The 141,048-nt window shown below is 49.6% G+C and overlaps 3 protein-coding genes and 1 long non-coding RNA gene across 8 annotated transcripts in view; 2 read left to right on the plus strand and 2 right to left on the minus strand.

Annotated features, from left to right (window-relative positions):
- The window catches only part of NCF2 (neutrophil cytosolic factor 2), a 10,054-nt gene extending 3,845 nt beyond the window's left edge, over positions 1-6,209 (plus strand). The window contains 8 exon segments of the mRNA XM_064148324.1: positions 254-297; positions 501-642; positions 950-1,030; positions 1,371-1,490; positions 3,921-4,072; positions 4,153-4,264; positions 4,499-4,661; positions 6,060-6,209. Of these exon segments, the coding sequence (XP_064004394.1) occupies positions 254-297; positions 501-642; positions 950-1,030; positions 1,371-1,490; positions 3,921-4,072; positions 4,153-4,264; positions 4,499-4,661; positions 6,060-6,157 (912 nt within the window). The 3' untranslated portion in view covers positions 6,158-6,209.
- A 1,978-nt stretch (positions 6,210-8,187) lies between these two features.
- SMG7 (SMG7 nonsense mediated mRNA decay factor) lies at positions 8,188-88,898 on the minus strand. Of its 4 annotated transcripts, XM_064148083.1 has the most exons (24): positions 88,551-88,898; positions 56,531-56,562; positions 52,716-52,833; positions 51,668-51,800; positions 47,933-48,104; positions 45,216-45,287; positions 44,044-44,194; positions 42,977-43,112; positions 39,752-39,914; positions 36,574-36,730; positions 32,567-32,637; positions 32,179-32,239; positions 30,019-30,138; positions 29,355-29,790; positions 25,102-25,246; positions 23,651-23,791; positions 23,403-23,533; positions 20,183-20,548; positions 18,171-18,320; positions 15,956-16,036; positions 14,114-14,273; positions 12,516-12,686; positions 12,265-12,416; positions 8,188-10,361 (listed from the first exon to the last, which is right to left on the minus strand). In XM_064148083.1, exons 1-24 carry the CDS (start codon positions 88,577-88,579, stop codon positions 10,248-10,250), a joined length of 3,462 nt encoding a protein of 1,153 aa, XP_064004153.1. In that variant the 5' UTR covers positions 88,580-88,898; the 3' UTR covers positions 8,188-10,247. The 4 variants fall into 4 exon arrangements, with proteins under 4 accessions (XP_064004153.1, XP_064004152.1, XP_064004151.1 ...); XM_064148082.1 differs by having other exon boundaries at positions 23,403-23,791; positions 36,577-36,730; positions 88,551-88,897; XM_064148081.1 differs by having other exon boundaries at positions 23,403-23,791; positions 88,551-88,897.
- A 9,916-nt stretch (positions 88,899-98,814) lies between these two features.
- On the minus strand, positions 98,815-110,614 carry LOC135177709 (uncharacterized). Of its 2 annotated transcripts, XR_010303132.1 has the most exons (4): positions 110,491-110,614; positions 109,105-109,170; positions 104,282-104,504; positions 98,815-98,919 (listed from the first exon to the last, which is right to left on the minus strand). It is a non-coding gene; the product is annotated as an uncharacterized LOC135177709 (long non-coding RNA). The 2 variants fall into 2 exon arrangements; XR_010303131.1 differs by lacking the exon at positions 98,815-98,919 and having other exon boundaries at positions 103,918-104,504.
- NMNAT2 (nicotinamide nucleotide adenylyltransferase 2) lies at positions 102,993-139,363 on the plus strand. Its single transcript, XM_064148085.1, has 11 exons — positions 102,993-103,243; positions 129,845-129,933; positions 130,659-130,726; positions 131,393-131,471; positions 131,684-131,813; positions 132,491-132,571; positions 132,684-132,728; positions 134,047-134,123; positions 135,731-135,832; positions 136,670-136,737; positions 136,869-139,363. The coding sequence occupies exons 1-11, from the start codon at positions 103,159-103,161 to the stop codon at positions 136,969-136,971; spliced, it is 927 nt and encodes a 308-aa protein (XP_064004155.1). The 5' UTR covers positions 102,993-103,158; the 3' UTR covers positions 136,972-139,363.
- Positions 139,364-141,048: the final 1,685 nt, after the last annotated feature.

A 141,048-nucleotide genomic window follows, 5' to 3' on the forward strand; every position in this document is an offset into this window, starting at 1 on the left:
ATACTCCTCCTGGCACAAAAGGCAGTTGCTTTATGCATCAGGCTGGCAGAGAGCTGAGAATCCACCACAGCCAGCTGCAAAGCAGCAAAAACCTCCTTTAGGCTCAGACCATCTGACCTGACATCAGCCCAGTGAGGAAGGAAGCATGTAGGGGTGGTGGCAGGCATGGTAGAAAGGCTGCCAGGACATGTATGCAAAGCAAGTGAAATCCTCCAGGTTACTGGTGAGTCTAGTTTTGCCTTCTTGTTGGCAGGCCTCTGGTCCTCCACCCAGGCCCAGGACTCCAGAAACCCTCAGGTAAGTTGGGTGAAGGATGGACAATGCTACTCAACCAAGCAGCCAGGTCCAACCTCATCATGCACCACTGAAGCTGAGATTTCAGCCAGCACCCAAAACTCAGGGGAGTGAACGATAGATACAAGGAGGTAGAAGGTTCCACCTACAAAGTAAAGCAACCACATCACCCACCTTCCTGACCTGCCTTCTGCTCCTGCACCCAGAGCCCTCCAAGGACAGCCACACCGTGTCCTGTTTGAGTTCATCCCTGAGACTGCTGAAGAGCTGCAGGTCCTGCCAGGAAACATTGTCTTTGTCCTGAAGAAAGAGAAGGACAACTGGGCGACAGTGATGTTCAACGGGAAGGTACCAGGGGTGTGCTTGGCAGGAGGGAGCAGGAAGGGGGCTGGACGCTGTGAGGTTCTACAGAGAACTTGCAGGGAGAAGCCTTGCATCAGCAACTAAGCAAACTTCTGGCTTAAATCCCTTATGTCCACCTTGGCTCAGGCCACAGGGTTTGGTGAAACCCATCCAACCTTCAGCAACTAAACTTCAAGCCTCAGGGACTCTCCTGGGTTCAGGGCAGGGTGAGGACAAGCTCAGCTGCATCCTCCTCCAGCAGTGGGTTGCCACCTTGCCCAGAAATCTGCACTTGTCTCTGCTTCCCCCACAGAAAGGGATCGTCCCCTGCAACTTCCTCGAGCCCATGGAGCTCCAGAACAAGCTGCATATTCAGGTGAGGAGGCCAAACAGTGTTCTGGGAAGGGCAAATCTCCACATGTTCACCTACCACCTATTCTGGGCCTTACAGCAGGACCCATACCTGCAGCTCCCTCCACTTCACAATGCTGGGGTTGGTTCTTCTGTCTCATGGTCACTTAAACGTGAGCTCAGAGACCTGCAAAATCAGTGCCATGTGTGCCCCACCAAGTGGTGGGTGGCACTGCCAGGGACATAAGGAGTGGTGAAGTTGATGCTCCTCAGTTCAAAACCCATCAGCTCCTGGGAAAGCTGGGCCCCACAAGGCAACAGCACCCCAGCTCCTTTAGGAAGGGTAAGGATTGACATCACTACCTTCTTCCCACCTGGCACAGGAAGAAGCCTCTCTTGAAGCAGAGATCCCAGAGTCACCCAGCTCTGCCCCTCCAGAGAAGCCAAGGCGGCCGGCACCAGGTGAAGCTGAATGAAACTGAAAGGGACAGGAGTGCCCTAGGGCAGAAACCACCAGCAGAAGGCTGGAGATGGTTTCCTTGGTGCTGTGCCCTCATGCTTTGAGACCAGGGCTGGAGCTCATCTCCCTCTTGTTCCTGCACATATTTGTGGTCATGGATGTGGAGATATTAAAGCAGGAGGCAGAGACAACAACTGCAGCACCCAGGATAGAGTGAAATACAGCACTTGGGTCTCTGAGGACACCAAGTCCCTCTGTACTCTTAGCTCAGCAACATTAGTTCCTATTAAGGAAGAAGTGCCTGGGGACAGGAACAGGGCAAGTGACCCAGCTAGTCCAGGTCTTGGAGCAGAAGGTTCCTTCCTAGCTTCTCCTCAGAGCAGGCCACCTGAGACAGTTTCAGTCCTGCTGTGAGCTGGGCTAGGTTTGAAGGCACTGTGGTTGCCCTGGGGAGGTGATCTGTGGCTGATGCTACTCAGTGTCCCATGTCCCAGGCCTGGAGTAGAGGTGGTACCACCAGGGTACCATCACCTCACAAGGCACCCTATCACCTCCACTGCAGCTGGTTTAGGATAGTGGGAAGCTGAAACAAGGCTCTGCTGCCTGCTTCCCCAGGAATTCTCAGGTCCACAATCCAAAATTGTGGTTTGAAGCTGGGGAGCAGCTGTGATGGGAAGAAGCATTGTGAGGTGTCCTTGCATCTCTTGATGCTTGGAAGGAGCCTACAGCTGAGCCGTGAGCTGCACACTGCTGCAGGAAAAGCCCACTCAGGGTAGCAAATGGCACTGTGCAAAGCCTACAGTGCACGAGAGCTGACCTGCTGCACTTTGTGCTGCCTATCAATGGACAGCCTGGCAAAAAACAATCAGAATATATGGACAACCAATTGCCAAGACTTGGAGTGGGCTTGAGGCAGCTGCTAGAGGGAAAAGTGGATCAAAAGACAACTAATGCCCGCATAGGGCTCATGTCTCCAGCAGAAACAACCTCAGAAACAGTGCAGTAGTGAGAGAAGATGGCTATGGCTCGTGGGAGTTAAGGGGCAAACAGCTCAGGCACCAAACAGCCTCAAAGAGCATCTTTGTAGCACCAAAACCCACTGCAGATGTAGCAGTGGGGCTGCTTATTGCAAGGTATCTCTGCCTCTTCCCACAACAAGCACAGCTGTGCCAAAGCAGTGACAAAATGAAGACCTGCATGAAATCATCCTGCCTGGAGCTCTGAATTTGGCTTCACAGCCCTGACAGAGGACAGGGGATGCCTCTGGTTTTCAGTGAGGACCTAGGGAGAGCAGAAGACACCAGAACTCATGGGATTGGAGGTTTGGTTTTTCTTAACTCCACCCAGGAAAGACATCCCACCCCTAAAGCTCCCATCCCTGTAGAAGTCAGAGTGCAAATCTCTGCTTGATGGATGGATCTTATGGATGAAAGCTGCCTTTGCAGCCTTTCAAAGGACCACTGCTGGCTCCAGGGTTGGTTGCTGTTGCTGCAGATAGTGATGGGTGTTGAGGAGAGGAGCTGCAGATCTGGATGAGTGTTTAGGCACAGGGCAGCATTGCTTACCTTGTCCCACCTGCTGAGCCACCTCCTTCTTCCTCCACAGACTATGTTCCTGCTACTGCGACGCAGCTGAGAGACACAGCAAAGGTAACATCCAAAGGGCCTGGTAGTGTTACAGGTCTGCATTTATGGGACACTGAAAGGTGCTGGCATGCCTGGCAAGCACCACAGCCCTCAAGTGTTTGATGTTTTCATGATTCAGGAGCTTCTCCAGAACATAATGACAGGGCTAGAGGCCAGCAGGACTCAAGCAGGTGATTAGGGCTGCTTTTACAGCAGTTGTTCTCCAGGCCCAGTCCCTGGTGGACCCAGAGTTGTCAGCACAGCCCTTGTATGTCTCTCATCTTGGTCGACTTGTAGCACTAAAGAAGGGAAAAAACAGGAGAGAGCCAGGCTGTGATGCATGTGCTCCTAGGCAGGGTCAGCACATCAGAAGGTCACACTGGGGAAAGAGATGGGAAAATACAACACTCCCAATTAAAAACCAACCAAACAAACAAATAAGGAGGTTGGAGGGTGAACAAACCTTGAATTTGGCCACCTGAAAGCCACAGGTTCTTTGCTAAGTGCCTGATCTCACACTGTGCTCTCTCCTGGGACAAGCACAGGGTTGACAACCAGCCACACACACAACCACAGCTTGGGTGGCCCAACTGCTGACCTGCCCTGAGGCAGGCACCAGGAACTGCACATGTTAGAAGCATGGAATGGTTTTGGTTGGAAGAGACCTTTAAGATGAAGTCCAACCATTAACCCAGCACTGCCTGGTCCTGAGCAGAGATGTCTCCCTGACCAACAGCCAGCTGACAGCTCACGACTCAGCTCTGACTCACACAGCTGCTGTTTCCACACCCTTGCCCCTCTCTCTGCCCTCAACCACAAGCTCTCATCTCTTAATTCACCACTCACAGGAGGCTGAAGCTACCACTGCCAGCCCCCACGTCCTCAAGGTGCACTACAAGTACACAGTGGCCCTGCAAGTCAAGCCAGACTTCTCTTGTACAGAGCTCCTGGAGATGGTGTGCAAAAAACTGGAGCTCCAGCCTGAGCACACACAGCTAAGGTGAGGTGCTGGCTGTAGCAGGGAGCTGCAGCCACCTTCTCAGGGCTCCCACACTTATCTCATGTCTTCTGCACACCCAGGTATAAGCCTGCGGAGAGCCAAGCGCTGGTGACTCTCAGCACAGACAACCTGCAGGTGGCTTGGAGCCAAAGCAAGGACAACTGTCTGACAGTCTGGTGTGACAGCACAGAGGTCAGTGACAGAGAGCTGTAGCAACCACTTCTGCTGCCCACTCCTGGCAAGGTATCTAAGCAGACCTTGCCTTTGCTTTCTTTGCTGTGAGCACAGGCTTGTGGCTTTCAAAGCAAGCCAGTGACCTATTGAAAGGCAGGGGAGCAGAGAGAAGCAGAGAAGAAGCAGAACTTGTGTCTCTTACCCTGCTACAAAGGAAAAGGAGAAGCCAAAAGCTGTTATTTCCTGCCCTAGGGAGAGGGCTTTTTACTGGACAGCAAACCAGAGGAGTCACTGCAGGAGGCAACGCCAGAGGAGATGAGACAAATCCAGGTTATAGCACAGCACAACTACGAAGCCACTCAACCTGAAGACCTGGAGTTTCAGGCAGGAGATGTGATACTTGTTTTATCCAAAGGTAATCATGCTCCATCTGGGGAAGGGAAGGGAAGGGAAGGAAAGGGCTCTCCCAGCTCTGCTGAGAACATGGGTGTGACCCTAAGAAGCTAAGCACCTGTAGCAACTGCTGCTCACTCGGTGGAAGTTGTGGGTTCCCAGCACAGAATCATAACCTGGTTTGGGTTGAAAAGGACATTCAAAGGTCATCTGCTCCAACTGCCCTGCCATCACTTCAATTACAGCAGGTTGTTCAGTGCCCCAAGCAGCATAACCTGGAATCTTTCCAGGGATGGGGCACCCACCACCTCTCAGGGCAACCTAGGCTAGTGTCTCACCACCCTCAGCATAAAAAATGTCTTCCTTCTATCTAGTCTAAATCTTCCTCTTCTGTAGTTAAAACCACCACACCTTGTCCTGTTGAACATCTGCCAGGCAGGCCAAAAACTCTTAGGTATTTGATCTGAACATAAGGTCTTCAGTGGAGCCTACAAATTTCACTTAGGGACTTCTATCCCTTCCCCCAAATTCTCCTGTTGGAGAAGTACAGAGGAACAGCCTGGCTCAAGCAGCTTTTTCTAGTAGCAAAATTTTCCTCCAGCAAGTTGCTGGTGGCCACCTTCAGATGGAGAACAGGCTGCTCAGGTTTCTGCCACAGCATGCTCTGAGGAAGCCTGCAGACAGACACCTTACAAGTCATGAGCATGAGGCCAGGGAAAAGGACAGTCTAGGGACAACCCCAAGCAGCACTACAGGCTGGGGACAGAGTGGCTGAGAGCAGCCAGGCAGAGGAGGACCTGGGGGTGCTGGTAGAGAGTAGCTGAAGATGAGGCAGCAGTGTGCCCAGGTGGGCAGCAGAGCCAATGGCATCCTGGGCTGGCTCAGGAACAGTGTGGCCAGCAGGACAAGGGAGGTTCTTCTGCCCCTGTGCTCAGCACTGCTCAGGCCACCCCTTGAGTGCTGTGTCCAGTTCTGGGCTCCTCAATTCAAGAGAGATGTTGAGGTGCTGGAAGGTGTCCAGAGAAGGGCAGCAAGGCTGGGGAGGGGCCTGGAGCACAGCCTTAGGGAGCTGGGGGTGTGCAGCCTGCAGAAGAGGAGGCTCAGGGCAGACCTCATTGCTCCATGTTCACTGTCTTCCATTCAAAGCAGTTTTTCTAAGCCCTTTTGTCTCAATTTTGATCTATCCTTCCCTCATTTGTTTGGCAGCACATTCTTACCTCACAGCTTTGCTCTCTACCTCATTCCTCCTCGGTCTCTCCCCTCCACTCTCCTCTCTGCCAGGCTTTACTGTGGCTAAAAGCTTTAATCAGCAGCAAACCTTCCAGCGGTCACCTCGGGCCTGTCTGTAGCACGTGGAAGTTACTGTGCATCTGTATCTCCCCCTAGGGTGAAAAAAAGTGGTGTCAATTTTCTCTTGCAGTGAATGAAGACTGGTTAGAGGGCCAATGCAATGGGAAGATAGGTATCTTCCCATCAGCTTTTGTTCAAAGGTCTAACACTGAGGACCTGGAGATGTGATTTCAGAAGAGCTTAAAGTCTTGGATGTGCAAAGAAATGAAGAATTCAACTGCTGCAAGTTCCCTTATTAATCACTGCATGAAAATGAGTGTTCAGGATTACTGCTACTCCTATTAAAGGCTTTATATTTGTGCTTTTACCCATTGCATTGCTCTCTACAACAGCTGCTTAGTAAAAAGCTGTTAATTTGGTTGTTGTTAGGAATATATCCAGTCCTAAAAGCAAGCACAACCAAGAGATATGTTCTTAAAAGCAAGCACAGCCAAGAGATAATGTTCTGTCCCACCTGGCCCATGACAAAGAACAGTGGGGGTTGGAAGTAACCTCTGGAGATCATCTAGTCCAATCCCCCTTCTAAAGCAAGGTCAGCCACAGCAGGTTGCTCTGGATCACAGTGTCCAGGTGAGTTTAGAGCCTCTCTAAAGAAGACTCCACACCTCTGGGCAGTCTGTCCTTAACAAAGCCTTTACACACACATCTCAGCAGCTGGGGAAATCCACCAGGGTGGTGTCATTTGAATTTATAGCAGCAGGGGAAACCCATGAGGGTGGTGCCACTTGAATTTATAGCCCTGTCAACAGACCCAGCAGAGGAAATGGCTTTCAGGAAGCTGCAGACCAGGAAGGGGTGAAAAGCTTTTGCTTGCCTAAAGCATTACAGAATTCCAGCATAGAAGGAACCTCATCTAGTCCAGCCCCCCTGCTAGAGCAGGATCACACACAGCAGGTTACACAGAGCTACTGCCAACCCCAAGAGCTTAAGAGACACCACGCAGCCTCACCCTGCTCTGGCAGACAACTGGCTTCCAAACACAGTGACTGTAACCCCTCCAGCAGTAGAACTGCACACATGTTAACTTGGGGAGCTGTGTGGCAAAGCTTTTCTTCAGCAGCCAGAAGAGACATCAACTTAGAAAAATACTGCCTGGAACCTCAGCAGGTCACACAGAAATGAAGTTGTCTCTGGTATAAATGCCTGCACAGGTTTGATGGCCTCTTCCCTATCCAAAAGGTTTGCTCCCCTCAGCCTTTGGGGCTGCTTTCACAGCATTGCATCTTCCCCAGCTGCTGACAGCTGCTTCTCCTGACATGTAAAAAGCATCTACCCTGTTCCTGCCCCTTTAAAGGACCTTATTCTGAAGTCACCTGGATACAATGAACACCACTAGTTTCAAAACCACAACACTGCTGTAGTTTTCAGATGTTCATAGAATGGTTTGGATTGGAAGGAGCCTTAAGGATCATCTAGTTCCAACCCTCTGCTGGGCCACCATGGGCAGGGACATCTTCCACTAGACCAGGTTGCCTGAGGCCTCATCCAGCCTGGTCTTGAATCCCTCCTGGGAGGGGTCATCCACGACCTTCCTGGCCAACCTGTTCCAGTGTCTCACCATCAACACTGTAAAGAATTTCTTCCTGATTTCCAGCCTAAATCTGGCTACCTCAAGCTTCAATCCACTCTCCTTCATCCTATTACTACAAGCCCTTGTAAAAAGTCCCTCCCTAGCATTTTTGTAGGCCACTTTCAGGTTCTTGAACACATTTGAAGTATGCTGTTTAAAAATTATCATAGATAACTGTCACTGGCTTGAAAGGAACCTTTTAAGGTCACCTAATCCAGTAAGCAGACATTTCCAACTAGATCAGCTTGCTCAGAGCTCCATCAAGCCTGATGCTGAATGTCTCCAGGGCTCCAGAGATCCAGATCCAGCAGAAGTACCACCCATATTCTCCAGCTTCCACTGCCTGTACTCTAATGGGTTCAATTTGCAGTTGAAGAGCTTTGCCATCCCAGATCTTTGGTCCAGTAAGCAGAACATTGCACACAAGCAGCACAAAACCACGATCTGATTATTTTCACCGAGCCCAAGTCTGAATCTCTGCAAGTTTTTCCCCCACTCCCCACCTTTGAAACAGAAGAAAAATTCAGCTTCAAACCTTCTTCTGACCTCTCCAGAAAAAAAAATGCTGTGGTTTTTAAAAGCCTGCAGCCAGGTGACGCAGGAAATAAAGGTGACACAGAGATCTGGGTGGAGAGAACATGGTTTAATTAAAGGCAAAGCTGATTTCAGCAGCTGCAGTTCTTGCACAGACAGACAAAAAACACAAAAAAAGCTTACGACACAAACCAGTTTCTTTTGGGGGGCCCCTTCCCTTGCTCCCCCCAGGGGGTTGGAGGGTGGGAGGGGAGTCCCAGCCAAGTCGGGAGGCTTTCCCGAGGCCGGATGCTCATGCACAAGTGGAACGGTGTGGCTGGGACCCTGGCACTGCCAGGAGTGAGATGGTGAACCTGGTTAGCTCGTCTAGGGTGCAAGAGTCAGTGAGACGTTCAAACACTGGAATGTGGCAGCTGCCTGGGTGCACAGCTTGAGACACAAACCGGAGGGAAGCACAGAGGGGTTCGGTTCAGGTTACCACCGAGTGGGAACTTCACCTGTTGGGACTCCTCCAAGGAGATACAGCTTCAAAATGCAACAAAGAACAGTGATGTTGCTAAGGTGGAGATCGCGGGGGAGCTGCTTGTGCCTCACCTCCCAGAAGGGCATCGTGTCTCCTCAGTCTTCCCTTTTTGTACTCTCTGGGGCTGCCCAGACTCCAGTGTCGCTTCGGCTCCTGCGTGTGCTTTGCTCTGCAGCCGGCTTCCGGCGCAGAGATCCTGAATCACCACACAAACCCCTACCGCTAAACACAGCAAATGGACATCGACTCCGTGACTTCCCTGGGAAACCTGCCAAATCCGCTGGCCTTTCCTTTCAACGAAGCTTCCAGTCTTCCTTCCCCCTAATAAATAGCAAATAAAAGGTTTGTTTTCTTTCCATTTTTCCCTTCTGCACCTTTTGCATCCATGAACAGCACTGTGCCTTCTTCCGTGCGTGGCTCACGCACGCGTGTCCGCTTGGACTTCGTTCCCGAACGGAGAGTTGGGGAGGGGCTGCAGCTGGGGGCTGGGGAGGGACGGGTTTCTGCAGAGCTGATGCGTGTGCCTGCGGGGGGTGCAGAGGCTCTGCACTGTCCAGGCTGACTGACAACTTTACCCAGTCCTGCTGGACCCCTGATTTCTCTTTTTGTTTTTCCTCCTGTGAGACGTTGCACGTCGGTAATGAAACTACCTAGCGTCCAGCAAAGGTGGGAGGATGGAGAAAGAAAAACAGAACAAAACAAAAACCAAAAACCATTGAAAAGCTTTCTACCTACCTACTAAAATGAGTCAGGCTGTGAATGCACAGACTAGCCTGCCCTTTGTTGGGGCTAGTCACTATGCTACAGTAAAATGTACAGGAATCAAACATTAATTTAAAACCCCATAGCAGTTAACTTGCTTGTCCAGCAGAGTGCTGCAATGCCCTGCATCACCCATTCTAGCTCAAACACTTACTGAGAGGAGGGCATTTCATGCTGGAGTCTCTTAATCCACCCATGGGCTGGCCAAAACCTTTGGGCGAAAGGTGAAGTGGTGTCAAGTGCCAGACTCTCCTTTGTGAAACTCCTTTGCTAGCCCAGGAGATAGAGCCCCACCCTGCCACCAACCACCTCTGACCAGAGCAGCAACTGGGGCTTTCATTGCTACACACTGACTACGAAGCACGTCTGTGTACGGAAGAATTCAGTGTGATCTTACTACTGAGATAGTAATAAAGATGTTTAGGAGTAATTTCAACTACATTCTCAGTCAGCAAAGCAATCATTAATGGATTCCTATTTTATCTCCCCAAAGAGAGGAAAAAATATTGAGAAGTTCTCATTGGCTTCTCCCATCTGCCCTTCGTTCTCAGCTTTTGCTTCCCATGTGGCTAGGGACATGCACGATGGAGAAGGTGAGAGGCGGTGATACCAGGTTACTGAGTGAGCCAAACAGCAGTTCCGCTCTCCCTCCAGAGGGCCCAGGGATGGGAGAGGTCCTGGTGTTGGTTTTCCTCGCACTGCCGACGTTTTGTGCACACTCAGTGGGTCGGTGGAGCACTTACGCCCTCCTGACAGCAAGGAACAGAAGAGAGGGCTGCCACCTGCACAGGACCGTGTGGGCCAGTCCTGCAAACCCAACATGCCATGGTTTATGGAGCCTTCGCTTGCAAAAGGTTGCCACCTCTGCCTCAATGCGGCGGGTTCATGGTGCCTTGTCCGCGCTGCTGCTTCTGCTTCTGCTGCATTAACAGCTGCTCCAGGGCTGAGGGTCCAGGGTGCATCATGGAACTGGACCAGATGGACTAAAAACAAACAGCCAACACTAGCACAGATTTGTGTTAGACAGCCCCTCCAGCACAGATGAGAATGCAGAGGCAGGCTCAATCTTAAAGGCCTTGGCCAACCTAAATGACTCTCTGACTCCATATTCTCCTTCCTTTACCACGCACACCTTCTCCCTTCTTCCTTTACCACGCACACCTTCTCCCTTCTTCCTTTACCACGCACACCACCTCCCTTCTTCCTTTACCACGCACACCACCTCCCTTCTTCCTTTACCACGCACACCACCTCCCTTCTTCCTTTACCACGCACACCACCTCCCTTCTTCCTTTACCACGCACACCACCTCCCTTCTTCCTTTACCACGCACACCACCTCCCTTCTTCCTTTACCACGCACACCACCTCCCTTCTTCCTTTACCACGCACACCACCTCCCTTCTTCCTTTACCACGCACACCTTCTCCCTTCTTCCTTTACCACGCACACCTTCTCCCTTCTTCCTTTACCACGCACACCGTCTTCCCTTCTTTACCACGCACACCTTCTCCCTTCTTTTCTTTACCACGCACACCTTCTTCCCTTCTTTCTTTACCACGCACACCTTCTTCCCTTCTTTCTTTATCACGCACACCTTCTTCCCTTCTTTCTTTATCACGCACACCTTCTTCCCTTCTTTCTTTATCACGCACACCTTCTTCCCTTCTTTCTTTATCACGCACACCTTCTTCCCTTCTTTCTTTATCACGCACACCTTCTTCCCTTCTTTCTTTACCACACACACCTTCTTCCCTTCTTTCTTTACCACGCACACCTTCTTCCCTTCTTTCTTTACCACGCACACCTTCTTCCCTTCTTTCTTTATCACGCACACCTTCTTCCCTTCTTTCTTTATCACGCACACCTTCTTCTCTTCTTTCTTTATCACACACACCTTCTTCTCTTCTTTCTTTATCACACACACCTTCTTCTCTTCTTTCTTTATCACACACACCTTCTTCCCTTCTTTATCACACACACCTTCTTCCCTTCTTTATCACACACACCTTCTTCCCTTCTTTCTTTATCACACACACCTTCTTCTCTTCTTTATCACACACACCTTCTTCCCTTCTTTCTTTACCACACACACCTTCTTCCCTTCTTTCTTTACCACACACACCTTCTTCCCTTCTTTCTTTACCACACACACCTTCTTCCCTTCTTTCTTTACCACACACACCTTCTCCCCTTTATCACACACACCTTCTCCCCTTTATCACACACACCTTCTCCCTTCTTTCTTTACCACACACAACTTCTCCCTCCTTTCTTTATCACACACACCTTCTCCCTCCTTTCTTTACCACACACAACTTCTCCCTCCTTTCTTTACCACACACACCTTCTCCCTCCTTTCTTTATCACACACACCTTCTCCCTTCTGTCTTTACCACACACAACTTCTCCCTCCTTTCTTTATCACACACACCTTCTCCCTCCTTTCTTTATCACACACACCTTCTCCCTCCTTTCTTTATCACACACACTTGGCTTATCATGAAAGCTAACCAGACTTCAAAGAAGGCCTTCTAAAAAGAGGCTCTCTGGAAGGAGCTTCTCCTCCTCCAGAATCCTCATCACCATAAAATTTCAGCCCACATCAACAATTTGTTATTTCGCACTAGTCAAAACAAACACTACAATTCCTTCCAGTTCTGCCAGCCTGGTCTTGCTCCACAGAATATTCTAGAAAGGCAAAAACTGGAAAACTGTGATGTCCTCCAGCACTGGTTCCACCTCTCACACTGCCTAAGTGAATCTGCAGGAAAAAACTTGCTTTTCTGGTGCTGAGCTCGGGGGGAAATATGCTAAGGTCTGTTACTGGATCTTCAGGCCTCACAGACCAGCATCCACTCCTCAGCACGGTTCTAGCCAAACATACCTTCAGGCTCTCCATAAGCACAGCTGAGGAGTCTTCCATAGCAGGAGGGCCTTGGGCTGCCCAGGTGCCACTAGGAGTGCTGGATTGGTGCCAGCTGCTCTCTGAAGAGGACGATGTTGCCGGGAGATAGTCCAGACCAAAGCCTCCCATTGCTGAAACAGGAGAAAGACAAGTTCAAAGGAGTGTAGCAACGCCACTGCACACCCAACACCATCAGCTGGCTTAAGCCCAGTCTGGAACCCAGCACTTGCCTGGCTTATCAGTTTTCCAGCGGTCTGCCACTCTCCTGTCTCTGTTGTCTGGAGTCCCAATAGGTCCAAAATTGGAGAAGGGAACAGAATTGTGGTTATGGGTTGGAGGGGAGCTTGGCAAGCTGCTGGGGTTGGAGGAGTGAGGAGACTGGCTGGCTGGTGTTGAATGGTCTAGCGATTAGAAGACAAGAGGAAAAAGGTCAGCAGAAACAGCAGGAGCCTCCTGATTTTGAATTTCTTAGTACTGATGTCATAGCTCAGCTTCCTTCAGTGCTGAAGGTCAGTTTTGATTCCCTCCACTACAACACAAATTCCTAAGTTCTGAGTGAGTGTACCAGAAAATGACTGTGTAATGCACACTTGTGCTTACCAGAGCAACCAGGAAACCTGGGGAGGGTTGGCTACTCAAAGGGAGCTCTTCTTAATGTTTCTTGAAGAACTTTCCAGAGAATCATAGACTATTTTGGGCTGGAAGGGGCCTTTAAAGGTCAGCTAGGCTAACCCCACTGCAGTCAGCAAGGACACCTGCAACTAGAGCCCTAGAGCCCAAAACAATGTGACCTTGAATTGTTCCATGCATGAGGAAACTACTACCTCTATGGGCAACCTGGGACACACCACCCTCAGCACAAAAAACCCCACCACCTTCTTCCTTCCTTCTCTCTAGTTTAGATCTTAGTTTAAGACATCCCCCCTTGTCCTGTCACAACAGGCCCTGCTAACAAGTCACAGAATCATAGAATCAGTCAGGGTTGGAAGGGACCACAAGGATCAGCCAGTACCAACGCCCCTGCCATGCCCAGGGACATCCTACCCTAGAGTAGGCTGCACACAGCCTCAGCCAGCCTGGCCTGAAACACCTCCAGCCATGGGGCCTCAATCACCTCCCTGGGCAACCCATTCCAGGCTCTCACCACTCTCACGGGGAAGAACTTCCTCCTCATGTCCAGGCTGAATCTCCCCACCTCCAGCTTTGCTCCATTCCCCTTAAGTCCTGCCACTCCCTGACAGCCTAAAAAGTCCCTCCCCAGCTTTTTTAATAAAATCATAGAATCAACCAGGTTGGAAGAGACCTCCAAGCTCAGCCAGACCAACCTAGCACCCAGCCCTGGCCAATCAACCAGACCATGGCACTAAGTGCCTCAGCCAGGCTTTGCTTCAACACCTCCAGGGACAGAGACTCCACCACTTCCCTGGGCAGCCCATTCCAATGCCAATCACTCTCTCTGACAACAACTTCCTCCTAACAGCCAGCCTAGACCTCCCCCAGCACAACTTGGGACTGTGTCCCCTTGTTCTGTTTCTGGTTGCCTGGGAGAAGAGACCAACCCCACCTGCTACAAATTCCCTTCAGGTAGTTGTAGCCAGCAATGAGGTCTGCCCTGAACCTCCTCTTCTTTTGTAGGCCCCCTTCAGATCCTGGAAGGCCACAAGAAGTTCACCTGGGAGCCTCCCCAACTCTTTCAGTCTGTGCTCACAGCAGAGCTGCTCCAGCCTTCTGAGCATCTTCGTGGCCCTTCTCTGGACACACTCCAACATGTCCACATCCTTCTTGTAATAGGGGCCAGAACTAATTAATTGAAACAGACCAGAACTACCTGAGCTGGCTGGAAGGGATGGAGACCACGGAGTCCCTTCAAAGAGAGAATATAGTGAAGTCTCCTGATGGGCAACTGAAGGGGTGACTTCTGTTTTTGTGCTGGTATTCATGTTTTTCCCATACACCTCGTTGAACATGCTGTTGTTTGGGTATCTTTCCTGGAGAAAAAGAACCAAACCAAACAAAAGGAAGGTAAGAGTTTAGGCATCAGAATCATTCCAAACACTGAGATGGTGCAATGGAAACAATTAGAGATTAAAATATGTTTGTAACTCCTTTTTCATTCTCCAGCCCCCTCTTCTTTGACTGTTTTAATTAACATGGAGTCTGTCACCTTCTGAGTCAGGACAGATTTCTCCTGGCTGGACTGCAAAGCCTCCACAAAACCTTTTAATTCCCAGCACTCACAGAAATGGAGAAGGACTTTTCATAACAGAGTCTAGTGACAGGACAAGGAGGAATGGTTTGAATCTCAGAGAGAGATTAGGTTTAGTGTGGATCTTAGGGAGAAATTCTTCAGTACAAGGGTGGTGAGACTCTGGAATAGGCTGCCCAGGGAGGCTGTGGATGCCTTCTCTCTGAGGGTGTTCAAGGCCAGGCTGGATGAGGCCTTGAGTAGCTAAGTCTAGTTGAGAAGTGACCCTGCCCGTGGCAGGGAGATTGGAACCAGTGATCTGTGAGGTCACTCCCAGCCTGAGCCATTCTATGATCAACATCCTGCTCAGATCTCTGGAAGAGAATGGGTAATCCACTGCTCACAAAACAATATCCTACACACCATAGTACTTTTGGATGCCCCTTTTCTGTCAACTCCACCATTCTACCAGGAGCAAGAGGTCCAGGAACTCAGCAGGAGGCATGAGTACTTCTACAGAACTGCAGCCAGGGAGAATTTGTGAGGACAGCTGAGAAAGGCAAAGACAATCTTGCCAAGACAGAAATTAGACAGAACTCATATGAATAACAGAATCAAGCACGTTGGAAGACACCTCCAAGCTCAGCCAGTCCAACCTAGCACCCAGCCCAGTCAACCAGACCATGGCACTAAGCGCCTCAGCCAGGCTTTACTTCAACACCTCCAGGCACAGAGACTCCACCACCTCCCTGGGCAGCCCATTCCAATGCCAATCACTCTCTCTGACAACAGCTTCCTCCTAACATCCAGCCTACACCTCCCCTGCCACAACTTGAGACTCTGTCCCCTTCTTTTGTTGCTGCTTGCCTGTAGGAAGAGACTAACCCCACCTGGCTGCAGCCTCCCTTCAGAGAGTTGTAGACAGCAATGAGGTCTGTCCTCAGTCTCCTCTTCTGCAGGCTGCACTCCCCCAGCTCCCTCAGCCTCTCCTCACAGGGCTGTGTTCCAGGCCCCTCACCAGCTTCATTGCCCTTCTCTGGACACCTTCCAGCACCTCAACATCTCTCTTGAATTGAGGAGCCCAGAACTGGACACAGCACTCAAGGGGTGGCCTGAGCAGTGCTGAGAGTATAGGGGCAGAAGAACCTCCCTTGTCCTGCTGGACACACTGCTCCTCAGCCAGCCCAGGATGCCACTGGCTCTGCTGCCCACCTGGGCACACTGCTGGCTCATGTTCAGCTACTCTCTGCCAGTACCCCCAGCACCCTCTCTGCCTGGCTGCTCTCAGCCACTCTGGCCCCAGCCTGTAGTGCTGCTTGGGGTTGTTGTGGCCAAAGTGCAGAACCCTGCACTTGGCCTTGTTCAATCTCATCCTGATTCCACTCAGGAGTTTCACTGCTTTGAACTAAAGGCTGTCCACATACTTTTGCCAGTTTAATGTCAACGTCAAACATCAAAGGGCTGCAGACACTAGTCCTCACTTACCTGATTAAGAGAAAAGCCACTGAGGGACAGGAAAGATGATGACTGGGACATCAATTCTGATGGTTTCTCCAGCAGGGACTTCTTCAGAACCCAAAAAAAGGGAAAAATCAGAGTTAGTGTTCAGCATAGTGAGCAGGAGGACACCTCTATCAGAATATGCACCATGACACCTCCTGTCACACAGCTGTTATTGCCAGTGTATTTCTTAGCTTTCCTTTCAGTTCTTACTATGAAAGCAGTGAAAAAAAATCAGAGTGTGTCTGAAACATTGGGAATAAATAATGGGTTGTCTTGGCTGGAAAAGACCTTGAAGATCATTGAATCCCACCATTCTCTAACTCCACCAAGCCTGGTGCTAAACTATGTCCCTCAAGAGGCACCACATTTCAGTGTCTTTTAAACACCTCCAGGCACAGGGATTCAACCACCTCCCCGGGGAGCCTGTTTGAGAACTTCTTTCAGTGAAGAAGTTTCTTCTAATACCTGATGCAGTTTAAGGCCATTTCTTTCATCATATTGCTTGTTACTAGAGAGAAGAGACCAACCCCCAGGATTGGTTATCATCAGTACAGAAATCAAAGAACAATTAGAAAGCTTGTCTGGGGGACAAAAACAGCATCAAATTTAAAGCCAGGATCACCAAGCCATAGAATTATTATTGAATCCCACCATTCTCTAACTCCACCAAGCCTGGTGCTAAACTATGTCCCTCAAGAGGCACCACATTTCAGTGTCTTTTAAACACCTCCAAGCACAGGGATTCAACCACCTCCCTGGGGAGCCTGTTTGAGAACTTCTCTCAGTGAAGAAGTTACTTCTAATACCTGATGCAGTTTAAGGCCATTTCCTTTCATCATTTGCTTGTTACTAGGGAGAGGAGACCAACCCTCAGGATTGGTTAGCACCAATACAGAACCCAAAGAACAATTATAAAGCTTGGCTGCGGGACAACAAACAGCACCAAATTTAAAGCCATGATCACCAAGCCATAGAATTATTGAAGCCATAAGCAAAACTGTGTGAGATCCTAAATGAAAGCTGTGGTCTTGTTCCAAAGAAAAGCCCTCTTGCACCCACAGCAGCTCAGCACATCAAATGCTTGCACAAGTATCGTTCAAACAACAAAAGCCTGAACTGGCTTTCCTCACTACCATGGTCTCAATATCTGCAATACCTTTGCTTTTATCCTGTAAGCTTAAGACAAACAGCCTCATTTTCTTGGCAAGCAGCTTTCAGCTTGTTAGCTTTTCCAAGTGACAACTCATTGCTTTGAAAGCACGTTTTAAAAGGCAAACAAAATCCATGCTCTGCATATTCACATCGCTTGCAGAGAGCTTCCTCCAATTTGTCAGCAGAGAACAAGAGCAGGAGCTTCAAAGGCAGCTGCTGAAGAAGCAGCTCTTAGTTTCTTAGCAAAGGTATCTAATGAGAGAGAAATGGGTGTCTGGCTTGCTCCTGGCTCCTTGGGACAGCATGTAAAGTGACTGTGGAATAGACTTCATCAGGGATTTTGAGCAAGAGCCAAGAAGAGCTCTTCTTGGTTACTGTTCCTAATTTGAAATAGCAGTACTTAATGAACATGCTTGGGAGCACTTACAAATTCAGCAGCTCTAAGACCCTCCAGCCAGTGAACCAGCAAGGGTTTAATGCATACAGTGTAGTAAGAACCAAACTGAAATCAAATCTCTCAGTCTGCCCCAAATGACTGCATTTCTATAGCAATAATGGCTCTATTTCTGTATTACTTAGCCAGTGGCCTGCAATTTTCTCCCAAAGCCACCTTCTCCCTTTAGAGTCTCTTCTGCATTTAGTAGGGCACTTCTCTTCCCTGCCTTTAAAGAATTTTTTATATGCAAATGTTCATAAGCCACACTTGTTCTGATGGCTTCCCACAGCAGAGTCTGTGCTGCCCTTTGCCCTTAACCCTAAGCCCATACAACTGCAGAAGGAGGAGTGCATTAAATGACACACTGGTGTCTCTCCTGGGGACTTTACTGACACAAAACCCCATTATGCTCATTCTTGGACAAATCAGCAGGCCTGGATTTAGCCCGAGAGCTCCGCCATGGGCTTGCAGGTGGCCTGAGCTCTCACATGAAGCAGGGAGGTGGACAGGAGAGATGGAGGGGAGAGAGGAATTGCACTTTTCTCATCATTACACAGGAGGAGATGCCAGTTAAGAGTCAGAAGCAGCAGTATTACATCAAATACATACAAAGAGGCTTCGTCCAGGAAGAGAGGCGAGAGGCCCCAGGAGAGCTGGGTAAAGATCAGGAGGATTAGAGAAAATCAGCTCTTCCTCCTCCTCCAAGGCAGCCAGACTCTTTAACAGGTCCGGAGGAAGCAGAGGGGAGCTCTTGGGGTCCTAGTGACAGAAATGAGTACAGTGAGACAATAGAAGGCAGAAAGCCAACCAGCGAGAGATGGCGAGGAGAGGCTGAGCCACAGGAGGAGGAGGGAAATCAGCGAATGGCAGAAAGGCATGCAGAAGTGCAGGGTGAGAAAGTGGTGCAGCAGAAGCGTGCTGAGGCACAAAGAGGGGGAAAAACTGAGCAGGAAACATAACCAGCCCCATGGCCTAACAAGCACTGGGAAGAGCACTGCACCATCACAACAACGGGCAGCCAGCTGTCAGCAGTGGAGGGTGTGCTTTCCATCCCAGCCATGCCAAACACTGAACCTGTTCCCACATTCAAAGAGAGGGAACACAAAATCTTACTTTTTTCTTCTGTATCTGAGCTGTGAGCAATTTAAGATTCAAGTACAATTATATATTCTCCCTCCTCTATTTCTGGAGTTTAAATCCCATGAGACTTACCTCTACTGCTCATGGCTGCTATGTCAACATACATCTAACCAGACCACTGAGTGCTGGTCAGGCTCAAAACCTTGAATTTCGTGAGGGATGCTAAAACCAAGAATCATAGGCTTCTGTCTGTACTGTACTGCTCACACCAAGGCATAGTTCCCCTTTCAGGCAGGAGACCATGGCTTAGATCCCATACCACAAGCTGACAGCAGACTCCTGTGTACTGTCTGGCTGTTCTCTCTGAAGGACAAATTGAGTGGCCTCAGCTGACCTTCTGAAAACTCTGAGTGCATTTACAGAAGCACATCCAACCAAAGGTTTAAAGAAGCCTCTGTTTAAGTTTGCTTATAAACATCACCAAAAGCACTCACAGACAACTCCAGGAGACTGTTAACAAAGACTGCAGGTTTTACAGAATCACAGAATGGCTTAGATTGGCAAAGCCCTTCAAGCTCAGAGGCCAATCGTTAGTTTCACACTGACAAGTCCCTGACTAAACCAAATCCGTCAGCACAACATCTCATCGCCATCAATCGCTATGGTTGGACCACCAGGATCAGCCAGTCCAACCTTCATCCCAGCATCCTTCATCACCAGACCATAGCCTCAAGCACCACATCCACTCTCTGTTTAAACCCCTCCAGGGATGGTGACTCCACCACCTCCCTGGGCAGCCTGTTCCAGTGCTTGACCACCTGCTCAGGAAAGAACTTCCTCCCAACAGCCAACCTAAACCTGCCCTGATACAACTTGAGGCCATTTCCTCTTGTCCCATCATTAGTAACTGGGGAGAAGAGACCAGCTCCAGCCTCACTACAACTACGAACAGCAACACAAAGCACAGCTGCATGGACAGAAGCAAAGTACTCCATTAGTGCAACCAAGAGCAGAGGAAGGTGCTCAGCTGTATCACAGCATGGTGGGGTTTGTAGGAAAACCAAACCCACAATCCAAGACAAGACTGCTCCTGCCATCCTTGATTTCCAGCCCTGGTCATTCAAGACACTCAAAATGTATTATATATGTGGTAAGAGTTCATCGTGTTCAGGTGCAGTCATCTGGATTGGTTTTATAGTGCTCACCAGTTGTCAGACAAGAATTTTCCTCCAAAACTATCAGCTGCCCTGATTCTCCACCTGACACACTGCTGAGATCAATGTCACATCCACACTGAATAAGACTGACACCTACTTGCACCCAGATCTTCCCAGAGTTAGACACCACACACAAACAACTAAAGAGGACAATTCATCACTGTTTACTGGAATTCCATTGACTGCTACTCAGCTCCCTAATAAAGAGGCTCACACTGATCTACTTGAGACCACAGGGCATTCCTCAAAGTGGGGAAACTGCTAGAATTGAGAGGAAATCTCAGAGCCTCACTGATTTGTACCACATATAGCATAGATCTTTACCTCAAAGGTCATCCTGGAGACAGCATCCTGCTCTGGGCGGAAGACTCCTTGCCGTTTTCCCCTGCGGTCCATGCCAGACTGCTGTGCCATCACCCTGTTGTCAGCCAGGCCATAGGAAGAGTCCCAGTAATATTCTGGCACCTTGACTTCTGAGGGGTTCTGGTTATATGGCTCCATTGGGAAAGGCTTCATTTTTTTCTCCAGAGGTTGCTGCTGCATCACAGGAGGCTGCAGTGACTGTTCAAATAACTTGAGCGGGTCCTGGGTGTGCAGGTAATAGGACTGCTTTACAGGCATGATCTTCCCCAGGGAGCCTTGGACTTGAGGTGGGTTCCAGAGCTGCTTGGACGAGTCTGTCTGTGGATACTGAGGCAGAGACAGGCAATGTCACCAGTGGGTAGGAAGTGAATGTCTAGCTCTACTCACACTGGCAGTCTGACTCACTTCTGCTACACATTCCACATCATGATTTTGCTTTGCACCAAAATGCAGTCCTGACAAGCATAGAATCATAGAATCAGCCAGGTTGGAAGAGGCCTCCAAGATAACCCAAGCCAACCTAGCACCCAGCCCTGGCCAATCAACCAGACCATGGCACCAAGTGCCTCAGCCAGGCTGTTCTTGAACACCTCCAGGGATGGTGACTCCACCACCTCTCTGGGCAGCCCATTCCAATGCCAATCACTCTCTCTGAAAACAACTTCCTCCTAACATCCAGCCTAGACCTCCCCTGGCACAACTTCAGACTCTGTCCCCTTCTTCTGTTGCTGCTTGCCTGGCAGAAGAGACCAACCCCACCTGGCTACAGCCTCCCTTCAGGCAGTTGTAGACAGCAATGAGCTCTGCCCTGAGCCTCCTCTTCTGCAGGCTGCACACCCCCAGCTCCCTCAGCCTCTCCTCACAGGGCTCTGCTCCAGGCCCCTCCCCAGCCTTGCTGCCCTTCTCTGGACACCTTCCAGCACCTCAACATCTCTCTTGAATTGAGGAGCCCAGAACTGCACACAGCACTCAAGGTGTGGCCTGAGCAGTGCTGAGTACAGGGGCAGAAGAACCTCCCTTGTCCTGCTGGTCACACTGTTCCTGAGCTAGGCCAGGATGCCATTGGCTTTGCTGCCCACCTGGGCACACTGCTGCCTCATCTTCAGCATCTAACACTCTCTAGTCAAGTGTATAGGTTCAGGGTCACTCCCCCAGGAGTGTTAACCCTATACATCAAGCTTTATGCCAACAGCCAAGTATAGTCCTTACACTAATTCATTATCTTATACATTCCTTTACTAACCTACTGAGCCAGCCTTTTGCTGCCCAGAGCAACAGCAGGGAGCCAGCACTGAATCCAAGCATGACTGAAGGAAGATTTTCCCCAGGACAAAGTGAGCATAAAGCTAAGAGCTGGGAGGGAACTCACAGGGCAACCCAGTTAGTCAAAACAGGAGTGCAAGTGAAGGGTCATTACTCACACAAGGGAACTAGAAGGCCTAAGACAGAAACAGCTGATGAAAAGTGATACAGAATCCCAGCATGGTGTGATGATTGGAAGGGACCTCTGAAATCATCCAGTCCAACCCCCCCTGCTAAAGCAAGGTCACCCACAGCAGCTTGCTCAGGACCACAATGTCCAGGTGGGTTTGGAATCTCTCCAGACAAGGAGATGCCTCTCTGGGAAGTCTACTCCTGGGCTCCAGCTGTCATACAGCAAAGAAGCTTTTCCTCCTGTTCAGATGGAAATCTCCTGGGCTCCAGTTTGTGCCCACTGCCCCTTGTCCTGTCACTAGGCACCACTGACAAAAGTCTGGTCCCACCCTTCAGCTCTTGCTGAATGTTAATCAGATCCCTTCTCTGGCTGCTCTTTTTCAGGCTAAACAGCCCCAGGTCTCCCAGCCTTTCCTTCTCACAGAGATGTTGCAGTCCCCTGGGCATCTTCTTAGTCCTCTGTAGGAATCTCTCCAGTAGCTCCTTGTCTCAAACTGGACCCAGTTCACCTTTATACCTTGTCTATAAACATACTGGAACAGATGAAAACCTTCCCATTCCAGTAGATATCTTCCTCTCACTTACTATCTTGTACTGACACCCACTAAACTTCAGCTGGTTTTCAAATCTCCCCAGAAGTTCACAGATGAAAATTCCACACTAAGGTCTTTACCAATTATTTTAAAGAGGTAATCCAGGACCAGAAGTCTGTTTGATGTAAAAATTACTTGGTTTGAGCACGAGAGCAGCAATTAATAGCATTTACTGAAATTCAACAGAAGAAAATGGTAGAAAGACTACTCCAGGCTGCATTGTGACACTCACAGGGAATGCAGCCATGTGTCATAGCAAACTTGTGTGAACTGAACATTAAAAAAGAGGGAAGTTCTACTGGCTTCTGGTCCTCTTTGGTCCAGTTACTACAAGCTGACCACCCTCAGTCTCTGTAGGTTCAAAACTTCTATACAACTTGGGTTTAAAGACCAAAATCAACTTCTCAAAATCACTCAGAATCATAGAATCAACCAGGTTGGAAGAGACCTCCAAGATCATCCAGTCCAACCTAGCACCCAGCCCTATCCAGTCAACTAGACCATGGCACTAAGTGCCTCATCCACATGACACTTTGTTCCTAAGAATAATTTGCCTACATAAAGGAGCATCACAGAATGGTTTGAGTTGGAAGGGACCTTAAAGATGATCTAGTTCCAACTCCCTTCCATGGGCAGGGACACCTTCCACTAGACCAGGCTGCTCAAGGGCCAAGCCCACTTAGCTTTGAATGCTCCCAGGGTTGGAGCCTTTATGACTTCTTTAGGCAACCTGTTCCAGTGCATCACCACCTTTGTGGCAAAGAACTTCTTCCTAATGTCTAACCTAAATTGAGCTTCTTCCATTTTGAAGCCAATCATCCTGTCACTCCATGCCTTTGCCAAATTCCCTCTCAAGTGATCCTGTGAGCCCCTTCGAATTCTGCAAGGCAACCAAAAGGTCTTCCCAGAACCTCTCTGAAGCCATTTTGAAGCCAAGCACCCTTGGTCCTGTCACTCCATGCCTTGGCCAAATTCCCTCTCAAGTGATCCTGTGAGCCCCTTTGAATTCTGCAAGGCAACCAAAAGTCTTCTCAGAACCTTCTCTTCTCCAGGTAGATGACCACATTCTTATGGGTCACTTCCCACCTGGGATATTCTATCAATGCTATCATTATTTCAAACAAAGCTCAGTGTGTTGTGTTAGCCCAGTTTACCTGCTGGAATCCAGAGTGGTGTGGTGGGCTCTTCCCCAGGCCCTGCACAGCTTTTGTAGGGGACTGTTGCTGCTGCTGCTGGGCCAGAGCTTGGACCTGTAACTGGCTTGCGGACTGCGCTGTTGCCTGAGCTGGTAAAGATGAGAGGGGTTGCTGGGAAGGAGGTGGTGTTTGCTGAGGTCCCTGGGTCATTGGCCCTGGTCCAGAGGGCCGTTGCTGGCTGTAAGGAATGTGGGACTGTTTCCCACCTTGCACCTGGTTTCCTGCAGGCGAGTGAGCTGTGGGCTGGAGGAAGGTTCCTGGCACAGAAACACCACCCGGAAAGGTGTACCCTGTGCTCATGGGGAAAGCCACAGGAGGGGGGACAACGTAGGTTGGAGGTGGAAACCCTGGAAAAAGTGAAAAAACACAACCTTAATTCCAGTTGGGCAGAGCAGATTGCTCCCTTCAGAAAACAAATTAGGGAGTTGGGGGTTTATTTAGTTCTGGTTTGCTCTTTCAGCTCATGAGGGCAGGAAACAGCGGTTTGCGTACCGCCCCATGAAGTCCTTTCTCACCTCTGCATGCACATGGCTGTGGTGAGATTGCTTCAGAGTTTGTGTTCAAGTTTTCATGCAGTATTCCAGACACTGGCAAAAGTCAATCACAGCAGCAGCTGGGAAGAGTTATTTGCTTCCCCTACACATACCTTGATCTTTCTGCTGTTTTTCGCTACCTTCTTCCTTCACCATGCTTTACCCTCCAAGTTCCTTCCCCCTCAAACACATGCATTTTCAAGGACTAAACATCTGGACTAATGGACAGAAGCAACTGGAAAGACTACTGCCTCTTATTCCAAATGAGCACCTGTTTCAGGATCAATTTAGATAGAAATAGATGGCAAGCAAGCAAATCCTCATATCTGCAAGATTAATTCCTTTTCAGGAGCTGACGCTGAGAAATCAGGTTTGGAAGGCAAGCTTTAGTCCTGCATCTCACAGGCTGGATTTTAGGCTGACTTTGGGACAAGGAATATATCCCACTGTCTTCTTCTGAGCAGCTACATCTAAAAGCTGCAGAGAAGATAAGCTTCTAGCTATTTTGTCAGCAAAGATGGAAAGCAAAATGTGACAGAAACAACCAACAACCAAATGAGATCATGCAATGAAACAGAAAAAGCAAACAGAACCACACAAATTACAGGTTGAGCCCAGCACCACTACAAAAGCAACTGAGCTTTGAAGAAGAAAGGAGTGTGATTGATCTTTTGTAATGGAGTCCTGTGCACAGAGAATCCATCCTCCTGAGAGAGCAGAAGACTTTGTCATGTTCTGACTAACTACAGAAACAACCTACTGCAAAGTTCCTTGATCTTGCACCCACTAACAAAGAAAGGTGGCAGATTTCATGACAGAGCTTGATTCCAAAGCACAAAGCATCTTATTTATCTTGTTTCATTTCTGCTATGCTCCCTCTTTCCTACTTTGCAAGATTCTCAACATGAGAAGACAGGTTCACTAAAGCCAGGCCCTTTGGAGGCAGCAACAACCTCCATTGTGGGGTTTTCTTTGCAGTTCATAGAATCACAGAATCAACCAGGTTGGAAGAGGCCTCCAAGCTCAGCCAGTCCAACCTAGCACCCAGCCCTGGCCAATCAACCAGATCATGGCACTAAGTGCCTCAGCCAGGCTTCATGCTTCAAAAGGAGGATACAAATTACCTGGCCGGCTAGGAAGGGGAGGGAAGGCTCCTGGGTGGTGAATGGGGATGAACTGAGAACTGCTGGCCTGACTTGGAGTCTGAGTTACAGGAGTTTTCCTGGCTTCAGACACCGGAGTCTTCCTCATTTCCGTCTGGGATTTCACCTAGTGCAAAAGAAAGCAAGAAGAAATCAGGTAACTTGTCCTGTAATCACTCACATCATGATTCAAGCAGAGAACTGAAAAAAAACCAAACAAAAAAGCTTCCAGGCAGAGATGAATTTCCTTTCCCTAAGCAACTAGGAGAGATTTGGAACACAGGAACTCAGTTTGCTCCTCAGGTGCCTGGCCTTAGGCTTTCCTTGCCTCTCAGAAACACCCTGGGGACACCTGCCCAGAAAAGGCAACAGGCCCCTGCTCTAGGGAGGGAAACAGACCTAATGACACCCCCAGACCACAGAAATAACCTACCCTGCTGCTCACCTGCTTTGCCTTCAAACTAAAACAAAGTGCAGATGCTACTTATGCTTCTTCTAGGGCACTGCTTCAACCTAACTCCTACTACTTACCTGCAGCACCTTCAAAACCAAACACTACCCCCTTCTTCCTGGGAAACTACTTTGGCCTAATCCATAGAGTGGTGCATATGCACAAACTCCTGGACACTATGGAATCCTTTGGACAGAGAGCAAACAAGAGCAGAGGTGCTTAACCTCTTTCAGTTTGCTGTGTAACTGCTGTATGTTCTGTTTAAAAGAGCTGCACCACTTAAAGGCAGAGAGAAGAATGGAATGGAATGTTTACCTGATTCTGAGTCTGCTGCAGTCTGGGTCTTCCTGGAGAGGAAGACAGAGGGGAAGACTACTTTCCCTTTCTGTTCAGCTCAGCAGAACTGCCTGGAATGCAAGATGGAGCAGGCAGAAAAAAGACAGCAAGCAAAGAACTCAGGCAGCACAGAGAGGGCCCAGGAGCAGACCTGGGGACAAGCCTCAGAGGTGACTGAAAGAAAAGGGTTTATCAGTGGCCAAATGAAAAAAATTCCAAACTCAAACCAACCAAAACTGTGGAGGGTTTATTTCAACATCTAGTGCTGCTGAGTTGAAAGGAGTTATGGGGCAGGTCTCCTCTGCCAAAAATACAGCAGTAAAGGGGTAGAGGCATTCAAATGTTCAGGTTCTTTTCCAAGTAACTCTCACTTTCCCCATTCTGACATCCTGGGAGTGTAGTGTTGTGTTAAATTACAGATTTTGTGTTTAATCACACAAATAGATTGTAGACTGAAAGGTTTAGGTGCACTTTGGAGCTCCTGCTAGAGAAAGCCAGGAAGGAACTCCACCTCAAGGTTCTGGCTGATGAAAAGCATCATGAATGATGCAGTCTTGGGCTCATGCTGCATCTTTTCACTGCCCACATTTTGTCTCCATCACATTCTCTATATTCAACTTGAAAAGATTGGATGGTATTATCAAAGCTGAGGCAGGTTAAGACAATTAACACCACAGATGTAACCAAAGCCAAGACACCTGTATTCATAGCTCTGCAGGAAGTTCCATCAGTGGGATTAAACTTCCTTCTGCCAGGCAACCATCAAGAGAACAAGGGGACATGGTCTCAAGCTGTGCCAGGGCAGGTAGGTTCAGGCTGGATGTTAGAGAAAGCTGTTGGCAGAGAGAGTGATTGGCATTGGAATGGGCTGCCCAGGGAGGTGGTGGAGTTGCCGTGCCTGGAGGTGTTGAAGCAAAGCCTGGATGAGGCACTTAGTGTCATAGCCTAGTTGACTGGCTAGGGCTGGGTGAGAGGTTGGACTGGATGATCTTGGAGGTCTCTTCCAACCTGGTTGATTCTATGACTCTATGAATCATGCTGCCCCTTTCTTCTCCAGAACAAGTCAGACCTTTATAGAACACACACTGAGAGCTATGCATTCTTCTATAGCAACGCTGAAGTATTCAGAGACACTCTTCTGCTGCTCTAACACATTCCCAAAGTTGGCTTCCAGAAAACCTCCCATATGGTTACTTATACTTAACTTTTAAAACCCAAGTAACCAGGATTGATTAATCAAGACAGAAAATCTGCATTTGCTTCCCTGTTTGGCCTCACTTCTAAGTGCCAATATGACAAAATATTTGCTCCCCCAGTGTTCCTACGTGGTCCTTGAGGGGAAGTACCATTTCATCCCAGTAACCTCCTAGGTGTAGGTTACACCTTGAGCAAGTCTGCACTAAACCTTCTTTGGCATTTAATATTTTCCCTCCAGAGCAATCAAGCTATGTCACCCTTTCATGCTCCTCTGAGCATGAAATATTTACACCTACTTGCAAAACAGGACTAATTATTTTGTGTAGCATCCTTAACATTTTTTGCTAAGTAGAAGATTGGAAGATTTGTAACATTTAGTCCATGAACTATGGAGAAGAAGCCTGCTATTTCCAGGAAGGCCAAAGCAGTGCACTAACAGATCACCAAGCAGTATAAAATCTATACTGGTTTTCTCAGAGGAGGAAAAAACCCTCCCCATACTCTGGAGTAGCACTGGATAGGAAGTCCCACAAAGCTATACAAACCAAAATGCATTTTGTTGGAATAGTGGCCATAAATACAGCTGACAGAACTAAACCAGAGTCAAATTGAATTTCTATCCAACAAAAGATGAAGAGTGACCAACAGAACAGATTCTGCTACAGCTAGTCCAGAAATACTAGGCTGCTAGCAGGCTTGAATGCCTGCTACAGTCAGGCCTTGAGTGCTGTGTGCAGTTCTGGGCTCCTCAATTCAAGAGAGATGTTGAGGTGCTGGAAGGTGTCCAGAGAAGGGCAACAAAGCTGGTGAGGGGCCTGGAGCACAGCCCTGTGAGGAGGGGCTGAGGGAGCTGGGGGTGTGCAGCCTGCAGAAGAGGAGGCTCAGGGCAGAGCTCATTGCTGTCTACAACTACCTGAAGGGAGGCTGCAGCCAGGTGGGGTTGGTCTCTTCTGCCAGGCAAGCAGCAACAGAACAAGGAGACACAGTCTGAAGTTGTGTCAGGGGAGGTATAGGCTGGATGTGAGGAGGAAGTTGTTGTCAGAGAGAGTGATTGGCATTGGAATGGGCTGCCCAGGGAGGTGGTGGAATCTCTGTCCCTGGAGGTGTTGAAGCAAAGCCTGGCTGAGGCACTTAGTGCCATGGTCTGGTTGACTGGATAGGGCTGGGTGCTAGGTTGGACTGGCTGAGCTTGGAGGTCTCTTCCAACCTGCTTGATTCTATGATTCTAAGAATGATCCAAGAGTCCTTGAGACCACAAGCTGGCAAGACTACAAGAGTTGGTTTATCTAGCCTAGGGAAAGCAAGACCTTAATTACACAGGCCTCAGAGCAGTTGCAAAGAAAAACATCTGTCCTGGGAAGTAGGAAGAGGCTTACATAGAGGTAGGAGAGATAAAGTGCATTAGGAAATAATTTCTGTCTGCAAAAACAGTGATGACAGTTTCTCTAGGGAAATAAAACTGAGTCTCCATCATTATCATTAAATGCCTCCAGATGTCATCAGAGAATGACTGAGATACAGCCAAACTATCCACGTACAAACCCTACAACTCTCCACCCTTATTTACTACAACTCAGTGGAAGTCAGAGCAGTAAATTCACTAGTGGCTTATGAGGCAAGTGTTTTTGTAAGTAATGCTCCCAGAAACAGAGGTAAAAAGGCTGCCTCTGAGGAAATAAAACTGATAGAAGAGCAGCTGATGTGAAAACCAGCAATTCTGAGCAAGCACCTGAGCAGATTTACTGTTGAGGAGCAGTGTGGCTTTCCTTACTTCCACAGAGGGCCATTTGGCTGCACAACCAGCACAGAGAATCTTCCTCTACATCAACAAAGGGGTGCTTCTGTAATGTGTTTAATTCATTGAACATAACACAAGTCAGCTGAATCAAAAATGCAGAGTACCCAGGTCCTTCACAAAGGATCAACACTGTTAAGGCCTGGCCACATGAGCTGTCTTGGTGGCCTGATTGATTTGTGGAACAGCAGGTCTGGGTTTTAAGACAGTTAACATAGCAAAATCACCTTTAATTACTCCCTGCCTTCTCTCCAACGTATTGAGACAACACCAAGGAAAAGGGCAGAGACCCAAAGACCACTAATACCTGCTCTTTGAGACAGATGTCTTTACTTTTCCTTTGTGCAGAGCCCACAGCGAGAGCTCAACTCTACCACAATCCACGCAAGCAGCAGCAGCCCTGACAGAAGCACAGCACTGCCTGGAAAGCAGCATCCCTTTGGTCTGGAGGCTTACCTGAACTGCCACATTCTGCTTTCCTGCTTCCTGCATCTTCTCCAAGCCACACTTCTTGGGCTCATTCTTTCTTTTATTGTTATCCTTCTTCCCATCATTCTTATTGGCTACTATTCCTTTGCTATAGTCCCTCCTTTCCCTGCTGATGTCTTTAGGAGGATAGATTCGCCCTTGCTCTCGGTTCATCTCCCGGGGCTTGATGTTCTCTTTGAATGTGACCATTGGTTTCTCTCCTGTGTCACAGTTGTTGTTCAGGTTTCTGCCAGAGGACAGAACTGATTTGAGTCCAGGGCTTCCATCTGTAGATAGCGGCTCTGCAATGGACGTTTCCTGCGAGCTGAGACTCTCTTTGGCTTCATTAGGATCCTCTAGCAACAGCTCTGGGATTTCTGTCAAAAATAACAGCTTCCCTACCTCATTTTCACATTGAATCAGCCTGAAAAAGATAGAAAAGAATTGAAAAGCAAGTCCATTACTCCATGTACATACCTTGTCACAAATCAGTCTAGGGAACAATATCATGCTAACCCACAGAACACGTTGTTAGTGCTGTCAGTGTCACTAACTGCTGTGTTGAATAGTCAGAGAACTCAGGCTTAACTCCAGCACCCATATTAGCCAAGCTTGCAGCACCAAGTGCAACAGAGAAGCCTCTTGCAAGTACCTGGGCTGGTTATCAGCAATCCACTTCCCTGTGAAGATCAGACGCTGCTGTCGTATCCGACGCTGCTGCCCTTCTTTATCCCCTGTAATTGCCTGGTGGCCTTTGGAAAAATCCAAGTTCCTAGCATTGGCAGAGGAGAGGAGAGCATATTAGTTACACAGCTGTCTTCTGCATCACCATAGAATCACAGAATCAACCAGGCTGGAAGAGACCTCCAAGCTCAGCCAGGCCAACCTAGCACCCAGCCCTGGTCAATCAACCAGACCATGGCACTAAGTGCCCCAGCCAGGCTTTGCTTCAACACCTCCAGGGACAGAGATTCCACCACCTCCCTGGGCAGCCCATTCCAATGCCAATCACTCTCTCTGACAACAACTTCCTCCTAACATCCAGCCTAGACCTCCCCTGCCACAACTTGAGACTGTGTCCCCTTCTTCTGTTGCTGCTTGCCTGGCAGAAGAGATCAACCCCACCTGGCTACAGCCTCCCTTCAGGGAGCTGCAGACAGCAATGAGGTCTGCCCTGAGCCTCCTCTTCTCCAGGCTGCACACCCCCAGCTCCCTCAGCCTCTCCTCACAGGGCTGTGCTCCAGGCCCCTCACCAGCTTCCTTGCCCTTCTCTGGACACCTTCCAGCACCTCAACATCTCTCTTGAATTGAGGAGCCCAGAACTGGACACAGCACTCAAGCAGTGCTGAGGACAGGGGCAGTATAACCTCCCTTTGTCCTACTGGCCACACTGTTCCTGCTCCAGGCCAGGATGCCATTGGCTCTCTTGGGCACACTGCTGGCTCATATTTCTTTAGAAATACAGCTGGTCAGCATTACTTTGTTCTACACTGTTAAATTTCACCAGCCACTATTCAAAACATGACTGCTCAGAGATTTATGATTAACAGATGCAATTATTTTCTGGCAAGATGCATCTACATGAATGAGGTTTGGTAGGTTTCTTGAAAAACAACAAAAGGCCCAAAGCTTGTCTGTGTGACAATCAAAATCACAGAAGTAATAGCAGGGTGAACATATCTAATGTTTAGGCAGGATTTGTGCATGATGTTAGGCAGAGGGATACAGTTAAAAACAGAATAAAACCCAGCATGGTAAAAAAACATCACACTGTTTGCATGGAAAATGATTCCCTTCCTCATTTAAATGTTTCCTTTTCAATTCACTAGTCATAAAACTTCAAAAGCAAAGTAATTCTTCAGTAATATTATCCATCTGGCCAGGCTGGATCCGTGGGCCAAGGCTCATGGATGAGATTCAGAAAGGCCAAGCACTGGGCTGTGCACATGGGTCACAGACACCCACAAATGGTCTAGGCTTCAGGATAAGGACCATGGGGCACTGGCTGACAGCTGAATATGAGCTAGCCTGTGCCCAGGTGGCCAAGAAGGCCAACAGCATTCTGGCCTGGATCAGCAATAGTTTGGTCAGCAGGACCAGGGCAGCAACTGTCCTGTATTTGGCACTGGTGAGGCCACATCTCGAATACTACCTTCGGTTTTAGGATGCCCACTACAAGAAGGTGCTAGAGTATGTCCAGAGAAGGCCAAAGCTGGTGAAAGGTCTAGTGCACAAGTCCTGTAAGGAGCAGAAGAGGGAACTGGGGTTGTTTAGCCTGGAAAAAGGAGGCTGAACAAAGATCTGGCTCTCTACATCTCCCTGAAAGGAGGCTGAAGCAGAGGAGTGGTCAGCCTCTTCTCACAAGGAAGAAGCAACAGGACAAGAGGAAATAGCTTGAAGCTGTGACAAGGGAGGTTTTACACTGCATATTGGGAACAATTTCTTCCCCAAAAGGGTTGTCATGGCCTGGAGGAGGAAGCTGTCCAGGCAGTGGAGTCCCCATCACCAAAGGGGCTTACAAGCCATGTAGATGTGGTGGTGAGAGACACAGTTTAGCAGTGACCTGGTAGTGGTGGGCTAACAGTTGGAGTTAATGATCTTAAAGGTCTCTTCCAAGCAAACTAATTCAATGGTTCAATAAGCTCATGACTTCCCCTCGAGTTTTACTACATTGCCAATTAAAGTTTTGAGAAGACAGCTACATCAGTCCATACAGCACTAAGCATTCATCAATAAGTCAGTGTAGAAAACAGGTTAATGTCTATCCATGTAGTGACACCAGCAAGAGTAGTCTTCTTCAGCTGTCACCCACCTGAACGAGGGCCTCAGAGCCAAGAATCCTTGCAACTCAAATTCTTCTGGAAGGGGGGTTGCTGGTGAACAGACAGTAAACAGCATTAAGAAAGCATTGAGAACAGGACCTTATACAGGTACCTCAGCAAGGTCACTACACATAGAAAGACTTCTAGCAACATGCTCAATTGCACTGGTGAACCCTACAATCTGAGGAGCTCAGAGAATCATAAAGCAGAGCCAGGTCTGCTCAACACAAGAAAGGAGTATTTGCAGGATGTTCTTATGCATTAATATTATAAGACAACTTGCTCCCTTATTTGCTCTTTAACTGCAATTCCTTAAGCCATCAGGAAAAGTGTAAGCCACTCTGAGTTCTTCAGAGCACAGATCAGAAGCATCCTTACCATTGTTACTGGAGAGATCTTCTTCATGAGGCTGGAAGCTGTTTAGAAGAGAAATCAGCCAGGGCCATATGCTGAAAATCAGGAAACAAAGAAACAGGTAAATTGTAAGTGAAAGCTCCAAAGTGTGGAATCTATATTCACCTTACCAGGAGAACACTGATTTCTGTGACAGTCACAGCTCTCATTAATGTCACAGAATTCATTGGGTTGGGAGGGATCCTCAAAGGTCATCTTGTCAAAGCCCTCTGCAGTCAGCAGGGACACCTTCAACTAGATCAGGCTGCCCATGGCCACACCGAGTCTGATCCTGAATGTCTTCAGGTACAAGGACACATCCCTGGGCAACCTGTTCCTGTATTTCAGCACTCTCGCTATAAAGAGCTTCCTCCTGATGTCCAATCTCAATCTGCTCCAGTTTCAAACCGTTCCCCCTCATCCTGGCACTATAAGCCCTTCTGAACAGTGTCTCCCCAGCTTTCCTGTAGGTTCTCTTCAGATGCTGAAATGCAGCTTTAAGGTCTCCCCAGAGCTTTCTCTTCTCCCAGATGAGCAGCCCAAATTCTTTTAGCCTGTCCTCTGAGCATCTGTGTGTCCTCTGCATACCAAGAAAAGAAGTTTATTTCAAGTGTCAGGGCAGAGACCACTGTTTAAAAAAACACAACAGTATTTTTGAAGAGATAATACAAAGTTACTAAGGAAGTCAGGCTGTCACAGCATGCTGCTCATCCTCCAGCAAATCAGAAAGCCTGCAATGAATTTAATTACCTACTGCAGGAGCAAACGTTCAGAGCGCCTGCTGGCAATCCATGTCCAAAGCTGACTGCTCTCAGGGCACAGCAAACTCAGCAGTTGGGAAGCCAAACAAATGACTGACAAACAGCCACAGGTAAGTACTTCTGATCTGCAAACTACCACAGCACTGAAGCACTGAAAGTTTCCAGTGTGCTAGTTTGAGCCTAGCTGGGATATTATAGTGAGAAGAATGAGATGCTAGGCTGTGAAAAGGAAACAATGGTGATGGCTGCTGCACTCATAGGCTTGCTGAGATGGATGAAAACAAGAACACAGACACAGATAACAGAGTTGCTCTCTGGCTCTGGCTGCCTCCCTTCTCTCTCTAACCTGCTGTCTGTGTAATTAAGCCTTCTACTTCCTACCCCCCCGGCCAATTCTCCAAACTCAACTTGAACGTAAGGCAAAGTCTGGGATAAGGTAGAGGAGTGGAAAGGAGGTGGTAGGGTGGTTGGGAGCTCCTCCTGGTGACTCTGGTTTCTGGGAGGGATGTTGTGTTTCTCTATTACATTTTTAACTTGTATATTCCTGTACATAGCTGGAGATATTGTAAATATCTGTTTGGATCTTGTGCTAAGCTGTAAATATAAAGCTCCATTCTAATTTCCAGCTCAGCTGAGTCTAGTCTTAAGGAGGGGAGCAGGTAACACTCAAAACATCACAACCAGAAAAGCCTAAGTAGGGCTTGCACTAAGTAAGACCATTGAACTACAAGTTTAGGGACAGGTCACATGAGGCCATACCTTGAGTGCTGTGTCCAGTTCTGGGCTCCTCAATTCAAGAGAGATGTTGAGAGACTGGAACATGTCCAGAGAAGGGCAATGAAGCTGGTGAGAGGCTTGAAGCAGCCCTGTGAGGAGAGGCTGAGGGAGCTGGGGGTGTTTGGCCAGCAGAGGAGAAGGCTCAGGGCTGACCTGATTGCTGTCTACAACTACCTGAAAGGAGGCTGCAGCCAGGTGGGGTTGGTCTCTTCTGCCAGGCAACCAGCAACAGAACAAGGAGACACAGTCTGAAGTTGTGTCAGGGAAGGTCTAGGCTGGATGTGAGGAGGAAGTTGTTGGCAGAGAGAGTGATTGGCATTGGAATGGGCTGCCCAGGGAGGTGGTGGAGTCGCCATCCCTGGAGGTGTTGAAGCCAAGCCTGGCTGAGGCACTTAGTGCCATGGTCTGGTTGACTGGCCAGGGCTGGGTGCTAGGTTGGACTGGATGATCTTGGAGGTCTCTTCCAACCTGATTGATTCTGTGATTCTATGATTCTATGTAAAGGGGTTGTGTGTATGTACACTCTGCAATGAATGACTTTCATGAGGAACTTTCAGGAGAAAGCATAAGAGAACCCTCATCCTTGCAAGCAGTGGAGATGATGGACACCCACACAGACATTTCAGAGCCAATACAGGTAATGACTACCAACTATTGTTTTTTTCACCTATCTTAGCAGTATTTTACTTTCTTTCCAGCTTTACCTGTGCATTTTACAGCTGTTTGCTGCCCAGTTCACAGCTCCCTTGAATGCTGAGAGCATCATGCCAAAGGCCTGCTCTCTGTAGAGTCTGACAGTTTCACGGGCAGGAGGGGCCTACTCCACCTAACTCAGACATTTGCAACTCAAGATTCATTCTGATGTTCCATTAAGTACTGCTCCCATCTACTCTCTGCAAGGACTACTATAGATCATTGTAATCTTCTCTATTAAAATACTGGCATAAACAGAACATGCATACAATAGTACTTATTACCATCCCAAAACAATCTGTGAACTCTTCTTTTCCTTATTTTTGCCTCCAGGAGCTCTGGAATTGAAGTTCCCAAAGCTTCAGAGCTTTAGGTTTTGCACATATTTGAGTAAATCTTATTACTCGTTTAGGAAAATGAGGTTTTAGAGCCCCCTGCTCCCCATACATCAATGCACAGAAAATGTGAGCCTTGGTTGTAACCTCATCTTGCAGCACACTGCCAAGAGAGTGCTGAAAACACTGACACAGGTTCAACTAAGCAAGCTGGTTTCACACTGTGCTCCTTTACGTGGCCATCCTAGGAAAAATACTTGCCTAAATGTCACTAACAGTCACTCTGATCTGAAAATGCATCTTACAGGTCAATAACACTTTATTAGTACAGTTGGCCATAATTCATCAAAGGTTAACAGGCTATGAAAAGTGTCATTGAATTTTCAACTGTTTAACCCTAAATTTCTGAGATTAGAGACAGAAGTGAAAAATCAGAGCAATAGGCCAGAAGAGTAGTGCCTGTGCAGACATTTAAAGGCCCTTTCTACAAAATTCAATTTGATTCTTAGATGTTGAGCCAGGAAAAGTGGATTCCAGCACTTCCCAAGAGACAGCTTAATGCATGAAATGAAGTCAAGTGTTCTCCTGCCATCTATCTCAAGAGATGTGAGAAATCAGTGCATGAGAGGAAGGGTACACTCAGCACTTAGGGTAAAGTCAGACATTTTAAAGAAGATGCCTCTCATGCAAAAAAAATGAAGTTACACATGAACTTAAAGCAAATAAAAACCACTCAATTGTGGTTGCATCCAGTTCTGGAGCCCCTATTCCAAGAGGGATGTGGAAATCCTGGAGTGTGTCCAGAGAAGGGCCAGGAGGACGCTCAGAGGCTGCAGCAGCTCTGCTGGGAGCACAGACTGAAAGAGTTGGGGCTGTGCATTCTGCAGAAGAGGAGGCTCCCAGGTGGCCTTCTTGTGGCCTTCCAGCATCTGAAGGGGGCCTCCAAAGAAGCTGGGCAGGGACTTTTTAGGCTCTCAGGGAGTGACAGGACTTAAGGGGAATGGAGCAAAGCTGCAGATGGGTATGTTCAGGTTGGATGTGAGGAGGAAGTTGTTGAGCATGAGAGTGGTGAGAGGCTGGAATGGGTTGCCCAGGGAGGTGGTTGAGGCCCCATGGCTGGAGATGTTTCAGGCCAGGCTGGCTGAGGCTGTGGCCAGGCTGCTCTAGGGTAGGGTGTCCCTGGGCATGGCAGGGTGGTTGGAACTGGCTGATCCTTGTGGTCCCTTCCAACCTTGACTATGATTCTAATTTGCTTCAGGTAGCCCCTGAGCATCCCATTTTACTTAATCAATTTAAGCACAACACATTCTCTGCCATTTTGATGTCTGATAATGCATTACATGATCACTCTTCCTAATAATCTGTTGTACATCACCAGTTATTACTTCATGCACTCAAATGAATCAAAAGAAAGATGAACACTCACTACCGTCTTTCATCCACCACTGCTTCCTGGAAAACACTGGGCCGAAGTTTCAGCCAGTCCATTGAAACCTTCACAGCTGGAAGAGGATATGCAGCCCCAGAGTCCTCCTGGTAGTCATTTTGTAAAGGACACTTGCACAGAACTCCAAGAAAGGACACTAGGAACAGAGCAGGGGAAAAAAAAAACAACAAGACCCCACCAAACGATGAGTGAATGGCACTTGGAAGCTTGACCAAATAACCTAAGCAAACACAGTCTTGCCCACAAAGCCCTACTCTCATGGAATGGTTTAGGTTGGAAGGGACCTCAGGGATCATCCAGCTTCAACCCCTTGCCATAGGTAGGGACATCTCCCACTAGAGCAGGTTACTCAAGGCCTCATCCAGCCTGGCCTTGAACACCTTCAGGGAGAGAGCAGCCACAGCCTCCCTGGGCAACCTGTGCCAGTGTCTCACCACCCTCACTGCAAACAACTTCTTCCTAACATCTAGTCTAAATCTCCCCTCTGCCAGTTCAAACCCATTCCCCCTTGTCCTGTCATTACAAGACCTTGTCAGTAGTCCCTCCCCAGCCTTCCTGTAGGTCCCCTTCAGATTCTGGTAGGCCACTCCAAGGTCTCCTTGAAGCCTTCTCTTCTCCAGCCTGAAGAGCCCCAACTCTTGTAGCCTGTCCTCATAGCAGAGCTGCTGCAGCCCTCTCAGCACCTTTGTGGCCCTCCTCTGGACTGGCTCTAACAGTTCCATGTCCTTCTTCCATGTCCTTCTTGTGTTGGGGGCTCCAGAACTGCACACAGTACTCCAGGTGGAGTCTCAGGAAAGCAAAGGGGCAGAATCCCCTCCCTTGCCCTGCTGGCCACACTGCTCTTGCTGCAGCCCAGCACAGGGTTGCTGTCTGGGCTGCACTCATACTGCAGGCTCATGTTGCGCTTTTCATCACCCCAGACCCCCTAGGTCCTTTTCCTCTGGGCTGCTGTCAGCCATTCCCCACCCAGGCTGTATCTGTGATCTTTTAAGAGCTCATTCTTTAGAACAGAGCAACTCAATTACTTAAATCTCTAAAAATCCACCAGCAGACCAGATATGATTTTAATCAAGTTTTCAACCACAAATCAAAACCTTGGTAGATTTTCCCTCCTTTCCATTTGAAGTCTCATGGTAAATCATAGAATGCCAGGTTGGAAGGGACCCCAAGGATCACCTGGTCCAACCTTTCTTGGTGATAGTGTTGTTGAAATGACAAAGCCCAGCACCTTATCAAGCTGAACCTCAAAACTGACCAAAGCAGGGAAAATGATTTTGGTGTATGAATAAAATCTGGTGAGACAAGCCATAGTCATTCCTTCATTTACTAAAAATTACCTATCTATATTGTAACCACTTCCCCATCCAGCAGGCACACAAACCCACTGCAGCTAGCTCTGCAGGCAAGCAGCCAGCTCAGACCTGCTAGGAGACACATGCTGTGAAAGACTGATTACACCAGCATGACCATGGTGCTTTCAAGAATTAACTCCAGGCTGGAATGTGGAGAAATTTAGCTCTTCAGAAATTTAGGTGTTTATGAACAAGCCCAAGCTGACCACGGGCTGGATCAGGTTAAGCAAATCATTATGCAGCTAAAGTGTAAAATCCCCTGCACTCCCACTTACCTCCTAAATGACATTCTCAAGGGCACAGGAGCAGTTGAGATGCTAGTTTAGTCAGCTCCAGCTTTAGTTCTGTTGAATCAGAACTAGCTCCATTCAAAGTCTACAACTACCTGAAGGGAGGTTGTAGCCAGGTGGGGTTGGGCTCTTCTGCCAGGCAAGCAGCAAGAGAAGAAGGGGACACAGTCTCAAGTTGTGGCAGGGGAGGTCTAGGCTGGATGTTAGGAGGAAGTTGTTGTCAGAGAGAGTGACTGGCATTGGAATGGGCTGCCCAGGGAGGTGGTGGAGTCTCTGTCCCTGGAGGTGTTGAAGCAAAGCCTGGCTGAGGCACTTAGTGCCATGGTCTGGTTGATTGGCCAGGGCTGGGTGCTAGGTTTGGACTGGATGAGCTTGGAGGTCTCTTCCAACCTGGTTGATTCTATGAAAGCAACTCAAAGCACACTGGCCAGGTGAAGAGCAGCCCACTGACAAGGTGGGTCCTACTTTGTACCCAAGTTACAATGTTCTTCCAAGAAACAGGACAAATATGCTGAGTTCTGTAAGCTTTCCTACATACTAGGAACTGCAGGCAGTGGGATCCTGAGCCTGGCTGAGGCACTTAGTGTCATGGTCTAGTTGACTGGATAGGGCTGGGTGCTAGGTTGGACTGGCTGAGCTTGGAGGTCTCCTCCAACCTGGTTAATTCTATGACCCTCAGTGTTACACTAGGTACAAGGGAAGTACTCTCTGCTCCAGTGAGACCCCACCTCGAGTCTTGTGTCCAGCTCTGGAGATCCCAGTACAAGAAGAATATGGAACTGCTAAGAGAAGATCCATAGAAAGCCAAGAAGATGATCCAGAGGGATGGAGCATTTTCTGTTATGAAGACAGCCTGAGAGACTTCAGTTCAGCCTAGAGAAGAGAGGGCTTAAGGGAGGCCCTAAAGCAGCCTTCCATGATTAAAGTGGGCTACAGGAGAGCTGGAGAGAGACTTTTTACAGAGGAATGGAGTGACAGGACATGGAGTAATAGCTTCAAATTGAAAGAAGCTCGATTTAAGTTAGACATTTGGCAGAAATTCTTCCCTATGATGTTGATGAGGCACTGGAACAGGCTGCCCAGAGAAGTGTTCAGAGTCAGTCTGGATGGAGCCTTGAGCAACCTGGTCTAGCAGAAAGTGTCCCTGCCCATGGCAAGGGGGTTGGAAGCAGATGATCTTTAAAGTTTCTTCCAACCCAAACCAGGCTATGATTCTGTGATCCAGGGGCCATAAATCCTATGTTAGCACTGTCAGACAAATGATCCTGTGGGACCATCTTACAAAATCATAGAGTTGTTTTGGTTGGAAAAGACCTCCAAGGTTATGGAGTCCAACCATTAACTAACTCTGTCAAGGCTGGTACTAAACCATGTCCCTTACCTTCCTCCCACAAAGTCTGTTCTCATCACTTACCTCACACCACCACTAAGCTAGATACCGACAGCAAAATTACTTGATGGATTCTATGTCAAGCCAAAAGAGAAATACAAAAATCAATTCATTTTCCTACTCACTGAAGAGAGCCAATAATTGTGTCCAGCAGAGCTGCTCATCCTGGCTGTAGCTGTGCTGCTCTGTTTCGTTGCTGAAGTCTCGCAGGTGATGCAGTTGGAACAGATTGATAACAGTAATATGGACTAACTGCTGAGAATTGAAGGCCTTCTGGAATAACAACCTCTGCAATAGAGACACAGGCACAAAGGATTTATTTTTATGGGGTAAAGCAAACACTGGAAAGGTTTAGGAGCTGCTATTTCACTGTTTGTCTAAGGCTTCTGCCTTAAGGCAATATTCATTCCAGATTTTACATTCGGGTCATCCCTGTGAGCACAGCAATGAGCTTCCCAGGAGAACATGGGCAGATGCCTGCTTTTAAGCCCAAGTTTTTGCTCATACATCAACTCATACACACAACAAATCAACACTCCCTTGGACAGGACTCTCTTTCAAAGCAAGCACAGCTTTAATGAACAATGACAGCACTGCAATGCAACTGCAAGCATCACAGAGGCAGGCACAGCCACAGAGGTTTTCAGCCGCTCGAAGAAGCTGCATGGAGATGGTGACACTTCAAATAACCACCCCGGGCACATCTAATGACTGCATGGTTATGTATTAAAGACTAATTCCACCTCTGACTCCAAGGGTCATGGGATGCCATGGTGGACTAAAACAGCATGAGCTATTTACAAATGCATCTCAGGAACTATCATGGAATGGTTTACGTTGGAAGGAATCTTAGAGATCATCTAGTTCCCATCTCCCTGGCATGGGCAGGGACACCTACAGTAAACCAGGTTGCTCAAAGCTTTTCCCAATCTGGCCCTGAACACCTCCAGGGATAGGGTATTCATGACCTCCCTGGGAAGGGAGTGTCTTCACTGTACAGAATTCCCTCCCAGTGTCCTTACTGTACAGAATTCCCTCCCAGTGTCCTTACTGTACAGAATTCCCTCCCAGTGTCCTTACTGCACAGAATTTCTTCCCAATATCCTTACTGTAAAGAATTTCCTCCCAATATCCTTACTGTAAAGAATTTCCTCCCAGTGTCCTTACTGTAAAGAATTTCTTCCCCACCTCCAGTTTCTATCTCCCCTCTCCTAGCTTCAGTCTGTTCCATCTTGCCTTATCACTATAAGCCCTAGTAAAAGGTCCCTCCTTCCTTAGTGTCCTTGTAGGTCCCTTCATGTACTGGCAGGCTGCCATAAGGTCTCCCTGAAGCCTTCTTTTCTCCAGACTGAACAGGCCAAATTATGCTGCAAGACACCTTTCTCTGAACAGAAACTTTAATACTTGTTTTTTGAGTATGAAGAAGGAAAAGCGATACCCTTTACACCACCATCTCACCTCCCTGCTGTCTGTCTGATGAGCGAGAAGTGGATTAACCAGCACAAGTATCAGCAACAGGTTTGAGCTCCACATCCAGTGCTGATTTTGATTTAAGAGCATGAAGCACTCTACAGCCTGAACTGGCAGAGCTGTCAGCAGCAGCATCATAGGCCTGGCTGAACACTCCTTGCCCTGTGACGGCTCTCCTCGTTCAGAGGTAAAATCAACCACAACGTCAGAGTTATCCACCAATGATTATCCACCATACAGCCCATTTCACATCCACATTCGACCCACTGAAGTCAGAAGAGTTGCTCTCTTAGTAAGCTAACCCTTCTGTTGCATAATACAAACCAAAAGAAAAGGTAATCTAAGCAACAAAGTAAGGTTCAATTAACTCTCTCTTAACACTGTGGATCAGTTCAGAAGAAAATGACTGTTCCATATGCCTGAGTAATGCTCCTAATTATTGAGTATAAAGAGTGTGGCAGAAGCAGTAGTCACTCAACATCACACACACAGACATGCAATTACTTAGTTCTGAAAATAACATCACTGACTCCCAGGGTTCAAGCAGCTCACACTGAAAGCTCAAACAATTCACAACTTGTAGGGATGATTAAGCGGCATTTGTTTGACTCTAAGGAATGTTTGAATCAAGCTCTATCAGCTCAATTCAAGGCAAAGAGGCAATGGAAAAAGCATCTGTAATTCTTTATATGGCCAAGATCACCTCCTTTCTTAATCTGGACAAGCAGCTACATTTGATGCTGAAGCAGAGCAGTTTGCAAAAGGCACCTAACAGTTAAGCTGGTTGGAAGGGACCTTGGAGATTATCTACTCCACCCTCTTCCCCATAAACAGGGACACCTCTCAACTAGACTCAAGGTCTCACCCACCCTGGCTCTGACACCTCCAGGGAGGAGTCACCCACAACCCCCCTGGGCAACCTATTCCAGAGTCTCACCACCCTCACACTGAAGAACTTCTTAAGAGCCTGTCTGAATCTACTCCCCCTCAGCTGCAAACCATTTCCTTTTTGTCCTACCACTAGATACCCTTACGAAAAGTCCCTCTACAGCCTTCCTGTAGGAACCTTTCAGGTATCAGAAGGCAGCTATAAAGTTCCCCCAGAGTCTTCTCTTCTCTAGCCTGAACAATCCCAGCTCCTTCAGCCTACCCTCATAGCAGAGGTGCTCCAGACCCTGCTTCACCTTTGTGGCCCTCCTTTGGACTCTGTGTTGTTCTTATGCTGGGGACACCAGAACTGGATGCGGTATTTGAAGCAATGTTCACTCTGACGTTGTACTACATTGTCTAAATACCTTAACAAAACTCTCTTTGTCTCAATCTTTGCTATACTGTCCAACTTTGTGAGCTGGCATCATAATTAATGGGTACAACACCTGGATTTTCCAGAGGAAAGGTATTCTGAATACTTGGAGTCTACATGCAAATTAAGGCTGTACTGGAACATTGTTTTCAAAGGCAAAACGCTGACAGGAAAGGCAGGTTGTCTGAGGAGGATGAAAAGCAGCCTGAATAACCAGTAGGAGTGAAAGAACACCATCTGAAAATGAAGCTCTCAAAATCCCTTCAGCAGCTGAGCCAAAGCTTCCCCAAATGAATCAAGTGCTTTTCAGAGGTACCCCAGAGTCACCCAGGTTAAAGAGCAGAACACCAACCATCATCACTGATTTATCTTCTATCTCCACCAGTAACACAGCACATGTCAAAGGGGAAGTCAAGAAAACACCAGGTGTTAGCTACCCTCTAAACCTCCCCTAACTGCCTTCTGGAGCTTCCAGCATTTTAGCATGTCCAGAAGTTACTACTGGGCTCTAATTTCAGAACTCAGCTACTAAAAATGTCCTTCTCAATACGCTAATTAGTGTCTTGTTAGAACTGACCTTGAACTGCTCCTCCAGCTTTTCTCGAAGTGGGCTCAGCTTCTCCAAGCTCTTACTCAGGTACACATGGCCATGGAATTTAATGAATGCCTTGATGAAGTCAGACACGCTCCATCGAGTCTTCACCTCATCACGACTACATTCAGAAGAGAAAGAGCCAATGTCAGTCTCTGGAATAGGACACAGCTGCACACAATGTTACAGGCCCTGGCTATGAAGAGCAAGAAAGGAGGAACATCCATGCAAAGCTACTTGCACAGTATATTCACTTCCTACCTTAACCAGGAGCATCCCAGACACAAACTATTCTTAGTTCCATATACGTGTAAGGAGGCTATGACTGGGCAGGGGTCAGAGAATCCCAGAATAGTAAGAATTGGATGGGATCTCTGGAGATCATGCAGTCCAACCCCACTGCTAAAGCAGAGTTACCCACAGCAGGTTATCATGAATCACAATGCCCAAGTGGATTTGGACTCTCTCCAGAGAAGACTCCACAGCCTCTCTGGGCAGCCTGTTCCAGGGCAACAGCACTCTCATAGCAAAGAAGTTTCTCCTCCCATTTATATGAAGCCTCCTGGGTTCCAGTTTGTGCCTACTGCCCCTCATCCTGTCACTGGGCACCAGTGAAAAGAGTCTGGCTCCATCCTTTCGCCCTCTACCCTTTAGCTACTTATCAGTTCAGATCAGATCTCCTTCTCTGGCTGTTCTTCTCCAGTCTAAACAGCCCAAAGTGTCTCAGCCTTTCCTCCTCATACAGATGCTCCAAGTTCCCTCAGCATCTTTATATCCTCGACTGGGCACTCTCTCTTGAACTGGGGACGCTAGAACTAGACATAACACTCCAGATGTGTCCTCAACAGGAGATAGTAAATAAGGAGAAGAACTTCCCTTGGCCTGCTGCTGACGACACTCTTTTTGAATGCACCCCGGGACATCATTTGCCTTCTTGGCCTAGGAACATCTATTTCTACTACTAAACACGAATTACTTCTGACAAGGCAGTTAGAGTTGGAAGAAATCTCTTCTATTTTATCTGAGCAGAAGTACATTATGCGTAGTCTTACCTTTCCAGTGCTTTAGAAAGTGCTTTTTGTAGGTTAGTGGAGGCAGCTGGGAAAGGAAACTTCACAGCAATGCTTCTGCAGTAGTAGAAAATTGTGGTCAAGTGGTCTCCTTTGGAGGAAGCTAGAATAGCCAACTGATTATAAGGCTGACCTAAGGCAGAAAAAGACAAGTTGTCCAACCAGTTGTCATGGAATAAAAAGCTTGGTCACTTGAAAAAGGAGCATGAGGTCATAAATGTTTCAACAAACAAGGCTCAGATTCATCCACTTGGCCATTCCACTCCGGCCTCATATCGGCACCACCCACATGAAACAAACTTCTGACTTGGTGGTGCAGGGTTTTTGGCAGGGTGGTGAGTGATGGGTGTGGGCTTCTGTGGTTTGCATTTCTTTTCTCACATGTATTTTCAAACCAAACAGCAAACATGGCAGAAGGTTGCAGACCAAATAAGAAGATGCTGTCAAAACCAGGCTTTCATCAACAACATATTTATCTTCATCTATTCTGGACATAATTTATCTCATGAGGCAAATCTAACTGTCAATAAATGTTCATCTTTTTGGTCTAAATAAAATATTTATAGTTAGAATATGAGAAAAAAGACCAGTTAAAATAAACAAAGTTGAAATCCTGGTTTCAGAAGCCTGGCTTAAAAAGTCTTTCTCCATCTCTCGCCATCCCCACATTTTAAACCACTGTAAGCCAATAGCTTACACTGTAAGGCAACAGTAAGGTTCCTGAACTAAAGAAAGAAGCCCTTAATTAGCATTAGGGCTACTAAATTTTAGCTACTAACCTTAATAAACTGGCATGTGGACAAACAACAAAGCAAAAAACCACTCACAGTCAGTAAGTTTTCAGTAATTGTTCTTTGGAACATACAAATCTAACACAGTATAATGAATATAGCAACAATGCAGCCTTGAGTGAAACTGTGGATTACCTTCTTTGCTCCTAAATCCTCAAAAAGAAGGATGAAAAGTGACACAGGTCAGGCAAAGAGTTACTATTTAAACCATTAACTGATGAATCAGGCTTTGTGGCACCATTGTTCGGGGTACTTGGGGAGAGAGGTTTACATAAAACACCAAGTTTCCAAATGCCACACAGCAAAAGCAATACCTCAAATCTTCTTTTGGACACATGAGCCTAAAAGGTGGCCCAGACTCACCATTAGAAGGGACAAGCTGAGCTGCATGTCTGTAGTAAGACTCTGCCTGGCTGGTCTGATTCCTGTAGCGAGCTAAGGAAACAACAAAAAAGAAGTTCAGGAATAAAATTCAACCATCTTGAACTTCCCTTAATAAAATCCAGTTAATCTAGAGAGCATTTTACTATTCTACATTAAATTTTGAGGTGGTTGTTTTGCCTCAGATGCTATGTCACTGTTATCAGCTCTTAGAGAATCACAGAACCAGTTGTTGAGAAGATAAGAGCATCAAGTCCAACCACTCTCTAACCCTACCAGGTCTGATGCTAACCCATGTCCCTCAGCACGACATCTCTATCTCTTTCGAAGACCTCCAGGGATGGGGATTCAACCACCTCCCTCGAGAGCCTGTTCAAGTCTGAGAACCCTTTCAGTGAAGAAGTTCCTTCTAATGTCCAACTTAAACCTCTCCTGGTGCAACTTCAGGCCACTTCCACTTGTCCTATCACTTTTGGACACACCTTGAGTACTGTGTCCAGTTCTGGGCTCCTCAATTCAAGAAGGATGCTGAAATACTGGAATGTGTCCAGAGAAGGGCAAGGAAGCTGGTGAGGGGCCTGGAGCACAGCCCTGTGAGAAGAGGCTGAGGGAGCTGGGGGTGTGCAGCCTGCAGAAGAGGAGGCTCAGGGCTGACCTCAGTGTTGTCTACAACTCCCTGAAGGGAGGTTGTAGCCAGGTGGGGTTGGTCTCTTCTGTCAGGCAAGCAGCAAGAGAAGAAGGGGACACAGTCTCAAGTTGTGCTGGGGAGGTCTAGGCTGGATGTTAGGAGGAAGTTGTTGTCAGAGAGAGTGATTGGCATTGGAATGGGCTGCCCGGGGAGGTGGTGGAGTCACTGTGCCTGGAGGTGTTCAACAAAAGCCTGGCTGAGGCACTTAGTGCCATGGTCTGGTTGATTGGATAGGGCTGGGTGCTAGGTTGGACTGGATGAGCTTGGAGGTCTCTTCCAACCTAATTCTATGATTTTCACTAGGGAGAAAAGATCAACCTCCACCTGGCTCCAACCTCCTTTCAGGGAATTGTAAAGCATCAGAAGATCTTCCCCTCAGCCTCCTTCTCTCCAGAACTTTAGAAAGATGCAGAGGGCTACAAACGTTTTTGTCAGTCACTAACTTTTAGGTTGTTCCAAAAGCAGTTGCAGAGACACGTTAAAAGGGAACATTTTAGAGCACATAGTTCTACTCTAATCAACAAGGCAATAAACCTGCTCAACTCCATGTACAAAAGACATCTTGTTTATGGGAGGCTGGATTTCTACCTGTTGCCTTTGCATTTAAGTGGAGTTAGATAATGCTTGGAGTCAATGATCTTAAAGGTCTTTTCCAACCAAAACGATTCTATGATTCTAAGGCTTTCCAGCAGTCCTGTCAGACAGAGAAGTACAGCAGCCTGCTGCAACAAGATTTTGTAGGAGTTACTGGTTTCAACATGTCACTGTGCCTATGAGCTACATCATAATTAGCATGCTAGAAGGGAGATTCCAGCAAATCACTAGAAAGCTAGTGATTAACTGTCTCCACGTGTTAATGTGTAAAACACACTAGGGAAGTCCAAACGTGTTACTTTACAGACCTTTACCCCTGCAGCAGTCACCAAATACACAACCACAGAAACATCAGTGAATAGTCTGGGTTGGAAGGAACCTTAAAGATTATCCAGTTCCAACGCCCTCAGCATGGGCAAGGACACTTCCACTAGATCAACTGCCTCAAGGACTCATCCCACCTGGCCTTGAAAGCCTCCAGGGCAACACCTCCACAACCTCTCTGGGTAACCTGGCCCAGCGTCTCACCACCCCTCACTGTAAAGAACTTCTTCCTAATCCACAAGTCTACTTGTCTCTTCTAGCTTCAATCCATTCTCTCTCATCCTATCATTCCAAGACCTTGTAAAAAGTCTTCTCCCAGCTTTCTTGTAGTCCACTTCAGGTACTGGAAGGCTGCTAAAAGGTTTCCCCAGAGCTTCTCTTCTCCAGGCTGAACAGCCTCTCCCAGCCTGCCCCAATAGGAGAGGTGCTCTAGCTCTCTGGTCACCATTATGGCCCTCCTCTGGAACTGACTACTCATCTAGCAACTGTCCATAGTATGCTGTACTAGATTGAGGCTAGCTGGAATATTTTAGTGAAAGAAATTAGATGATAGGCTGTGAAAAAGAAACAGTGGTGATGTCTACTTCACTCAGAGGCTTGCTGGGATGGATAAAAACAAGAACATAAACACAGATAAGGCAGTGACTCTGTTGCAGCTGGTGCCTGTAGTTTTCTCTCTGGCCTGCTTTCTGTGTAACTAATCCTTCTGCTTCCTAACTCCTCTGGCTCATCCTCCAACCTCACCTTGAACATAAGGCAAACTCTGGGATAAGGTGGAGCGGAGGAAAGGAGGTGGAAGGGTGGTTGGGAGCCCCTCCTGGGGACTCTTGTTTCTGGGAGGAGTACTGTGTTTCTGCATTACTTTTTAACTTGGATATTTCTGTATCTAGTGTAAATACCTGCCTGTACCTTGTGCTAAGCTGTGAATACAAAGCTTTACTCCTTAATTTCCAGCTGGCTGAGTCTAGTCTGGGTAATTTCACAAGGTGGGAGGGGGGCAGGTAACACCCAAACCATCACATATACACAAATCCCTTTTTTTGTGAAGGCTGAAATCAACGTCCCACCTCTTTTTTTCCCTCCCCAAACTCACCAATATCTCCAAGGTGGACAAGGCAGTGCTGGCAGATGTATGAGCAGGAGCTAGACTGCGGCTTCACTATGGCGCTGGTGTGCGTCTGTTTATTGCTAATGATTCCCAGTTGGGAAGACTTCACACGACACGGCAAGTCGACATTAAAAACTGTGCACAATTCCTGCAATAACTAGAAGAACAGGTCCAGCTTAGCAGCAGCCAGAGCATCAGAAAAGCACTCAAACAAAGGACAAAAGAACATCATTGGGAGGCATGGATTAGCTAACAACTTTGAAGCGAATAAGTGCAGGTTACTGAGGGTGAAACTTTAAGTCACGCAGAATCCCAGCAGGGTGGGCGGTTGGATGGGATCTCTGGAGATCATCCAGTCCAACCTCCCTGCTGTTTGGATCAGCCCCCACTTTCTGGGGGTTGGAATCACTCAGAGCAGTTTGCCCAGGATCACAATGTCCAGGTGGGTTTGGAATCTCTCCAGAAATGGAGGCTTCACAGCCTCTCTGGGCAGCTTGCTCCAGGGTTGCAGCACACTCACTTCAAAGTTATAGAATCATAGAATCAAGCAGGTTGGAAGAGACCTCCAAGCTCAGCCAGGCCAACCTAGCACCCAGCCCTATCCAGTCAACTAGACCATGGCACTAAGTGCCTTATCCAGTCTTTTCTTGAACACCTCCAGGGACGGTGCCTCCACCACCTCCCTGGGCAGCCCATTCCAATGCCAATCACTCTCTCTGTGAAGAACTTTCTCCTAACATCCAGCCTATACCTCCCCCGGCACAGCTTGAGACTGTGTCCCCTTGTTCTGTTGCTGCTTGCCTGGGAGAAGAGGCCACCCCCCACCTGGCCACAACCTCCCTTCAGGGAGTTGTAGACAGCAATGAGCCTCCTCTTCTCCAAGCTAAACACCCCCAGCTCCCTCAGTCTCTCCTCATAGGGTTTGTGTTCCAGGCCTTTCACCAGCTTCATCGCCCTTCTCTGGACACGTTCCAGTATCTCAACATCTCTCTTGAACTGCAGGTGTTCCACTTGCCTCAGCATCTTCATAGCCTCTGATGGACTCTTTCCAGCAGTCCCTTGGGCTCCTCACTTCAAGAGAGATAGAGCTGGACACAGTACTCCAGCCATAACTTTAAATCTCTGTGACATTCTCCATAAGGAAGTCATTATGATTCATGCTGAATTATTTTGCTCAGGACCGTGAAAACAAGTTTTACTTCAGTGAGAAGGAGCTCTGCATCCTGAGCTCGTAAGCTACTCTATTGCTATGATGAATAAATCACCACAGATTCATAGAATGGTTTGGGTTGGAAGGGACTTTCAAGATCATGATAAGGAGCAAGCAACTGATGTCATTTACCTGGACCTGATAGAATCAGTCAGGGTTGGAAGGGACCACAGGATCATCCAGTCCCAACCACCCTGTCATGGGCAGGGACACCCTGCCCTAGAGCAGGCTGCACACAGCCTCAGCCAGCCTGGCCTTAAACATCTCCAGCCATGGGGCCTCAAACACCTCCCTGGGCAACCCTTTACAAGCTCTCACCACTTTCATGCTGAACAACATCCTCCTCACATCCAGGCTGAACCTACCCACCTCCAGCTTTGCTCCATTCCCCCTAGTACCCTCTGAGAGCCTAAAAAGTCCTTGCCCAGCTTTTTTGTAGGCCCCCTTCAGATACTGGAAGTCCACAGGAACACCTTGGAGCCTCCCCTTCTCCAGACTCCACAGCCCCAACTCTTTCAGTCTGTCCTCATAGGAGAGATGCTCCAGCCCTCTGATCATCCTCGTGGCCCTCATGGTACAGGTCTCAGACACCACCACAGAAAGGTGGTAGATGCCCAGTCCCTGGAAGCATTGCAGGTCAGGTAGTTTAGAGCTGTGCACAACCTGCTCTAGTAGCAGACAACCCTGCTCATTGCAGAAGGGTTGTATTAGGTGACCTTTAAAAGCTCCCTTCCAACATAAACCATTCTATGTTGTAAATGCTGCATGATTCTCCTGGGGACAACTACCCTACTTAAGTGCACATTTGTTGGGCTGGGAGATTTTTTTTGGTTGTGTTGTTGTTACTTTGAGACATTGCAATTAAAATACAGAATTCTTCACCACAGATCAGTACATAGAGAGAGTAAATGGCTTTAAGAGACTGAAGAGTCAAGAAAGACTAAACCTCTTGAGAGCCAGATGTCTGAGATAAGAACTAGCTCAAGAAGGCTATAAATGTGCAGCCAGAAAACAAGAGAATAAGAACAGGGAAGTATCATTCTACATTTCTCTACTACTCAGTGTTGCTCTGAGCAGTCACAGCAGACTACTTACTGTAAGACAAAATATGGGGCCAAAAGGACCTCTGATCTTACCCAAAGCAGTCAGTGTCAGGCTTTAAAGAGGATACTGTTAGGAGAGAACTTAAATTGTTGCCATGTTTTTATGGAGCACCAAAACAACTACCAGACTCATGCAAGTTTCAGATCAGCTCAAGGTTGTGGCTGATCAAAAAAAGCACATCAATAGCTTCATATAGGGAGGGCCACAAAGATGATCAAGGGGCTGGAGATGATCAAGGGGCTGGAGAACCTCCCCTGGACAGCCTGAGAAAGCTGGGGCTGCCCACCCTGGAGAAGAGAAGGTTATGAGTATACCTGATGTATATCTACACCTATGCAGCACTGCGCAGGCCACACCTTGAGTGCTGTGTCCAGTTCTAGGCTCCTCCATTCAAGAGAGATGTTAAGGTGCTGAAAGGTGTCCAGAGAAGGGCAACAAAGCTGGTGAGAGGCCTGGAACACAGTCCTGGGAGGAGAGGCTGAGGGAGCTGGGGGTGTGCAGCCTGCAGAAGAGGAGGCTCAGGGCAGAGCTCATTGCTGTCTACAGCTCCCTGCAGGGAGGCTGTAGCCAGGTGGGGTTGGGCTCTGCTGCCAGACAACCAGCAACAGAAGAAGGGGACACAGTCTCAAGTTGTGGCAGGGGAGGTCTAGGCTGGATGTGAGGAGGAAGTTCTTGCTAGAGAGAGTGATTGGCATTGGAATGGGCTGCCCAGGGAGGTGGTGGAGTCACTGTCCTTGGAGGTGTTCAGAGGTTGGATGAGGCACTTAGTGCCACAGTTTAGTTAATTAGAAGGTGTTAGGTGATGGGTTGGACTCATGATCTTGAAGGTCTTTTCTAGCCTGACTCATTCTGTGATTCCAGCACCTGAATGTGGCTACAACTATCTGCCAAAGATGAGATGGAATGTGATAGGGAGTGGTAGGACAAGAAGGAATGGATTGAAGCATGAGGAGGGAAGATTTAGACTGGAGATTAGAAAGTTCTTTATAGTGAGTGTGGCAAGACACTGCAACTTGTTGCCCAGAGAGGTTGTGGATGCTCCCCCCCCAGAGGTGTTCAAGGCCAGGTTGGATGAGGCCTTGACCTGGTCTAGTGGGAGGTTTCCCCACCCACAGCAAGAGGGTTGGAACTAGAAGACCTTCAAAGTCCTTTCCAATCTAAACCATTCTATGAATCTATAAATGAGTGAATCTATGAATCCAACACAGCAACAGTTTCCTATGCTATGCAAAGAGATTTTACCTACCTAGAACTGATCCTAACACCCTTCCTCAAGGAGATTACAGGCTAGGACGACATTGAAGCTCACCTCTCATGAGCAGAATAGGTGTTCAACTTAAAGCTGAAGCACATTTGCTTCCAGCCTACCCAAATATCCCACAGCCAATGTATTTTTTTCCACTCACCTGTGTGTAGAAGCCACTAGCTGCCTCTAAGAACAGAGAGAGGTTCGCCTGAACTTCGCTTCGATTTGGATTTGCTCTGTTTTTCGCCTGACCCTGCAGCGTCGTGATCTGATTTTTAAAGGCATGGTTCCAACTGAAAACAAACAAAACATTTTCTTTCTTACTTTGGAATTATCTCAAGCAACAGGAAAGAACCATTTTAATTACATAGATCCAGACAGGGAAAGGAATACACAAATTCAGGCAGCACTCAGATGAGAAATTGCGTTCAATAGAGAACCATCATCAGTCCTCATCTCTTGGAATTAGGGAATCAGAATCTGGTACAACATAGCTAACACTAACAGAATTTGTATCAGTTTGTATTTTTTCTCATGTTCTGAAGGTAAGATATAGAAATTCCAGTTAAAAAAAACCATTCAGCCTCTAGAGGCATGGACAGGACATCTTGCTTCTCTCAGAGTGCTGGAAGAACCACATGCTTCTCAAAATGAAACCTGTTCCAATCCATGTTTGTGACTTAAATACCCAAAAAGAGACCCCAAGTATGGAGAAAAGCCATCAGGATCTTCCATTGATACTGGAGTCTTCATGGCACATGATGAGAAGCTGTCTCCTCATTTTCCTCCCTTTGCCCAGACCTCTATCTCAGAGGGTTTTAAGCTCAAGCGAGGGTCTTAGGCAGCTAATCAACTGCTAGACCTTGCTCGAAGCTACAAATAATCACATGGGGCAAATTTTCTCCTTTCTGTAAGCTCCAAACTTCAGCCCTCCCATGACACAGAGAAGCCATGTTTCCCCTCCACCCCTTTTCACCTGGCTTGCCAAACCCCACCCCTGCCTGATATAAGCAGCCACTGAATGACAGAGATAAAACGCTAACATACTGCATGCTCTCCATCAGTTCTGCAGTGCATCCACCACAGCACAGGTCCCATTACAAAGGGAGGAAGACACCCATTTCACAGGATAGAACTGCTCTTCTCAGGGTTTCCTGCTCATCAGCCCAGATTGACACACAAACATACAAGTTTCTTGAGGTACTTACAGGTCCTGCTCCACTTTTTTATCTAAAGCATACTCCAAATCGGTCACTAGCATTTTCTGATATAAGTCCTGGAGAGCCTGTCTGGATGTCCAGACTTCAGCTGGACCCAGCTTCGAATCTGAGCAACAGAAACAACCAAAGACAACACCTTTGGTTAATAAACAGACTTGGGGAATTATTCCAACTGATTTTTCACTCCTCCACCAATGCAGAGAACATGGCAGCCTTCTAGTATTTGAAAGGGACATCCTAAAGGAGAGCAGAAGAGGAATCATAGAATCAAGCAGGTTGGGAGAGACCTCCAACATCATCCAGGCCAACCTAGCACCCAGCCCTGGCCAATCAACCAGACCATGGCACTAAGTGCCTCAGCCAGGCTTGGCTTCAACACCTCCAGGCACAAAGACTCCACCACCTCCCTGGGCAGCCCATTCCAATGCCAATCACTCTCTCTGACAACAACTTCCTCCTAACATCCAGCCTAGACCTCCCCTGCCACAACTTGAGACTGTGTCCCCTTCTTCTGTTGCTGCTTGCCTGGCAGAAGAGACCAACCCCACCTGGCTACAGCCTCCCTTCAGGGAGTTGTAGACAGCAATGAGCTCTGCCCTGAGCCTCCTCTTCTGCAGGCTGCACACCCCCAGCTCCCTCAGCCTCTCCTCACAGGGCTCTGCTCCAGGCCCCTCACCAGCTTCATTGCCCTTCTCTGGACACCTTCCAGCACCTCAACATCTCTCCTGAATTGAGGGCCCCAGAACTGGACACAGCACTCAAAGTAAGGAACTTTTTACAACAGCAGGTAGTGACAGGATGAGGGGTAGCAGCTTCAAACTGGAAACAGTTCTATTTAGATGAGGTATTGGGAGGAAATTCTTTCCCATGAGGGTGGGGAGGCACTGAAACAGGTTGCCCAGAGAAGTTGTGGAGGTTCCAAGCCTGGAAGTATTCAAAGCAAGGTTGGCTGGCACCTTGAGCAACCTGCTCTAGTAGGAGGTGTTCCTGCCCATGGCAGGGCAGCTGGAACTGGATGATCTCTGAGGTCCCTTCCAACCCAAACCAGTCTATGAGTCTAAGATCTGATGCCAAAAAGCTGTTTTTATCACAGATTCATCAGCAAAATGTAATACAAAGAAGTACACAAGGACTGGGGATTAACTGGTCACTGATCAGCTGAGAGCACAGCACCAGAGCTACACATGTAAGGGAATGCTTCAGCACTGCATGCTGCTGGCTGTTAACACACCCATGTGTCAGCTCTCTAGGCAGCAGGACTACTCTGATGAGTGGGGTACCTGGCCTGGGAATGCTCACCAGGAAAAATCCAACTGATAACAGTGATGTGGGCATTGGGGCATCTGCTTAGTATCAGTCTGTAGAATCTGGGGACTTCTGTAGCCTAGGGCAGGACTGAAGCTGAGCCTGTGATGTGCTGTTATCCCTGTCTGACACCTCTCCTGAGAGGGAGAAACAATGTCCACTGAGGCTCCTCTAGGTCTCCTACACTCAGAGTGATTGGCATTGGAATGGGCTGCCCAGGGAGGTGGTGGAGTCACTGACCCTGGAGGTGTTCAAGACAAGCCTGGATGGGGCACTTAGTGCCATAGTCTGGTTGACTGGCCAGGGCTGGATGCTAAGTTGGACTGGATGATCTTGGAGGTCTCTTCCAACATGGTTGATTCTATGAGCACAGTTGTGTTCCTGCAGGCAAGTTAAAGAACTCAACTCAGAAATGATTCTCCACAAATCCTACAGTCATAGAATCATTTTGGTTGGCAAAGGCCTTTAAGATCATGGAGCTGAACCATTATCTAAGTCTACAAGGCTGGTGCCAAGTCATTAAACTCCAGAATTTCTTGGCACTTGATGAATGTAGAAAAATTCCCAGAGTAACCTGAAAAAACAATCAAGGCCATCAAGGGATGCTAAGCAGGATGGTCCCAAGAGCCAACACTGTTGGTATCTGGGGGAATACTGTGAGTGAGTACAACTGCATGCTTAGCATTCCCTCAGTGCTTGGGAGCCACTGAGGATAAATGTAAATACTGCTCCCTGCCACCTCGAGTTAGAATCTGATTCCCCATGCCTTGCAAAACCAAGGTCTAGAGAACAGTTCTCCTGAGGAGCTGCAGTGGCATGGCCCTGGCTGGGGGCCACATGTGCACCAAAGCCACTCTATCACTTTGTGCTAGTTTGGAAGAGGGTAGAATATTTTGGTGAGAAAAAGCAGATCATGGGCTGTGAAAAGGAAAACAATGGTGATGTCTACTCCCCTCACAGTCTCACTGAGATGTATGGGAACAAGAAGGGAAAACACTAGATAACACTCTGGCCATTTTGCTGCACACTCTGGCTGGGCTCTGGCTGAGCTGTAGCTCCCTCACCTCACCTGCCACTCACCTTTGCTTCTTAATCTCTTGGCTGAACCTCTTTCTTCCTTAGGACTGGGGTAAGGTTGAGAGGGGCAGGGGGAAGGTGCAGGGGTGGTTGAGAGCCCCTCCTGGGGACTGAGGTTTCTGGGAGGGGAGTTGTGTTGCTGTATTACTTTTCCCTTGTCTATTTCTGTCTATAACTGTATATACTGTAAATAGCTGCTTGTATATTGTGCTAGCTGTAAATAAATAGCTTCATTTATATTCCCAGAGCCGGCTGAGTCTAGTTGGGTATTTCTAAAAGTGTGGGAGGGGCAGGGAACACCCAAACCACCACACACTTCCCTTCTTAGACAGAGAGGGAATACATAACAACAGGCCCATGGGTCAAGGTAAGAGCAGTTGAGGGAACTGGGGTTGGAGACGTGGAAGCTAAGGGTAAAGATTGTGGCTCTCTACAACTCCCTGAAAGGAAGATGGAGCCAGGTGAGGGTTGGTCACTTCTGCCAAGGAACAAGTGATAGTGTAAGAGGAAACGACCTCAAGTTATGCCAGGGAAGGTTTGGGTTGGATATTAGCAGAAGCTTCTTCACTGAAAGGGTTCTCAAACACTAGAACAGGCTGTCCAGGGAGATGGTTGTATCCCCACCCCTGGAGGTGTTTGAAAGACACAGAGACGTGATGCTGAGCACCATGGTTTAGCACCATACTTGGAATTAGATAATGCTTGTACTGCATCTTAAATTCTATGATTCTAAAACCTGAGCTGGGGCTATGAGAACACAAGGGATGGGATGGGCCTCACTCACTCCAGGGAACCCATTCTGCTGCTGATGTTGCTGCTCCTGTTGGGTCAGATGGACCCAGGCAGCTATAATGTTCCTATGGGGACTACATATACTATAGTAAGGCAGTAATCATGGTTGAAGTTAATTACTCAAGCTGCCTACACTGCATGGCTGATACATTAATATAAACCATTTCCATGTGCCATAAACAGAGAGCTCAAAACATAGCCTGTAGCTTTTTATAGCATCTACAGGCTGCACTTCTATAACAGTGGTCAGATCAATTATTTCCATCACCCCTGTTTCTCAAAACCATCCAGATCCTTCCCAAATCCAACAAGAGAAGGTCCTGGACAGAAGCTCATCTGGACAAGAGTCTCACCCCCCAAATGGAGAATACAATGGGAGAGGAGTAGGGGTGTGATCTCTATCTCAAGTGATTTAACACATCCAAAGTCAACTTTAAAAACACCTCTATTTTTAGATACAGGATAAAGGGGCACTGCTGTTAAAATGCTGTTTAGGAGGAGGATAAACCTTTAACATCATGTCACACACTTTCCAGAGAATTCTTCACAATGATAAGCATAAGGAACACAAAACCAAGCCAGGAATTAAGTACTAGCAGCTAGATCAACTGTATAATAAAGGCAATTACCTGTCATGTCAGCCTTCAGGACTTCTGCCTGCCTGCAAGAAAGTAATAAAACAATAAATTAGGAACAGACTGAAGCAAATCATTGAATTCTTCTAAAGGACATTCACACAAGAGTGCACAGATGAAGTGAGGCCATGTCTGCAGAGGCTGCCTACAACTGCTATAGTTTACCCCTTGCAGTAGAGCTCTGAGTCACCACACTAAGAATTCTCATTCTTAACCATGGCTTTTATTACTTTCCCCTGCTTAGCTCAAGTCCTTTCCAGGAAAAACTACAAACCACAACCTGCTTACACAACATTCCAAGCTTTACCTGGCAACAGTGTCCTGCTAGCACTGCTGAAACCACATTACCTGTGACTGGGTATGGTCAGAGCACAGCCAATTCCCACCAGTGCATGTCAGCACATTGCTACAGCACTCCTGCTCCTCTAGCTGCCTAGCTATCCTTAAGGAGAAGTGATAAAAAGACTATAGCTTCCCTCAGTAGCTCTCTTCCTTGGGAATGCCTCCTTGATTGGGTCTTCAAGAAGATCCATACAAAACATACCAAAAGGATGGCAGCTACTAATGAATGACAACTACCTGGGCAAGCTCACAATGTGGGACCATGTGAATCTCATGAGGTTCCATGATGCCAAGTGCAAGGTCCTGAATCTGGGTTGGAACAATCCTCAGTATCAGTCCAAGCAGGAGGATGAAGGGATGGAGAGCAGAAGGACTTAGGGGCGCTCGTGGGTGAAAAACTGACCATGAGCTGGCACTGAGCACTGCCAGCCCAGAGCCATCTGTGTCCTGGGCTGATCCCCACCAGTGTGGGCAGCAGGTGAATGGAGGAGATTCTGTCCCTCTGCTCCACTTTGGTGAGACTCCACCTACAGTGCTGGGGCCAGTTCTGGAGTCCTCAGCACAGCACAGACATGGACCTGTTGGGAGTGGGGCCAGAGAAGGCCACAGCAATGATGGGAGAGCTAGAAGCCCTCTGCAGTGATGCCAGGCTGAGAGAGTTGGGGTTGTCCAGCCTGGAAAAGAGAAGACTCCAGGAAGACCTTCAATATCCTTTCAGTACTTAAAGTGACCTCTAAGAAAGCTGGGGACAGACTTGTGAGCAGATTCTGTTGTGATAAGACAAGGATTGATGTTTATAATCTAAAAGAGGGAGATTTAGAATAGACAGAAGGAAAACAACTTTACAGTAAGGGTGATGAGACACGAGCCCAGGTTGCCCAGAGAGGTGGCAGACATCCCATACCTGGAAACATCCAGGGTCAGGTTGTTTGGGGCTCTGAGCAAACTATTCTAGTTGCAGATGTCTCTGCTGTCTGCTGAACTAGACAACTTTCCTGGATGCCTTCCAACCTAAAGCATTCTATGGCAAACTACCACTCCTTTGCTGAGTGTAAAACCCCACTGCACACAGAGGCCAGCAAGCAGCTTCTCAAATAAAAGAACATCAGAAAATCATACCAACCAGGTTGGAAGAGACCTCCAAGATCATCCAGCCCAAACCTAGCACCCAGTCCTGTCCAGTCAACCAGACCATGGCACTAAGTGCCTCAGCCAGGCTTTGCTTCAACTCCTCCAGGGACAGCAACTCCACCACCTCCCTGGGCAGCCCATTCCAATGCCAATCACTCTCTCTGCCAACAACTTCCTCCTAACATCCAGCCTAGACCTGCCCTGCCACAACTTGAGGCTCTGTCCCCTTCTGTTTCTGCTTGCCTGGCAGAAGAGACCAACCCCACCTGGCCACAGACTCCCTTCAGGGAGTTGCAGACAGCAATGAGGTCTGCCCTGAGCCTCCTCTTCTGCAGGCTGCACACCCCCAGCTCCCTCAGCCTCTCCTCAAAGGCCTTTTTTCCAGGCCTCTCACCAGCCTCATTGCCCCTGTCCCCAGCCTGTAGTGCTGCATGGTGCTGTTGTGGCCAAAGTGTAAAACCCTGCACTTGGCCTTCTCATCCCATTGGCCTCTGCCCACCCATCCAGCCTGTCAAGGTCCCTCTGCAAAGCTCTCCTACTCTCCAACAGCTCCACACCTACTCCTAGCTTGGTGTCATCTGCCAGTCAGGACACAACGCTCATTACATCAATATTCATGAGCAGTCATGCAGCAGTGGCTGGACAGAGCAGGCACACTACAGTTAGGCACTCTTTCAGCAGCCCACAAAACTCCACAAAAGGAGTATCACTGGCCCATTTGGCCAACACAGCATGAACCTAGGGCAGACAGAGGCAGGAGGGACAGGAGTCTGCCTGCTCTGCCTGGGTTTTGGTGGAACGTGTTCCTTTGCTTTTGCTACATTCAAATGTTTACATACATCTGCAGAGGGCAAGCTTTCCATACCAGACATGGAGTCCTCCTAGAGTATGAAATACCCACCTCCACCTGCCTCCCTCAGCAGAAAAACTAGATGAAAGTCACACTGTGACTACATGAAAGTGAAATGCTAGCTTGGGAAAGAATGCAGAGCTAGGAGAAAGCACCACCTAATCTCTAAAGCAGCTTCAGAACTAAGCATATTCTCTTTCTTGCCAAAGTGAAGTTGTGGTGACTGTGTAAAATTGGTTTTTCAGGTTGGTCTGGGTTTTACTGACTGGATGCAAATTACAGGGAAGGTTTTGAAACCCACATCAGGATTAAAGATAAAAGAGTGCCACATCTTCACTGGAAGATGTATATTGTTAAGTCCCTTTACAAAACTTCTATTTATTAAATGCAAGAACTATCTACAGCAACTCACCACAGTCACCACTGTTCAAGAAGCAACAGGATGCAGCAATGGCTTTATTTGAAGTTAAGAACAAGAAGGAAATCTCTACACTCCTCACCTGCTTCACTAACTTGATCTGTTTAAGATAGAGTCATAGAATCAGCCAGGTTGGAAGAGACCTCCAAGAATCATCCAGGCCAACCCTAACCCAGCCCTGGCCAGTCAACCAGACCATGGCACTAAGTGCCTCAGCCAGGCTTGGCTTCAACACCTCCAGGCACAGCAACTCCACCACCTCCCTGGGCAGCCCATTCCAATGCCAATCACTCTCTCTGACAACAACTTCCTCCTAACATCCAGCCTAGACCTCCCCCGCCACAACTTGACACTGTGTCCCCTTCTTCTCTTGCTGCTTGCCTGGCAGAAGAGAACAACCCCACCTGGCTACAGTCTCCCTTCAGGGAGCTGCAGACAGCAATGAGCTCTGCCCTGAGCCTCCTCTTCTGCAGGCTGCACACCCCCAGCTCCCTCAGCCTCTCCTCACAGGGCTCTGCTCCAGGCCCCTCCCCAGCCTTGCTGCCCTCCTGTGGACACCTTCCAGCACCTCAACATCTCTCTGCAATGGAGGAGCCCAGAACTGGACACAGCACTCAAGGGGTGGCCTGACCAGTGCTGAGTACAGGGGAACAATAACCTCCCTTGTCCTGCTGCCCACACTGCTCCTCAGCCAGCCCAGGATGCCATTGGCTCTGCTGCCCACCTGGGCTCACTGCTGGCTCATCTTCAGCTCCTCTCTCCCAGCACCCCCAGGTCCCTCTCTGCCTGGCTGCTCTCAGCCACTCCGGCCCCAGCCTGTAGTGCTGCTTGGGGTTGTTGTGGCCAAAGTGCAGAACTCTGCACTTGGTCTTGTTCAATCTCATCCCATTGGCCTCTAGTTTATTTCTTTAAAACAAAATGTAGTGACACCTTGAAACTCCTAACAACACAGAACACTAGAAGACTGTGGAACAGGCTGCCCAGGGAGGTTGTGCATACCTTGAACATCTCCAGAGAGGAAGCAAGGTTGGGTGAAGCCCTGAGCAGCCAAGTCTAACTGAGAGGCATCCCTGCTCATGGCAGGGAGGCTGAAGGAGATAATTAGAAGGGTTAGGGAATAAGTTGGACTTGATGATCCCAAAGGTCTTTTCCAACCTGGTTAATTCTGTGATCTCTGAGGTCCCTTCCAACCTAAGCCATTGCATGAAGAAAAGATAATCTAATATTGCTGACAGACAAGGGAGGAAAAACATAGATACTGTGTCATCAGAAAGCTGAAAGCCTTAGAAACGTGCCTGCCTCATCCACATGGAGGTAAGGACAGCAATGTCCTCCCCACTACTGCATCTAGCAGGATAGGAAAGAGCAGATCTCCCCCCTTCCCAGCCAAGAAGAGCTGACAAAGGATGCCAATCTCTCCCGAGTGCTGCATCTTGGGAGCCTCTGCAACGCTGCCCTGCAAGTCTAGTCAAGCACAAAAGAGAGCTGATCCTGTGGTGCTGTGACTTGGCAGCTGGAAATGCTGCTGCTCAGAAGGAAAAGCCAACGTGCTCAGGTCTCTTTTTTTTGAGTGGCCAGCCAAGTTAACATAGCTTGGCTCATGCTTTAAACACCTGCCAGTTGTGCAAAGTTCTATTTGGGCTGAGATCATGATTCACATTGCCAAAGTCAGGAATACTACTGAGAGGCTCAGCACAAGCAGGACAAGCAGAGCTGCTTTGGCAAAAATGAGCTCAAAATCCTCCCTCAGGCAAAAAGCCTCTGCCTTCTAAAAGCCAAGAACCACTTCCCTCAAAATTACTTACCACAGAATCAACCAGGTTGGAAGAAACCTCAAGCTCATCCAGTCCAACCTAGCACCCAGCCCTGGCCAATCAACCAGACCATGGCACTAAGTGCCTCAGCCAGGCTTTGCTGCAACACCTCCAGGCACAGCGACTCCACCACCTCCCTGGGCAGCCCATTCCAATGCCAATCACTCTCTCTGACAACAACTTCCTCCTAACATCCAGCCTAGACATCCCCCACCACAACTTGAGACTGTGTCCCATTCTTATGTTGCTGCTTGCCTGGCAGCAGAGCCCAACCCCACCTGGCTACAGCCTCCCTGCAAGGAGTTGTATACAGCAATGAGCTCTGCCTGAGCCTCCTCTTCTGCAGGCTGCACACCGCCAGCTCCCTCAGCCTCTCCTCACAGGGTTTGTGTTCCAGACCCTTCACCAACCTTGTTGCCCTTCTCTGGACACCTTCCAGCACCTCAACATCTCTCTTGAATTGAGGAGTCCAGAACTGGACACAGCACTCAAGGTGTGGCCTGAGCAGTGCTGAGTACAGGGGCAGGATAACCTCCCTTGTCCTGCTGGCCACACTGCTCCTGAGCCAGGCCAGGATGCCATTGGTTCTCTTGGCCACCTGGGCACACTGCTGCCTCACCTTCAGCCTACTATCTACTAGTACCACCAGGTCCCTTTCTTCCTGGCTGCTCTCCAGCCACTCTGTCCAGACAAGGACAGTTGGACTCAGCACTTCAGTCTTCAAGTTTATTCAATACTTGACAAGTTTCAAAGCTCTAAGAGTCAGCAGTCAGGACTTCCTTTTGAAGTTCTGAAGGCATAATACACATTCAAATTGAAGTAAACCCAGAAGACAAAAGGAAACATTTCTTCTCTCCAGAACCTGGTTGTATATGAAGTCCAGTTCTGCTGTAAGTCAGGGGACTTCTGACACTATGTTTAGCCTGGAACGAACCACTGGATTTAGCAGAATAAGATGGATGCATTTTGTCTTTCTGAGTTTTTATCTTAAGGAGCAAAATAAAGCAAGTTGTTCCTCCTCAATTGGTAAGCACTACAGAAAGGAAAGCCCACAAACATGGGGATGTCTCTCCCACACGTTTTCAAGCGTTTATATCATCACATTAAGAGGTTGGAAAGAACATCAGAAGATCACGCAGTCGTACTCACGCTTTTACATACATTAGGACAAGTTTGCTTAAACTGCTCTTCATTTCTTACTAAAAAGGCCATACAAACTCCCTGGTTATCTATTCTACTGCTAAGTGATAGGTCCACAATGTCTTGAATGCCAACTTAAAGCCGTTTCACTGCAACACAATCCTCCAGACAGCACTTCCAGCAGAGCTCCCGTCACCACCTTCATACACTGGAAAAATCAAAGCTTAACGTGCATCATCTGAGCCACCACTTCTCTCTTGGAGGTTGAAGTGTGAACTTTCATAAAGTTGCCTAATCTTTACTGCCACTTGACTTTGAATTCCATCCATAGTATCATTCTGGTTGGAAGAGATATTTAAGATCAACAAGCCCAACTGTAACCCCAACACTGCCAGGTCACCAGTAAAGCATGCCCCTCCGGACCACATCTACATGGTTCTTCAATCCTTCCAGGGATGGAGACTCCACCATTGCCCTGAGCAGCCTGTGACAGGCCTTGACAACCCTTTTGGGGAAGAAATTGCTCCTAATATCAGATCTAAACCCTTCCTGGGGTAACTTGAGGCACTTAGTGCCATGGTCTACTTGACTGGATAGGGCTGGGGGATAGGTTGGACTGGATGATCTTGGAGGTCTCTTCCAACCTGGTTGATTCTATGATCTCCTCTCATCCTATAACTTGTCCCTAGAGAGAAGAGCTAGCCCCCCCTTTGTTCCAACCTCCTCTCAGGGAATTATAGAGAGGTGGTCTTTCCTCAACCTCCTTTTTTGGGGGCTGAACATCTCTAGTTCTCTCAGCCACCTCTCAGACTTTTGCTCTAAACTCCTCATGTATCACTAAACAAATGGAACTATTTTAGCATTGCTCCCACAGCAGCTCAAAGTACATTCCTCAGTTCTCCTCCAATTCAAAGCACACACAACACATCTTCCAGTCCTGCATGCACCAAACTGCCTCTGTAAGAGGGCAATACCAGTTCTACAGAAGCACAGCTTTCCTAACAGGCTTCACTCTCAGGCACAGAAAAGCAAGTAAAATTAAGCTCAAGATGTCCAAACAGCAATCTTATGTTGCCCCCACTAACACTGAACACTTCTGAAAGTTCAGCTAGTCAAAGTCAAGCTTCACTTAGACCACTTCCTCTCATTTTCACAGTGAGGGTGAGCCAGGCAAGACCAGACTCAGCACAATCTACAAAAAACAGACCATAAAGTCCCACTGAACTCTGCTCTCCACCAGGCCTAAAGGGGAACTCCACTTGGTTTTCCCCTGGCAACGCTGAAGCATCAGCAGCTGTATCAGTTCCTTTATCAAACTTCAGTAACACAACTCTCCTGACAAGGAATTGGGGATTTAGAGCACTAGGATGGGCAATAAGTCCAGGCAGCTGGCCTTGTAAAAGCAGTCAGAATCCAATCACTTCTTAGAATCATACAATCAGCCAGGTGGGAAGAGACCTCCAAGATCATCCAGTCCAACCTAGCACCCAGCCCTAGCCAATCAACCAGACCATGGCACACTAAGTGCCTCATCCACTCTTCAACACCTCCAGAGATGGTGACTCCACCACCTCCCTGGGCAGCCCATTCCAATGCCAATCACTCTCTCTGACAACAACTTCCTCCTAACATCCAGCATAGACCTCCCCTGACACAACTTGAGACTCTGTCCCCTTCTTCTGTTGCTGGTTGTCTGGCAGAAGAGCCCAACCCCACCTGGCTACAGCCTCCCTTCAGGGAGTTGTAGACAGCAATGAGCTCTGCCCTGAGCCTCCTCTTCTGCAGGCTGCATACCCCCAGCTCCCTCAGTCTCTCTTCATAACAACAGTAATAAGTGGTTAGGGTAGCTTTGTTCCAAGCAGAAAGTTATATTTATATCCACTTCTCTTCCCCCAAGGTACCTGCAGTAATTGTACCACAACAAAATATACCCACAGCCTAGAGAGCCTTAGCAGGAGATGACTGATCCAAAGGATGACCAAAGGCACATCCAGAAAGTTCTTCTTTGTCTGAAAGGGAAATTAAAATATAGGGAACATATCTAGAGTAAATAGGAGATCTTTTCACTTTGGGTGGTTGCCTTGTGAGAATTTTCTGTGGAGGAATACTAAAAAGAAAATCAAATACACTTGATTGAAATGAAATAGTAAAGGCTTTTCGAGTATTATTTCAATACCTGGCAAGGCTCAAACCCAGAAGGAACTCCAAAGCGACAGCCAGTGACTCTACTTTGTATTTTCCTCAAACAAAAAACTCCAACAAAAATTTATAAAGACTTAATCCCTCAGTGTTTTAACAGTCACAGACTGGTTTGGGTTAAAAAAGACATTCAAAGGCTATCCAGTCCACCTACCCCCATAGTGTATCAGGAACAGTGTGGTCAGTAGGACGAGGGAGGTTATTCTTCCCCTGTACTCAACACTGGTCAGGCCACACCTTGAATACTGTGTCCAGTTCTGGGCTCCTCAATTCAAGAGAGATGTTGAGGTGCTGGAAGGTGTCCAGAGAAGGGCAAGGAAGCTGGTGAGGGGCCTGGAGCACAGCCCTGTGAGGAGAGGCTGAGGGAGCTGGGGGTGTGCAGCCTGCAGAAGAGGAGGCTCAGGGCAGACCTCATTGCTGTCTGCAACTCCCTGAAGGGAGGCTGTAGCCAGGTGGGGTTGGTCTCTTCTGCCAGACAACCAGCAACAGAACAAGGGGACAGAGTCTCAAGTTGTGGCAGGGGAGGTCTAGGCTGGATGTTAGGAGGAAGTTGTTGTCAGAGAGAGTGATTGGCATTGGAATGGGCTGCCCAGGGAGGTGGTGGAGTCACTGTCCCTGAAGGTGTTCAAGAAAAGACTGGATAAAGCACTTAGTGCCATGGTCTGGTTGATTGGCCAGGGCTGGGTGCTAGGTTGGCCTGGATGATCTTGGAGGTCTCTTCCAACCTGCTTGATTCTATGAATACATCTACAACTGAAGCAGGTTGCTCAGAGCCCCAAACAACCTGATCTAGAATGGCTCCAGGGATGGGGCATCTCCCACCTCTCTGGGCAACCAGAGACTGTGTCTCACCACCTTAATTGTAAAAAATGCCTTCCTTCTGTCTAGTCTAAATCTATTTTCAAACCATCATCCCCTGTCCTGTGACAACAGGCCCTGCTAAAGAGTCTGTCCCCAGCTTTCTGATTGTCTGCTTTAAGCACTGAAAGGCCACAAGGAGGTCTCCCTGGTGCTTCCTCTTTTGCAGGCTGAACAACCTCAACTCTCTCAGCCTGGCCCCATAGCAGAGGGCTTCCAGCCCTCCCATCATCACTGTGGCCTCCTCTGGCCCCACTGCAGTAGGTCCATGTCCTAGTGCTGAGGGCTCCAGAGCTGGTCCCAGCACTGCAGGAGAGGTCTCAGCAGAGTGGGGAAGATTTGCCTGTGTTTAACTATATCCATGCCAATTTAGGGCAGGGGAAAGCAGTAGAAAACACTAACAGCATGGGCAGTAAATACTCAGCAGCAGATTTAAGGCAGTGTTGCCTGTTCAGAAGCTTCAAATCATACGCAAGACAGCACTAACATCTGGAGCTGAGCACTGAACACCACTTACTGTCTGCTCTAGGTGGCTACAGAGTTTAATGGGAAATAAGCATTCTTCCTTCCATTCCCAAGAGTAACCACTAACAAAACAGACAAAGCTTTACTAGCAGCTGTTACACTCACTTAGCACTAATCCTTTACAGCTTCACTAAAGACACGGAAATAACTCTGACTTTCCTGAACTATTCCACAGGCGACAAAGCTGGGGAGGGGCCTGGAGCACAGCCCTGTGAGGAGAGGCTGAGGGAGCTGGGGGTGTGCAGCCTGCAGCAGAGGAGGCTCAGGCAGACCTCATTGCTGGCTACAAGTACCTGAAGGGAGGCTGTAGCCAGGTGCGGTTGGTCTCTTCTGCCAGGCAAGCAGCAACAGAAGAAGGGGACAGAGTCTGAAGTTGTGCCAGGGGAGGTCTAGGCTGGATGTTAGGAGGAAGTTGTTGGCAGGGAGAGTGATTGGCATTGGAATGGGCTGCCCAGGGAGGTGGTGGAGTTACCATCCCTGCAGGTGTTCAGGAAAAACCTGGATGAAGCACTTAGTGCCATGGTCTGGTTGACTGGATAGGGTTGGGTGCTAGGTTGGCCTGGATGATCTCAGAGGTCTCTTCCATCCTGGTTGATTCTATGACTCTATCTTTTACTATCACTTGAAGTCAAATAATGTTATGATAGCCTTAGGATCACTTGCAAAAGCAGCTTTTTATAATTCAGTAAAAGTAGCAGGGAACTTCTGTATAAACTTCACCTTTAATATTTCCTTCACTTATTAACATCACCTAAATATAACAAGCTTCAGACTGCAGCTCCAGCTAACAGCCTGCCACTTATCCAAGGTAGATGTCACTTCATTATTCACATATAGACTTTACCTGCTCACTTCCATGTCACCTATGTACTAACAACTGTAAGCACCTTTTCTACATGGAACAAGTTCTTGATCTTCCAAACTTGACACCTAATTTAAATGACTGACTGTGGTTTTCATCAAGTGCTGGAATTGGTTGCTTGAAGAGCAAGGTAGGCTTTGGTGATGTCAGCTCCTACTGACATAGCAGGAGATCTTCAAGCTGTGAGTCACTCAGTTAAATGCCTTTTATACCTGAAGGACGGTCTCCACAGACTATGGCAATGAAAAACACCTCCATCAGTACCACCTTGTTGTCATTCTGATGTGCTAACTAGTTGAAAGCTTCTTATTCCTGTTACAAGCAGCTGAAGGCAGGGTACAGCTAGTTTCTTTAACCAGTGGCTTGATCAGATTAGAGCTGAGATCAAAGCCATGCAAACAATTAGTTCAGCATCAGCACAAATGTGTGAGGGAAAAAAACACATCTGCAGGCAGAAGCTAAAGCAAGGCCATCGCCATCCAAACTCTTCAGAGGGAGCCCTGCTCTATTACTTTCTTGTTTCCACCTCAGCTGAGAGGGATGAGGAGAACCAGGGACACAAAATATCATCTTATGAATCACTGAATCAACCAGGTTGGAAGATACCTCCAAGCACATCCAGTCCAACCTATCACCCAGCCCTAGCCAATCAACTAGACCATGGCACTAAGTGCCTCATTCAAGCTTTACTTCAACACCTCCAGGGATGGTGACTCCATCTCCCTGGGCAGCCCATTCCAATGGCAAATCACCCTCTCTGGGAAGAATTTCCTCCTAACATTCAGTCTAGACCTCCTCCAGCACAACTTGAGACTGTTTTAATCTGATCTTCCCTCTTTCTTCTAGTCTGGGCTCTATTAGAAGCAAGTCATAATAATCATCCTCAAAAAGTAACCACTGAAAGCAACTTGTTCCAAGTTTGATCAGAACTGACAATTCTCCTCCCTGGATAAGAGTACAAGTACCCTGGCAGTCAGCTTCATTCAAACTCATTTTTAAACTCTAGCTTCATGCAAGTCAGTTCCTTTGCCTCCAGATTTGGAAAAGATGAGCCCAACAGGTAAAAGCTACCTTAAGGGAAATGCAGATGTGCTTACTCTCTGATTTAACCTACAGAGGGAAATACAATGCTCCTACCCTGCTCCAGCTTCCAGCATTCAGCTGCCTCTACCAAAATCTCACTGTTCCCTCTTGTTAAGGCCTAGAGCTTGCACCAAGCACAGAAGCAAGTCTAAGCCTTGTTAAAGGAGCAGTGCTGCAAACATCAGTTAAATGCCTCAGAAACAGGATCCAGTCTGGGAGGCTGCTCAGGAGCAGCAATCATAGAATCAACCAGGTTGGAAGAGACCTCCAAGCTCATCCAGTCCAACCTAGCACCCAGCCCTAGCCAATCAACCAGACCATGGCACTAAGTGCCTCAGCCAGGCTTTGCTTGAAGACCCCCAGGGACGGTGCCTCCACCACCTCCCTGGGCAGCCCATTCCAATGCCAATCACTCTCTCTGTGAAGAACTTCTTCCTAATATCCAGCCTATACCTACCCTGGCACAACTTGAGACTCTGTCCCCTTGTTCTATTGCTGGTTGCCTGGGAGAGAGGCTACCCCCCACCTGGCTACAATGCCCCTTCAGGTAGTTGTAGACAGTAATAAGATCACCCCTGAGCCTCCTCTTCTCTAGGCTAAACAGGCCCAGCTCCCTCAACCTCTCCTCATAGGATTTGTGCTCCAGGCCCCTCACCAGCTTTGTTGCCCTTTTCTGGACATGTTCCAGCACCTCAACATCCTTCTTGAATTGAGTGGCCCAGAACTGGACACAGCACTCAAGGTGTGGCCTGAGCAGTGCTGAGTACAGGGGCAGAAGAACCTCCCTTGTCCTGCTGCCCACACTGCTCCTGATGCAGGCCAGGATGCCATTGGCTCTCTTGGCCACCTGGGCACACTGCTGGCTCATCTTCAGCTTACTATCTATCAGTACCCCCAGGTCCCTTTCCTCCTGGCTGCTCTCCAGCCACTCAGTCCCCATCCTGTAGTGCTGCTTGGGGTTGTTGTGGCCAAAGTGCAGAATCCTGCACTTGGCCTTGTTAAATCTCATCCCATTGGCCTCTGCCCACCCATCCAGCCTGTCCAGGTCCCTCTGCAGGGCTCTCCTACCTTCCAACACATCAACACCTGCTCCTAACTTGATGTCATCTGTGTCTGTCTAATCCACAGAGGTGTAAAATTTGTCAGTAGGATAACCTGCAAACTAAATATTCAACCATCTGTAGCTCTCAGTTCAACCAACAAGCTTGGAATTAAGGTACAGTTCCAGGAGTAGCTCACAACAGCTCAGTTGTCTGGCCCATAGTTGGTAGTTTGTAAAGCTAGTTTTAAATACTATGCTGTCCTTCAGCTTTCCTCAGAAAGTGGTGGGCATTGGGAGGGACATCTGGGGATCATCCAGTCAAACTTCTCAGCTAAAGCAGAGTCACTCAAAGCAGGTTGCCCAGGACCACAATATCTAAGTAGATATGGAATATCTCCAAAGGAGGAGACTCTATAGCCTCTCTGAACAGCCTGCTTCAGAGCTCCAGCACCCTCTCAGCAGAGAACTTCCTTCTGTTCAGATAAGACCTCCTGAGTTCCAGTTTGTGCCCCTTGTCCTGTCACTGGGCACCACTGAGAAGTGTCTGGCCCCATTCTCCTAACCCCCACTCTTTAGCTATTGATAAGATCTCCTCTCAGACTGCTTTTCTCCAGGCTGAACAACCCAGGCATTCCTCCTCACAGAGATGCTCAAGTCCCCTCAGCATCTTTGTAGCCCTCCACAACGACAGCTCATTCCCCTAAAAGTATCCAGATTTGGGGTGGGGTGGGGAGAGAGAGTCATAGAGCTCTGTTTGCTCTCTACCAAGGAGGAACTTTTGGTAAGCACACAGAGGTTATTAGGTCTTAAGAACTCCAGTGCTAAGCAGGATGTGAAAGGTTTGCATCCAAACCATCTCACTTCCCCATTGTAATTCCCAGCTTTGAGCAAGAAAAAGCAACAGAACTGTTTTCTGAACAAAACATCAACCTCCAATAAATTACACCCTTGTAATACTACTATTTTTTTGCTCTTTCAAATCTGCCCAGATTAGAGTGCACACACCACCAGGTTTCAGTTGTGATTAACACACAGTAGCGCCAGTGTTAATTTGTCATAGCTGCAGTTCCTGGATTCGCTTGTGTTAAAGGCTGGAAATGGCAGAGGACAGCTTTTAAAGCAAGTGAACATCATTTAACTTCTGTTAACAGCTTTTACAATAGGAGAACCATGTCCAGAATTAGGGGAAATGAGGAGAATTTCCAGAATTAAAGGAATGCAAAAATCAGAGCATTGAGGTTAGATTCAAACCAGTATCATCATGTTGGTCTCAGAAAGTTACACTATCAAAGCCAGCCCTGCAGAAGCCATGGGAGCCAAGATCAGACCTCAACACCAACCCTTCCTGGACACTGCAGGAGACCACCCAGGTCAAGTGTTCAGAATTCCATCTCAAGGGTGATGCTTACAAATTCACTGCCCCCTTCATGCAAGACAGATAAAACATTTTGCTTCCTCAGCCATCTGTGAGGCTGGAGAGCAGTGCACCTGCAGCTGGCAGGTCTTAAAAGGTGGCATACTACACCCCTGGGAAGTTCACCCCACTGTGCATGTAGAGGGCAGTATTTGCACCATGCTAAGTCCTGGCTTTCCTCTCCAACAGTTTCCTGTAGCCTCCACTAATAGCTCAGGATATAAACCCAAGGCATCCTGCTGATTTTTGGTGTTTTCTATGACTCCACTTCCTCTCAGTCCCTGGCTCCAAAATCACCCCTTGCCCAGTAGCAAGCAGTGATCATCAGGCTCCATCAAGCTGAAAAAGACTCAGCATGGATGGAATTACCATTCAAGAGTGATTGGGAATTCAAGATGCTGACTTCCTTGCTGAGCAGCAGATGGAGAACAAGCAAATATATAAGAAGTCACCATCAGAGGTGGCAGAAATAAAGCACAAGGAATCCCTGCTCATACTGTGCTTGTGGTAAGTTAACTACAACAGACACAGTGGAGTTCAGCATCTGGAAATGTGCTTTCCAAGCAGTCATACTGACATCTATGCTCAGACAATCAAGACCTTCAAAACCATAAGGACTGCACTTGTATAAATTATCAAATGTGGTCACTCAACAGTTGTGGAAAGATGTTTTTTTTGCCCATCCTCACTCGTTTTATAAACTCCCTCTTACGTAAATGTTACACAAAACACTGCCCATGCACAAATGGGACACACTCAGAAGTCTGAAGACAGCTTTTCATAATTAAGAGACTTTTCAGTGTGAAGGGACACTGCAGTTTAGACAAGCCATGGCAATGCTCAGATGACATCAGAATGTGATCCTAACTGCAAGCAGCAGCTTCACAATTGTTTTGGGTTCTCCACCTTGAAACTATAGGTCAGACACACTCTGAAAGCACAGCAAAGGCACAAAAGCCAAGCACAGTAGCAGAGAACTGGTTTGGTTGGGAAAAAAAACTTTAAGATCATCAAACACAATCATACCCTAACTCTACTAAGTCTGGTGCTAAACCATGGCCCTCAGCACCAAATCTCTACCTCTTTTAAACACTTCCAGGAATAGGAATTCAGCCACCTTCCCAGGGGAGCCTGATCCAATGTTGGAGAACCCTTTCAGTAAAGAAGTTTCTGCTAATGTCCAATCCAAACCTCCCCAGGTGCAACCAGAGGCCATTTCTTACAATAGAATCAACCAGGCTGGAAGAGATCTCCAAGACCATCCAGTCCAACCTAGCACCCAGCCCTGGCCAGTCAACCAGACCATGGCACTAAGTGCCTCAGCCAGGCTTGGCTTCAACACCTCCAGCCACAGCGACTCCACTACCTCCCTGGGCAGCCCATTCCAATGCCAATCACTCTCTCTGCCAACAACTTCCTCCTCACATCCAACCTAGACCTCCCCTACCACAACTTGTGTCTGTGTCCCCTTCTTCTGTTGCTGCTTGCCTGGCAGAAGAGACCAACCCCACCTGGCACAACCTCCCTTCTTGTCCTATCACTTGTTCCTTGGGAGAAGAGACTGACGCCCGCCTGGCTCCAGCCTCTTCTCAGTCTCCCCTCAGCCTCCTCTTTTCCAGACTAAACAATCTGAGCTTCCTCATCCACTCCTTACAGCAACTGCTCTCCAGACTCTTCACCAGCTTCATTGCCCTCCTCTGAACCTGCTCTAGCACCTCAATGTTCTTCTTGGAGTGAGTGGCCCAAAACTAAACCCAGCACTCATAATGCGGGCTCACTGGTGCTGAATACAAGGGGACAATGCCCACTCTGGTCCTACTGGTCACACCACTGCTGATCCAGCCCAGGATGCTCTAAGCCTAGATGGCCACCTGGGCACACTGCTAGCTCATATTCAGCCAGCTGTCAACCAACACCTACAGGCTTTTCCCTACCAGGCAGCTTTCCAGCCACTCTCCCCCAAACTTGGAGCATTGCAGGGTGTATAGGGTTAACACTCCTGGGGGAGTAACCCTGAACCTGACCCTAGGGGTCTTGGCCCCAGGGGGCTGTTGTGACCAATATATTAAGCAAGAAGGGATGGTGCTGGTAAAAGACTTAGTGTGTGACTATGCCATTGTTGGCTGTTAACACTTGTGTGGTATTCAGGTTGCACAAGCCAGCTCAGCCCTGGCATTTCACGCTGCAACCACAACAGCTTGGATCTTGTCATTATAATGTTTTGTGTAATATACCAGCATGCCCAAAATCAATTTTAAAATAGAGTAATTTTAGCATTGTACTTCAGCACTTGACAATAGAGCATGGACACAATGGAGATTAGGCTGCTCTGCACCAAAATCTGAAATCCATATGTTCAATAGAACCTCTAACCACACAAAGCTTGCTGCAGCTGAGTCCTTAAAGGCCCAAAGGTTCAGAGAAAAGCTTGGGTTGGACCTTAAAGGTCGTCAAGTTCCATCCCCCCTGCCATGGGCAGGGGCACCTTCCACTAGGCCAGGATGCTCAAAGCCACATCCAGTCTGGCTTTGAACACCTCCACTAAGGGGGCATCTACAACCTCCCCAGGCAACCTCTTCCAGTGTTTCACCACCCTCACTGTAAAGAATTTCTTTCTAATATCCAGTTTAAATGTGTCTGCTTCACATCACAGAATCATAGAATCAACCAGGTTGGAAGAGACCTCCAAGCTCATCCAGTCCAACCTAGCACCCAGCCCTGGCCAATCAACCAGACCATGGCACTAAGTGCCTCAGCCAGGCTTTGCTTCAACACCTCCAGGCACAGTGACTCCACCACCTCCCAGGGCAGCCCATTCCAATGCCAATCACTCTCTCTGACAACAACTTCATCCTCACATCCAGCCTAGACCTGCCCTGGCACAACTTGAGACTCTGTCCCCTTCTGCCAGGCAACCAGCAACAGAAGAAGAGCCCAACCCCACCTGGCTACAGCCTCCCTTCAGGTAGTTGTAGACAGCAATGAGGTCACCCCTGAGCCTCCTCTTCTCCAGGCTAAACACCCCCAGCTCCCTCAGCCTCTCCTCACAGGGCTCTGCTCCAGGCCCCTCACCAGCTTCCTTGCCCTTCTCTGGACACCTTCCAGCACCTCAACATCTCTCTTGAATTGAGGAGCCCAGAACTGGACACAGCACTCAAGGTGTGGCCTGAGCAGTGCAGAGTACAGGCAAAGAATAACCTCCCTTGTCCTGCTGGCCACATTCCTAAAGAGAAAACACTCTCGACTACATCACTTCACACTCCAGCAAGCAGTTTCAAGTGTTGTAGTTCTCAAAGAATCCCTTCAGCAACTGATAGAATCTGTTGTACATGATATAAAGTATTTGTTTATAACCATCTCTAATGCAGAGTGCATAGCATTTTACCTGATTTTGAAACAGTGTCTCAAAATTCCAACTCCATAACGTCATATTACAGGCAGACATATGACTCCCTTCAGCATTCACTTCTGCTGTCTATCATGAAAGGTACCAAAATAGTCTGGAGTTGCACAAGCAGCATCAGCAAGCATTTGATGTCTTCATTACAAAGATACTGGAAATATCTTTCTGGATAGTTTCAAGCTTTAGAGGTTATTTTAGTCCTTGGTATCAAAACCAGAAGATGAGAACTTCTGCTAAAGTTGGACTGCACTCTCAGGAAGCCAGAATCTCCTGCAACTGCTTCTGCCTCAAGTCCCATACCACCTACAGTTTACCTCAAAACAGAATACAACTCTAACATTAAATAGTCAAGATATGTTCAGACTGGGTGGAAAACCTGCCAGAAGTTCATGCCCTAACATAATCTATGTGACATGCTCCTGTATTGCATCACATGAATGTTGACAACTCATATTAGACAGCTTATCATAGAATCACAGACTGGTTTGGATTGGGAGGGACCTACCTTAAAGATCACCTAGTTCCAACACCCTTGGCCATGGGAAGGGACACCTACTAGACCAGGTTGCTCAAGGTCCCATCCAAACCAGCTTGAAACACTTTCAGGCTTGGAGCCTCCACAGCTTCTGTCCCAGTGCCTCACTACCCTCATGGGGGAAAAGAAAGCCAGTGGCATCCTGGCCTGCATCAGGAATGGTGTGGCCAGCAGGAGCAGGGAGGTCATTCTGCCCCTGCACTCTGCACTGCTTAGACCACACCTTGAGTACTGTGTTCAGTTCTGGGCCCCCCAGTTTAGGAGGGACATTGAGATGCTTGAGCATGTCCAGAGAAGGGCGACGAGGCTGGGGAGAGGCCTTGAGCACAGCCCTACGAGGAGAGGCTGAGGGAGCTGGGATTGGTTAGCCTGGAGAAGAGGAGGCTCAGGGGAGACCTTATTGCTGTCTGCAACTACCTGAGGGGTGGTTGTGGCCAGGAGGAGGTTGCTCTCTTCTCTCAGGTGGCCAGCACCAGAATGAGAGGACACAGTCTCAGGCTGTGCCAGGGGAGATTTAGGCTGGAGGTGAGGAGAAAGTTCTTCACTGAGAGAGTGATTGGACACTGGAATGGGCTGCCCGGGGAGGTGGTGGAGTCGCCGTCCCTGGGGCTGTTCAAGGCAGGATTGGACGTGGCACTTGGTGCCATGGTCTAGCCTTGAGCTCTGTGGTAAAGGGTTGGACTTGATGATCTGTGAGCTCTCTTCCAACCTTGGTGATACTGTGATTTCCGCCTCCTGTCTATCTAAATCAACCTTTCCCCAGTTTGAAGCTGTTACCCCTCACCTGATCACTCCATGCCTTTGTAAAAAGTCCCTCTCCAGCTCCTCTGTAGCCTCCTTTAAACACTGGAAGGCTCACCTTCTGCTTCATACTGAAATAACATTTCCCCACTCCTACCACTGACTCTAGATGGATGTTAAATCCCTAAGAGCTTTTTCTCATTGAAGAGCTGTTTCAATACATCCTTGGTGGCTGTGTGTTTTTCCTCAATATTAATAAATCTCACTTAAATCCTTTGGACACTGTCCTTATTGCCAGTCACAAAAGAGAGCCTAGTAAATGAACCATCTTCCAGGGAATGGCAAACCAGATCAAACCCCTGTGCTTGGAAGTTTTGTTACAGCGTTATCCTCTAAGCATTTATGCTACTTCAAGACAGACAACTAACATCTATGCAACATCAGACATCTTGCCCATCCTCCTTTCTCTTCCTAGGTGTAAATGGGTGGCATTTCTATTTCTAGTTATCATTAGGACAAAAAGCCTACCCTAAAGATCTCTTAATGGAGCAAGGGTACTGCAAATAAAGAGCATGGCTGCTTAAGGCACTGCCAAAACCAGGACTGACTGCAGAAGGAACTCAAGCTCGAGTCTCAAAGGTTCTTTGCTGGCTACAGGAAACCCTGGTTTAGAAAAAGATTATCACAGAGTGGCAACTGTTTGACACACAGCAACATCCACATGCCTTCAAATTATGGTGAGTGCAACAGGGTATAGACCTAGAGACCATCTAGGGTAGGGTGTCCCTGTCCATGGCAGGGGGGTTGGAACTTCATGATCCTTGTGGTCCCTTCCAAGCCTGACTGATGCTATGATTCTAACAGGGCATGGCAAAGCAAACACCAGGAGGCTTCTCATTGCAACAGTAAGTAGCAGTATCATAGAATCAGTAAGGGTTGGAAGGGACCACAGAGATCATAGAATCATAGAATCAACCAGGTTGGAAGAGATCTCCAAGATCAGCCAGCCCAAACCTAGCACCCAGCCCTATCCAGTCGTCTAGACCATGGCACTAAGTGCCTTAGCCAGGCTGCTCTTGCACACCTCCAGGGACAGCGACTCCACCATCTTCCTGGGCAGCCCATTCCAATGCCAATCACTCTCTCTGACAACAACTTCCTCCTAATAGCCAGCCTAGACCTCCCCTGGCACAGCTTGAGACTGTGTCCCGTTGTTCTGTCGCTGGTTGCCTGGCAGAAGAGACCAACCCCACCTGGCTACAACCTCCCTGCAGGTAGTTGTAGATAGTAATGAGGTCTGCCCTAAGCCTCCTCTTCTGCAGGCTGCACACCCCCAGCTCCCTCAGCCTCTCCTCACAGGGTTTGTGTTCCAGCCCTTTCACCAGCCTCGTTGCCCTTCTCTGGACACCTTCCAGCACTCAAGATCTCCAACGCCTCTGCCATGGGCAGGGACACCCTTCTCTAGTTCAGGCTGACCACAGTCTCAACCAGCTTGCCTTAAACACTTCCAGGGATTATAAAATGAAGGGACAAAAATGGTCTTCCCAATGGATTCATCATAAACTAATTCCTTTCTGTTCCTGAGCACACTTGTAGGGAAGGCAAACTGTGAGAAATAACATCAGGAGTCCAGGGGAGCCTAGAACAGGTTTGCTCCAAACTGCCCTCATCAAACAGGAACAATTGTGAAGGCCTCATTAAGTCAAGGCACCAAGAAACACCAAAGTCAGTCTTGAATGAAGCCTCTTGAAGCCCAAGAGGTCCACTTTAGCTCATCCAACAAAAGAGTCTAATCTCCACCAAAGGTCCTATAAAGCAATCGAAGAAATTCTCTCCAAGTTCATTTGGCATAATCAATCCTAAAGGTTTCACTGGAGATACATTCAGGATTAATTTCTCCCTTCCTCACAGCTAGAAAGCACCTCTCTGAGATAATTCAGCCATATGACAAGTGGGGCTCATGACACAAAACAGACAACAGGGGAGAGGAAATAACATAAAGATCAGCTTACACAGACCAATATTAGATGAAGCAGAAAAACTTCAATAAGGCTGACACTAGAGGATACTTTCAACACTACAGACAACAAAATTAAAATATGAGATAGAGGCTGCTGATATATTAGAGACATCATAAGTATGGTCAAAAAAAATTACATTTGTTTTCCCTGAAGGTGGAAGAGAAAAATTAACTCTAGCAGGACTCCTAAGTACCTCAAGAGTATCTCTGATTTGAGTCCCAGCAGTAAAATTCAGTTTGGAGCCCACAGCTGTGTAATCCCAAGAGACTCATTGGCCTTTTTGTTCCTTATGATAATACCTTGAGTACAGAACCAGTGTGAATAACCCAAGAGATGTCTTGCTGGAATACACAAAGGGAGAAAGCAGGCCTAGCATTACTCAAATAGCTCTTCTTTCACTCCAGCTCAAAGCATGATGCAGGTCTGAGAGAGTAGCCACTGCTTTAACTCCGAGAAAGCAAAACATACAATATCAGAACACTGCTTAGGCCACTTCCCCCTCATTTGGCTGTCTAGAAAGCCTCCAAGCTTATGATCAAACTTTCTTCCATTCAAATGGAAGACAGACAACTGTGTCCTAAGCTGCAGCAAGAGAAGTGTGGCCAGCAGGGCAAGGGAGGGGATTCTACACCTTTACTCTGCTCTCCTCAGACCCCATCTGGAGTACTCTGCACAGTTCTGGAGCCCCCAACACAAGAGGGACAAGGAACTCTTAGAGGAAGTCCAGAGGAGGGCCACAAAGATGCTCAGAGGGCTGCAGCAGCTCTGCTATGAGGACGGGCTACAAGAGTTGGGGCTCTTCAGGCTGGAGAAGAGAAGCCTTCCAGGAGACCTTACAGTGGCCTTCCAGTATCTGAAGGGGACCTACAGGAAGGCTGGGGAGGGACTATTGACAAGGTCTTGTAATAACAGGACAAGGGGGAATGGGTTTAAACTGGCAGAGGGGAGATTTAGACTAGATGTTAGGAGGAAGTTCTTTCCAGTGAGGGTGGTGAGACACTGGCACAGGTTGCCCAGGGAGGCTGTGGATGCTTCCCCCCTGGAGGTGTTCAAGGCCAGGCTAGATGAGGCTTTGAGCAACCTGCTCTAGTGGGGGGTGTCAGAGCTGCATGATCCTTGATTTCCCTTCCAACCTAGACCATTCTATGATTCTATGAAATGTGAAGAAAAGCAGCAGCCAGACAAGCCCAGAAACATGGCCTAAAGGCAGGACCCCGAGTTCAGCTGCAGAAGCAGAAGCTGGTGATGAAACCAGTACAGCCATAAAGCTACGTTCAACGAGACGCTGCATGCAACAGCACAAGTGCTCAAGAGGCACATCCAAAGAAAGGGCACCTGCCCTCCCTCCTGCTGAAGCACTGAGAAACTACAGCTCAGGAGTCAGCTCTCAGAGTCCTTGTGTCATCCCACAACAAACATGCCTCTGTTCTTACCACTGCGGTGAGATGAAGAAATAGTCAAGGTGCCATACCCCTCCCGAAGCACAGGAAAACCCCAGACCACTGAAATCTGTGATCTCCCTTAGTAAGGCATTAAAGGAGGACAGGAATAAAGTATGAAATTCTGATAATGATTTTAAGGAAATCTGTGGGTTGAATCACCTGCTTGATACCAGCTGCACAGCTTTCAAGTGAGGTGAGGGCAAGCCTCAAGTTCAACGTAACAAAAGGAATAACTAATGTTCTCCCACGTATACTCCTTATATATTAGAGCTGCATTCCTTAACTGCTCCTCCAACATTCCTTATTCTGAGGACTCTGCTCCTACTAGAGGACCTGTGCTGCTGCTGTGAACATCCAATGGCAGTGATGAAGAACCCTTCAAACTCTGCATCCCTCAGCAGCTCCTCATCCAACAAAATTAGACACCACAGAAAATTATCCTCTCCTCCCTCCCCAGTCATCATGCACGATCCACAGTTACTCCTTTTCCATACTGATTTTTGTTGGCTGAGCAGGGCAAGGAAGATATTGAGGCATCTATCCATCAAGTCACTTCTTCTCCCATCACACCAAGTGCTCCTGGCAGTCTTGACTTCTCAAGAGGGGAGCACCAAGACATCTGAAAACACATGCAACAACCAGCATGGCAAACTGAAAAGCAGGGCAGCCTGACATTCCATATGGATTGATGTAAACAATGCTCTAAGTTGCTTGGTATAAAAGTTAGTGACGTGATTTAGTGCCTAGATCAGCTTATTTGGAGGAAGAAAACCACCCAACTGGGGCAGACTAGGGTTATTTGTTATGAAATTGCAACTCTTAGGTCAGAAGGAAGAGATTTTGAGTGGCCTGAGTATCATCCATGCTTTGTATCCAGTAAATACAAGATATAAGCATTCATCAAGCAAAATTTAACAAGTAAATCTTACCATGCACTAAAATGCAGGAACACAGCAAAAAAAAACAACCCAAAACCCACATTTCCAAACTCTCATATTCAAGGGACAGCCTTCTGAAAAAGCCTTGCTGCAGCTCAGGTGCCCCATCAAAACTTCAGACAAGCATCACCTGTGTTCGCTGACAGAACAGAACCTTCTCCTTCTCAAGAAAGATCAAACTACACAGGAATACACAGGTTAGGACAAGAACTAATTGCTCCAGGAATCATCAGAAATAAATAAATAAAGGCAGCTGTAACTTTACTTACACTAACCTGCACTTCTAGGTCACTGGAGCAGTGTTTGGCAAGTAACCTCAAAGCACAGCACAAAGGAGGTGCAGTAACCACAGCCACAAGAAGCTGTGCTCTGAAGCATGGGCAAACGAGGGGGTACTCTCAGCCCAAGCTGAAAATGGGTACATTTGTGACAGTGGTGCCAGGTACATTCTATACAGGTAATATTCCACAGATAGAGATAAATTCTAAGAACTGGGGGGCTGTTTATTCCTGCTATGGGGCAGTGAGCACTCTAATGATAACTGGTGCTATTACTAGGAGCAGCACTCCCACCCAGCCCTTACCATTACTACCTCATTCCTACTGCACACAACCTCACCCTTTTTGCTAGCACCTGGGAGGTAACATGATGGATTGAGGACACTAACTCAGGCTATAGTCTGTGGGTGAAAAAAAAACAACAAAACAACACAGTTTTAACCTAGTCTGGCTCCCCACTCCAGTTCATTGAAGATCTGACAGCAGAACACCACCACCAAATCAAGGCCAAGCAGAAAGCAGCGAGAGTGGGACATGTCTGTCAGAAGCAGTTCGGAACACATCCTTTGTACAGCCAAGAACAATCAAATCCTTGGATTACTGCAGCCCTCTTGCCTCCAGCATACACTGACATCACAACCTGGTAGGGGTTGGAAGGGACCTCTGGAAATCATCCAGCCCAATCCCCTTGCTAAATCAGGGTCGCTCACAGCAGGTTGCCCAGGATCACAATGTCCGGGAAGGTCTGGAATCTCTGCAGAGATACAGACTCCACAACCTCCCCAGGCAGTCTGCTCCAGCACCCTCACAGCAAAAACGTTTTTCCTTCTGTTCAGATGGAACCTTCTGGGTTCTAGTTTGTGCCTGTTAACCCCTGTCCTGCTGCTGGGCACCACCAAAAAGATTCTGGCTCTATCCTCTCGGCCCCTGTCTTTTAGATATTGATCAGCATTGATCAGATTCCCTCTCAGGCTGCTCTTCTCCAAGCTAAACAACCCCAGGTATCTCAGCCTTTCCACCTCACACAGATGCCCCAGTCCCCACAGCATTTTTGTAGCCTCCACTGGCCTCTCTCCAGTAGTTCCCTGTCTCTCTTGAACTGAGGAGCCCAGAACCAGACACAATACTCGACATACAGCCTCACTAAGGCAGAGGGAAGTTGGGGAAGAAGCTCCCTCTGCCTGCTGGCACCCCAGGTGCCTTGTGGTAAGTGAATTTCTTGGTTTGCTTTGCTTGCATGGCTGTTGCTTCCTCCATTAAACCTTTCTATCTAAACCCAGGAGCTTTATCCTTCTGATTCTCACTCCATCCCACCCGGGGAAGACAAGCAAGCAGCTGCATGGGGTTTAGTACCAGCTGGGGTTAAACCATAACCTCCATGAACATAAAACCACACACCATGGTTGACAGGAACCTCTGAATGTGCTGAGTTACACCAGCTGAGCTCTGCCTGCTTCCCTTCCAAGAGGCACACTCATGTGACTCGCTCTTCTAACCAGCTAACTTCCATGAAGTCAATGGCAAGGAATTGCAAGGCTGAGCAAGGAGCTCCTGAAGGAAATCTCTGGGAAGAAAAAAAACTTACAATTCATGGAAGAAGAGATTGGTCACTTGGGAGAACTATAGAGAAGTTGTCAGGGCATGTAGGAAGGCAACAAGGAAGGCCAAAGCTCTCTTGGAACTGAAGCTGGCAAAGGAAGTAGAAGAGAACAAGAAAGGCTTCTTCAAATCTATCAGTAGGAAAAGGAAGCACAGGGAAGGTGTGGGGGCACTGCTGAACGAGGAGGCAGCCTGAGAACTGAGGATGCAGAGAAGGCAGAGCTGCTGAATGCTTTCTCTGCTTCAGACTTTACACTAAGGCTGAACTCCTCTACATACTCCAGACTTTGGATGAAGGAGGGGAAGCCTGGAGGAGGGAATGCTCCCCACTGCTAAGTGCAGACTGGGTTATGGATCAGTTACACAAATTGAACATACACAGGTCCCTGGGCCGATGGGATGCACACAGAAGTGCTGAGAGACTGGCTGAGGTTATAGCTCCGCCACTCTCCATCATCTTTGCCAAATGGTGGCAGACAGGAGAGGTGCCTGAGGACTGGAGGAGAGTCAGTGGCACTCCAGTCTTCAGAAAGGGCAAGAAAGAGGTTCCAGGAAACTACAAACCAGGCAGCCTCACCTCCACCCCTGGAAAAATGATGAAGCAGCTCCTTCTGGAGGGTATCTCAAGGCACTTGGAAGAGAAGAAGGTCATCAGGAGCAGTCAGCATGGATTTACCCAGGGGAAGTCATGCTTGACCAATCTGATAGCATTCTATGATGACATAACTGAATGGGTAGATTCAGGGAGAGCAGTGGATGTAGACTACCTTGACCTTAGCAAGGCCTTTGACACTGTCTCCCATGACATCCTAGTGAGCAAGCTCAGGAAGTGTGGGCTGGAAGAGCAGGCAGTGAGGTAGATTAAGAACTAGTTCCAAGATAGAGTACAAAGAGAGCTGATCAATGATGCTGGGTCCATCTGGAGAGCTGTAACCAGTGGAGTCCTCCAGGGATCAGTGCTGGGTCCAGTCCTGCTCAACATCTGCATCAATAACATTGATGAGAGGACAGACAGACAGAGTCTGCTCAGCAAGTTTGCTGATGACACCAAACTGGGAGGCTTGGCTGATACAGCTGCAGGCTGTGCTGCCATCCAGAGAGACCTGGACAGACTGAGAGCTGGGCACAGAGGATCCAAATGAAGTTCAACAGGGACAAGTGCAGAGTCCTCCACCTCAAGAGGAATAACAAACTGCACCAGTACAGGCTGGGAGGTGACTGCTGGAGAGCAGCCCTGTGGAGAAGGACCTGGGAGTGCTGATGGAGAACATCCATGGCACAGCAATGTGCCCTTGTGGCCAAGAAGGCCAATGGGATCCTGGGGTGCATTAAGAAGGGTGTGTCCAGCAGATCAAGGGAGATTCTCCTCACCCTCTACTCTGCCCTGGGGAGACCTCATCTTGAATACTGCCTTCAGTTTTGGGCTCCCCAGTTGAAGAGGGACAGGGATCTGCTAGAGGGTGTCCAGAGGAGAGCTACAAGGATGATGAGGGGACTGGAAGGCACTGCCTGATGAGAAGAGGCTGAGGGACCTGGGGCTGTTTAGTCTGGAGAAGTGAAGACTGAGAGGGGATTTAATCAATGCTTATAAACATCTGAGGGCTGGTCAGGAGAGGGGGGACAGGTTCTGCTCACTGCTCCCTGGGATAGGACAAGGGTGTAAATTGCAGCAGAAGAGGTTCCACCTCAACACAAGGGGGAACTTACTTACTGTAAGGGTCACAAAGCATTGGAACAGGCTCCCCAGAGAAGTTGTGGAGTCTCCTTCTTTGAAGACTTTTAAGGCCTGTCTGGATGTGTTCCTCTGTGATCTGTGCTAGATTGTGTGGTCCTGCTCTGGCAGCGGGGTTGGACTTGATGATCTCCTTGGGTCCCTTCCAACCCCTAACATCCTGTGAACCACCTCTGAAACTCCTATCCTTCCCTAGAAGACTGCAAAAATGTGTTTAAGTCACTTGAGAACCAGGAGGGGGAAAAAGTGATAACAATACATTGGCAGAAGCCTTGTTTCCCTCAGAATCTAGGCCTGAAGAAACTATTAGTGCTATGATGGCCCGGGGTAGCAGGAGGAAGTTCAATAATCCAAATCCCCAGGAGGGAACAAGAAATAGCTGCACAGAGACCCAAGGGGTACACTGCATGTCTTGGGGCTCTCAGCATGATGAATTTCTTTCAGCAGAAAGCTCAGAGGGGAACTGCTTAACACATTTGTTACTGTAATTCTCCTTACTCCATAGGTCACCACGAAAAGCTTGTTGATCAGTAGTAAGTAGCAATCATCATCAATCTTATTTGCCTTTTTAAACCATTATTACCCTTACCCTTGAAGAACTGTTGCTCATACTAAATTTTGGCAGCAATTCTAGTTATCAAATGCTAGAAACACCTGATATAGAGGAGGAAAAAAAGAAGCCAAAGTAAGAGACACTTTCCTTTTATGCTCCCCCCTGCAAAAAAAAACCCCACAGTGCTACAAGGTGCCTCCTGAAAGGCCAAGGCAGTGTTTGATCTCTCCACTACTCCTCCCCGTTTGAAATTCAAGTGTAAACAATGTATGAAAGTAGCATTAATCACTTCAGCACATAAAAAAGCTAGAGGGAATAGTTTCCAAGACTGACTGGTCTTGTTCAGATATCAAGACAAATCAAGAAAGACATTTATCAAGTGGAGCAAGGTCAGTGGAGGCCCCCAGGGCAATAAGGGCTCAAGGAGAAGCTGTGAGAGCCTGACTTGGTCAGTCTTGGGCGAGGAAGGCTTCAAGGCACCCACATGCCTGTGAAGAAATGACTGAGAAGATGGAGCCAGGCTCTCCCCAGCAGCATATGGTAGGGGGTTGAGACACAATGGGCATATGTTAACAGATGAGAGGGCCAGGCTGGAAGTAAAGAAAATTTTCTGCACAACAAGGACAGTCAGGGAGTAGCACAGGATGCCACAGAAGTCTGAAGCTGTCTCTGTCCTTGCAAATTCTTCAAGACCTCAGTGGATCAGGCCCCTGAGAAACCTTGTTTGACACTGAGCTGCCTCTGCTTTAAGCAGGAGATTGGACAAGGACCTACTCAGGTCCAGTCCAGCCCAAGCTGCCTCATGATCTTCACAGAGAGAGTGATTTGCCATTGGAATGGGCTGCCCAGGGAGGTGGTGGAGTCACCATCCCTGGAGGTGCTCAAGAAAAGACTAGATGAGGCACTTGGTGCCATGGTCTAGTTAATTAGCTGGGGCTGGGTGCTAGGTTGGATTGGATGATCTTGGAGGTCTCTTCCAACCTGGTTGATTCTATGATCCTACCAACTCCTGGAAGCACACTGCAGACACACATTACATGATTTTCAATTAAGTTACATTTACTTTTTCTTCCATATATCCTCAGGATAATTAAACAACTCCCTCTGTCAGTCTCACTGAGACCCATTCTGAGCTTCCAATGCCATTCTGGTTTGTGCCTTTCCAGCACTGACAAAAGTCAACTCTGCCTCATCCCAGCTAGGAACTGGTACCAGAACATGCTCACGTGCACAGACTGCAGCACTACATTACCTCTGCTCTACTCTCCTCCATTACCAGTGAAGAAACACTGCAAGAGGTGTGTCACAGGCTGGCAGGCAACAAAGGAGCAACCACGAAGAGACACAGCAGATGCAGAAGTTAATGGAGCTACTGATGAGTTTTTGCAAAAGAGCCACAATTTAAACTATTAAAGCAGTCAAACCTCTAATGAAGTTGGTTATAGCCTCATCTGGCTCTAACCAACTTCAGGAAACTACCTACTGGTTTGTCAACACCAGAATTTCTGAGCAGTGCTCAAGCCCTGTAATTCCAAGTACTTTTCATTCCATGTTTACAGAGTGCTACAAGCCACAATTTACCAGGGTAAGGCCACACTTAACTAGTAAGTAGAGTTTGCATCCTTGTGAGGGGACAGGCCTGCCTCAGCCCAACTGCTAAGCTTTTGCATCCACAGTAACTAAGTTCTGAACATAAGTATATACAATTGGCAGAGAAGATCATCTCCTTTGAGTGAACAAATGCAGACCAAATAGTATCTCACAAAACAATGTGCTCAGAAATTTCTCTGGTACCGTGTCAGAAAGCCAATCAGAAGAGGTATTTGGTTTAAAAGTGACTTCTGTACCCAGCAGGAAACACTTTGTATTTACTGCAAGATAACTGCCCCAGGAGATCGATTTGATTTATGGGGAGTATTTGGAGATTCACCAAGCAGCACAAACGGTCTGGGGGTACTCATTTTTTAGCCAGCTGAGATGAACATGTTCACCTCAAGATCTTGAGATGTGAATTACATCTCTTTCTCTCAAGAGCTCTTTGAACCTTTTGAAAGGTCTACTCACCTGACCAGGTGTACAGCAAACCTTTTGAGAAGCGACTCAACGACTTGAGCAAAGTATCTAAGAAACTAGATGGGACAAAACACGCTCCAGTGGTCTTGAAAGGTCACCTTGAGAAGGATAAGACTAGGAAAATCTCAGTGCTTTCTTATGACACATGCAGGTGACTTAAAAACAGACTCTCCTGAAACTTCTCAAAGACTCAATGCATGAAGTCTGACTTCCTTTGCTCTTTCTGGAAGACTTCTGTAGGAGTCCTGGGTCTTCCTCAGGTCCTGCACTTTGATGGAAGGAGCACAATCTTTTAAGGGCAGCATTTGAAAACAGTTGACTCATATACATTCATACACTGGTAGTGGAGGAGTTACAGCAGTCCAGCTACAAGTCTTTCCTTCCCTGCTCATTTTTTTCAGTGTCTGAATTCTTGCAGAGTCATTATTTCACTAGTTATTCAACCATTACACGGGCACCTTAGAAATCCAGCTCTCTCCTGTCTCTAAACTTTCAGTGTACAGAGAAGGACTCCTCACAAGGACTCTTCTGTCCCTTCTTACTCTTAAGAAGATGAAAACTAGCAGAGACTAGCAGGGTTTTGCCCTTTCAGATCATTACTCCATCATCACACTCAGATGGAGCTCGTAATGCTACATCAGGAAGGAGGATGCCCTCCTTCTTAATACAGAGGACTAATAGAATTGGTTCTGAGAGTTTGAGGCTCTATTCCTAGTTCCTTTTTTGAGCTTGGGCTGCAGTAACCCACAGCTCAAGTTCTGCCCTATGCCTGCATTTTGCTCCCAATACATCCTGAGGAGCTCTTAAGGAAACCACTCCCAAGCTTACCTTTCCTACATTTTGCTCCCAATACATTCTGAGGAGCTTTTAAGGAAACCATCCCCAAGCTTACCTTTCCTACATTTTGCTCCCAATACATTCTGAGGAGCTTTTAAGGAAACCATCCCCAAGCTTACCTTTCCTACATTTTGCTCCCAATACATCCTGAGGAGTTCTTAAGGAAACCATCCCCAAGCTTACCTTTCCTACATTTTGCTCCCAATACATTCTGAGGAGCTCTTAAGGAAACCACCCCCAAGCTTACCTTTCCTACATTTTGCTCCCAATATATCCTGAGGAGCTCTTAAGGAAACCATCCCCAAGCTTACCTTTCCTACATTTTCCTCCCAATACATTCTGAGGAGCTCTTAAGGAAACCATCCCCAAGCTTACCTTTCCTACATTTTGCTCCCAATACATCCTGAGGAGCTCTTAAGGAAACCATCCCCAAGCTTACCTTTCCTACATTTTGCTCCCAATACATCCTGAGGAGCTCTTAAGGAAACCATCCCCAAGCTTACCTTTCCTACATTTTGCTCCCTATATATCCTGAGGAGCTCTTAAGGAAACCATTCCCAAGCTTACCTTCTACACAGAGGAGTAAACCCAAATGTTCTTTAGAAGGAGAAGGTGAAGATCATCGACTACAAAGTGCTTGCAAAGTGTGGGAGGGGGAGTGTTGGGTTGGTTTATGAGAAGATAAGGGCCCTGGTGATAAAGATAGGACTTGTTATTTGTCATATGTTAGTGCAGCAGAACACATAAAGCTCAGAAAGAGTTGGGCAGACGACTTGAGGTAGGACAAGAACTTCAGCAGCACTGCACACAAGGCAGCCCAAGACTTGGGGAAGGACAGGGGAGCAAAAGGTCACAAGGTTAAGAGATATACTAAAATACAAAGGCAAGTCTTTCACTGGTGGAGGAGAACTAATAATGAGGCATTTGAAAACGGGCAAGAAAGAACAAAGAAGTTTTTAACACACCAGAGGTTAGCAGCCTGGATGAGAAAAAGACTTACAAACTTGTTGTGACCCAAAAAAGTATTTCTTTCATTTGAAAAGCTGAACTGGAGACAGGATGTAGACTACCAGAAGGAGGCAGACAGAGATACAAGACAAGATGAGGAAGAAGAGGAGGATTTGAAGAATCAGTAAGGGGAGACAGTAAGTATTTCAGAACGCTGGATAGAAAGAGGTTTGGAAACGTAAAAACCTCCTTAAATTCACCCCAAGCAAGCCTCCCCAAGCCCTAAGAAGTGTGTGCACACCCTGTTGACACAGCTACACTCTTCCCATACGGTGCTCCAGCAGGATCGGAGGGGAGGCAAGAGGGAGCAGGCAGTGTTGAGCATTTCACGACTCCTGAAAGCCCGTTTGTAACTCGCAATGCTCCGCCGCAAAACCCCTGGCGAAAGCGCGTTTCGTAGCCAAGAGATAAGCTCAGCCAAGAGCCTATCGAGCTCTGCTCCTATCGCCATGCGGCATCAGCCGCTCTCCACTTCAGCGATTCCGCAACGTTTCCGTCCAGCAAACCGTCTCAAAACCCCACGGCCCTCAGCGGCCTCGCTTCCCTCCCGAACCCTCTGGGGACCGTCCCCACACCCCACCCGGCTGTACAAGCCACGCCGGAGGGCTTCCAGCAGGCCGCGGGCTGGCTGCTGAGGGCTGGGACACAACTCCAGCTACTGTCGTTTTCCCCAAAGCACCTCACGGACTTCGTCTCACTGACGAGGTCAAACTGGGCGGCAGCTCCGGAGCGGCGAGACAGCACAGCACCGATTCGAAAAGGGCCTAGGGATTCCGGCGGGGAAGACCGTGGGGCTCCCCTGCCCTCCCTGCCGCTCCGAAGAACCGGCTTGACCTTGCTCGGGAGCTCTCGCCTCGCCGGACCGCCCTTAGCTACCGGTAGCCGGGGCCGCCCTCCTGCGCGTACGCGGCTCCGTTCCGCCTCGGCCCCCGAACCTCGTCAGCGGTGTGGGGCTCGGTAACGTGGCGGCCGGGTCCCCCCACGCCCCCCCGGTCACACTCCCCTCACAGCCCCCGGCTCCTCACTGCCGCCGCGAAGCCTCCTCACGCTTCAGGGCACCACGTGCCGTCCGCTCCCCTCCACTCCAGGGCTGCCGGCGGCGGCCTCGCCTCTGAGCGGGCGGTGACCCCCCCACCTCTCTGCTCCCCCTCCCGCCGCTTCCCGGCCGGCTCTTACCGGAGATACTGCGCACACAGCAGGCTCATCCTCCGCTGCTCGCCGCCCCGTCCCGCCGCGGCTCTCACAGCCCGGGCCGGCCCGCCGCCCCCGCGCCGCCGCCGCTGCTGCTGCTGCTACCGCTGCCGCCTCCGGCCGCCGCCGCCATCTTCCCGTGCAGGGCCTGCCGCCGCGGGGGAGGGGCGGCAGGAAGGAAGGGGCGGCGGTGTCCCCGCTCTCCGCTCCGGCCGGACACAGACGGCCCGCGAGCCACCGGCCCGCTGCAGCGCCGCTCCCGGCAAACCCAGCGGCCCCAGCGGGCCCCGGCAGCCGCCGCAGCTCCTCCGGCCGCCCTCCCGCCACTCCGCTAAGGAGCCCTGACCCTCCCGCCGCGCCGGCCGCGCTTCCGGGCCCGGCCCCGCCCCCGCCAGCGCTTCCGGCGGCGCCACCGGCAAAGCCTTCCCCCCGCCGACCCGCGGCCGCGCCCGCCGATTGGCTCGCTCGCTGCCATGGCAACCGAGGGGGCAGCGGGGCGTCGTCACGGCAACCGCGGCGCCTTCCCGCCCGCCGCGCCCGCCCGGGGCCGCAGCCGCAGCGTGGGTCGGGCCGGGCCCGCCGCTGCAGCGGGCATCGGGCCGCCGCCAGGGCCCCTCGCAAGCGGCACCGCTGCCTTCGCTGGGTGAAGCCTGACTGGCGGCCGGGCCCGCAGAGCGGTGGGGCACGGAGTGAGACCCTGCTGGCAGCCAGTCACCGGCGGTGTTCCGCAGGGCTTAGCGCCGGCGCCGGTTCGCTTTCAGCGCTCGGACAAGCAGCTCGAGGGAACCGCCGTTAAGTTTGCAGGCTACACCAAATCTGGTGGGAGTGTTGATGGGCTTGAGGGCAAGGAGGCTCTAGAGAGGGCCCTAGTCAGACTGAATCGATGGGCTGGTGCCTGGTCCTGCGCCTGGGGCAAAACAAGCCCACGGGTGCTCCAGTCTGGAATCTGCCCAGCAGGAAAAGACATGGTGGTGCTGGTTGACAGCCATCAGAGTAGGAGCCAGTAGTGTGCCCAGACGCCCAAGAAGGCCACCTGCATCCTGGCCTGGATCAGCTGTAGTGTGGGCAGCAGGACCGGGGAGGGGATCATTCCCCCGTGCTCAGCACTCCTGAGGCCACACCTTGAGTACTTTTGATGACTCTCACCCCAAAAAGAACACTGAGGTGCTGGAGCAGATCCAGAGAAGGGCAGTAGAACTGGTGAAGGATCTGGAGAACAAGTCTCATAAGGAGCAGCTGAGGGAACTGAAATTGTTCAGCCTGGAGAAAAAGAAGTTTGAGAAGAGACCTTCTGGTTCTCTACAACTCCCTGAAAGGAGATTGGAGCCAGGCAGGAGCTGGTGTCTTCTCCCAAGGACAAGAGGAAATGGTGTCAAGCTGCACCAGGGGAGGATAAGGTTAGATATAAAGAATAATGTCTTCCCTAGAGAGCTCTCAAGCCATGGTAGTGGCTGCCTACAGCGGTGGTGGAGCCCCCACCTGTGGAGGGATTTCAGAGCTATGTAGATCTGGTGCTTAGGGACATGGTTAGCAGTGATTTGTCAGTGTTGGGTTGCTGGTTGGACTTCATGCTCTGAGGGTCTGGGTCTATGAAAAGCTCAACATGAGCTGACAGTGTGCATGTGCAGCCCAGACAGGCAATTGTGTCCTGGGCTGCAGCAAGAGCAGTGTGGCCAGCAGGGCAAGGGAGGGGATTCTACACCTTTACTCTGCTCTCCTCAGATCCCATCTGGAGTCCTGTGTGCAGTTCTGGAGCCCCCAGCACAAGAAGGACATGGAACTATTAGAGCCAGTCCAGAGGAGGGCCACAAAGATGCTCAGAGGGCTGCAGCAGCTCTGCTATGAGGACAGGCTACAAGAGCTGGGGCTCCTCAACCTGGAGAAGAGAAGGCTTCAAGGAGACCTTATAGTGGCCTACCAGTATCTGAAGGGGACTTACAGGAAGGCTGGGGAGGGACTATTGACAAGGTCTTGTAATGACAGAACAAGGGGGAATGGGTTGAAACTGGCAGAGGGAAGATTTAGACTGATGTTAGGAAGAAGTCCTTTCTAGTGAGGGTGGTGAGACACTGGCACAGGTTGCCCAGGGAGGTTTTGGCTGCTCCCTCCCTGGAGGTGTTCAAGGCCAGGATGGATGAGGAGACCTTGAGCAACCTGCTGTAGTGGGAGATGTCCCTGCCTATGGCAGGGGGTTGGAGCTGGATGATCCTTGAGGTCCCTTCCAACCTAGACCATTCTATGATCTTAAGAGTCTCTTCCAAGCAAATCAATTCTTTTTGTCTATCAGTTTACCCTTTACACAGGGTACCCTTCAGGGAGACAGGAAAGTCAGCTCACTGAGAGATGACAGCCCATGGTGTTGTAGGGGAACCCTTGTGCCTCAGGCCTCTGGCAGTGGTGGTAGCCTTGAGCTTTCCTGAGAGAAATGTTTTAGCAAGAACAACACTACTAGGCCTGAACTTCCCAAATGAACCAGACTGCCTATTCCCTTCTGTTTGCATGCCCACATAAAAGCATTCTCAGCAGGTTGCTCAGGTGTCTGGACCTAGAGGTCACCATGAAGTGTCTCAGATGGCCCTCATCTAGGTTCTCATCTGTCATCCAACACCACCCCAGGACGTAGGAGGCAGTAATGCAGCCCTGAGCTTTGAAGGCAGCAGGTCTCAATGTGGATCCAGGGCATGGACATATCACTTGGTAACCTGGCACCTCAGTACAGCAGCCTAATACATCTGAGCTTTTACAGTATTCACACAGTGTGGTGCTGCCTCCTCTGCTGACTTGGGGGTTTGTTTTATGCTCAAATTCATAGAATCAGTCAGGGTTGGAAGGGACCACAAGGGTCATCCAGTTCCAAACCCCCTGCCATGGGCAGGCACAGCCTGCTCTAGATCAGGCTGGCCAGAGCTTCATCCAGCCTGGCCTTAAACACCTCCAGCCACGGGGCCTCAACCACCTCTCTGGGCAACCCATTCCAGCCTCTCACCACTCTCATGCTCAACAACTTCCTCCTCCACTTGTCTTTTAGGGCAGGAAAAATACCACTGAGTTCAGTGGCCATTAGAGCAAGTGAGCCAACCTGAAGAAATGAGGCAGTTGACAGTTTGGCATCAGATGACCACCAAGGACACTGGCTAATGCAAATTGCTACTTGATCATGTAAGTGACCCTGAGAGAAAAAAAAAGAGAAAGGGAAGATTGTGTTTCAGAAATACACCTCTCAGGGTTTTTTTGCAGGTTGGAATGAGACAGTGTTTAGGGAAATGATTTTCAGAGCTCCACATGTTTGAACAGAAGCCTCTCATGGCTGCGGAATCAGCTTCCTGGTTTCAGTGCAATCAGGGCTGGGCAATGAGCCATGCTGCCAAACCTCCTTTTGAATCCCTCAGGCAGGCACTGCAGGAGGGCTCAGGGCTCTGCTCCATCCCTGCAGGCTCTCAGCTGCAGAGCAGGAGTAAACTGGTTCAGTGCTGGGCAAACTGGGGCTGCTCCTGCCTGTCTGGAACCTGCCCTGGGCTAAAACAGACATGCTGAGTCTGCACAGCTACCACAGGAACTCTGAGAGACTCTGATTCTTTTATCAATGCACAAATGTGGCTCGTTTGAGCTGCATCTCTCAAGTCACATTGCCCAGGACTCTTGCCAGTCTTTTTTGCACTATTTATATGATGTGAACCCTCATTCCCCTGCTTCCTGAGATGACACACTTAGAATCATAGACTAGTTTGGGTTGGAAGAGACCTTTGAAGGTCATCTAGTCCACCTGCAGTCAGCAGGGACATCTGCAACTAGAGCAGGTTGCTCACAACCCCAAACAATCTGACCTGGAATGGTTCCAGGGATGGGGCAAAAAAGGACAGGGTCTTACCATCCTCAGTGTCAAAAATGTCTCCCTTCTCTCTAGACTCAATCTCTCTCTTTTTGTTTAAACCCATCACCCCTTATTGCTGTCACAACAGGCCCTGCAAAAAAAGGCTGTTCCCACCTTTCTTATTGGCCTTTTATGTACCAAAAGGCTACAAGAAGGTCTCCCTGGAGCATTCTCTTGTCCTAGCTGATACAAACTCTCAGCCTATCTTCATAAGGAAGACATTAGGTCAGTCTGCATCTTGGAGGAGACTCCCAGGCAACGTATACTACTGCACTGATACCTCAGGCTTGCCTGTACTCTTCACATCTTCTTCCATCCATTTCTTCTCCTATGGAGGAGTTCTGAAAATAGAAGTACCTTCAGCCAGTACCACTTCCCCTTCTATACCCTCTCTGCAACTGGATCCTTCCCCACTCCCATGTTTGCAGCATCTCCTAGCAGCAGAGTGGTGCTATGAGAACAGCTGACATAGGACTCAGCAGCAAAAGCCAAAACCTGACAGGAATGCAGGCTGCCCGTGAGCCTCCCCACCTCCCACAGAGCTGCCTTGGAATTTTCCTGTTGGCTTTCTCCATCACTTTTCTTCCAGGGGCTGTTCCCTTCCCCTTCCCATCTTTAACTTCGACCAAACTGTTGCTTTCCTCCTTTTTTCCCTGCTTCTTTTGCTGGAGAGGATCCCCTGCTAGAGGTTTCCCCCAGGCAGAATGATATTGTGCAGCCTGACTTTAAGGTAGCTGCGAAACTGCAGTGAGCTCTCTGTCATATACTTTGCCTCATGCCCTCCTGACAGCAATGTTCTGGCTTAAAATGAAGTTCTTGAAATAAAATTAATGTCAGCCTGCACTGTTATTGCTTAAAATACAAAGAGATTCTGAATTTTCAGTCCACCTGAGCGTTGTGCTGGAGATTAGATGGAGTCAGTGGAGCACAGGCTGCTGTTGTTAGCAGTGGAATTCTGAGCTCATCTGTTCAAACTGGAGTTTCCAGCGCTGCCTCACCATTACTTCTGCATTTGCTTGGGGATAGGAGAGGGGAAATTAGGAGGTAGAAGCTTGATTTGGGGTGCTTTGGCCAGGAAGGGGGTGGCACTTTCTGCTGTATGGATGACTAATGCAGGTCTCATCCAGAAGGCTACAAAGTGCTCCCTCGAGGTGTCATGTTCATGCCATGTCAGGCAGAGATGAGAAGCAAATAATGCTGACTCAGAGGCTGTCTTGTTTGGTCTTGTCTGAGTCCAGGCCACCTCCAGACCCACTCCAAAAGATCTGAGAGGTTCACATGGGGCAGAACTGACTTCTGAATCTTGAGCAGTTGGCTACAGGCAGCCCCAAGGATTTTCAAGTAACTCTGATGGGGGTTGCTTGCTGCCAGCATTATTGAACTTGCATAGTGCCAACACAAATTGCTGAGCAGAGCTGTTCCTCGAGGCAGTTACATGAAGGAAGCTATGGCCCATTAGGCCAACTTTCCCATCCACAAAGCCTCCCTTCCCCTTTTATCACTCCCTTTGAACGTCTTCCAGCCACAGAAGCAATAGATGTCAGACCTTGCATAGTTGTTTTTTTCCTCTGTTATTCAGAGCTTTTCCTCCTAATTGTGGAGTCCTTCACCTCCCTCTGAGTTTCTGTGCTGTTGGAACAGATCTGTCCATTAGTATAACGTGTCCAGAAGTTCCTCTGTTGTGTCCACTCTTGCCTGTCTGAGAGCTTTTCTATATCTCTGTGCCTCTGGATTTGGCCTCGGTTTCTCTCACACAGCTTTATGGAGCACCTGACCTTGCCACTTATTCCTCTGCTCTGCCTCTTGTAGATTTTGACTCCTAACTTTTTGGTGCACACAGCAAGGGGCCTAATTTCATTTAAAGGGGAGTCACAAGTCAGTCTCCCCTTACTTTTGTTCCATGAGAGTAGAGACAAAAGTCTTATCTTTGAAGAAGCAGATTTCTCATAGAAGTCTGTGCATATTACTGCTTTTGCCATTAATGGATCAACAACTGCAGCCTACCTTTCTATTAATTACAGACCACCAGGAAGGATCTGATCCCCAGATAATGGCCAGAAATACTGAACCCAGTGAATAACACTGGCCCTTGGCCAGCAGCACAGCCAAAATGCCCTGGAGCAGAGCTGCCCTGCTCTCCAGAGAGGAAATCTCTTCATTCCAAATATGAATCTGTCTTACATCCTTTGACAGGCTGTTACTGTACACACTCAGCATTTCACAGACCTCAGAAGTGTTTATCCTGAAAGCACAGATCTAGCCTGATCTAAGGGGAGAGTGGGTGACCATCTCCACTTAACAGATAGTCAGAGGAGCAGAAGAGATTTCCTCAAGGTCATTTATGACAAGAATGGAGAGGTGGGCCAAATCAGAGACATCTCCCATCCTTTTTCATTAACACTAACGTCTTTAATTGTCCAGGAATATCCGTGGGATGCTGCAGGGTCCAAGGTCTCCCTTATTTGTGTGTAAACTCTCCCTCTGTTTTCACATGCAGATGTGGCTGCTGAACAGCCTTCTCAGAGCTGAAACTTCACCTGTTTTCCTGCTGCTCAGAGTGAAAACCTTAGACCAAGGAAAGACGAGAGTAAAGCTCAACAACTGAACAATAAAGCATCAGATTCTCTGCATGTTTGGTGATTATTTCAATCCAAATGTTGTGGATGGGGAAAATTAGCACTCAAAAGCAATTGAAGATGGAAGAAACAGTATGAAGATACCTCAACACTCTTCATTTTGCCCTGCATTCCTCCCCTCCCCGGTAATTACATTACTATGATTAGAATGTGATTGTTGTTACTCCAGATTATGGTACTTAGATTTTTAATTGTTAGAGACAAAAGCCTCATCTCACCCCAATTATACCCTCACTTCTTCAAATATAGCCTATACATGAACTTCAGGAATTTGGACTGTTCAGGGGTTTGTCAAGTCTTCATTATTCCCTTGCAAATACCACTCAGAACAAAGAAGGGAGGGGGGAAAGTGAAATAAGCTGCATCTCTTCAAGAAATCCCCTTTTAATCCTTGTAATTCATAAGGTATCTAGTGGATTTACTTTTCATTCTCCAAAAGTAAGTGCTCCACATTCTGGAAAGAAGAATCCTTTCAGCTAAATCCCTCTTGGAAGGGGAAGAGAAAGCAGCTGTTCCTAGCGAGTGGGAGTGCCTCCACCTCACACCTCCAGCCCGCATAACCCAGTCTGGGTTGTGGCTGCACACATCGATCCATCCTGCACGCCTGAGCTGTAACCTCAGACAGAATTAGAGACATTAAAATCCCTGCAGAGATAATTGCATCTGTGGCTCAGCTACTGAATATGGGTGAGAGAGATCTGTGACCAAGCTGACCTTCCTGAGGAGGTATCTCAAAAAGGCAGCCCAGTGTCCTAGAAATGCTGCACAGCACTTGGGATCGGCTTGCTGGGCTGTGAGATCCACAACCTTGACACGTCCCCAGGAGCTTTAGCCCGCAATATTCTTTGGCAGCTTCTTCCAGGAAATGATGAACCATGCCCTGACAAAAGCTCTTGAACTAGAAGAGGCAGTCACCAGCACACCCTACTCTCCAGGCAGACCTCAGTTATAAGACATCTCCTTCACTGGAAGGTTTTCAGCTTTGCTAACTCCTTTCTTGTTTGAATGTCTGCTTCTTGCTTGGGTCATTAGAAGTGGAAGGTTTCTCCCTTTGAGCCAGGCTATCCCATCTCATGTGGTCTCAGACTTGGTGACAACACGTTCAGCAGCTCCTCCCTGATAAACTAGGATGACACCATAGCAGCTAATCCCAAGTCTAGCCTGTGTCCTTCCTTTTACTGCCTCATGCAGTCACTCCATGACCAGCTGGTTCAGCGTGGCTGGTCCAGCCTGGCTTCCTTATAGTTGCAAATCCTTTCCCTCCTAGGGGCTGGGTTTGCAGGTCTAAGTTTTATTTCGATACAGTCAGATTTAGATTTTGATTACATACATTCAAATGTATCCAGGGATGGGTGACAAAGCTGGTGAGGGGCCTGGAGCACAGCCCTGTGAGGAGAGGCTGAGGGAGCTGGGGGTGTGCAGCCTGCAGAAGAGGAGACTCAGGGCAGACCTCATTGCTGTCTACAACTACTTGAAGGGAGACTGTAGCCAAGTGGGGTTGGTCTCTTCTGCCAGGCAACCAGCAAGGGGACACAGTCTCAAGTTGTGCCATCATCTCTCTTCTGCAAGATCTGGAGATGATGGAAAGGGGGACACAGTGAAGGGCTGTCCAAGCTCAGGGTTACTTCTCATAGGACAGGTCCCATCTGGGATCAGCTCATGGGGAAAGGTGACAGGAGAGAAGTGAAGAACCTCCTCAGGGCCTCCATCCTCTGCTTAGGAGATATTTTTAAGATCAGCTCCCCTACTCACCTGTCCTTGCAGAGCAGCCTTCTCCCACTACCCTCCCCCCTGGAAGGAATTATCCTTTTTTCCATTAGATTTGGGTTATTTTGAAGAGTTTACAACCTGTCAGCTTAGAAGCCTAAAGATGGAAGGTTTTCTTTCCCTTCTCCCAAGGCCAGGGGGACAGACAAGGTGAATGAATGGCCACGTCAGGAGGACCAAGGAGCCGCTGTACTTCACCCCCAGCAAACATCCACGTGAGGTTCCTTCCTTCTGCTGCATGCCCCCACTGCTGTCTGGATGGTGAAGAGCTCACCAGACGTTGGTGCAGAAGTCCTCTGGGTGTGAACCACAGGTGATGTTCAAGGTGTGCTTCGCAGGTCTGGCCTGGCTGCTCAGATCCCAAAGGCAGTGATTTTGCAGCGCCGCTCCAGGTCTCCTGTGCCGGGGTGGGCAAGTCGCTGCATTTCTCTGTGCTGTTTTCTTCCTCAGGGGATAAATCCAAGCTAATCATCCTTCTGCCCTCTCTCTGTCCTGCTGCACCAGCTCTGCAGATGGCAGATGGCTGCTTGCTGCCGTGGGCTGGGTCGTTGCCCGAATCTGCTGGGGGTCTTGAGGCACTCCGGCGCTGCCCAGCAATCACAGTGGGGGCTGCCAGGGAGCATCTGGCTCCTGCAGCTGAGGCCATTGTCTTCTCCAGTGGGAAAATGTGCACCTAATGTGTGCAGAGAAAGCAGCAAGGGAAAGAAAATTAAGCTTGACTGGAAAATATTGAGGGGTAGAAGGTGAAATAACCTCGTCCTGCACATGTAGTCGATGTTGGAGGTGAGCTCTGTCTGCAGCCTGGTCTCTACCAGGAGCTTGGCTCAGGGGTGCATATCTCAGCGAGGTGTCCCTTGGGCTGGCTGAGCCACCACAGAGCCTGGCAAGCGTCGTTCCTGCACCAAAACCTGAACTGGCAGCGTTGCTAAGTGACAGCTGATTTACCACATTGCTTACCCACCCTGGCACGCAGCAGGAAAGCAAAGGAAGAGGCACAGGCACTGCTGGTCAGACCTCATCCCCACCACAGCAAGGCACTGTGTAACCCACCTCTGGACAGGCAGCCTTAGGTTTTCAGTGGTGCCAAGTAACAGGGACTAGAGATACTAACTGGAACCCAAGAGGTTCCATCTAAACAGGAGGAAAAACTTTGTTATGAGGGTGCTGAAGCCCTGGAACAGGCTAGCCAGAGAGGTTGTGGAGTCTCCTTCTCTGGAGAGATTTCAAACCTGCCTGGACAGTGGGATTATGGGCAACCTCCTGTGAGTGACCCTGATCTAGCAAGGGGGTTGGACTGGATGATCACAAAATCACAGAATTAACCAAGTTGGAAAAGACCTCAAAGGTCATCCAGTCCAACCTATCCCCTAATCCTCCTAATTTACTAACCCATGGCACTAAGTGCCTCATCCAGTCTCCTCTTAAACACCTCCAGGGACGGAGACTCCACCAGCTCCCCAGGCAGCCCATCCTAATGCAAATCACTCTTTCCATGAAGAACCACATAGCAGAGCTGCTGCAGCCCTCTGATCACCTTCGTGGCCTCCTTGGGACTGGCTCCAACAGTTCCATGTCCTTCTTGTGTTGGGGGCTCCAGAACTGTACACAGTACTCCAGGTGGGGGTCTCAGGAGAGCAGAGTAAAGGGATCTCCAGAGGTCCCTTCCAGCTCCCACTCTTCTGTGATTCTGCTGTCTGGTATTGAAGTTCAAACCCCAGCATGAAGTGGAGCAGGCAGAGAGATTTGGTGGTGCATGCTGGCAACTAGCAGGCCTGGTATGTTGTGATGGTGATCACCAGGCAGGAGAGATTGACTGCACATGGTTTTCTCCATCTGTGTCTTCTCCTCCAACAGCTGCAAGTGGTACAACCTACAAAAGGCTGAAGCCTCCTTGCAAATTTTCCATGCAAAATCAGTGGGGAATGGGGTCAGGATTAAAAAAAAACATTTTCATATCTCACCTGAGCACTCACGGAGCTGCCTCTGCTTCATGGAGCTGCCTCACTGCTCGTGGACAACATGTTCTGCTTTGCCTTGTGCTTCAGACTGGCTTAGCCCTGATGTTTTGGGCTTGAACTACCTAGGAAAATGAAGTGCCTCAAGTTTCCCAGGAGAAGGCATTTAAGTGCCTCAAGTTTCTCAGTAGAAGGCATTTAAGTGCCTCTCGATGTGGCAAAAAGTGCCACCAACATGGAGCTCTCTGCACATCTGCAGGAGATCCTGCCTGCACCTCTGCAAATCTCAATGCCAAGAGGAACCAGGATTGGGTCAGAGATCACCTGCCTCTTTCCCAGCACCCTGGGAAGATCTAGAAGCCTCTCAAAGGTGCAGAAGAGTTGTGGGAAAGGATGTGAAGAGAATAACAACAGGCAGATCAGAATAATAACAAACCTTGATTCCCCCCAGCTGCACTACCTTTATCTCAGAAGGGATAGATAATGGAGACCTCGTTAATGAGGAAAACAAGCATGGCTTATGCAGATGGAGTGGGTTGTCCTTGACTAATTATGCTAATGTGTAGGTGTGTGCTCTGCTGGCTGAGTGCATGGCCACAACAACCCCATGCAGAGATACAGGCTGGGGTCGGAGTGGCTGGAGAGCAGCCAGACAGAGAGGGATCTGGGGGTGCTGATTGATACCCACCTGAACATGAGCCAGCAGTGTGCCCAGGTGGCCAAGAGAGCCAGTGGCATCCTGGCCTGCATCAGGAATGGTGTGGCCAGCAGGAGCAGGGAGGTCATTCTGCCCCTGTACTCTGCACTGGTTAGACCACACCTTGAGTACTGTGTTCAGTTCTGGGCCCCCCAGTTTAGGAGGGACATTGAGATGCTTGAGCACGTCCAGAGAAGGGAGACGAGGCTGGGGAGAGGCCTTGAGCACAGCCCTACGAGGAGAGGCTGAGGGAGCTGGGATTGGTTAGCCTGGAGAAGAGGAGGCTCAGGGGAGACCTTATTGCTGTCTACAACTACCTGAGGGGTGGTTGTGGCCAGGGGGAGGTTGCTCTCTTCTCTCAGGTGGCCAGCACCAGAACGAGAGGACACAGCCTCAGGCTGTGCCAGGGGAGATTTAGGCTGGAGGTGAGGAGAAAGTTCTTCACTGAGAGAGTCATTGGACACTGGAATGGGCTGCCCGGGGAGGTGGTGGAGTCGCCGTCCCTGGAGCTGTTCAAGGCAGGACTGGACGTGGCACTTGGTGCCATGGTCTGGCCTTGAGCTCTGTGGTAAAGGGTTGGACTTGATGATCTGTGAGGTCTCTTCCAACCTTGGTGATACTGTGATGCTGTGATATACCTGGGCTGCATGTCATAAAGTGTCTCTAGCACAATTCCCATTGAATCATCTGGAGTCCCTCGTGGCAGACCTCTGATCACACTGGTGCACAGGCCTGCCACGGTTCCCACGGCAAGCAGAGATCTACAAACAGCACCATGCTGCAACAGAGCAGTTCCAACACTGCCACAAAGGAGCCAGGGACTATCTTGACATTTCTACTCCACTGCAGTGAGTAGCACAGACTTGCCCTAGGGCTCCAGGCTGCCTATTTGTAAACGAGGCAAAGCCATTTTGTGGCTGAACTTTTCCAATGTTCTGATTCTCCCAACTGAATGAATGCATCCTTGGGAAGTTTCCCAACTCAATTAGAACCCAAATTGAACTAACTTGCATATAGTTATGGGCAGGGCATTCTGGGAACAAAGTTATCTACATACTTCCTAATTCCTGCCTCATTAATTGCCACAGCTAAATCAGTGTGTAAATGCTAATTACAGCCTGCGGGTTTAAAGTCAGAGTTATACTGAGCTCAGCACCACTGTAGAACTGCAGCGAGCTACAGTTTCTCCCAGTGCAGTGACTCTGCTCTTCTCCCAGGCAACCAGCAATAGAACAAGGGGACACAGTCTCAAGTTGTGCCAGGGTAGGTATAGGCTGGATATTAGGAAGAAGTTCTTCACAGAGAGAGTGAATTCCCATTGGAATGGGCTGCCCAGGGAGGTGGTGGAGGCACCGTCCCTGGGGGTCTTCAAGAAAAGACTGGATGAGGCACTTAGTGCCATGGTCTGGTTGATTGGATAGGGCAGGGTGATAGGTTGGACTGGATGATCTTGGAGGTCTCTTCCAACCTGGTTGATTCTAGGATTCTAGGATTCTAAGTTCAAATGGGCGGCACAAGGAAATCCCAACACAACCCTCAAAATTCAAAGAACAGTAGAATCATGGAATAGTGTTGGTTGGAAGGGACGTTAAAGATGATCTAGTTGGCTTTGATCCTTCATATTCATAAGTTTTCAGGTGTCTTTATACATCTATAAGTTAAGGGTTAAAGTTTGACAGAATCATAGAATGGTTTAGGTTGCAAGGGACCTCAAGGTTCATCCAGTTCCCATCCCTTGCCATAGGCAGGGACACCTCCTGCTAGAACAGGTCGCTCAAGGTCTCCTCATCCAGCCTGGCCTCAAACAATTCCAGGGAGGGAGCATCCACAACTTCCTTGGGCAACCTGTTCCAGTGTCTCATCACCCTCACTGTAAAGAATTCCTTCCAACCAATCTGAAATATCCCCTCTACCAGCTTCAAACCATTTCCTCTCATCCTACCACAACAAGCTCTTGTAAAAAGTACCTCCACAGGTTTCTTGTAGGCTCATTTCAGGTACTGAAAGACTTCTATAAGGTCTCCCTGAAGCTTTTGTCCCATTAAACCATGAACCATTGACTCACAGAATATATCTGGTCAGAAAAGACTTTGAAGATCATCCGGTCCAAGCTTCAACCCAGTACTGAAGAATCAACACTAAACCATGTCCCCAAGTGCCAGATACACATGGTGCTTGAACAGGCCCAGAAACAGCTCCAAGCCAGTTTTGCCAGAGGTTTCTAGGAAAGAATCATAGAATCAACCAGGCTGGAAGAGACCTCCAAGCTCAGCCAGCCCAACCTAGCACCCAGCCCTAGCCAATCAACCAGACCATGGCACTAAGTGCCTCAGCCAGGCTTGGCTTCAATACCTCCAGGCACAGAGACTCCACCACCTCCCTGGGCAGCCCATTCCAATGCCAATCATTCTCTCTGACAACAACTTCCTCCTAACATCCAGCCTAGACCTCCCCTGCCACAACTTCAGACTGTGTCCCCTTCTTCTGTTGCTGCTTGCCTGGCAGAAGAGACCAACCTCACCTGGCTACAGCCTCCCTTCAGGTAGTTGTAGACAGCAGTGAGGTCTGCCCTGAGCCTCCTCTTCTGCAGGCTGCACACCCCCAGCTCCCTCAGCCTCTCCTCATAGGGTTTTGTTTAGAGCTACATGTCCCCAGGCCTCTTTGGAGATGGGAGATTCACCTCTGTGTGCATGTGGATGTATGCCCACACATGTGTACATGCACATGTGAGTGAAGTGTGTGTGTCTCTGCAACTCTGGGTGCCCTTATTAGTGCCTGTGGAGATGGGTATGTGCATGTGGGTGTCCTCAAGTGCACATCTGTATGTGTATGCATGCAAAGATTTATTTCCCTGTACTTGGCATCCATGAGGCCACACATTGTAAAATAGGTTCACTTCTGGGTTCCTCACTACAAGAACACTGAGGTGCTGGAGTGGGTTCAAAGAAGAACAACGAAGCTGGTGAAGGGTCTGGAGAACAGGTGTGGTGAGGAGCAGCTGAGGGAACATGGGTTGTTTAACCTGCAGAAAAGGAGACTGAGGGGAGATCTTCTGGCTTATAATTCCCTTAAAGGAGATTGGAGCAAGGTAGGGGTTGGTCTCCTCTCCCTAGTAACAAATAATAGGGCAAAAGGAAACGGTCTCAAGTTGCAGCAGGGGATGCTTAGGTTGGACATGAGCAACAACTTCTTCCCCAAAAAGGTTGTCAAGCCCTAGAAGAGGCTGCCCAGGGCAGTGGTGGAGTTCCCATCAATGCAGAAGCTTCACAACCATGTAGATGTGGTGCTGAGGAACACGGTTTAGTGGCGAGCTGACAGTGCTGGCTAATGCTTGGACTCGATGCCTCCCAAGGTCTCTCCCTGCCCAAACAACCCTGTGACTCCAGGACTCTGCCACGCTCAGAGAGATCTGCAGCGGTTCCACGCTCCGGCTGCCTGTGCCACCCTGCCCGGCCACCCTCCCGCGCCCGTGGGCTGAGCCTAGCAGGGGGAGGTGGCCCCGGCTCCGCTCCCGCTCCCGCTCCCGCAGCCGCGGCGCCGCCTCCGCTCCCGCCCCGGCCCCGCTCCCTCCTCCCTGCTCCCTCCCGCCGCCGCCGCCGCAGCAGCACCGAGACAAAAAGCGGCTGGGGCCGGGCTGGGCAGGGCCGGGCAGGGCCGCTCCGGCACCATGACGGAGACCACCAAGACTCACGTTATCCTGCTGGCCTGCGGCAGCTTCAACCCCATCACCAGGGGCCACATCCAGATGTTCGGTCAGTGCCGGCGGCGGGGCGGGGCCGCGCTCCGCGGGGGGAAGGGGGATGTTTAGGGTGCATTCGGAGCGGGCTGCGGGGGTGTCTGTGTGTCTATGCCGAGGAAGCTCCCTGGGCCCTGCTGAGTGTATTGAGAGGGAGGGGGGGGTCAGCGCTGCATCCTGGGGGGGGGGGCGTTGTGGCCTTGGGGTGTACTGGGGGAGGGAGGGGAGGTGGTCAGTCCCGCTCCCGGGGGGCACTGTGGGGGAGTGAATCAGCTCCGCGACCAGGGAATAATGGATGGCGGTAATCAGCCCCGCTCCTGGGAGGTGCTGGCGCGGGGGAAGGAGTCAGATCCGCTCCCCGCGGGGAGCGGGCGGGGGTCAGCGCCGCTCCCAGGTCTGCGGGGCCGCCCCGGCCGGGCGCTGTCCTCGGCCGGCGGTGCTGAAGGCGCGGCGGGCGGAGGCTGATCCGGGCCTCGGTCCCCGGGCACAGAGGCAGGGCTGGCGTCCAGCTTCGGGTTATTTTCCCTTGAGATAGAGGGGACACACACACACACGCTCTCTGCACTCACCTCCTCACCATCCCACCCTCCCCGCACACCCCCAGCTTTGGTCCTGGCACAGGCTCCTGGCAAGTGTTTGTGCACTGCCTCTTGCCCGTGGGGTCTGGGAGCCTGCGGTCGCTGCAGCACTTTCAGATTCCCTCTAGCTGGAGAGGGAGGGACCGAGATAAGCTGCTGAAGCCAGGTATGGCAGAACTGAGCGAAAACATCATGTGAATCAAAGTATTAGAATACCTAACCTTTAGATTGATAATGGGTCAGAGGAATCAGCACCTTCTGTGCGAGATGATGGATATTACCGAGCATCTCTAAGCTGTTCCAAAGGATGGGGATGCTGGAGTCACTGCTACAGGCTGCTCAGGCAAGAGAAGGGGGAGGGAGAGAGGGATGGAGGAAGGGCAGTCCCTGTCAAAGGCAGTCTGACACGCCATAAATACTGGCGGGTTGGGTAGAGCTCAAAATGCCTGGAGATCACCGCACAAACAGCCACTTACTTGGGATATGGGGTTCCTTGGAGGGTTGAAGCATCCACTGCAGACCACCAAATAAAACAGGACTAGGAAGAACAGCTCCTCTAACATCCCTTCTTGGAGTGCAGTAACAGGAACTATCCTCATAGACCGATCAGAGATTTCAGCTGGGGGAGCAGATGCTAAGGGTCTCATGCTGCAGCTGGAGATGCACCCCTGGGGATTCTGAAAGCTGTACATGGAGTTTCTAAAACACAAAAATAATTGAAATCAGCTTGGGGTATTTGTTCATCAGACCTTGTTTTTGTGGGTCATAATGAGTTGGGCAGCAGGCTAGAAAATGATGGCTTTCTAAATGCAAATGATCACATTATTCCATTTCATAAGCACCAGTAAAATGTAGTCCTGGGCACCAATAGACCTGAATCTTGGAATAATCCTGTTCCTTAAGCAATGGAAATTGTGAGCAACAAGAAACAAGAGGAAATATGGAGTTAGGGCTGTTCAGCCTGGAAAAAAAGGCGGCTCCAGGGAGACATCCTAGTGGCCTTCCCAGTGCCTGAAAAGGGCCTACAAAAAAGATAGGAAAGCACTTTTTGCAAGGGCTTGCTGTGATAAGGGAATGGAGGATGAGATAGGATGTGATAGGAAATGGTAGGATGAGAAGGAGTTGATTGAAGCTTGATGAGGGTAGGTTTAGAATGGATATTAAAAATACATTTTTTACATGAAGGTAGTGAGACACTGGAAGAGGTTGCCCAGGGAGGTTGTGGATGCTCGCTTAGGGTGATGAAGCTGGTGAGAAGCCTGGAACACAGCCCTGTGAGGAGAGGCTGAGGGAGCTGGGGGTGTGCAGCCTGCAGAAGAGGAGGCTCAGGGCAGACCTCATAGCTGCCTACAACTACCTGAAGAGAGGCTGCAGCCTGGTGAGGTTGGTCTCTTCTGCCAGGCAACCAGCAACAGGAGAAGGGGACACAGTCTCAAGCTGTGCCAGGGGAGGTCTAGGCTGGATGCTAGGAAGAAGTTGTTGTCAGAGAGAGTGGTTGGCATTGGAATGGGCTGCCCAGGGAGGTGGTGGAGTTGCTGTGCCTGGAGGTGTTGAAGCAAAGCCTGGCTGAGGCACTTAGTGCCATGGTCTGGTTGATTGGCCAGGGCTGGGTGCTAGGTTGGACTGGATGATCTTGGAGGTCTCTTCCAACCTGGTTGATTCTATGAAGGTGTTCAAGGCCAGGTTGGATGAGACCTTGAGCAACTAGGTCCTGTGGAGAATGTCTCTGCCAATGGCAGCGGGGTTAGAACTAGATTATCTTCAAAGTGCCTTCCAAACCATTCAATGAATCTGTTAATCTATTTTAAAACAAACAAGTCTATGAAATTACAGGGATTTGGTTGATAGAAGCAACTATTGAGAATCCAGATTTCTGGAATCCACATTATTTAGTCTCAGGTAATGTCTTGATCAAGAGAAATAACACTAAAAACATCAAGATGGCCCATATTCAGTGGACTGAAAACCAGTAACAGGATTTAATATAGAGAATGAGGATTACTGAGATATTGGTATGAGGTGGGAGGGTTTAGCAGACTCCTGATGAGGTTTCTTTTCCTACTCAGTACTGTTCGTTGTCTTTACCCATGACCTGGAGGAAAATATATAATCCCTGCTGGGGAAAAGTGCCAAATAACCCCAAAGTGGGCAGAATAGCAATTAATGCTGGTAATGAATCTGTTGTGCTGCCTGCCTCGGGTTGTTTGATTAAAAGAGCTTGTTCAAAGAGCGATGGCAAATGCAAAGTCATATGTCCAGCAAGGAGGAACACATCTCAAGTCTCTAAACAACAGGCAAATGTCTTCTGCCAGGCAGCAACTGTGTCAAAGACTGAGGAGTGATTGTATGCAGCCCACTGGATACAAACTCTCTGTGTTGCTGTAAATAAAGCAGCAAGTGCAGTCCTGACAGATAGAAGCAGGGGGGATGTGAAGCAGCAGAAGAAAGGTTCTACTATGTTGGTGTACAGCATTAGCACAGCCTTTCTTGGAGGAACAGTAAGGAGAATTACATTAGCTCTGGAAGCCAGACTCTGTGGCAAGAGTCTAGGCAAGCTCAGTCTTACAGAAGCAACCTGAACATTGCATATCTGCCTGGGGGAAGGATGTGTGGTGTGTGATGGAAAGGAGCTCCTTTATTCAGCAGAGGAAGGAATAGTGAGGTGCCAGAAGTGGGTTTAGATACCACACAGCTTCAAACTACAAATGTGGTGTGTGGGTCTGAAAGAAAGTGATTTATGAGCCCCTCACTACCAGGGCATTGAGATGCTGGAGAGGATCCAAAGAAGGGGCTGCTTAGTTTAGAGAGAAAGAGGCTGAGGGGAGACGTTCCAGAGGTTGCAGCCAGATGGGGGCAAGTCTCTTCTCCTAAGTAACAAGTAATAGGACAAAAGGAAGTGGCCTCGAGTTGTGCCAGGAGAAGTTTAGGTTGGATATTAAGAATAATTTGTTCCCTGAAAGGGTTGCCAAGCCCTGGAAGAGGCTGCTCAGGGCAGTAGTGGAGTCCCAGTCCCTGGAGGGAATGAAAAGCCATGAGGATGTGGTGCTGAGAGGCATGGTTTAGTGGGGACCTGGTAGTGCTGGGTTAACAGTTTAGCTAAGTGAGCTTAAAAAAATCTCTTCCAATCAAAACAATTCTCTCATTCTGTAAGTAGTAGGGAAAATTACCTGAGTGTTTGTTGTACTCTTCATTCTCTGAAGGCTATACATCAAGACCCAGGCATATTTCACAACGACTTGTTTTAGCTCAAATTGGATGTCTGGATGTGGACATTGTCTATGCATGTGTCATAGAATCAACCAGGTCGGAAGAGACTCCCAAGATCATCCAGTCCAATCTAGCACCCAGCACTATCCAATCAACTGCTGAGAGGCCAGGAACACAAACCTGGTTTGAGGAGAGGCTGAGGGAGCTGGGGGTGTGCAGCCTGCAGAAGAGGAGGCTCAGGGCAGAGCTCATTGCTGTCTACAACTACCTGAAGGGAGACTGTAGCCAGGTGGGGTTGGTCTCTTCTGCCAGGCAAGCAGCAACAGAAGAAGGGGACACAGTCTCAAGTTGTGCCAGGGAAGGTCTAGGGTGGATATGAGGAGGAAGTTGTTGTCAGAGAGAGTGATTGGCATTGGAATGGGCTGCCCAGGGAGGTGGTGGAGTCGCTATGCCTGGAGGTGTTGAAGCAAAGCCTGGCTGAGGCACTTAGTGCCATGGTCTGGTTGATTGGCCAGGGCTGGGTGCTAGGTTGGCCTGGCTGACCTTGAAGGTCTCTTCCAACCTGATTGATTCTATGATTCTATGAACTGGACCATGGGGACATCCTGGAATGTAGCTCTTGATATACCTGATAGGAACAAATGAGTCTTCCACAAAGAAAAGACTGAGTTTTTAGCTTCTAAATCCTTGCTCGTTTTTGATGGAGGAGTTCTCCCTCCCAAGTCTGAAAGATTAATCATCTAAAGCCATGGGAATCTCACCCAAAATCTGTGTTACTCGTTTAGCTCTACGCTATACCAGTCCAACCAAAACAGTACTCCAGCCTGTAAATGTTGCCTTTCAAACAGCTGAATTTGTGCAAAAATATTGTCTTTCTCTTCCAGACAAATATTTGGGCTTTGTGAGCCCAATAGGAGAACTCAGTTTTTTTGCTGAACACAGAGAGATACAATTTATCTATTTAACACATGGCACTAATTAAGCCAACAGAAAGTATAAGCTCTGCACTGGTATATGCCAACCATCATTTTCTCAGTATGGATCTTACCATGTTTTATTCAGGCCAAAAGCCAACCTTTTCCCATAGGATTTTTGCCTGAATGGGAGATCATAGAATCATAGAATCAACCAGGTTGGAAGAGACCTCCAAGATCATCCAGTCCAACCTAGCACCCAGCCCTATCCAGTCAACCAGACCATGGCACTAAGTGCCCCAGCCAGGCTTTGCTTCAACACCTCCAGGCACAGCAACTCCACCACCTCCCTGGGCAGCCCATTCCAATGCCAATCACTCTCTCTGTGAAGAACTTCTTCCTAATATCCAGCCTATACCTACCCTGGCACAACTTGAGACTGTGTCCCCTTGTTCTACTGCTGGTTGCCTGGGAGAAGAGGCCACCCCCCACCTGGCTACAATGTCCCTTCAGGTAGTTGTAGACTACCTGAGATGGATTCATTGTTTGGAAGTCTCTTCTAGCAGGGGGGAATAGATCTCACTGTGTTGTTTATTTCTACCAGTCATGTGAAATTAAGACTCAATCTCATTGTTAGCCCTGGCTTTCCAGGAAGCTAGAATCCTTGCTACAACCCTAGAACCTTAACTGCAATGCACCACTGACCCTCACATCAGTGAGCAGCTTGCTGGGGTTTGACCAGGATTGAGCAGAGTTGGGCAGAACTGAATAGCCTGAGAAAATAAGGAGAGTAAGCAGGATTGACTGAACTGATAAGGAGGCACAGCTGCAGAAAAGTGGCCTTGGGAGGCTAGCAGAGAAGCTGAGGGAGTGCTGAGCTGTATGAGGAAGGCTGGCTGCTCAGCCCTGGGAACAAGCAACGTTGTGGCTAAGCTGCTGCAAAGAGGGATTAAGGGGGGTAGTTGGTCAGGTCTGCCTCTGTGCATGTGGACAGCCCATTGCTGCCTGTGTAAGCCTATCAGAAGTACACACCCCTGTACCAAACTCCACTATAGAGGTATCACACTTCGCTTCAAAAAACAGATTGACCATCATGCAGCACATTGGTGTAAGCCTGGTGCCTCTCCCTCTCCTGCATGGCCTAGAAGAGAGGCCAACTCAACAGGAGCTGGGCTTACCACAGCAGAGCTTCCTTCATCCTCTGCTTGGGTCACTGGCCCTCAGTAAATGAGGATGCTCCATGTCTGCAGAGAGAAAAGAGTTAGATACAAAATAAATTGACTGTAACAGAAGACATAATATGGGCTGCAGCAGCTCTGCTTTGAGGAAAGACTGAAAGAGTTGGGGCTGTGCAGGCTGCAGAAGAGGAGGCTCCCAGGTGACCTTCTTGTGGCCTTTCAGTGTCTGAAGGGGTCCTCCAAAAGAGCTGGGCAGGGACTTTTTAGGCTCTCAGGGAGAGATAGGACTTGGGGGAATGGAGCAAAGCTGGAGGTGGGGAGATTCAGCCTGGCTGTGAGGAGGAAGTTGTTGAGCATGAGAGTGGTGAGAGGCTGGAATGGGTTGCCCAGGGAGGTGGTTGGGGCCCCATGGCTGGAGGTGTTTAAGGCCAGGCTGGCTGAGGCTGTGTGCAGCCTGCTCTAGGGTAGGGTGTCCCTGGGCATGGCAGGGGGCTTGGAACTGGCTGCTCCTTGTGGTCCCTTCCAACCCTGACTGATTCTATGATTCTAACAAAAAAGTAGTTGCTGTACAGCCATCCATACTGAGGGGCTGAGGCAAACACCCACATAGTCCTGAAAACACTCTTGGGTTATTTGTGGTATCAGATGTGCTTTGAGCTGTATGTATGTTCTGAGTCACAATTTTGAGTTGTATTTTCTAGCTGTGTGTGGCCATGAGAGACAGTTAAGGATGCCAGCAGCAGGGGAAGGAAAGGCAACAGGAGGAAAGAGGACAGAGGTTGTTTCTGAAACTTGGCATGGACATTGGTGAGCTCCAGAGAAGGGTGACAAAGCTGGTGAGGGGCCTGGAGCAGAGCCCTGTGAGGAGAGGCTGAGGGAGCTGGGGATGTGCAGCCTGCAGAAGAGGAGGCTCAGGGCAGACCTCATTGCTGGCTACAACTCCCTGCAGGGAGGCTGTAGCCAGGTGGGGTTGGTCTCTTCTGCCAGGCAAGCAGCAACAGAAGAAGGGGACACAGTCTCAAGCTGTGCTGGGGCAGGTCTAGGCTGGATGTTAGGAGGAAGTTGTTGGCAGAGAGAGTGATTGGCACTGGAATGGGCTGCCCAGGGAGGTGGTGGAGTTGCTGTCCCTGGAGGTGTTGAAGCCAAGCCTGGCTGAGGCACTTAGTGCCATGGTCTGGTTGATTGGCCAGGGCTGGGTGATAGGCTGCACTCGATGATCTTGGAGGTCTACCTGGTTGATTCTATGATTGTATGAAATGAAGCTCCATTGATGTCCTACAGAGGCACAGGAAAAGGCAAATGCCATGCAAAAAACCCTCTTAAAACCTGGAGAAGACCAAGATCAAACCCCACCACTGCTCAGGGCCAGGGAGCCCAGCTGCTTACCTTGGCTGGCACACACCCAAAATCAAACCACTTGAGGTTCCTGCTGACACTTGGAGAAACATTGAGATGTTTGGATGCTTAACACACCTCCACTTCAGCCAGCTCAGGAGAAGGACCTGTGAGACATCCCCACGCTGCCTTCAGCTTCTCAGTGCACACAGAAAGACACATCACTGCTGCCCAAGAGACTTGCTGCCTGAAGGACATCTTCCTCCATCTTGGCACCACCTACTGCTTCTTGCCCACGTGCAAAATGCCACCTACAGGACAAAAGCCAAGCAACTAATGTCAAAAGCAAACCCTAATGCACTGAAGCCTGTGCTGATGCTCTTCCAGCTGATGAACTTCTGCTTGCTTTGACAATTACCTCATCTCTCCACCTTGCCCCAGCTCAGGGAACTCCAGCACAACCACATCCTCCTGCTGCCTGAGGTTCTGAGCATGAAAACCAAAGGGCAGCCCTGCAGAGCAAGGTAGAAACCATTTCAGAGTTAAAAAACACAAACATGGTTCATTTTAAAAGTGGTCTCAGGAGAAACAGCAGGGTTAAAGACATCACCCTGCAAGGTCAGAGGCTCCAGGGGTTGTGTGGTTCTCCCTCCTGGTGTTTCAGGATACAAGAAGGAGCCAACAGACTGCCTGAGCTGGCAGTAAGAATCTGAGTGAGCTTCTTTGTAGTTGTGCAGGGGGAAAGGCTTGTGCTGTCCCACGGTTAGGTGACAATAGGAGGGTTGTTCTGATGGCTTCTGCAAGCTGAAACATGAGGAATTTGGTGGGGGGAGATGCTATCAGGCCTGCCAAGACACATTGTTTCAGTACTGATTTCTTTTTCTGCTTCCATTTTAGTCTTTTTTCCCCCCTTAGACTGTAGAAGAAAAGCTCTCTCTGTAAATGCTCACATTCTCCATTTGGGCACAGAAGACATTTTTTTCCCTTGGCTTAAGTTGTGAAATTTCTCAGCCCAGCTCTGCATGTGCCAGTATCTGGCATCAAGGAAATGGCCTTACACACCCAACACAATTCTTCTTCTGCCCAGCTCTGAGAACAGCCTAACACAGCTTCATCTCCTATCAAACCCAACCCTTTCTGACATATCTCCACCCTCCTTTTCAGCTCTGGAACTAGCAGAGCCTTATCATAGAATCAGTCAGGGTTGGAAGGGACCACAGGGATCAGCTAGTTCCAACCCTCCTGCCATGGGCAGGGACACCCCAGCCTAGATCAGGCTGGCCACAGCCTCATCCAGCCTGACCTTAAAACACCTCCAGGAATGAGGCCTCAGCCACCTCCCTGGGCAACCCATTCCAGGCTCTCACCTCTGTCATGCTGAAGAACTTCCCTGGGGGTCTCCATGCACTTGCAAAGGATACTCTCAATCCACTTTCACCTCTCCCAGCTGCATGGTGCCATGGAGGTCCAGCAATACAGATGATGGGGGCTGTGGGGATGCTTGACTCAGAAGCAGCAGTCCGGTTGACTCCCAAGGAAAGGGTTGGGATGTTGCTATTTGACTCTGGCAGAGGCACTTGGCCTTTTTTGCAGCTGTTTTTGGGGTGCTATCAAGCAGATAGGTGATTTGAATCCAATCTGTCATGTCTGTATCCTGTGTGTCTCATCTCCTAACTGCTGCTTTATGGAAGGGTTGGACTTGATGATCTGTGAGGTCTCTTCCAACCTTGGTGATACTGTGATACTGTGAATAATGGGATGCTCCAGGTCTGTTTATGTGGGAGAAATGGGGTTCATGTTGGCATTCAGATGTGGCCTTCTTCTAGGGAGTCTTTGTACCTCAGATGTTTTAAACCTTCTTGGCCCCAGTGTTTCCCACCTACTGCATTCCAAACAGTGCTAAGATTGTGAAATTGCACAGGAAAACAGCTTGTAGAATCCTGAAAGTCAGATCTCCACTGTCTTCCCTTTTTGTCTACCTAAAATCAGATTGTCCCTATGTCCTATGTGCATCTGTTGTTGAATGGAATTTATGTCCCAACCAACAACTGAGTAAAAAGTATTTCTGATGGCAAACAGGGCTCTGCCACCAAAATCAAACTCTCTGTTACATGGAACCTTGCCAGGCTGGATGGGTGGGCAGAGGCCAGTGGGATGAGATTGAACAAGGCCAAGTGCAGGGTTCTGCACTTTGGCCACAACAACCCCAAGCAGCACTACAGGCTGGGGACAGAGTGGCTGAGAGCAGCCAGGCAGAGAGGGAGCTGGGTGTGCTGGGAGAGAGGAGCTGAAGCTGAGGCAGCAGTGCCCAGGTGGGCAGCAGAGCCAATGGCATCCTGAGCTGGCTGAGGAGCAGTGTGGGCAGCAGGACAAGGGAGGTTCTTGTGCCCCTATGCTCAGCACTGGTTAGGCCACCCCTTGAGTGCTGTGTCCAGTTCTGGGCTCCTCAATTCAAGAGAGATGTTGAGGTGCTGGAAGGTGTCCACAGGAGGGCGCCAAAGCTGTTGAGGGGGCCTGGAGCAGAGCCCTGTGAGGAGAGGCTGAGGGAGCTGGGGGTGTGCAGCCTGCAGCAGAGGAGGCTCAGGGCAGAGCTCATTGCTGTCTGCAGCTCCCTGCAGGGAGGCTGTAGCCAGGTGGGGTTGGGCTCTTCTGCCAGACACCCAGCAACAGAAGAAGGGGACACAGTCTCAAGCTGTGCTGGGGGAGGTCTAGGCTGGATGTTAGGAGGAAGTTGTTGTCAGAGAGAGTGATTGGCATTGGAATGGGCTGCCCAGGGAGGTGGTGGAGTCAAACCTGGCTGAGGCACTCAGTGCCATGGTCTGGTTGACTGGCCAGGGCTGGGTGCTAGGTTGGACTGGCTGATCTTGGAGATCTCTTCCAACCTGGTTGATTCTATGGCTCCCTAAATAAATATGAGCAATATGGGCTGCTCTTTGATTACTCCACAAAATCCTTGCAGAGGAGCAGCACTGGGGTCTGCTGCATCACCTAAAGAGGATCTTGGGATGAAGCTCAGAGTGCTGCCTGGTCTAGTGGAAGGTGTCTCTACCCATGGCAGGAGGGTTTGAACTAGGTGATCTTTAAGGTCCTTTCCAACCCAAACCATTCTATGGTTCTACAATAAAGAGGAAAGAAGGGGCAGGAGCTGAGGCTTTTGTTTCTGGTGAGTTGTTTTCATGTCCTGAATCCCAAGAATCACTTTTTCTTATCTTATTCCTTTCTTGAGATGTCTGAACTGCAGGGCAGTTTAATGAGAGCATCATTGCTTGGGATGGAGCTGGGAGAAATGTGTAAGCAGAGTGACAGTTCACCCTTTCCCCTGTTGCTTCAATGTGACTGTATCTGCCAAGGACTAGAAGCAAAAAAAATCACCCCCACCTCGTTCCATCTAGCAAAAGCTTGTCAGGAGCACAAGGAAGGCTTTGCTGCCTGCAACACGAGTAAGAAGTCAGGGCCTCTGCAAGGCTGCCTCACATTTCCCTTTGTCTCTGGGCTGAAACCTGAACGAGTAATTAGCTGGAGCAATTGGTGGAGCAAGGGGTGGGTAATCTATCACAGTATCACCAAGGTTGGAAGAGACCTCACAGATCATCAAGTCCAACCCTTTACCACAGTGCCCAAGGCTAGACTATGGCACCAAGTGCCACATCCAACCTTGCCTTGAACTGCCCCAGGGACGACGACTCCACCACCTCCCCGGGCAGCCCATTCCAGTGTCCAATGACTCTCTCAGTGAAGAATTTTCTCCTCACCTCCAGCCTAAATTTCCCCTGGCACAGCCTGAGGCTGTGTCCTCTCGTTCTGGTGCTGGCCACCTGAGAGAAGAGAGCAACCTCCTCCTGGCCACAACCACCCCTCAGGTAGTTGTAGACAGCAATAAGGTCTCCCCTGAGCCTCCTCTTCTCCAGGCTAACCAATCCCAGCTCCCTCAGCCTCTCCTCGTAGGGCTGTGCTCAAGGCCTCTCCCCAGCCTCGTTGCCCTTCTCTGGACACGCTCAAGCATCTCAATGTCCCTCCTAAACTGGGGGGCCCAGAACTGAACACAGCACTCAAGGTGTGGTCTGACCAGTGCAGAGTACAGGGGCAGAATGACCTCCCTGCTCCTGCTGGCCACACCATTCCTGATGCAGGCCATGATGCCACTGGCTCTCTTGGCCACCTGGGCACACTGCTGGCTCATGTTCAGGTGGGTATCAATCAGCACCCCCAGATCCCTCTCTGTCTGGCTGCTCTCCAGCCACTCCGACCCCAGCCTAAATCTGACCCCAGGAGAGCAGCCTGGGCTCAGCCCTGGCTTTGCTCCCCTCGAGATGCACAGGCAGAGCTGCAGCAGGAAGGATCCAACCTGGGGCAAAGCCAGGAGAGACCCCTGCGTGGCTGGCTGGACATGGGGCTTGTAGCAGCTGTGCTCACCTCTCAGCAGCTCCTTAAGTGAATGCTGCTTGGACTCTGCAACACCAGAGGAGCTTCCACTGACGTGCAGGCTGCTGAAATTATAGCAAACAGCCAAACTCTTTCCCGAGTAGGTAGGGTCTGAGAGGGCAAGGTTTGCCCAGCCTGGCCAGCTGCTCCTGGTTCAAAGCTATGGCAGATGGCAAAACCAGCCCGCCCGGCTCTGTGCAGTGGTGAGTGAGTCACCCACACGCCTCCACTCCCGGCATTTGCCCAAAACATGCTGAAACTGCAGTTTCTTGGCTGCTGTGCTGTGGGAGCAGAGCAGTACCAGCAGGACTGCAGCACCCATGGGTGCCAGTCTATCAGTTCATGTCATGCTCCCACCACCGCACCCCAGAACCTCCTTTCTCACCGACTCCCTGCATCTCCAGCATCTCGTCTCCACTTCGTGACACACAGAGAAGAGGAGTTTTCCCTAGCACCGGATTCAACTCCATCAATAACTACTCCAGAGAGCCTTCTAAAATATTTATGGAGCTCTTCAATATTTAGCAGCATTTATTACGGTTTGTGAGACATTACATTGTCTCTACGACGATGCCAGCCTTCAAAACATGCCACGTACCTTCTCCTGCTGCCAGCGACTACAAACCAACCCGACAGGGAGAAATCCAGTCCTACAACCTCATTCAAGAAAGAAACGGGGGCTCTGCTGCTGTTTAAAAGCTCTTTGCACTTGCTAAGATGCTGACACCTCCCTCATTGTCTTCGCTAATGCTTCCTAACGGCAGCCTGTGCAAATCCGAGGGTATCAACCCGCTGAATGCCAAAGCCCAGCAGCAGCAGCCGCTCACGTCTCTCCTGTGACCTTGGGCGAGTCATTTAAGCTCTCCCAACTGCTGCAATGTGGGGGAATTCACGGCTCAGCTTTCCCTGCCAGGCTGCTGTAGGGCTGTGTCAGGTGCCGCAGCAATGGGGAATCTAGGCAGGAGCAGCTTATGGTTAGGCTGAGCTCTGTGGATCCCAGCAGCAGCCAGAATCATAGAATGGATTGGGTTGGAAGGGGAATCTAGGCAGGAGCAGCTTATGGCAGCAGCCAGAATCATAGAATGGATTGGGTTGGAAGGGGAATCTAGGCAGGAGCAGCTTATGGTTAGGCTGAGATGTGTGGATCCCAGCAGCAGCCAGAATCATAGAAAGGATTGAGTTGGAAGGGGAATCTAGGCAGGAGCAGCTAATGGTTAGGCTGAGCTCTGTGGATCCCAGCAGCAGCCAGAATCATAGAATGGATTGATTTGGAAGGGGAATCTAGGCAGGAGCAGCTTATGGTTAGGCTGAGCTCTGTGGATCCCAGCAGCAGCCAGAATCATAGAATGGATTGGGTTGGAAGGGGAATCTAGGCAGGAGCAGCTAATGGTTAGGCTGAGCTCTGTGGATCCCAGCAGCAGCCAGAATCATAGAATGGATTGAGTTGGAAGGGGAATCTAGGCAGGAGCAGCTTATGGTTAGGCTGAGCTCTGTGGATTCCAGCAGCAGCCAGAATCATAGAATGGATTGGGTTGGAAGAGGAATCTAGGCAGGAGCAGCTAATGGTTAGGCTGAGCTCTGTGGATTCCAGCAGCAGCCAGAATCATAGAATGGATTGAGTTGGAAGGGGAATCTAGGCAGGAGCAGCTAATGGTTAGGCTGAGCTCTGTGGATCCCAGCAGCAGCCAGAATCATAGAATGGATTGGGTTGGAAGGGGAATCTAGGCAGGAGCAGTTTATGGTTAGGCTGAGCTCTGTGGATCCCAGCAGCAGCCAGAATCATAGAATGGATTGAGTTGGAAGGGACCACAAAGGTCATCTCATTCCAATCCCTTGCCATGGGCAGGAGTACCTCCTACTAGATTAGGTTGCTCAGAACCCTGTCCAAGCTGGGTTAGAATATTTCCAGGGATGGGACATGCACAATGTTTCTGGGCAACCTGTGCCACTGTCTCACCACCCTCACAGTGAACCTGTGATATCTAATATATATATATGCTAAATCTACTCTCTTCCAGCTTAAAGCCATTACCTCTTGTTTTATCACTACATGCTCTGGTAAAAAGTCTCTCCCCAGTTGTCTTTTAGACCTTCTTTCTGCATTGCTTTGGCCCTCAAAATTCCCTCTGTCAGCAAAGCAAGGAGGCTGTGAGGAAACTAGGAAGAAGGCATAGAGATCATAGAATCAACCAGGCTGGAGGAGACCTCCAAGCTCATCCAGTCCAACCTAGCACCCAGCCCTATGCAGTCAACTAGACCATGGCACTAAGTGCCTCATCCAGGCTTTGCTTCAACACCTAAATGTGCTGGAGCTGAGACTACCCCACACTCTCTCTTCACAGAGAGAGTGATTGGCATTGGAATGGGCTGCCCAGGGAGGTGGTGGAGGCACCGTCCCTGGAGGTCTTCAAGAATAGACTGGATGAGGCACTTGGTGCCATGGTCTGGTTGACTGGTTAGGGCTGGGTGCTAGGTTGGACTGGATGAGCTTGGAGGTCTCTTCCAACCTGGTTGATTCTCTGATTCACTCCATTTGTAGCCAAGGGACAAGGGGCAAACAGAAACAGTCCAGCCATGTTGAACCTGTAGCACAAGTAACCCTAACCTTAACTTTAACCTTAGCCTTAATGCTAACCCTAACCCCTACCTGGTACCAGTGAGACCAAAACAGATGCAGAAAGACCTGAGAACCTCCAAGATAGAAAACTCAGCCTAAGATGCAGATAAAGCCAGAGCACCTCTGGCTTTTGGGATGAACATGTCCTCTCTGACATTTAACACCCCTCAATCCAGGTGCTCCTGTGGTGCCACCAGCCAAGTAGGGCTGGATTCTTGGGTTGCCTTCCATGGAGAAAGCCAGACAAAGTCTATAGTGCCCATCACAGCCCTGAAACCAAACCAAGTTCAGAGCACAGCTCTTGTTCCCTGAAGCAACACTGCTTGCACCTGCTGATGATGTGCAGTCATGCCTGGAGAGGACAACCAACCTCAGGAGCATGATTTTTCCCTCTCCTTTTCCAGCATCTCCTAGGTGCCTTCAGTAAGCCTGAGTTGCAGGGCATAGCTTGGTCATACCAGCAGAAATCTGCTAAATCTATGTTCTGGGAATGGAAAAACCTGCACCCTTTAGAAATAAGCCTTTTCAAGAGCTGCTGTAGGCCTTGCCTCAGGAGATGAACTGAGATAAATCTGTTTTGAAGCTGGAGTAGGAGGCAAATCCAGAGGAGCTCCCCATGGGATTGGTGAGGAGCCTGTCTGAGAGCCAAGCAAGGAAGGACTTGCCCAGACCCTGCTCTACAAAGATTCCTATTGACATTGAAAATCCAAGAGCACCTAACTGAGCTTAAGCCTTCCCTGAGGACATCTTGTTCTGTTAGGGCTTATTGTCGAGGGAAGTAGGAAAATCCAGTTCTCCCAGTAAGGTTTTGTGAGCTGGGCTAAGGCTGCTGGCAGGCATGGCTTTGCTTTCCAATGTCTTTGTGCAAAGACATCCTTGATACTTCTCTGGTGGGGAAAATGGGGTCTGGGAACAGGTCTGCAAAGACAGAGGGTTTCACTGAGCTGTGGAGCTGGGTGAGACACAGTTACAGTAACAGGAACATTACATCCTCTTGGTGTCAGTGCAAGGCAGAAGCCCTGCCTTGGCTGCCTTCACTGCCCCATGCCATCAACAGCATACCCCTGACATTGCTGCATCCCTGTAGCCAGGATGTTTTCTGCCTGGACAGTCCTGGTTTATTAGCCAATGCAGATCCCTGCCAGTGTCAGCATTTTCAGATGCTTTGCCAACAGAGCCAAGCCATGGGGCAGGCTCACAGCATGGGGGTCAGCCCCACGTAGAGGCAACCCAAGACCAGCAAGGAGCCAAATCATAGAATGGTCTAGGTTGGAAGGGACTTCAAGGATCATCCAGCTCCAGCCCCCTGCCATAGGCAGGGACATCTCCCACTAGAGCAGGTTGCTGAAGGGCTCATCCAACCTGGCCTTGTACACCTCCAGGGAGGAAGCAGCCACAGCCTCCCTGGGCAGCCTGTGCCAGTGTCTCACCACCCTCACTGCAAAGAACTTCTTCCTAACATCTAGTCTAAATCTCCCCTCTGCCAGTTCAAACCCATTCCCCCCAGCCCTGTCATTACAAGACCTTGTCAATAGTCCCTCCCCAGCCTTCCTGTAGGTCCCCTTCAGATACTGGTAGGCCACTATAAGGTCTCCTGGAAGCCTTCTCTTCTACAGGCTGCAAAGCCCCAACTCTTGTAGCCTGTCCTCGTAGCAGAGCTGCTGCAGCCCTCTCAGCACCTTTGTGGCCCTCCTCTGGACTGGCTCTAACAGTTCCATGTCCTTCTTGTGTTGTGGGCTCCAGAACTGCACACAGAACTCCAGGTGGGGTTTGAGGAGAGCAGAGTAAAGGGACAGAATCCCCTCCCTTGCCCTGCTGGCCACACTGCTCTTGCTGCAGCCCAGTGCAGAGTCACTGTCTGGGCTGCACTCACACTGCAGGCTCATGTTGAGCTTTTCCATCAACCCAGACCCCCAGGTCCTGTTCCTCAGAGCTGCTCTGAGCCATTCACCACCCCAAATGTTCTCCATCTCTGCTCCATGGGAAACGAGGGATTGTAAAGCCTCCTCTCCTGGTAGAGTTGTGATTCTGCTGTGCTTCAGCCCAGAGGAGGAGCAGCACAGAGCGTACAAAGCTCTGCCTTTGATGTGCTACAATGACTTTGGAGTGAAAACAAACACAGAGCTTGGTGGAGAAAGTAGGGCAGTGGAAAACAAGCATGGAAATCCCTTGGGTGGCTTTCTCCCTCTCCATGTTCAAAGAAAAAGGCACTGGGTGACACTGATTTCCCAGCCTGTGGCTGACTGAGATGGGGTCCAAGAGCTCCCCAAGCATGAAGGCTGAGTTGCTTGTCCTACTTTGGATGTGGCACTTCTTGCATCCTAATGGAAGAAAAATAGAAGACCATCGAAGCACAGAATGTACTGGTTTGGGGAGGGACCCTCGAAGGTCGTCTTGTCCAACCCCCCTGCAGCCAGCAGGAACATGTGCAACTAGATCAGATTACTCAGGGCCCCATCAGATTTGACCTTGAATGTCTCCAGGGATGGGGCTTCCACCATCTCTCTGAGAAACCTGTTCCAGTATGTGACTGCCCTTGTTGTGAAGAGCTTCCTTTGTTGGGAAAAGCTCCCTGCCTTAGCAGTAGAAGGGAAATATTTGCCAGCTTCTGCTGCTCCCCATGTCCTGGCTGACTCTAGCCATGGGCCCAAGGTGATCAAAATCAAAACAGAGCAGCTGGGACAGAGCAGCAGTTAATTTTTGTCTCAGGCTGAGGTGGAACTTCCTGGCTTCCAGTTTGTGGCTGCTGCCCCCTGTCCTGTCACTGGGCATCACTGAAAGAAGAGTCTACCTATAGGTCTCTCAGCTTTTCCTTCTCAGATTGATGCTCCAATCCCCTCAACATCTTTGTGGCTCTCTTTTGCACTCTCTCCAGTCTTTCCCTGTCTCTTCTGAAGAGGGGAGCCCAGAACTGGACGCAGTACTGCAGATGTGGCCTCACTAGGGCAAAGCAGAGGGGCAGGGGAACCTCCCTCCACCTGCTGAGCTCATTTCTATTAATGCACTCCAGGAGACCATTTGCCTTCTTGGCCACAAATGTACATTGCTGGCTCGTGGTGAACTTGTCCACCAACACCCCCAGGTCCTGCTCCACAGAGCTGCTGTCGCTCACCTGTACTGGTGCAGGGCTTATTCTGCCTCAGCTGCAGGACCCTGCACTTGCCCTTGTTGAACTTCATGAGGGTCCCCTCTGCCCAGCTGCCTGGGCTGTCCATGTCTCCATTTAATGGCAGCACAGCCCTGAGGTGTGTCAGCACCCACACAAACCAGGGCAGTGAGCACTATTGTGACTGAACCAAGAGAAAGCAGAGTGATTTCAGCTGAAGTCATCCAATCATAGAATCAACCAGGCTGGAAGAGACCTCCAAGCTCAGCCAGTCCAACCTAGCACCCAGCCCTAGCCAAGCAACCAGACCATGGCACTAAGTGCCTCAGCCAGGCTTTGCTTCAACACCTCTGGGGACAGCGACTCCACCACCTCCCTGGGCAGCCCATTCCAATGCCAATCACTTTCTCTGCCAACAACTTCCTCCTAACATCCAGCCTGGACCTCCCCTGGCACAAGTTCAGACTGTGTCCCCTTAGAATCATCAAATCATAGAATCAACCAGGTTGGAAGAGACCTCCAAGATCATCCAGTCCAACCTAACACCCAGCCCTGTCCAATCAACTAGACCATGGCACTGAGTTCTGTTGCTGGTTGCCTGGCAGAAGAGCCCAACCCCACCTGGCTACAGCCTCCCTTCAGGTACTTGTAGACAGCAATGAGCTCTGCCCTGAGCCTCCTCTGCTGCAGGCTGCACACCCCCAGCTCCCTCAGCCTCTCCTCACAGGGCTCTGCTCCAGGCCCCTCACCAGCTTTGTCCCCCTTTTTGTATTGCTTTGTGTTCCTATTTGCATTGCTTCTCCTTAGAAGTGGTGAGAGTGCTCAGCCCCTGCCTAGCAGCAGAGCAGATCCAGTTCCTAGCTGCAGGAACTGATACCACCTTCAACTCAAGAAGCAGCTTCCCACACTTGGTGCTCACCTGATGTGCATTGCCTGCTCCTCTGCATGCTGTAATGGGCAAAGTGCTTTAGCCTGGGTCACTTTGCCAGGCTCTTCTTCAGATGCTTCTCAAGATCCATGAGCTGGAGGGTTGCTTCCAGGGCTCCTATGTTTCTTCTTACATGCACCACCCATTGCAGTACTCCAGCTCTGAAAAAAGAGGGGGAAATAGGATGTCTTCAGTTTGAATTCCAGTGATATCAAATAGGCTGTCCCTCCATGGCTCCTCCTAAGAAACTCAGCTCACCTGAGACCAGCCAGGTCCTCTGCCAAGGCTCCATCTTGCTGGGTGTGTAGCAAATACTCTGCTGTTTCTAGGTCAGCCTACTGCCACTCAGTCTTCAACCTTTTTTTGGTTTGTTTTAAATGCCTAATTTCACTTTTCTGCCATGAGGATATGAGTGGTCAACAGATGGTGATAGCAGGAACCTCATTAATCATCACTCAGGCAGCTCTCAGATTTGGACACTGATGGAAGGGATCTTAGTGGGCTGGGAAGTGGGACAGTCAAGTGGTGCAGCATCTCTTCTCTGGAGCCTTTCACAGCCTTAAGGTATTTGGTAGTTAGTCATAGAATCATAGAACCAACCAGGTAGGAAGAGACCTCCAAGCTCAGCCAGCCCAACCTAGCACCCAGCCCTATGCAATCAACCAGACCATGGCACTAAGTGCCTCATGCAGGCTTTTCTTGAACAAAAGTGCTTTTCTGTGCTCCTGAAAGCCATCAACCATTGTCTCATTCTAGTTTAAATTTCCCAGAGACTCAAATATAGTTAATAGAACCAATAACAAATTGTAGGATGCCTTTCCCTCTCCCCCCACTCCTTTATTCAAAGAAGAAAGGGAATTAGGTGTAGAGAGGAAGAGGTAAAACACATCCAGACAAATAATCTCACTTTGATTTAGGAAAAGAGAAGACTTCAACAGTAAATGAAAGGTAAGGGAGTTACAAAGAGGTAGAGGGAAGGGAAAACAAGATACAAAGCATATCTATACAACCAGATTGATGGCAATGGGTTTGCCTACCTCATGGACTGATGGCCACGGGGTAAAACAGCAGCAGGAACAGGAGGGTGGTGCTGGCAGGCAGGGAGGCAGGGCTAGAAAGGATGAAACAAGAAGTTCCTCTGGTTTTATAGGGGTCTACACAAGAAGTGGAAGTGGGCTAACCACTACACCTGGAGTAAGGTTCAGACCCACCCCAAGGGAGGAGTTAGGGGGACTTGGGATCAAGGTCAAGACCACTCCCCCAGGAGGGTTAACCCTTTGCAAACGTGCAGCAATGACTGAAGCCATTGAGAGCAGAAGTCCCTTCCAACCTTGTTGCTTCCACAATACTCAGGTCCTGTATGGACTGATGAGCAACCAGCTCAGAGATGGAAGTCATTAAGCATTTAGGGGACTAAATGGGATCCAAAGTCTGCTGGGAATCTGATTGAGATCATCTAAGAGGCACAGAGCCTGAGGCAGGATGTCCTGTGGGACACATGGGGATCACAGAATTGTTTCAGTTGGAAAAGACCTCTAAAATCATTGAGTCCAACCACCAATGGCCATTAGACCATGTCCTGAAGTGCTATGTCCATCCATTTCCTGAGCACCTCTGGGGATGATGACTCCACCATTTCCCTGGGCAGCCCTGTTCCAATGCCTGCCCATTCTTGCAGGAAAGAGAATTTTCCTAATGTCCAATCTGGCATGATTTGAGGCCAGATTTATTCTCATTCTGTCACCTGATGCTAGGAAGAAGAGACCATCCCCCACCTCACTGCAACCTCCTATCAGGTAGCTGTAGAGAGCAACGAGGTACCCTTAGAAACAGTCAACCTCACAGCAAAGAATCATAGAATCAACCAGCCTGGAAGAGACCTCCAAGCTCATCCAGGCCAACCTAGCACCCAGCCCTGGCCAGTCAACCAGACCATGGCACTAAGTGCCTCAGCCAGGCTTGGCTTCAACACCTCCAGGCACAGTGACTCCACCACCTCCCTGGGCAGCCCATTCCAACACCAATCACTCTCTCTGACAACAACTTCCTCCTAACATCCAGCCTAGACCTGTCCTGGCACAACTTGAGATTCTGTTCCCTTCTTCTGTTGCTGCTTGCCTGGCAGAAGAGACCAACCCCACCTGGCTACAGCCTCCCTTCAGGTAGTTGTAGACAGCAATGAGCTCTGCCCTGAGCCTCCTCTTCTCTAGGCTAAACAACCCCAGCTCCCTCAGCCTCTCCTCCTGCTTCTTCTCCCCTCCAAAAACCTCCCTTGAAGAGCAATCAGGGCTTGTTCATCAAATAGAAATGTCCTTTTGTCCCTCTAGGTAGTCCAGAGAATGGAGATGCTAGTGGCTTCCCTAGCTCAAGGTGTGGCTGTAGGTGATGGCAGGGTGAAGGCATTTGGTTGTGATAGTGAAAGTGGCCCTGGGGCAGGCCTGGGAGAACTGGGCTCTGAGATGAGGACATCTCCAATGACCACATTCATTACTTGGCTTTCAGAGGTATATATATATATTAAATCTTTATATATAGACATGGACACCACTCAATTAGACTGAGAATATCTCCTGGCTCTTTGCCTGGATTGGGCACAGGGCAGGAAGCAACATTTTAGTCCTGCAAGTGCTGCTAGCTCCAGAAGGAAACAAAGTGCTGGCATAGCTGAGCCATTGTGCCCTGCTACTCTCTCCCAGCACCCCCAGCTCCCTCTCTGCCTGGCTGCTCTCAGCCACTCTGGCCCCAGCCTGGAGTGCTGCTTGGGGTTGTTGTGGCCAAAGTGCAGAACCCTGCCCTTGGCCTTGTTCAGTCTCATCCCATTGGCCTCTGCCCACCCATGCAGCCTGGTCAGGTCCCTCTGCAGGGCTCTCCTACCCTCCACCAGCTCCACACCTGCTCCTAGCTTGGTGCCACCTGCAAACTTACTGATGCTGGACTCAATCCCCTGGTCCAGATCATCAATAAAGCTATTGCACAGGACTGGGCCCAGCACTGATCCTTGGGGGACACCACTGGTGCCAGCTGCCAGCTGGATCAGGTTGTTTGGGGCTCTGAAAAACCTGCTCTAGTTGAAGATGTCCCTGCTCACTGTAGAGGGGCTGGACTTTGAAGGTCCCCTCCCACCCAAACCATTCTGTGATTCCATCATCGCTCATGGCTGAGTGCTCTTCTCTGGCTCAGTTCTCAAGGAAGAGCTATTAGGGCCCTGCAGAACTTTCTCATCCCCTTGCTACCTCCTGTGTGCTTTGGCAGGGCTGGCACAGAGGCTTCAATTGTGCATGGGGACAGCTTCAACTCCCCACGGGGAGAAGAGCACAAATCAGAGCTGAAGAGCACCAATCAGAGCTGGTCAGTGGGATTCCTCTGTGGAAAAAAAACATATCTAGGAGGAGAGAGGGAGCCTGAGGGGTGCAGATGAAGCAAGTACCAAGGCAAAGTAAATAGAATTTGAAATTCCACCTTGAAAGATGGCACCTGAGGAAGATTTGATTTCATTAACCTCAATTTGGGTGATGGAGCAGAGCCAGCGGCACCGAAACGTTGCGATTCAATACAGTCAGAGAGACTTGCCAAAAAGAAATGTCTCTCAAATAAGCACTGATTTCCTGCTGGGGGAAGCAGGAGGGAGCTCTTCATTCCTTCTGGGCAAACTCATCACTTGCACATTTGTAGTCTTGGACTGTATCCTCTAATCAGTCTTTCCTCACCAGCGTCTCCCATGACTTCTAGAATGGTGGAGGCTGGAAGGGACCTCTGCAGATCATTGCATTGGGAATTAGGAATCCTTATGAACCCCAGGTGGGGTTGGGCTCTTCTGCCAGGCAACCAGCAAGAGAACAAGCTGTGCCAGGGCAGGTCTAGGCTGGATGTCAGGAGGAAGTTGTTGGCAGAGAGTGTGATTGGCATTGGAATGGGCTGCCCAGGGAGGTGGTGGAGTCATCATCCCTGGAGGTGTTGAAGCAGAGCCTGGCTGAGGCACTTAGTGCCATGGTCTGGTTGGTTGGGCAGGGCTGGGTACTAGGTTGGACTGGCTGAGCTTGGAGGTCTCTTCCAGCCTGGTTGATTCTATGAATTCTGATTGTTCATTTCTGTGTGAATAGTAATTTTTTTAATTATTCATATTCAAAACTCAGGGAAATTCCCTGAGGCTCTTTGGATTTTCAGTCGACAGGAAGCAACTGCAGAGAATTAAACAGTTTAAACAATCAGAACTTGGACAAATAGGAACTTGAGAACAGGAACAGTTCTAACTCTGCTTGTGGAGTCTTGGCTTTCACTCCAGCAGGTGTACTCACCACACTTTTGGTCCCTGAGTAAGTCTCCTGTATCAAAGATGCCTTCAAACTCGTGGTTAAGATCCCAGGGTAGCAGATAAAATATCCCAGGCAGATGCTGCTAATCTGTTTGGTGTGAGCTTGAGGTTGCTATGGCCAAAGTGTAGAACCCTGCACTCAGCCTTGTTCAATCTCATCCCATTGCTCTGCTTTCTGCAGCTTGGCAGGCCAAGGACAGCAGAAGACCTAAAGGTAGGAGGAGATGCAAGGACAGAAAGCAAGCCAAGGACAGGAGGAGACTCACCCTCTTTGTCCTTTTGGTGCCAGCCATTACCTCCACCCCACCTCCCTGCTCTTGGTGCCCAATCCTAGCTGCCCCTGACATGGAGCCACGTTGCTGAGCATCCATCATTTGAAGATGTTGAGACCCATACCTCCTCCTGCTTGTGCCAGGAGCACAGGCCTTGCTAGGAGGCACTGGAGCCTCAGCCCAAGGCAGGGACTGAACCACCAAGATCCCCAGGACCTCTTAAAAGAGCTAAAGCAGTTTTGCCTTGCCTTCTGCAGAGGATGAGGCTGAAGGCTGGATGAGGTAATTCGCTCTGACAGGCTTGGCTACAGCTGCCTGTCACCTTCCCCACGCAGCCACTGCAGAATGCATCAGACTAAGAAGATTCCACCTAAGAAAACCCCAAGAATGAAGCTTGAAATGGACTATCCAGATTAGTGTGGACACAAACTAATGCCATGGTCTTGTGCCATTCTGCACCCATAGTGTCACCTGCCTCAAGTGCTCTGCCACCATCCTGGCAGCGAGGGTGGCTGCTTCCACCAGGATGCTGGCCTCACTAGCAGCACAGTTCCTTTCCAGATGGGATTTGAGATGCTCCTGAGGAACAGAGAAGTGGTCTTACACCTGTGCTCAGCACTGGTGAGGCCACATCTTGAATACTGGATTCAGTTTTGCACCTCTCACTGTGGGAAGAGAGTGACTGGAAAGCAGCCAGGCAGAAAAGGACCTGGGCGTGCTGGTAGAGAGTAGCTGTGTCCAGTTCTGGGCTCCTCAATTCAAGAGAGATGTTGAGGTGCTGGAAGGTGTCCAGAGAAGGGCAATGAAGCTGATGAGGGACCTGGAGCACAGCCCTGTGAGGAGAGGCTGAGGGAGCTAGGGGTGTGCAGCCTGCAGAAGAGGAGGCTCAGGGCAGAGCTCATTGCTGTCTACAACTCCCTGAAGGGAGGCTGTAGCCAGGTGGGGTTGGGCTCTGCTGCCAGGCAAGCAGCAGCAGAAGAAGGGGACAGAGTCTGAAGTTGTGCCAGGGGAGGTCTAGGCTGGATGTTAGGAGGAAGTTGTTTGCAGAGAGAGTGATTGGCATTGGAATGGGCTGCCCAGGGAGGTGGTGGAGTCTCTGTCCCTGGAGGTGTTGAAGCCAAGCCTGGCTGAGGCACTTAGTGCCATGGTCTGGTTGATTGGCCAGGGCTGGGTGCTAGGTTGGACTGGATGAGCTTGGAGGTCTCTTCCAATCTGGCTGATTCTATGAGTCTAGTAACATTGCTTTCAGTTTTGGGATTCTCACTTCAAAAAGGACTTTGAAGTGCTGGAGTGCTTCTGAAGAAGGACAATGATGCTGGTGAGGGCTCTATACAATAGGTGTGCTGAGGAGCAGCTGAGGGAACTGGGTTTATTTGGCCTGGAGAATAGAAGGCTGCAGGGAGACCTCTGGGCTTGATACAACTCCCTGAGAGGAGGCTGGAGTGAGGTGAGGGTTGTTTTTTTCTCCCTAGTAACAAGTAATGGGGCAAGATGGCCTCAAGTTGCACCAGGGAAGGTTTAGGTTGGACATTAGGAACAATTTCTTTCCCCAGAAGCTGGCCAAGCCCTGGAAGAGGCTGCCCAGGGCAGTGGTGGAGTTCCATCCCTGGAGGAGTTTCACTGTCCTGTAGATGTGGTGACCTGGCAGTGGCAGACTAATGGTTGGCCTTGATGACCTCAAAGGTCTCTTCCAACCAAAACTATCCTGCAATTCTCTGGTTCTATTTGAGCACAGGGAAGTAAGCTTCCATACATCTAATCCAGGCAATTGAATTTTACTTTGAGGACTGATCAAATAATTTAAGCCCATTTCTCTCTCTCTCTCTGGGGGGCTGGGACGCCCAAGGCACAAAGCTGGGAAGGAAGCCAGGGAAGAGTTTCAGGTGAGATCTGAGGAAGAGGTTTTATTGAGGCTGGCAAACCTCCCACAGGCTGTCGTGGGAATCTGGGGCTGCTCAGTGCCCCTTGGGGGGGGTTAAAAATGTTCGTGGCAATTATAGTTTCATAACTGACTTTTAACTGACCCAGTAGCTGAACAATATTCCCTAGCAGAAATTTCAGCATTTGGAGGAAAGGAAAAGATACAGCATGCCAGAGAACCATCCTTCCCTGGACAGCACAACCCCATCTCCACCAGCTAGAGAGGATCATTGGACCAGGTAGCATGCAGGAGAAACTTAACCATCTGTGTCCCCATGGGAAAGCCTCCTTCCCTACACCCAGCCTTAGCAAGCTGTGCTCTCACCTGTCCCTCATGCTGAGCTGTGCTTCAGTGCCGTGATGGAGAGGCAGGGAGCAGCTTGATGCTGGAGAGCAGCCAGGAAGAAAGGGACCAGGGGTACTGGTGGGTAGTAGGCTGAAGATGAGGCAGCAGTGCCCAGGTGGGCAGCAGAGCCAATGGCATCCTGGGCTGGCTCAGGAGCAGTGTGGCCAGCAGGACAAGGGAGGTTCTTCTGCCCCTGTACTCAGCACTGCTCAGGCCACAGCTTGAGTGCTGTGTCCAGTTCTGGGCTCCTCAATTCAAGAGAGATGTTGAGGTGCTGGAAGGTGTCCAGAGAAGGGCAGCAAGGCTGGTGAGGGGCCTGGAGCAGAGCCCTGTGAGGAGAGGCTGAGGGAGCTGGGGGTGTGCAGCCTGCAGAAGAGGAGGCTCAGGGCAGAGCTCATTGCTGTCTGCAGCCACCTGCAGGGAGGCTGTAGCCAGGTGGGGTTGATCTCTTCTGCCAGGCAACCAGCAACAGAACAAGGGGACACAGCCTCAAGTGGTGAGTGCCACAGGACAAGGACCTGGACAGCCATGGACAACATCACTGACATGTATGTGTGACAGGATGTGTTGTGGGACACAGTGAGAACTTGAGGGACAAAGTGCTGAAGGCGAGGGAGCTGTGGCAGGGACCATGCTGTGACTGACCTTGCTCATGCTCGAGGTCCTTCCAGGGCTGTCAGGTGAGAGTTGCTTGTCAGAGATGGGCTCTTTGGTAGTGCAGGCTCTTGAATGCCCCTCTGGTGCCCTGGAAAGGGAGTTGAAGGTGGTTTGGGGTCTGAATGTGATTCAGAATCATAGAATCAGTCAGGGTTGGAAGGGACCACAAGGAGCAGCCAGTTCCAAGCCCCCTGCCATGCTCAGGGACACCCTACCCTAGAGCAGCCTGGCCACAGCCTCAGCCAGCCTGGCCTGAAACACCTCCAGCCATGGGGCCCCAACCACCTCCCTGGGCAACCCATTCCAGCCTCTCACCACTCTCAGGCTCAACAACTTCCTCCTCACAGCCACTCTGACTCTCCTCACCTCCAGCTTTGCTCCATTCCCCCCAATCCTGTCACTCCCTGACAGCCTACAAAGTCCCTCCCCAGCTTTTTTGTAGCCCCCTTCAGATGCTGGAAGGCCACAAGAAGGTCACCTGGGAGCCTCCTCTGCTCCAGCCTGCACAGCCCCAACTCTTTCAGTCTGTGCTCCCAGCAGAGCTGCTGCAGCCCTCTGTCACTTTTGCTGCCTTCTTCACCAAGCCTCATTCCCATAAGGGGTCTCAGGGAAGGTCCATGCTCAGCATTGCCAAGGACTGCACCCAAAGAGAAGGGCAGTAAAGACAAAGCCAACCCTTCCCTTGAGGAACCAGCACTGCCCACCTAGCATGAGCTGCTTCTCCACAGGTGCTGGGCAAAGCTGGTGGTCAGCAACAGAGTATGGAGTGGGTTAGTGGGTCCAACTGAACCCCTCTCTGCTCTTTTCCTTGTCCCTCCCCTTCAGAGCGAGCCCGGGACTACCTGCACAAGACTGGGCGCTTCATCGTCATCGGAGGCATCGTCTCGCCTGTGCACGACTCCTACGGCAAGACAGTGAGTTGTGCCCTCTGCCCTTCCTGCCACCTCTGCCCAGAGGTACCTCTGAAGCTGGGGGGGGTCGCTGAGCAATGCTGCTGCGCCCCTTTCACAGATCTACTCCGTTCAGGGCAGCCTTAGATCAGGAGAGAGCCTCCTAGAGAAGGGAGAGGATGCAATAATTTAATCCAGATGAAAGCAGCAGGAAACCTCTTGTTGTGGAGGGGAGTTTGTTTGGGTTTGGGGTGTGCTAGTTTGAGCCTAGCTGGGATATTCTGGTGAGAGGAATGAGATGCTAGGCTGTGAAAGGGGAACAATGGTGATGGCTGCTGCACTCACAGGCTTGCTGAGATGCATTATAAACAAGCACACATAGATAGCAGAGTTGCTCTCTGGCTGCCTCCCTGTGCTGGTTTGAGCCTAGCTGGGATATTCTGGTGAGAGGAATGAGATGCTAGGCTGTGAAAGGGGAACAATGGTGATGGTTGCTGCACTCACAGGCTTGCTGAGATGCATTATAAACAAGCACACATAGATAGCAGAGTTGCTCTCTGGCTGCCTCCCTGTGCTGGTTTGAGCCTAGCTGGGATATTCTGGTGAGAGGAATTAGATGCTAGGCTGTGAAAGGGGAACAATGGTGATGGTTGCTGCACTCATAGGCTCAGGAAGGTTTGCAAGCCCTATCTGGCCAGGATGTGATGCTTGCCTCCCATAACCATTCCTCCATCACCCTTCTCTTGCAGGGTCTGGTCTCCAGCCGGCACCGCCTGACCATGTGCCAACTGGCTGTCCAGTCCTCAGACTGGATCAGGTGAGTGGCAGAGCTTACACTCACCCTGGCACCAGCAGCCCCCCAGCAGCTACTGTCCCTTCACCAGTGCCATGGTGGCAAAGTCTTTCATGGAAGTTGGAGATGCTACCAGCTGCTGGAGCTCCAGCATGGACTGTCTCCTCTTCCAGCCAGGGAAAACCAGAGGCTTGCCTCTCTTAATCCAGTTGAGGGTCTGTAAGGAGGATTTCACTTCAAGGCTTCAGGAAGGCTTGCAAACCCCTGCTGCATCTGTGGCATCAGGACAAGTCCTCAAGTCACCTAGCCTTGTGCTGTGGCAACTTCTCTTTATACATCTGCAGCACCACCCCACAGACCAACCTTTCCCATCATGGCCATGTGGCAGCTGGGGTGGGACCAGAAGCATTTCTGGGCCACCTTCAGGAGAGAGGGTTGTGACAAGTGTAGTGACATCCAAGTCAAAGGAAAGCTGGTTACTAGGAAAGGAAAGGGGTCCAGACACATGTTCAGGTCCCCAGAGCTGTCAGGAAGAGCAGAGTGGAAGGACATGCTCTGTGGCAAAGCCAGGGCAGTGATGGTGTCTGCTCAGAGCACTGCTCTCTGGATCAGTACAGAGGAGGTAGCAGGGCCAGGAGGTCCTGCTACTGGCTGTCAGCCTACACTGTTGCCTTGCTGTGCTCCTTTCAGGGTGGATCCCTGGGAGTGCTACCAGGACACCTGGCAGACCACCTGCAGCGTGCTGGAGCACCACCGTGACTTGATGAAGGTGAGGCAGCCCCTGCACTGTGAGTGCCCCCCTGCTGCCCCAAGGTCCACCCAAAGAGGCTGGGTGGGATTTGGATCCTCAAGTGAGCTTGGACTTACCTGGCTCTAAAGATGACCTTCAGCCTGGAGGCTCAATGTGGCAGTGGTAACAACCGTGGGAGTTAGGCAACTGGGGTGAAGGCACTGTCCCAGTTCTCCTCTCTCTCCTTGCAGAGAGTGACTGGCTGCATCCTCTCCAACGTCAACACTCCCTCCATCACCCCTGTGATTGGCCAGCCACAGAATGAGTCTTCTCAGACCATCTACCAGAACAACAACAACGTCTCCAACAAGCCCACTGCTGGTAGGTGGCAGTGGGGTAGGGAAGAGGGAGATAATGACCCTCACCTCTCAGCCAGATCTGCCAAGAGTTACAAACAGTGTTTCATCATCTTATTTTTGGGTCAGGCTCCATGCACCTGGCCCAGAGTGGGCTGGAGATGTGATGGAGACACAGCAAGAGGAGCCAAGAGTAGCTTTAAATGGCTGTCCAGTCTTGCTGGACTTCATCAGCTGGATGATATCCAGGTAGTGAGATCAGCCAAGAGAAAGACTACCTGGTACCCATGGGGTGCCTGCAAGGGCTGGACTGGCAAGACAGGTGACGTGGCTGGATCCTCCCCAGGCTGGTGGGATGTAGGACATGGAACTGGAGCTGGGAAGAAGAGGGTCATTACTTAAATCTGACAAAACAAAATACCTTGAGATGATGTTTTCAGTGATTTTAGCTGTCCAGCTGGTCCCTTCAAGGTAGCACTCCTGGGAGTTAAGCCCACAAATGGCTATGGGGAGATGCTGAGAGCACTTCCTGCACCTGGGCATAGGAGTACCTTATGGCATCAGGGTGGCCGAAGCATCCCTATGGGTCAGTCTGACAGAGCAATTTCATCCCTAGTTACATTTCCTTCTTAATGGTTGGACTTGATGATCTGAAAGGTCTTTTCCAACCATAGTGATTCTCTGCCTCTCCTTCACCTTTAGCAAAGATCCTGGGGAAGGTGGGAGAAAGCCTGAGCCGGATCTGCTGCGTTCGCCCACCCATGGAGCGCTTCACCTTTGTGGGTATGTAGGAGAAGGATCCAGCATCACCTTTGCTTTAGCTCCAACTCCTACATTTCCTCACAGCCCACTCTCCTAGGCTGCCCATCAGAATCTCTCTTTTGCTTCCCTTCAGATGAAAATGCCAACTTGGGGACAGTGATGAGATACGAGGAGATTGGTGAGTACACAGCTCTGCTCTATGTCACTCCAGTTCCTCTGGGGCAGCACTGGGCAGCTCAGGAGTGGCTTCACAAGAAGTGCAGTGGCAAGTGAAGGATGCCAGCCATTGGGAATCAGGGGAAAAATAGGAACAGTGTTCCCAGCAGGGCTAGGGAAGGGATTCTGCCCCTTTACTCTGCTCTCCTCAGACCCCATCTGGAGTCCTGTGTGCAGTGCTGGAGCCCCCAACACAAGAAGGACATCAAACTGTTAGAGCCAGTCCAGAGGAGGGCCACAAAGATGCTGAGAGGGCTGCAGCAGCTCTGCTATGAGGACAGGCTATGAGAGTTGGGGTTCTTCAACCTGGAGAAGAGAAGGCTTCCAGGAGACCTTATAGTGGCCTTCCAGTATCTGAAGGGGACCTACAGGAAGGCTGGGAAGGGACTATTGACAAGGTCTTGTAATGACAGGACAAGGGGGAATGGGTTTGAACTGGCAGAGGGGAGATTCAAACTAGATGTTAGGAAGAAATTCTTTGCAGTGAGGGTGGTGAGACACTGGCACAGGTTGCCCAGGGAGGCTGTGGCTGCTTCCTCCCTGGAGGTGTACAAGGCCAGGTTGGATGAGCCCTTCAGCAACCTGCTCTAGTGGGAGATGTCCCTGCCTATGGCAGGGGGCTGGAGCTGGATGATCCTTGAGGTCACTTCCAGTGTAAACCATTCTATAATTCTATGCCCAGAGGCCTGAGAAGTCCCCTGGAATCTCCCGTTGCCCCCTAGCTGGAGCCCCTACAGCAGATCAACAAAGCAATTTGTGGGTGCCCACAGCAGGGAGGGATGAGTCCTGTGCCCAGGGATGCCCTGTCTCCAGGGCTGGAGCACAGCCCCACTTTGGCAGTGTGCAGCAATACTGACAACAACCCAGCAGCACAGGAGAGGAGCTGGGAGTAGGCTGGGAGGTCTTTGATGTGTGGCACCAGCAGGGATGCAGGAAAGACCACAGGACCTTAGAAGCATAGAATTGGTTCAGTTGGAAAGGACCTCTAAGATCATTGAGTCCAACCTTCGGGCTAAGACCACCATGGCCATTAACCATGGCCCACATTTCTTGAACACCTCCAGGGGTGGTGACTCCACCACCTCCCTGGGCAGCCTGTTCCAGTACCTGACCACTCTCACAGGAAAGAAATTTCAGTGGAGCTCATTTTGGAAGAAGCCTGTGCAGAACAAGATCTCCACAAGCAGAGAAATGGAGGAGGGGGTGGGAGGAAGGAGCCAGTGGTGCCTGCTCAGCCCTGTTTGCTCCTGCCTTTGACTTTCTCTGCTTCTGTCCTCTAGAGCTTCGGATCTTACTGCTCTGTGGCAGTGACCTGCTGGAGTCCTTCTGCATCCCTGGTCTCTGGAACGAGGCAGATGTGAGTCACACCTGCTGTGCAACCTTCCATGCTCCTCTTCCCTGGGATCCCTTCCTCCTCCTCCTCTTCCCACACTCAGCACTCCTGAGAGCCACTCAGGTCCCATTGGATGGCAGGAGCCCTCCATCCCCACCTTCTCTTCCATCCCAACTCCAACCCTTACCTCCTGTACACATGGTCAGCCTGCAGGACAGTGTCTTCTACACAAGAGTCACCAACTGTGCATGCTGTAAACCCAAACCTTGCTCCCACTCACCACTCACAACAAAGACAGCATCCAGGATCCAGGCAGGGTGGTCCCAAAGGATCCCCAGAAGCTATACTCACACTCCTCACCCTTTGGAAGACATCTGAAGTAGATGCCAGCCCCAGCAGACTGAGGTGTGGAGACAGGAACTAGGAGGTTTACAAAAGCTGGCCTGGCATTAGCACTGAGCCACACAGGCAGCCCAGTGAATGGCTTTCACTTCACAAAAGTTGCTGACTCAGGGCTCTTGGAGATGAGCCAGCTTTGGTCTGAGATGGGTGAGACCATGGGAGCCCTTCCCACGTGGTGGCAAATTTGGCCACCAGCCTTGGCACAACCTCAAGTAGGACAAGGCTGGTCTTTTAAGACAGGACTCTGTCAGCACCAACACATCCATCATAGAATCAACCAGGTTGGAAGAGACCTCCAAGCTCATCCAGTGCAACCTAGCACCCAGCCCTGGCCAATCAACCAGATCGTGGCACTAAGTGCCTCATCTTGCTCATAAAGTCTTCCAGCAAAGCAGAGGTCATGCCTTCTTTGGGCAACTTCTGCTGCTCTTACCCTCTTTCTACTAGACAAACCCTCCCTGAAGCTTAACTCCAACATCTATCAGTAGGATTTATTTCATAGAATCAACCAGGTTGGAAGAGACCTCCAAGATCATCCAGTCCAACCTAGCACCCAGCCCTAACCAGTCAACCAGACCATGGCACTAAGTGCCCCATCCAGGCTTTTCTTGAAGACCCCCAGGGACGGTGCCTCCACCACCTCCCTGGGCAGCCCATTCCAATGCCAATCACTCTCTCTGTGAAGAACTTCTTCCTAATATCCAGCCTAGACCTACCCTGGCACAACTTGAGACTGTGTCCCCTTGTTCTATTGCTGGTTACCTGGGAGAAGAGGCCAACCCCACCTGCCTACAATGCCCCTTCAGGTAGTTGTAGACAGTAATAAGATCACCCCTGAGCCTCCTCTTCTCCAGGCTAAACACCCCCAGCTCCCTCAGCCTCTCCTCATAGGATTTGTGCTCCAGGCCCCTCACCAGCTTTGTTGCCCTTCTCTGGACATGTTCCAGCACCTCAACATCCTTCTTGAATTGAGGGGCCCAGAACTGGACACAGTACTCAAGGTGTGGTCTGACCAGTGCTGAGTGCATTTCATCCACCACAGGCCACTCACTGTGCCTTGATCAATCCAGGTTTATGCCAAAGACTGACCAGATAGCCTCAAATTCACTTTCTACCTCCAATCCTGACCTTGGCCCCGGTTTCACGGGGCAGTGGGATTGGCAGACAGTGGCAGGTTTTGCATGGCATGGTGGTAAAGCTTTCCCCACCCCTTTCTGGGTTCCTCCTAGATGGAGGTGATCGTTGGGGAGTTTGGGATTGTGGTGGTGCCCCGAGATGGAGCAGACCCTGACCGGATCATGAACCACTCCTCCATACTTCGCAAGTACAAAGTAAGTGGATGCATGCCTGGCCAGGGAAGGCTGCAGGAAGGCTCACAGCCTCTCTTGACCCAGAGCACAAAATGTCCTGAGATCAGATTCTTGCAGCTGCTAGGTGGAATAAGCAATGGAGCCACCAACAGCAGCTCTGTAAGGCCACTGGGGCAGGGCGTGCTGGCAGGGCAGATGTCCACTTGTCATTGAGTCATAGAATCAGTCGGAGTTGGAAGGGAGCAAAAAGGATCATCTAGTTCCAACCCCCCCTGCCATGGGCAGGGACGTCCTATACTCTAGAGCAGCCTGGCCACAGCCTCATCCAGCCTGGCCTTAAGCACCTCCAGCCGTGAGACCTCAACCACCTCCCTGGGCAGCCCCTGCCAGGCTGTCAGCACTCTCCACTGAGAGAACAACTTCCTCCTCATGGCCAGGCTGAATCTCCCCACCTCCAGCTTTACTCCATTCCCCCCAGTCCTATCACTCCCTGACAGCCTAAAAAGTCCCTCCTCAGCTCTTTTGCAGGCTCCCTTCAGATCCTGGAAGACCACAAGAAGGTCACCTGGGAGCCTCCTCTTCTGCAGACTGCACAGCCCCAACTCTTTCAGTCTGTGCTCCCAGCAGAGCTGCTGCAGCCTCTGAGCATCCTCCTGGCCCTGCTCTGGACACACTCCAGCATCTCCACAGCCCTCTTGGAATAGGGGCTGCAAAACTGGATGCAGTACTCCAGGGAGGGTCTCAGCAGAGTAGAGTAGAGGGGGAGAATCACCTCCCTGGCCCTGCTGGCCACACTTCTGCTGATGCAGAACTTTTGGCTCAGACTTTCACTGCTCTCTTCCTCCCTCCTCTCTGCAGAACAACATCCTGGTGGTGAAGGACGACTCGAACCACCCCATGTCGGTCGTCAGCTCCACCAAAAGCAGGTGGGTCATGCAGGAGGATCCCTGCTACGGGGAGGGAAGAGGGGTGCCTCTGGGCAGCTCCTCCATTTGTGGGGACAACAGGATGCCACCCAAGCAGACTCTGAACCCTTTTTCTTTCCCTGCACCCTCAGACTGGCCCTGCAGCACGGGGATGGCCATGTAGTGGATTACCTTTGCCAGCCCGTCATTGACTACATCCTCAAGAGCCAGCTCTACATCAATGCCTCTGGCTAAGTGCTGGGGGTCCTGCAGCGAGACAGCCCTCTTGTCCCACCTGCCTACAGCTCTCCATCACTCTTTTCTCTCTCTCAGTCCGTGTCTCCATCTCTCTCTCCACCCCATGGCCTCCTGCCCGTGTCTGCCTCTCACCCCCAGCGCCAACGTTCCATCGTGCAGCAATGCCCAGGGAACCATGAAGGGTTTGGTCTCTGTTCTGGGGGAGAACCACTCTCCCCCTCCTATGCTGGGAGGGTGGTGGGACCAGCAGAAGAATGATGTGCTCAGTGCATTTGATGGGAGGTAGCTCCAGCACCCCCCTCCCAGCATGTCACTGGGAAATAGCCCCCCTGGTCTGTCCTCCCAGCATGCTCAGTGCATCATCTTATGGTACTTCAGCTCAATAAACCTAGGTGGGCTTTTTTTTTTCCTCTTAAATACAGTTAGTGTGAGCCCTTTGGACTTCTCAACAGGACCACCAAACAAGTCCTGGTTGGCAGTGGGCAGTTGTTACTTGGTGCCCCATGGCAGGTGAACCTCCTCAAGCTAGCAGTACGCCAACCCAGCCAGCAAAATCCTCCTCCTGGCCCTGAAAAATGATGGAGAGGACATTTCTGAAGGGGAGCAGAGGCCTTGGCAGGCATTGTGACCAACACATGACTAGGGCTTTGTTATGTCTAACCTTTCCTTGGCCATAAGTGAACCCAAACCACCCTCTAGACAAGGAGAGTTGGGGCAGTGCTCTACTCTGACCCAGTGTTGGAGCGAGAAGCCCACAGCACCCAGAAAGGGACCTGACATTGCTGAAGCCAAGAAAAGAGGGAAGAAGCAGCAGGTGGTGACTCTGAGCCTGTGGTGAGAATTTGCCCCAAGCCTGGCTGTGCTTTGTGGGAACTGGGTCCAGCCCCTTCCTCTAGCCTCCAGCCCTCCACCTCTGTCTGCAACCCTCCCCTCTCCCCTTGCCCATGCAAATCTGGTGAGCAGCTGGACGCTGGCAGCTCTGCAGCAGCAAGCAGCTCTGGCCAAAGGAAGGTGGCCTGCAGCCACAGGATCCCTGCAGCAGGCAGCTAACAACTTCACACCGAGGGCACAGCCTTTCCCAGAAGGGAAAACACAAGACAGCATCCATGTGACTTGCCTGAAGGCCAGAAGGGATCTTTCCTTGCCTAGGATTGTTTGGGCACTGTTGTAAATCCTCCAGCTGAATCCCTGGGTGCCAGCTCTGGTGTATCCAGGTAGTTGGTATCCCATGGGATGAAGAGATACAGAGCAGAGAGAGTGGTGAGAGCATGTGGGGTTTGGAGTGCAGGGATGCCTCTTCTCCAGGGAGGTCTTCAGCCAGTCTGAGCTGTTTGCTGAGTTCCCTCAGTGGATGTGCTGGGCAGGTGCCTGTGGTGGGCCACCTCTGTAAGACACCCAAGGTACATAAGCCAGTAGCCAGACCTCTCTCCACTCCTTGTTTTCATCTTTTCAGCCTCTCTTCCTCTCCACATTGACACAGAAGCTGGTTCAGACAGCAGCCTCCTCTCCTTGCTGGCCATTGAGCTCCAAGCTGGAGGAGCAAAACCAATGGTAGCAACCAGCCTCCAACACACACAGGAAGACAGAGAGGGATTTTAACCTCCTGGGGGAGCGATGCTTTCATGAAGGAGGAGGGAGGAAAGTGGCTTAAACCCAGGCAAAACCACAGGGAAACAGAGGAGATGGAGAGGGCAGACAGGCAGCATGTCCAAAAGCCACCTCAGATAACAGGAGATGGGAGGTAGGGGGAGCCAGCTGGCTTCCCACTGCACCCCATCGTGGCTAGGACAGCATGCCTCAGCGATGTGCAGCTGGGGTACAGGCACTGAGGCCACTCTGCCCTACCTGCACCGCGCTGAGTATCGCTCCCAGTGCCGGGGAGTAGGATGGGGAGGTATGGGATTGTTGGTCCACTCTGGGACTGCTTTGGAAAATGTCTTTGGGTGGGAATGGGTTAAAACAAACCAATCAATCATCTCACATGCCCAGCAGGGGAGGTGAGGAGTGGGGGGTTGCAGGGTGCTGGGGAGGGGTGGAAAGGAGCTCATGGGTTTTGGTCTTCGAACCTCCGCGCTTAAATGGTGCAATCTGCTGAGAAAGACCTGAACTTCCAACACCTCTGGGGAGAAAAAGAAAGGAAAAGGGGGTGGGGGGAGGGGGGAGGGAGGCAGGGAGGGAAAGGGGGGTTGAAGTTACCATGCCACCAATTTCATCTTTGTCAAAAGTTTCAGAGCCTAATTTCGTTTGTTGGGGGTTTTTGTTTGTCGTTTTGTTCTCTTCTGCTGCTGCCATATGAAGAGAAATGGTCATTGACAAGGAAAAACGAACAACCCAACCAACCTTTATCAGCAAAATGTTTAAATTATGTAATAAACAAACTAAAACAAAACTGTGTCACTGGTGCTGTTGCAAAACAGGCCCAAGCCTCAGGCGTGGAATCATTGAGGCACTTAGTGCCATGGTCTGGTTCATTGGCCAGGGCTGGGTGCTAGGTTGGCCTGGATGAGGTTGAAGGTCTCTTCCAACCTGGTTGATTCTATGATTAAGGTTGAAAAAAACCTTTGAGATCATTGAGTCCAACCATAACCCAACAACCATGACTGCTACGAATCACAGAATCAGCCAGATTGGAAGAGACCTCCAAGCTCAGCCAGTCCAACCTAGCACCCAGCCCTGGCCAATCAACCAGACCATGGCACTAAGTGCCTCAGCCAAGCTTGGCTTCAACACCTCCAGGGACAGTGACTCCACCACCTCCCTGGGCAGCCCATTCCAATGCCAATCACTCTCTCTGCCAACAACTTCCTCCTCACAGCCAGCCTAGACCTCCCCCAGCACAACTTCAGACTCTGTCCCCTTCTTCTGTTGCTGCTTGCCTGGCAGCAGAGCCCAACCCCACTGGCTACAGCCTCCCTGCAGGGAGCTACAGACAGCAATGAGGTCTGCCCTGAGCCTCCTCTTCTGCAGGCTGCACACCCCCAGCTCCCTCAGCCTCTCCTCACAGGGCTGTGCTCCAGGCCCCTCACCAGCCTTGCTGCCCTTCTCTGGACACCTTCCAGCACCTCAACATCTCTCTTGAATGGAGGAGCCCAGAACTGGACACAGGACTCAAGGTGTGGCCTGAGCAGTGCTGAGCACAGGGGCAGAAGAACCTCCCTTGTCCTGCTGCCCACACTGCTCCTGAGCCAGCCCAGGATGCCATTGGCTCTGCTGCCCACCTGGGCACTGCTGCCTCATCTTCTCCTCCTCTCTCCCAGCACCCCCAGCTCCCTCTCTGCCTGGCTGCTCTCAGCCACTCTGGCCCCAGCCTGTAGTGCTGCTTGGGGTTGTTGTGGCCCAAGTGTAGAACCCTGCACTTGGCTTTGTTAAACTACATCCTGAAGCAAGTGAGTTCAAAGAGCACAAGTGGCTGTGTGCCTGGGACAACCCATGGCCAAACCCACCTCGAACTGGGAGCCAGAGATAACAAATCAGTAGGCAAAGGCTAGCCAAAAAGAAAGAATTCATTATTTATTGACCTTCTCCATTTGCAAAAGCCCAACTCATTAAAAAATCCTGTCAGATCCATAGCATCTGTCCCTGTGCTGTACAAAGGGAGAAGGGAGAGGTGCCAGAGGCCAGAATGCAGCTCACTTAAATAAAAGCATGAGGCAAACTTATCACCCAATACGTCCCCATCAAGCCAAAGCATGGGTGCTGCTTCATCACAAAATCAGAGCCAACAAGAGGTGAACACATCCCCACAACATCCTCCTCCATCCAGATCTCTTCTTTCACCACCACCCAGGTCAGGGGCCTTCAGCAGGGTTGACATCCAGCATCTCCTGACTTCTTTTGCCCTAAAATGGCACCTAAGGGAAGTTTGGAACAGTGTCAGAAGGGAGCTGAAAGGAAGGAAAGCCTTGAGTGGATGGTCAGAAGGGAGCTGAAAGGAAGGAAAGCCTTGAGTGGATGGTCAGAAGGGAGCTGAAAGGAAGGAAAGCCTTGAGTGGATGGTCAGAAGGGAGCTAAAAGGAAGGAAAGCCTTGAGTGGATGGTCAGAAGGGAGCTGAAAGGAAGGAAAGCCTTGAGTGG

This window comes from Pogoniulus pusillus, chromosome 8 (genome assembly GCF_015220805.1).
Source record: "Pogoniulus pusillus isolate bPogPus1 chromosome 8, bPogPus1.pri, whole genome shotgun sequence".
Classification (NCBI taxonomy): domain Eukaryota; kingdom Metazoa; phylum Chordata; class Aves; order Piciformes; family Lybiidae; genus Pogoniulus; species Pogoniulus pusillus.

Excerpts from the sequence above, each read along its gene's own strand:
- SMG7 (XM_064148081.1), bottom strand. The coding sequence starts at position 88,579 with ATGAGCCTGCTGTGTGCGCAGTATCTCCG. Across the intron at positions 29,791-30,018 it reads ATTGCTGATAACCAGCCCAG|GCTGATTCAATGTGAAAATG; the intron begins GTACTTGCAAGA and ends TATCTTTTTCAG. Across the intron at positions 10,362-12,264 it reads TGCTTATGGAGAGCCTGAAG|TCCATCTGGTCCAGTTCCAT; the intron begins GTATGTTTGGCT and ends GTTTGTTTTTAG.
- NMNAT2 (XM_064148085.1), top strand. The coding sequence starts at position 103,159 with ATGACGGAGACCACCAAGACTCACGTTATCCTGCTGGCCTGCGGCAGC. Across the intron at positions 129,934-130,658 it reads ACGACTCCTACGGCAAGACA|GGTCTGGTCTCCAGCCGGCA; the intron begins GTGAGTTGTGCC and ends CTTCTCTTGCAG. Across the intron at positions 132,729-134,046 it reads GATGAGATACGAGGAGATTG|AGCTTCGGATCTTACTGCTC; the intron begins GTGAGTACACAG and ends TCTGTCCTCTAG.